At 46.1% G+C, this 111,888-nt stretch overlaps 1 protein-coding gene across 1 annotated transcript; it reads left to right on the forward strand.

Annotated features, from left to right (window-relative positions):
- Positions 1-5,361: 5,361 nt before the first annotated feature.
- Positions 5,362-99,177, forward strand: Dnmbp (dynamin binding protein). Its single transcript, XM_051200087.1, has 17 exons — positions 5,362-5,498; positions 32,820-32,974; positions 35,289-35,411; positions 42,419-44,386; positions 71,599-71,792; positions 72,382-72,481; positions 76,904-77,051; positions 77,701-77,718; positions 78,265-78,464; positions 80,029-80,159; positions 80,995-81,099; positions 90,879-91,007; positions 92,411-92,743; positions 93,009-93,188; positions 93,723-93,921; positions 95,777-96,327; positions 97,808-99,177. The coding sequence occupies exons 2-17, from the start codon at positions 32,830-32,832 to the stop codon at positions 97,991-97,993; spliced, it is 4,710 nt and encodes a 1,569-aa protein (XP_051056044.1). The 5' UTR covers positions 5,362-5,498; positions 32,820-32,829; the 3' UTR covers positions 97,994-99,177.
- Positions 99,178-111,888: the final 12,711 nt, after the last annotated feature.

The raw sequence follows: 111,888 nt of genomic DNA on the forward strand, positions 1-111,888 counted from the left end.
CCACTCCTAGAAGATGGAGGCTGTGTGTGTGTGTGTGTGTGTGTGTGTGTGTGTGTGTGTTAGCATAGAACATTGGTTATCATTTAATGACAATAACACAAGTTCTTTTATTCCAATCTTTTTGTTTGTTTTTGTTTTATCAAGACAGGGTTTCTCTTATCCCTAGTTGTCCTGGGACTCACTCTGTAGACCAGGCTGGCCTCAGACTCACAGAGATCTGCCTTCCTGTGCCTCCCAAGTGCTGGGATTAAAGGTGTGTGCCACCACCACCACCAGGCTTGCAATCTTACTTATTAAAGTTAACTTCAGATCACACATTATTACTTCATTCAGTAAATATGTCTATTCTCATCTGCGTATGTGTGGGTTGCAGAATGCACATAAAGGGTTAAGAGGCCACTGCAAGAGACAGCACTCTCCCTCCACCACACGGGCTCTGTTCCCCTACCCGGGCCTCTTCTTTACCCTTTCACCTCTGCAGCTGGACTCATCATTGCAGCTGTGTTCTGACCTGCGGCCATTGCTGCCTCCTGGCTTCTTCACAGCAATTCCCATCAACAGACCCTAGTTACATGTCTCTCAGCCTTCTGGCTGGACAGGAGGACTTCAGAAACCCTGTACAAGTCCCCCAAACAGATGTGACTGTGTCAAGACCAGCCTAGACTCCCTCACCCTCTCAGGGAGCACGGCCTTCACTTCCCATTTGCATCCCCCAGGGGTTCATCTCCCACTGACTGTGTCCTGCCCTCACCCCCAGCAAGAATAGTTCACAGAAATCTCCCCACAAAGCCTCTTCCTTTGTGGTATGTGAAGTTGCAAGCCTGTGTCATCTGTATTATACCCCTAAGTTCTGGCTCATCTTTTCCTTAGGAATTGCAGTAGGAATGCTCCTTGCCCACAGCTGGGCCCCGGCTGCTCCAGGACTAATACCTGCTGGTACCCTGTGAGAGGCAGCCTCAGCAGCCTGTTCCTCTAATCAGCTTATGGCTACGACTATGGCTATGGCGCATTCAAGAAAAGGCTCCCTTGTGGGGCCAGCAATTGACCAGTTGCTCCTTTACAATGTTCCCGTAAGGACAGTGAGTATTCAGACCCGGAGTATCCTGACAGGTAGCGGTCACCACAGCTGACAAGAATTCAGGCAGGGCTTTGGTTTATTGAAAATTACTGGCAGTGGAAGGAAGCATATATTTATAAGATTTTTTTTAAAGGTTTACTTATTTTTATTTTATGTGTATGGGTGTTTTGCCTGTATATGTGTCTGTGTTTCATGTACACGCCTGGCTTGAGCAGGGGCCTGAAGGACATATCTGATCCTCTGGGACTGGAGTTATAGATGATTGTGAGCTGCCATGTGGGTGCTGGGAATCAAACCCGGGTCCTCTGGAAGCGCAACCAGTGCTCTTACCAGCTGTGCTATCTTCCAGTCCCTGTTTTAATGTTACATTCTAAACTTATGTCTTACAAGGTAGCCTGACCAAACCTTATCTACCGATCACCTTTCAGAGGGTCCCGAGTAGCCTAGGCTGGCTTTGAACCCATTATGTGGCCAAAGGCGATCATGAACTGACCCTCCAGCTTCTACTTCCTGAGTACTGAGATTACAGGTGTGTGCCACCTCGGGCAGTGTGTGGTGCTGGGGCTTGAACCCAAGGCCTCACACATGCTGGGCAAGCACTCTACCAGCTGAGCTACATCCCCAGCCCCTCATAGATCTCTTCTGACTAGTTTTATTCCAGTCCTCTCGCTGAGGATATTGATTATAAAGCTCAGTCTGCTGTGGCCTGTTAGACTCAGGATGGCACTCAGTCCTGTTTTCTTTCTATTGGTATTTATTTACTTGGTGTTTGTGTGTGCATGTGTAAAGTTCAGGGGGCAACTTTCTGGGAGCAAACTCTCACCGGTCCTCAGACTCGGTGGCAGCAAGCACCTTTACCCGCCGAGCCGTCTTGCTGGCCTCTATGTTTCCCAGTCTCATCTCCATCCTCTGGTTGCTTGCTCATACCACATTTGCCAAGTTGTTCTTGATTTCTGGGCTGTGCAGTTTCTTCTACCTGAAATGCACTCACTGCCTTAGCTCTTTGCAAGGCTGATTCTTCCCTCCCATTTTAGTCTCAGAAAACATCACATTAGCAGAGAGACTTCCCAACACCTCTATAGTCAAAGAAACCTCTCCCTTTATTTTAGCTAGATTCCTCATCTGAGGCACCAAATAGGAAAAGGAAATGTTAAGTAACTCTTTCCCATTCCTTCAAGGACTGTTGCAGCAATTCCCATCAAGCCTTACTGTAGCCAGGGGAAGTTGATTCTTATGTGCAATGGGTGCCCAGGGCATTGGGGGTTAATTCTTCATCATTAATCTGCTGTGTTCCTTGGCTTGTTTCCTTCACAGTGCAGATCTGGCAGATAATTTATCTCCTGTCACATCACTGTGGAATATAACTTCCAGGATGGCAGGGAGCCTGCTGTCTATTGGGTAACCTGAATCCCAGATGCCCAGCACAGCCCCGTTCAGTGCCAGGAGTGTAGCGAGTTCTCCTTGATGAGAGGAAAAGTTACTGTTGCCTGGGTGTTTCAGGGTCCTCATCTCTTATCTGAAGGACTGAAACAAGGCCTCACACAGATTTGCAAGAGAAGCAAGAGAACTTTATTTGGATCCAAGTAAGAGTAGAGATTTCAGAGGGATCCACTGCCAGGATTGTCAGTAGTCCCGGGACAGAAAGTCTGAGCTCAGTGGTCCCAAGACAGAGAGTCTGAGCTCAATGGTCCCAGGTCAGAGAGTCTGAGCTCAGTGGTCCCCAGGACAGAGAGTCTGAGCTCAGTGGTCCCCAGGACAGAGAGTCTGAGCTCAGTGGCCCCGGGACAGAGAGTCCACAAGGGCCCCAGGCAGCAGCTCAGCTCTCCACACAGCCTACAGGAAGGAGGGGCTGGTCTCCAAAGGGTGTATTTTGGGTGGTTCTCTATTTTGACTGATGGATTAGGTCATATATTCATTTTTCTTACTGTGCCTCTCTGGCTCTTCCTGGAATGCATTCCCTGTTATGCATGAGCTCAAGTTAGTAAATAGGAGATTCTCTCTAAAAGGAAGGACATTGCTTTGCCTTACTGGAAACACATACAAAACCAGTCCCCTCTTTCTTCTTTGTATGTGAATATGTCTGGAATACACTTGGATGGAAACTGTTTGATTGTTAGCAGTCCCAGATCTGGAAATGTGTTGTTGAGAGATGGAAGCAGGTGTGCGTTAATTCAGAGGGTGATGGGGAACCCCAAACTAAATGGGGCTCCTTTCCTACCTTTGCCTGCCTCTGAAGATGGTTGTTATTCCAGTCATGGTTTAGATCTTAGCGACATACTCAGGCAATTAGTCTCAAACTTCAATGCACCAAAGAACCGACACCTGATAGTCACACGGTAGAAGGAGAGAATTGACTCCCAGAAGTTGTCTTCCGACCTCCTCATGAGACCCCTGCCTCCAGTGTCCCCTACCCCAGTAAATAAATAAATAAACAAATGCTAAAAAGAGAAAAGTTCTGAGTTAAGACATTCCAATGTTCTAATTTCAAAATGAAATCTTTGCTTTTAGTTCATCTGGTTTTCATAAAGGATACATGGCTCTAAGCCACATTAGAAAAGCATATACACAGAAAACAAAATTGTGTTGGTGAATAAAAAATATTATCAGCCAGGCATGGTAGTGCACACCTTTAACCCCAGCACTTGGGAGGCAGAGGCAGGAGGATCTCTGTGAGTTTGAGGCCAGCCTGGTCTACAAAGCGAGTTCTGGGACAGCTAGAGCCACAACATAGAGAGACTCTGAAAGAATAACAGTTATTATGGCTCTAAGTAATAGATTTTCAACATTGCTTGAAAATGGAGAGAAGTCTTGTTTCACAGGCAACTGAAGCCTGTTTTTTTTTTTTTTTTAAAAAACAAAACAAAAATCTGGAATATTTATGTTTCACTACAAAAATTTCTTCCCACAGTGCTCAAATTGCAAAGGAGGAGAATTATATAGGTGACCCAGGAGTGTCACTTGTAGATCCATGCTCCAAAGAGCTGGATGCAATGACGCCAGTAGATATGTGCACACTTTTGGTCATGGCCTTATTCACAAGAGCCGAAAGGGAAACTCCACTGGGCAAATGTACACACAGAACGTAGTATGTTTAGGAGATGTGGTGTGTGCAGCAGTATTGCTGACACATAGTCCATCACAGATGAAACTTGGGGCTTGAGTCTATCTGAGATAACCAGACACCAAAGGACAAGAAATACCATGGATTCTGTTTAGGAGGGTGTCCGGAGCCGAGGACTTCTTAAGGACATGGGAGGAGAGGGATTGCCGGGGCTAGGGAGTGGGGAATTCCGCTATGATGAGAGCAGTTCCAGCTTGGGAAGATGAAGAGATCCTGGTGCTGGCCAGGTGGGCATTGGTGGCGCATGCCTTTAATCCCAGGCGATCTCTGTGAGTTCGAGGCCGTCCTGGTTTACAAGAGCTAATTCCAGGACAGGCTCCAAAGCAATACAGGAAAACCCTGACTCAAAAAACCGAAAAAGAAAAAAAGAAAACATCCTGGTGATGGACAAGATGATGGCTGCATAACAATGAGAATGTACCTACTGCTGATGAACTCCGTGCTTAAAAATGATCCAAACGATACACTCTATGTATGCTATGTATGGTACACTTTATGTATGCTATGTCTAGTTTACTATGATCTTTTAAGAGTAGAAGGGTCCAGAAACAATATAGCTAATGAAAATTTTGAAATAAAAGCATATCTTTGTTATGCGTGCATAGTGATAGGAGATGCCTGCCTGCATTCTTCAAACCTGCTAGGTAGCAGCCTTGACTGCCATCACAGCAGCACCTCCATCTTTAACAAGCACTTGCCATCTTTAACAAGCAGAAATCCTGCAGAGACTGAGAGACTGAGGCGTCTGGTTCCTGTATTCTGTGATTCCTTGCTTTTAAATTCTCAAACTTGTTCTTCAAGACTTTGCTCTGAAGAGGGGCGGGAGATAAAGGGGAGGGGAGAGATCTGGTGGTGCACCCTCTGCAATCCTGCATTTGTGGGGTGGAGGATGACCAAAGGTTCGAAGACAGCCTCCACCGCGGAATAAGTTCATCGCGCAGAGGAGAATTTGAGTTTTCTAGGTTGGCAGTGGCGCGGGTGCAGGGGGTCTGGGGTGTGTGGATTTAGCCCGAGCAACGCGCGGCTCGGCTCGTGCCTCAGTTTCCCGGAGAGGCCCTGGGGGCGGGGGAGGGGGTGACCCTGACGTGGCGGGGCGGCGGGCCCGGCAGCCGCCAGGGGGCGCGAGCGCGGGAAGCGGAGCACGGAGCTGCGGGGCGGAAGCGGCGCGGAGGGAGGCGGGGCGGCGCGGAGTCACCCGGATCGGCCCGCCCGCCGCCGCCGCCGCCGAGGGGAGGTGACCGCGGCCCGCCCGGGCCACCAGTGGCGGCGCGCAGAGGGAACGCCGGGCGTGGAGAGCAGGTCGGTGCTGGGCCGGGCGCCGGCGGGGTGGCGGGGTGGCGGGGACGGTCGCCTGCGGGGCTCGCTGCGCTGCCCCGATCGCGCTGCGAGCCTGGGACGCCGCGGGCCCTCGCTGTCCTCACGCACGGCCGCGGGGCGCCGGGGGCTCCCGCAGCCCTGGAGGCCGTCCGCGGGCGCGGGCGCGGGCGCGGGCGCGGGGCCGAGGCGTCCAGCCCAGACGCTGTCACTGCGCCGCCCTGCCTCTCGGCTTGAGCCGAAGAGCTCAGCCCCAGCCCTGCGCCCGTCGCTGCAGTTGCACGCGAGGCCGGGATTCCGTGACAGGCTGGCAGGGGTGGTTTCCCAAGCAAGCCCTTGGGACTGTTTAGCTGGAGGCGCAGCTTTGCTTTAGCGGAGTTTTCAGGTACCGAGGATGCCGGCACCAAGGCCAGCCATCCCTGTGTCAAAGGAGGGTGATGCTGTCTGTCACTCAATAAAGGGATTTTGATTGGGATGACCAAACAGGCCGGCATCTGATGTGTGTTAAGAACCGCGAAGAGTGTTTGGGGCACAGGGTTGAGTGTAAAAGCCAACTTGAAAAGTGACGTTGTGTGTAGAGCAATGGATGGTAAATGTTTCTGTACTCTTGTAAACTGTAGCCTGCCTTCAGGTCTGTCTTGCAGTAACCCTTTTACAGTCATCGAAACGCCTCGCGAAACTTCCTAATTAGCAATGGTGTGGTGTGTGACAAGCTAGGAGCATAGTTTAGACTCCACTTTACTTAGTCGATTTACACGATGCAAGTAGAGCTCATTGACCCACAGCCGACTTTCGCAACACACAGACCTAATTTCTCAGTTAGGGCTGCATTTATACAACAGTCGAAGCAACAGCAGAGTCAAGCTCTAATGTGCAAGTTAAGTGTGTCTATCAGGACATATTCCTCTAAACTACTGAATAGGCTGTCTCTGGCTCTTCCACTGTGAAAGGCTTTAATTTGTGCGTTCACTTGAAACAGACCCACTCCTGGTGATATCAAATACATTACTCCCAACTCTCCCACTCACGTTATGAGTATTGGGCTAAAATCAGTGAAACTTGATGGTTGTTTTTGTTTGTTTGTTGTTTTGTTTTGTTTTTCCACATTGCTCATGATTCTGTGTAAGTGTAGAACTGAGTGCTTGGTGTGTAGAGCAGAACTTCTAAGTCTGGCATGGGAATGGGGTACATGTTGTTACAGGTGATTTTTCAATAAGCCGAGGACATTCTGACTCAAACTGATACCTTGTGTGCTATGTTCTCATTGTGAATGTTTTTGGCTGACATCTGATAGTAATCTTTACAGATGCTGTTCAAATATATACAGGTTATTTGTCTTTTGACCCACAAAGTAGGGCCTCCCAACCTTTCTCCCCACTCACTCCCCTCTTTTCTGGCCCTATTCTTGGAGCCCCCTTTGCCTGCAGAAATCCCTTTGCACATTCCTCCTCCATCCATATGGCAGGGCAGGGCCTTGTTCAGAGGCCCACTGAGCTTATACTACATTCTCTCCCACAGGACAGGGCAAGTCCTGGATCCTGAGATGCCATGTAAGACCTAAAACTAATGGGAGCTGTTCATCGTTAGCACAGACAGCTCCGATCCTGCCAAAGGGCAGGGCAGGCTACATTTGGATATTTAATCCCCACGTGTTCGGATTATCATAAGGGATGTCTACAGAGCAGAGCTCTTCCTCTGCCTTAGAAGGAAACACTTTCTGCATGGTGCATTCCAGCGATTCAAATTCACTACTGTTCTAGCCCTCGGGGTCACTTCAATCTCTGCTAGGCTAAAATAAATGCAAATATTTGAAGCTACAGATCACTTAGTCTTAAGTTGGAGGGCGGGTTTTAAAAAATGACTCGGAGTACAAGTGAAAGCTTGCTACCTATTGTCAGGCACAATGCTCGGCTTATTTTTCCAGGTTTGTTATCCTATGCTTTGGGACCGAATACCGGTCAGTTAATGTCTTACTATAGCTTGTCACCATTATAGGGTCCTGTGGAATCCTCCAGCATTGTTTTTCCTTAAAGCTTTCTTGAAATGCATTGAGAATACATCTCAAACGTTCCACAGCAGTGAATATGGAATAGTTTCTTATTAGATCCAGTTATGGAACCCTCTGAATAAAATAATTTCAAGACTGGCTAATTCAGTCTTGTTGTTGGAAGTTCATTATGAGGTAGCCTCTTGCCTGGACAGCAGGGAGATAGAAAAGTCCCAGCCATAGCCAGCACCCCACCCCCACCCCCATGAGAGAGCTATTATATACACCCAGCCGTAACTTTTGTTTAAGTGGTTAATCCTTGGTATTAAAAAGAGAGCCAAGCCAAGCTTGGTGGTGGCTCACAACTTTAATTCTCAGGTGGATTTCTGTGAGTTCAAGGCCACCTTCTACATAGTGACTTTTAGGCCAGCCAAGGCTACACAGTGAGACCTTGTCTTTTAAAAGAAAAAAAGCCACAAGGAAGAAAGTGGGCAGAGTAGCTAAAATGAGTTATTTCATCTTTGGATCTGTAAGTTCTGCTGTCTGAAGATAGGTGGTTTACCAAGAACCGACAGTACAGTAAGGTATTGTACAAAGAGTTTGAGGGTTGTGTTCTCATCCTGAGTGTTCTTTCATTCATTCACATTCATTCATTTGGCAAATATTTTGTGAGCACTTGCATGAGCCAGGCATTATCATAGGATAGGATTCGGGGAGGAAGTGTAAGCAGAGTGGGTAAAGGCCTGGAGAAATACAGACCCTGAGAGAGGCCCCTGGAGACAGCGAGGATAAGCAAGCGTAGACTACTCAGAATACATGGGAAATTTTAAGCAGAGTAGACAGGAGAGAGAGGGAGAGAGAGAGAGAGTGTGTGTGTGTGTCTCAGGATGCTCTTTTTACACAGAGCCATGGGAGGAGGCCATTGCTGATGATGTCTGGCTTGACTGAGAGAGTAGAGGCAGAGGAGGAGCAAGTCCCAGCCACATGCTGGCTGGAGCAGGAGCATGCTGGGCGGGTGGGAGGGCTGAAGGGGACGCAGGAGGCCAGGTAGGCAGATGTGGGCAAGTGGCAGATTAAGAGGCGGTGGTGGGAGTGGGGATGGGCACCTCGGGATGGGCCACTGTAAAAAGTCCATGACTCTGAGTATGGGGGAACCCTTTACAGGGTTTTTTCTGTCTCTTGAAAACGCTGAGAGTAGATTCTGGGTAGGGGATGTTGGGAGGGGGATGTGGGGACAAAGGCAGGATTGGAGGCCTTCCTTTTTGTATTAGTTGTGTGGCCCTAAATCAGAATTCTTCTTTAGGCTTTCATTTCCGCATCTGCCGAATAACTGGGTCCCCTCTGGCTTAAGAGTTTTAAGATTTTAGGTCATGTGGAATACTTCTTCAGCGGCACAAGGAGAGTGTGCAGGATGCAGGATGTTCTCAACATAAAAACCTTCAGATGACCTGAAACCTTGACACCAGCCCACTGGGAACCAAATCACCCCAAGTCCAGAGAGACTGGGTCAGGCCACAAGAAGGAACACCTGAGCTGGGGCTTAGTGACACACGCCTGCCTTTAATCCCAGCGCTGGGAGGCAAAGAGAGGTAGAGCTGTGAGTTCAAGGCCAGTCTGGCCTGTGTTGTGAGTTCTAGGCTGGCCAGGGCTATGTAGTTAAACTCTGTGTCAAAAGAAGTTTCTTTGAATATTCCCTGTTCATCACTTTCGGACTTTTCTGATCTCTGGTTTCCCTCCCTGCTTGAAGCGGGACCTGAAGCTGCCATTCGTTCACAGATCTGGCAGCTAGAGCAGCTTTTGTTGTCAGGAAAATCTGGAACTTTCTAGAAGAAAACAGCCCTAATATTTTTTGTTTGTTTGTTTGTTTGTTTGTTTTTCAAGGCAGGGTTTCTCTGTACAGCTTTGGAGCCTGTCCTGGAACTTGCTCTGTAGAGCAGGCTGGCCTCGAACTCACAGAGATCCGCCTGTCTCTGCCTCCCGAGTGCTGGGATTAAAGGCATTTGCCACCAACACCCAGCTTCTAAAAGATTTCTTTTGTTTCCAGTTTTGTTATCCCACTCACCTACCTGCCTACATGTGTTCTTTGGAAATTTTTTTTTACTTGTTTTGCCTGCATATGTGTGTGTGTGTGTGTGTGTGTGTGTGTGTGTGTGTGTACCACGTGCATGCCTAGTGCCAGATCCCATGGAACTGGAGTTAAGATGGTGGTGGCCCACACCATGGGTGCTGGGAATTAAACCCAGACCCTGCGCAGCAGCAAATGCTCCAGACCACTGAGCCATTGCTCCAGCAACGGCATCACCCCCTCCTCCCAGGCGCTCTTTTTAGCACATTTCACTGTGTCTTGCTTGAGTGAGATCTTGAACCCTGTGTATTTTAACTTTGGTGCTGTGGCTGGCTCTTCCTTTCCCCCCGTGCTGTCGGGGTGTGTGCTCCTGCGTCACATGCCATAGTTGCTTGTTCTCGTGTAAGAGGTGAACGCTCGGGGTGACCTGCTCCCCCACAACACCACAAACAGTTACAGCCGTGAACACCTTCTCCTACGTGTCTGCTTGCAAAGCCGTGTAACCTTTCTGAGGGCTGTGGGCTTAGACGGACACTATTGCGTCTGAGAATGATCCCAGACTCATTTCTGCAATAGCATCCCCATCTCTGTCCTGCCTCTGTGCAGACATCATCTGCACCTGGTGTCTCACCAGCATTCAGCTTTGTGCACTCTTTCTGATCTTGTAAGTGCAAAGTGACTGCTTGCTATTTTTTTTAATCTTTGTATTACCAGTCATTTTGATCATCTCTTAGACACACAGCTTCCTGTATATTCTAGCGCTTTCTGTGTCGTTTATTGATGTGAGTGATGTCCTTGGTGTGCGTAATTGATTGTAATGGAGATACTCCTGGACCCGTTTATGCCTTGCTGCTGTCTGCTCTGTTCCAATTTTATATTATCAAATAAGCTATTTAACCTAAGTTTATGCATCTCAGATTTTTTTTTTTTAAAACAAAAACAAAAAATCTCTCTCCTGGGGCTGGAGAGGTGGCTCAGTGGTTAAGAGCACTTGCTGTTCTTCTAGAGGCCCCAAACTTGGATTCCAGGGCATACAGAGGGCAGCTCCTAAGCACCAGAGGATCTGATGCCCTTTCTGACCTCCACAGGCAGTGCCCAGAGAAAGAAAGAGAGGGAGAGAGGAAGAAGGAAGGAAGGAAGGAAGGAAGGAAGGAAGGAAGGAAGGAAAATGCATGCTTTTCTTTATTGAGCCATGGTTCCCTTTCCCCTTCTCTGTGATTTCCATGGCAAAATTTTCTATAGCTCCATGCCAATCCTCCTGGTCTGTAGTTCCATACATGTTGTGTTCCATTGGTCTATGTTTCCACACATGTTTTGTTCTGTAACATGATAAATAAATGACCCAGAGGTTGATATTGGGGCTTAGACTTCAAGCTGAAGGTGGGAAAAACTAAGTGCCTGGCTACTAGCTCTCACCAGTACCTCAGACTGAAAGGGCTGATCCTACTGCTTCTCCTGAACATCTTCCTATCCTCAGTGTGGCTGGAGAATCCTGAGACTGAATGTCTTCCTATCCTCAGTGTGGCTGGAGAATCCTGAGACTGAGACCCTGCTCCTGTCTTACATACCTCCCTAGTGCTGGGATTAAAGGCGTCTGATCCCAGCTGCTGAGGTCATCTTTGTGTGAGCTGTTTCTCTTTAGGACTGGATCACTCTTGTGTAGATCTGGGTGGCCTTGGATTCACAGAGATCCGTCTATCTCTTAATCCTGAGTCCTAGGAATAAAGGTGTGTGCCACCACCTCCTAGCTTCTGGCTGCTGGGATTAAAGGTGTGCATTTGGTTTCTACAGTTTGTGGCTGACTTTGCTTTCTTCTGAATCCTCAGGCAAGCTTTAATAACTCATAAATGATACATTGCCATGTTGTCCCACTGGTCTGTAGCTCTCCCCACAGGTTTTGTTGCTCTGCTTTTTTATTACAATGACATCATCATCATCATGTGATGACCAGCACAGCGACTCATTCATTTTAAAGCTTATGTAACTGTTCCTGGACCAAAGTTTACTTTTCCTTATAAAATTTGGAGTAAATTCATTACATTACTCAGAAATGATATTTTGAGAGACTTTTTAATTGGGATTTTATTAAGTCTGTAAATTATTTTGAGTAGGCTTGATATCTTTTTAATGGTAACATGTTCTACCAAAAGCATGTAAGATGTCTTTCCATTTAACTTATTTTCTAGCTTGGAAATAATTAAAACTAACAGAAGAGGTCTAAGAATAGTACAAAGAGCTCCTGTGTGTTTCTTCTCTGGAATAACCAAATGTTAGCACCCAATCACGGTTTCTTTATTGCATCATCCAAGCATGTCTTCCTGTTCCCCTCATCTGGGGAGCTGGGACGGTCTCCATTGATTTTTTTTTTTTTTTTTAACCTCTAGGCCCTCCATCACCTCATTTTTAAGCCTGTTATCCCCCAGGCTCCCATGGGCCAAACTCAAGGCCTTGTACGTGCTAGGCAAGTACTCTACCACTGTGCTCAGACCCTTTATTATAAGCCTGAAATTCCTTTATGAAACCATAGAAGGGCATTCTTGATACTTCATGTGTTGATCCTATTGTGATCTAGATGGTTACCAGTAGTTTAAGATGCTTAATGTGGCCTTTTCTCTCGTCTTCTGTGCCAGCTATTAAATTCTGTTTCTTTGCTCTTCTGAAACAGAGTGCAAAGCCTCATTTTATTAGGAACAATATCTTTTTTTTTTTTATTACTTAACCTTGGCCTACTTTGTGGAACTACAAAAATATACAAATTAGGAAACTGGTGTTTCTCAGTTCTGTATTTTCTCTGTTAAACCAGCATCATCTGGACGTCTCCCATAGAAGTACTACCAAGCCCAGCCCTGTTTCCCCAGTCAGATGGCTTGAGGCACATTCAGGATGATTCTGCTTTAGACGATTCTGTATTCTCTTGAAAATTTTATTAGGGTTCCACACAGTATGCATTATCAATCATTTATGAAAAGAAAGTGAGAGGATTTCATCAAATAACGAGTTGAAGTGCAAATTGTATATGAATGTTTCGAAGGTCGTTATAGCCAGGCTCGGTGCAATCCTGAGCAACAAATGGTTGCTTCCAAAGCCCCTCTCTGTGCCAGGAAGCCTCCGTGCGGGGATCCCATCAGCAAGAGTGCACTGGCTGCCTGGCCACGTCTATCAACAGTATTTCAAAACCGTTAACAGTAACAGTAAGGAAGTAATCAACTCCAGCTCTCAGCAGAAGCAGGCTGATGTCAAGGAACCCAAGTAGGTGCAATCTCGCGGTTCCTGGTTGATCTAAACAGACCTTGTGTGTCATAGCCTTGCTCCTCATGTCATTCACTTTTACTTGCAGCTTTTTTATTTCCCCCAGTAGTTAATTACATCCTTAAAACAATGGTGCTTTTGTAGCTCCTTTCCCATCCTTGTACCTTCTTTTTCTTTGACAGCGTTGGCCAGGGCTTCCAGGACTGCGTCAACATGCTCCGCCAGAGACATCCTTGACATCTTGAAAAGAATGAGTCTAAATTTTCCCATTCTGCATAGCACTTGTTCATTTGTCTAATATTTGGTAGGTTTTGTTTAGTTTCAGACAGGGTCTCCCTGTGTAACCTTGGCTGGTCTGGAACTCTTATATGGACCAGGCTGGCTTCAAACTCACAGAGAGCCACCTGCTTCTGCCTCCCAGTGCTGGGATAAAGGTGTGTGGGTTTGTGTGTGGATCCTTTATCAGCGGAAGGTGTTTCCTCCTGCTTGTAATTTATTGGCCTTTTCTGTCATGGGTGGCTGGATAGATGTTAAACCTTTTGGAAAACCTTGCCAAATTTCTCCTCCAGGAAATAGGATGGCTTCGCTCTGGCTGCAAGCCCAAATCCTAAGTGTTGTGGTTAAGTTGTTAGTAGCAGCACATAAATACAAGTCCTCCATATTTCTGCACTCTACATGCATTAATGTGTGGTCAAATCTCAAGAGTCTAACATAAGCTTGTTTCACAATAAGGTCACATTTTTCTTTCTGCTGCTGAGAGTCAAAATTTAAATAGCTGTGTGAAGGAGGAGACTTGTTCAGCATGGCAACTGTAGTGGTCAGTGTGATCGTCAGTTCCCTTACTGTGGGTCAGTTTCTACTCTGGGTGTAAGTCTGAAGGATATTTCAAGAAAATCTGCTGTTACTTAACAGGTAGAGATGTAGGTGGTTCCTTGGTGACAGGCTTGGTGAATTGCTGGGCAATTAGTCACCATTGTCCCTTCTCTCCCACTTTGACCAGTATCCCCCCCCCATTATTAGAAAACTGTATGTATTAAACACAGACGTTTGTGAAATATAGAAAAGCAAACCTATAATCCCAGCGGGTGTCAACCTGTTAACAGGTGTTTTCACTCACATCTTGTTGTGGAGATGGGGATGCACTGACACCCGGGGTTTCAGAGGCCCCTCCTTTTTCAGGTTGGGCTGAGCTCGCCTTAATCTCATTTTGGTCCCCTGGGAAGGGGGGGGGGTAACAGGCTATGAATGGCTTTAGGTGTGGGGAGAAGCCTGCTGGTCACTTCAACCTGGCCACCCCAAGGGAACCACCATGTGCTGTGCACCGAGCTCAGCATCGTAGTTGAACACAGAGCATCCATGGTCCATATCCCAACAGAGCGCATCCCAAATCCAGAAGCAGAGGGTACCTGTTTGATGATTTGACCCTTGAGCAACAATTCAGTCCTGGCCATTCTTCTCTTCAGATCACATTTTCTCTTTCACAAAATAAGTGGAATAAAGAAAATAGTCTTTTTTTTTTTTTTTTTTTTTTTTTGTGAAGGTCTCAGTGTAGCCCTAGACACTGCCTGTTGTACTTGGCCTGGAACTTGCAAGGATCCTCCTGCCTCAGCCTCCCAAGTGCTGGAATTATAGGTATGCAGCAGTATCGTGCACCTAACTTTTTGTTTTCTTTTAACTAAAACAAATGCCAACATACTCATTTTGTTTCCCTAATCTCTGTTTGTCTTGTGGTCAGTCCTATATGGACACATGACCACATAAATAGCAGGAAGTAAGCAAATTCCTGAGTTAACATTCCTGTCATCAGCAAGTTCAATTCCACACAAGTGTACTTCCTGCTCATGCCCATCCCTGTATCCTGGAATGTTTGTTTCCACTTTGCATTAACCCTTGCCTCTTTCTGGAATGCAGCTGACATCTTACTCACTGAAAGAGAGAGACAGAGAGAGACAGAGAAACAGACAGAGACAGACAGGAAGAGAGAGAGAGAGAGACAGAGAAACAGACAGAGACAGACAGGAAGAGAGAGAGAGTTACCCCAGGCACCTCTATCTCTGAGCCTCTACAAAGGAATCTACCTTGTAACCCATAGGGGTAGAGGATGAGAGGACGAGAAAAGGCAGGTCTCAGCCCCCTTGTAAGGTGAGGGTGGAGTGAGGTAGTGGATCCCTTCCTCCTTGACGGTGTGAGTAGAGCCAAGCACACCGTCCACCCAGAGAGGCACTGCCATGGTACCAGCTTCCAATGGGGGCCGGGAGGGCATGCTGCCTTTCCCTGAAAGCAGAGTAAGGATTTGTGATGCTGACAGCCATGATGGGAGAGGGACCAGGAGAGAATGCCTGGTGCTGACGCTCCAGCCGTGGGTCCTGGGCCGTGTGCACACTGGGCATTGTTCTCACGCCATGATTCTTTTAGCATAAATGAGCCTGCCCGATCAGCAGAAAAAGTTGCAGTGGCTGTGCCGAGCTGTACTTCACTCCCCAGCCTCACATCCCATGACCTCCCCTTTCTAGTTTGTTCTCTCCTCCCATCCCTAATAAAGTAGACACTATTTTGCCTTATCTTTTGTTTCTAACAATAAGTATTGTTCTGAATCTCACTCTGGGCTGTTGCGTCTCAGAGACCAGAGCACACACTCATAGCACCGAATGGGTCATTGACAGACACCTGCTGCAAGGACTTGATAACGCTGTCCCCAGCCAGTGCGGGTGTGGCCCCTACCTGGTGTTCAGCACTCTGCCTACTCAGTCAAAGTCAGGTCCTAAGTGATGCTGCCCTGGTCTGCTCCAAAGCTTATTTCTTTCTGTGTCTTCACTTTCCCAATCACCTGTGGAGAGATATCCACCCCGCCCACACCTGCTGCACTGACCACGCCCTTTATGGCGTGAGGATGGGTGCAGATGTGACTGTTGGGGGCTAGGTCTGGGGTCCTGGACCCCAGCTCGCTCTCTTACTTCCTGGTTGGAGACAGAGAGCATCCTTGGAACGGGAGCCTATGGCAGTCATCGGTTTCTGGTGTAAGTGATTTCTCCCAGGATAAATATCCACCAGCCTATGTTGTTTCCCAGACTCTTATTTCCCACAAAATAATCAACAGGCCTCCTTCTCCCCTGCCACAGTAAACATAGCCAATAAGTGTCTTATTCTAGTTATTATATGTTATCTGCCTCACTGAGTTTCATAAGCTGTCCAAATTCAAACTAAAGGAAGCTAGAAGTGATGGTCGTGCACACTTGTAAGGAGGGTTGCAAGTTCAAGGCTAGCCTGGTATATGTGGGGAGACCTCATCTCCAATGTAATAGGATATGCTAATATAATTAATATAATATGCCAGCAGTGGGCTTGTTAGCTAGCTCATTTATTTTTCAGGATGATTATGTAGGAGGTAATGCTTTAGCTCTGTGTTTACTGTAGAGAATCTCAATGTATGTTAGTAAGGAACCTTCCGTGAAGTTCTCTTGCCAACTGTAACAGATCTCTGCCCCATTGGACTTGGATTAGTTTGTCTGTAAAGACCCTGCTATTTTCTGTAGTGCACCAAGGCCAGCAAGGGCTAGCCTGACATTCATGGTGGTCTAGCCTCAGCTTCCCAAGTGCTAGGATTACAGACACACACCATCATGTTTAAAAATTAACTTAATATATGTGTTTATTTGCATATGTGTTTCTCTTGTGGGCTCACATGTACCACGGTGTATTTGTGGAGTTCCAACGACGACAAACTTCAAGTGTTGGTCCTTGCCCTTCCATCTTCTTGAGGCAGAGTCTCCTTGAGTTGCATAAACCAGGCTCACTGTTGCTGCCAGCTTCAGGAGATTCTCCTGTCTGTCTTCTGCGTCCTGTTGGGGCATGCTGGGATACAGCTGTGGTTACTGCCAAGTCCAGCTTTTATGTGAGTTCCAGGCGGTCGTCAGACTTGTGCAGCCTAACTGAGCCATTTCCCTAGTACCATTTTTTTTTTTTGTAAATCATTCATTTACAAAATAGACCCAAGAAAATGACAGAGTTTAACCAGGCTATGGTGGTGCATGCCTTTAATCCCAGAGCTCAGGAGGCACCAAGTGGATCTCTGAGTTGGAGGCAAGCCTGGTCTACAAAGCAAGTTCTACAGCACTATAGAGAAACCCTGTCTTAAAAAACAAAACAAAAATAAATAAACAAACACACAAATAAATGAATGAATAAAATGCCAGAGTTTGTAATTCATCCATTTCTTAAATAGTCTTTCATTTGTTTGTTCTGTTTAAATTTAAATATTTTGCTTATAATCTGTTTGTTGAAGAAACTGGTCATTTGTCCTAAGGTTTCCTACAATATGGATTTTTTTTTAAAGATCTTGGTTGGCACAATTTCACTCTTGTTTGTATAGTGAGTTAGCTTACAATTTACCCTTACGTCTGCTGGCCATTGCAAAAGGTTCCAAATTACTCAGTCGCTATAAATAGAATTCACTGGCCCAGAGTGTTCCAGGTGTCAGGGAGTGACATTATCTATAGCCAACCATTTCCATTTAAACACCTTGTGCCTTGAAACAATTTTGTAACTATCTGTCAAGACAGTTTCCATGTTACTTAGCACTGGGTGTGGGGTGGGGTGGGGTTGAAATCCTCTAGCTTTCTTCTTGAGGGACTGATTTTACTTTAAGGATTCCCAGAGCTCAGTGGCAGAGAGACTTATTGGGATGTCCTCTAATGCTATTGATCTGTTATCAGAAAGTACCAAGGACCCTTCGAGGGGCAGGTTGGGAAGAGTGAGTTTGCTTGGAACCAGACTCTGCAGGTGACTGCTCTGGTCCTGGAGACTCGAGGCTTGCAGGACTGGGTGTCATCTGCTGGTACAGAAGCATCTGAACCCCCAGTTTTCAGTACCCCAGGTTCTTGCTGCCATTGTCTAGATGCAGTAATCCCATCACTGTGGACATGAAGAAGTCCAGGTTCCTTTCTTTCTTTATCTCTGGGGGGGGGGGGGCTTGTTGCGTTTGCTTGTCCATCATCTGACAGTTCTGTAGGATAGCAGACCAGTGTTCAGGTAACACAGATGAATGCTGCTGAGGTTTGCTGTGTCTGATCTGCCACCGATTCAAAGGTTCTAAGAAGAAAATATTAGTGTCAGTGTTTTAATCTAGTTTTAAAGCCACATCGTTAATAAACAAAGACATAGAGAAAGACATTCAGCAAACTGATTATAGCCTTAAGGAGGCTGGTCATATTAGTAATAGGTTTGTTTTGGTTAAAGTATTAATTAACAGTAAATCACTGAAAAGCTTCTGAGTGAATTTGACCAATATGCTCGAAGTGTATTCTTATATCCCACAGAGGAAATTCAGACTGGGTCAGTTGCCTCTTACTATGACTTGAGATGCTTAAACCCTGAAATTGATTACTTGCAAGTCACCTACTGTTGTCTCCCTTGCAGTGATCAGTGAAAAATAACAAGCACTTTCGGCAAGCATGGTGGCACATGCTTGTAATCATAAGACTTGGGAGACTGAGGCAGGAGGACTGCCACGAGTTTGAGGCCAGCTTGGGCTGCACAGTGAGTTCCTTTTCTCAACAAATTGTAAAAATCAAAAAATTAAAAATCATCTATGTCTAAACAAGGGAAGCAACAGTGCATACAAATGGTAACCGATGTGAAAGCAGCCTAGATTTGCAGGCTGGTGGCATGATCTCTAATGCTGCATTACATTCTTGGCATGCAATGAAGACAGTTGCTTTGTTGTTTCAGTTACCTATTTGTGGTTTTTCACTTGGGCAGAGGGACAAGCAGGTGCACAGGTGCACAAGTGCACGTGGTCTTGCATAGAGCCCTGGCATGGTGTTAGATTTGGCTAGACACTGGGGTGCATAATTAGAAAGAGGGTGGCGGGAAATGAAGCCAAACCTGAGGGGATTGGATCTTAACAAGGTTTGTGTGCCCAGTGTTGGCGTTTTACTGCAAGTGGTGGGTGGGAGGTCTCTGGGCATGGAGAAGTGTGAGGGTTTGTGTTTTCCTAGCCACAGTGTGGGAAACAAGGCAGAGGGAGGTGAGATTTATGGGCAGCATGCGAGAGTCCATTGCCGTCGGTGCTCAGAAAGAACAGGTAGTCAGACGGCTACGTGTGATAATTTAGCGGCAGGGCCGTTGTTCTTTCCTTGAAGTATAGGATATTTATAATAAACGTAAGTAAATTAATTTCCTGCCCTCCATTTATTTCCAGAAGGCATTTGGCAAAGGTTTTCTTGGACCCATGAGTAGGGATCTCCTTTGTGACTGCCAACCCTGTGTGGGTCTGTCATGAATACACAGCTCATGTACAGCTTAGTAGAAAGGGATGTCCATTGCTGTCTCCCCATGACCAGTAGCCACAGAGTCATATTTCTCCCTCTTCTCAAGAGCACACTTGCAGTTTAGAGAAGTTAGCTCCGCCCAGAAATGCTGCCTTGGCTGTATTATTTGTGCTACAGTCAGTCTGGGTGGTGATGGTCTACCCTACCCCCATCCCCGCCCGTGACCATCTTCATCACAGCCAGCATTTTTCTGAGTGCCTGCCTTCTGTTGGGAGGTGTTCCAGATGTTTGACAACATCTCAGATTGAATCCTTATCATACACTGTGAAGTAGATGACTATTATCTTAATTTATAGACGAAGAAACTAACATTCTGAGGAGTTCCCAATTGACTTCCCAAAGTCACAGAGTTAGACAAGTGGATTCAGAAATGGAAACTGGGGCTGGGGATGTGGCTTGGTTAGTTGTGTGGTTGCCTAGCACAAGCGGAGCCCTGGTTTGGATCACATCACATGTACAGGCTGTGGTGGTCAATAATAGTGACATTGGCAGGTACATGCTGATAATCTCAGTACTTAGGAGGCGGAGGCAGGTAGATCAGATGTTCAAGGCCATCTGTAGCTACACAGTGAGTTCAAGGCCAGCCTGGGATACAAAACATAAAAACCATACATGCACACAAAAGAAAAAGGAGGAGGAAGAAACTGAAACTCATACTGCCTTGCTTAAGGGTCAGATGCTGTTATTTATAGTTATTAACTCAACCTAGCAGTACATATGATTTCCCACTTTAAATTTGCTCATTGTTTTGTGGGTGGAGCATGTGCACAGAATGCGTAAGGCTCTGAAATCAGTATTCAGCAATACATACAAACACATGAATTGTCCTTTTTAAAATAGTCATGTATGCATGAGGGTGTGCATGTGTATGTCTGTGTATGTCTGTGCATGTGCACACACATGAGCATGTCTGTGTGGGTCTGTGCATGTGTGTGTGTGCATGTGTGTGTGTTACTATAGCACCTGTGTAGAGAGGTCAGAAGATACTTGTCATCATTAATTCCAGATCATTTCCATACCCCCAAGGAACCCAACACTTATTAGCTCATTCCCATCCCTCTTCCTTAGGGTCTCTAGTTTTATTTTAAAGATTTGTTTTTTTTTTTTTTTTCATTTATTTTTTACTCTATGCAGTACCCAAGAAGGCCAGAAGAGGACGCTGGATCCCATGGGACTCCCATTAAAAGTGGTTGTGAGCTGCCTATCACATGGGTGCTGGTGCAGGTACTTGAGCCCAGGTCCTTTGCAAGAGAAGCCAGTGCTCTTACTCATTGAGCTGCCTCTTCAGCCCCTTCATTTTAAAACCTCGTAACACTCAGTGCTATGAAAAAGAGTTTGAGGGCCAGGTATGGTGGCAGATGCCTTTAGCCCCAGTGCTAAGGAGGCAGAAGCAGGTGGAGTTGGAGGCCAGCCTGGACTACATAGCAAGTGCTCCATAGTAGACCCTGTATTAAAGAAAACATTTTGAGACTATCGTCCCAGAGTTGACTCTCTTCAGTGCAGATAATCATGTCTCTAGAGGTGCTTGTCTGAGTGCTTCTCATATAGTAATTCATTTAAATATCACAACAACTGCAAGCCCCATTCCAGCAAACTGGCCGTGCATGTGAAAACGTTAGGACACAGAAGTGTTGTTTGTTTTAAATCCTGCAACTCCAGTGAGGGATGGAGGTCGGATACACATCCAGCTGGCCTGGCTCTGTAGTTTGTGCATAATGGTTCCATATGTCCTAAGCTGATAGAAAATGACATGGTGACCTTGAGAGCACTGCACTGAGAGAGTGAGTGACACCGAGACCCCGGATTGTGTGAGTTGAGCGGGGTTTGAAATGTCCACAAGGGACAGATCTGTGCAGAAAGTGCAATTGTATTTGCCAGGGGCGGGGGGGGGGGGGGGGGGGAGCCTGCGGGGGGGGGGGAGGAAGGGAGGGGCAGAGGGGAGGGGCAGAGGGGAGGGGCAGAGGGGAGAGGGGAGAGCCTGCGGAGGGGGAGGAAGGGAGGAGGCGGAGGGGGAGAGCCTGCGGAGGGGGAGGAAGGGAGGGGCAGAGGAAGGCAAAAGAGAGGAGAGACACAGTTCCTGGCTAGGCAAGCTCATACTTGTTAAGTGTGACAAGGTCTTTTACAAGAGAAGAGGCTGGGGATGTAGCTTGGTGGCCTGTCCGGTCTCACATGGACAAGGTTTGATCCCAGTATTGTGGAAGAAAAGGGGGAGAGTTGGTTTATAGATCATTATCCCTTGGGAGCATAGTATAGAAATCTCAAACGAAATAGTTGCAACTCAAAACTTTAGGGCTAGCATCCAACCCAAGAATTCAAAATGTTTAGTGTTTGAAAACGTAATTAACCCCACTACCAGAATAAGGGAGGGCAGGGTTCATCTCAACGGACATAGAAAAATATTTGCTAAGTTTCAACTATTCATTTTTGTATTTTAAAGTTTCTTGAAAGATTTATTTATTGTTTTTATTTTATGTTGTGAGAGTTTTGCCTTCATGCATATGTGCATTGCACATGTGCCTGTGCCTTTGGAGGTCAGAATAGGGTGCTGGACCCTCTGGAACTGAGTTAAGGACAGTTGTGAGCTGCCATGTGGGTGCTGGGAACGGAACCCAGGTCCTCATCAAGAGCAGTTGGAGCTGTTAACCTCTGAGCCATCTCTCTAGCTCCCTCACTTATGTTTGTAAAAGCAAAACAAAATGGTATGTAGAACTAGACAGAACAAAACAATGAGTTCTGACCCCTGTTGTCAGAGCAGGAATCATAGTGGTAGCTGTCCCAGAACAAGACTGGAATCTTTAGGTCAGTGGTTCTCAACCTGGGGGTCGAGTGACCCTTCCACAGAGGCCACCTAAGGCCATCAGAAAATGCAGGTATCTATATCGCAATTCATAAGAGTAGCAAAATCCCAGTTGTCAAGTGGTAATGAAAACAGTCTTGTGGTGGGGGTCACCACAGCATGAGGAACTGTATTAAAGGTCGCGGCATTAGGAAGGCTGAGAACCACTGGCCAGTTAACTCTCTGGCCAGTGATTCTGTTTTTGCTATTTGTAAGTCAATTAGCTCTCCAGCTTATGTCAAGTGCCGTTAGTATCTGTAACACAAAGCGTCGTTTTTGTTCTCAGTCATGACAGTCTGTGATATGAATCTGTTTCTAGCTTGATCTTATCCCAGTTACTATTAAAGTGATGTGTGTGGTAGCTAGAAATGACTCAGCAGTGAAGAGCACTATCCGCCCTCCCCTCCCAGACCGTCTGGGTTCGTCTCCCAGCACCAGCATGGTGGTTACACCAGTTTGTAGTTCCAGTCCCAAGGGCTCTGACTCCCTCTTCTGGCCTCTTCAGGCACAGACATACATGCAGGCTGACCACCCAAACACATGAAATAAAAATAAAGGTTCATTGGTTCATGCATATTGTTGCTCATTTTCAAATTTCCATGTATGAGAGGTTACCCTGAACCCTCCCGCGTTTGATCTGGAAGGTTCAACAATTTGTCTTCCTTTTCCTTCTTTTTTTTTTTTTTTTTTTTTTTTTGGACGGGGGTGGGGAGGTGGGGGGGTGGGTAGATTGAGACAGAGTCTCACTATGTAGCCTTAGCTGGTCTGGAACTCCCAATATGGTGTCTTTGAACTCCCAATATGGTGTGGTCCCTTTGTGTTTAGAGGGAAGGGAAGGCCTGATCATCTGTGTTAGGACATTAAGTCCTGTTCAACCATCTAAGCCACTCACTGGCCATCTTGCCTCTTGGCATATCCCCTTGTTCACCTTGAACATGAGCTACCAGGAGACTCCAGGCTTCTGTTTAGTGTGGTGATTCAGCTTCTCCAAGGGGCTGATGGCCATTGTTGTTTGTGTAAAGCTACAAGTCTGTTTCCCATGGTGCTTGGATATTGGTACTCCTTAAAGTGACCCAAATTGCCTATCCTGGGAATAGTTGCTGATATGTTTCACTCCAGCCAGCCGGCTCTCTCCATGTTCTTTCTCTCCGAATCACCAGTTTCCTTAATTCCTTTCTTGATTTCTTCCAAAACATCAAGAATACTTTGCATGCTAAAATAGGCTGGAGGATAAAGGAATTCTTGTGTCTGTTTAAATCTCCTCAGGCTGAAAGGCTAGCTCCTTCTTGAACCAATAGATAAGAAAAGAAACACAATGCCTGCGCCCCAGATCTCTGCAGCTGGTGTCTCCGTGCTTGGAGCACTGTGGGAAGATACTCCTGAGACCTTTCCAGAAGAATGTGTCCAGGGTGCCTGTTTTCTCTTGTTTACTGTGCTGTTATCTGCAGCCCCACCCTGAAGTTTCACTATAGGGTTTCACCTTGATCTGGACTTGTGCAATTGCTGTCATATAGATTCTGTGTGTCCTACATCTGTGTCGTGGTGGAACTGTTGACTTTAATGTGTCCTTAAGCTGCCCAGCTCAGACATGCCCCGTTTCTCTAGTTCCGAGTCAGCGGTGTTTAAAGTTCCATTCATAGATGAGATTCATGCATGATTTAAAAAAAAAATGTCAGTCTGAGAAAAGGAATTCCTAGGTTAAGTCTTTTAGGGAAAAAAATGTCCCCCATGAATGCCTTAAAATGTTGTCAGTCTAAAACATCAACCGTGGAGCCTGCCTCTGTTAACACAGTTTGTTCAAAAGAGAAGGCTGATGGGAAGGTGCCTGGGCAATTTCTGTTTTAAAAAGAGAGTGAACAGAAAGAGGAGGAGTCAGCTCACTGTGTGGGCTGGGAGCCTTTTCCAGCTGCTGTGGGGACAGTTTACAGAGGCCCTTGGTGGTGGCCCTTGGTGGTACGGACAAGACTCCCTCCCCACCCGGAGGGGTCAGAGGGGTCCCCACAGTTTGTACATTTACGGTTTCTGTTCACCCTTTGGTGCTTTCCGCTGAGGAATCGCCTGGCAGCAACCACGCACCTCCCATCCAAAGCCAACTGCCGGCGACACAGAGCAAGGGAGGAAACGCTGTTTTCCTAGCGTCACTCATTTCCGTCCTTCCTGAAACTGCTTTAGACTTGGTGTCTGACACCTCAGCCCCTTCCACACGGCGGAGAAGCTGTACTTGTCTGTGTTATCAGAAAGAAGCTCGCTGTTGCTTGTAACTGCTGGCACTGACATCTTAAAATGGATTCCTTGGAGGCCATATTTTCTGGAGAATTCTGGAGAACTTGGGAAATCTTAAGATCTCCATAAAGCATGCCCAGAGGGGAGGAGGGGCAGCAGGTTGCTGTTTGAGTCAGGGAGACCTCTTCAGAGAGTTTGTTCTGAATGTAGCCGCTGTCACCATGCCTCCTAAGAGGGCACGCTGGCTGTGAGGGGACAGTGGGGAAGGGCCCAGGCACTAGCACATTTTCCTTTTTAAAAATTGTTACTGTTTTAAATTTTGTGTGTTTGAACGTTTTTGCAGGCTTGTATGTGTATGCACCTGTGGAGGCCAGAAGGGGGCACTGAATCTCTCGGAACTGGAGTTCCAGACAGCTGTGAACTGCCATGTGGGTGCTGGGAACGGAAGCCTGGGTCCTTCTGAGAGAGCAGCGAGTGCTTGTCACTGCTGAGTCATCTCCCCAGTTCCCCAATGTGTTTTTTAAACCTTGAAAACCGATGCCCTTGGTGTAATGTGATTTACAGCGCTAGAATTGCGAAATTACCTCATGCTCTCCTATACTCTCAGTTTCTGTTTTATTTTGAGTGCATAGAGCTCTACAAATCGTTTGGGCTTGTATCACCCCAGGGCCCAGCAGAAACAGAGAGCTAACTATAGGCAGAGTAAGGACCGCTAGTCAGCTCTGTTCCCCCAGCCACTTCCAAATAACCACACAGAGACTTATTAGTTATAAACGATCGGCTGATAGCTTAGGCTTGTAACTAAGTAGTCTTTACATCTTAAGTTAGCCCCTATTTTATCTGTGTTCTACCACCTGGCTCCGTACCTTATCTTAGTACAGCAGGTCCATCTCCCACTTCAGCTGTGTCTCCTTGAGACTCTCAAGACTCCACCCTCTTCCTCCCAGCATTCTCTCTGCCCCAAAAATCCTGCCTAGCCATCAGCCAGTCAGCTCTTTATTAACCAAATAGAGTAATACATTTTTACAGTGTACAAAGATTGTTCCACAGCGGCTTACTCAGTCTGAGAATTTGAGTTCAACTTAGAAAGGACAGGTTTAGGGAAAGTAACAAAGGATTATACTTTACACCAAGGCTAACAGGGAACCACTCTGCCCCAGGGCAGGGGGCTGGAATAGTCCCTAGACTGGGCGGGAGTGTTGTTGGGGGAAGGCTTCCTGGCTGGAGACTTTGATGGGGCAACCTCAGCCCAGCAGGGAGGGAACCCCAGCCTTTGCCTCTCCCTTGAAACCCCTGCTAATCCAGTGGTTGAAGCCAGCAGGAATCCACAGGAAGTACCTGGATTTGGAGCTTGTGGTTGCCTTGGGGCATAGAGAGGGCTGGAGGACAGAACTGGAAGAGCTGATGTTTTGTATCCGTGGTGTATATCTAGTTCAGACCTTTACCCCAGAGGCCTTGCTGGAAATTACTCATTAAGCTGGATGATATCAGTATCTATCTGGGTGAAAGTTTACAGCTCATGGTCTCAGATTTTTAACAGTGTGTCCATGCTTGTGGATATGCTGTTTATTAAAAATAATCAGAGTCTCCCAAGCTTTCTTCCGTATTCAGTCTTGCTTTATAACATGTTAAACGTGTTTTTTATTGTGGTAAGCAAATATAACATAAACTTTACCATTTTGAACCTGTTACCTGTGCAGTTTTGTGTCACTGATTTACTATCGTCCACCTCTGGAACTTGTTCGTTTTCCTAAACCGTACAGCCATACCCACTTAACACTAGCTCTCTGGCCATTCCCTTCCTACTCCTGCCCTGGACACTACCATTCTTTCTGTCTCTATGGCTCTGGCTGCTATGAGTACTTCATCTAAGTGTAATCCTACAATGTTTGTCCCTGTGTCTGGCTTATTTCACTTGATATAATATCTTCAAGTTTCATCCATGCTGTGGTACGTGTCACTATTTTTTTCCTTTTTAAGAATAATTGTATATGTGGCACATGTCATTTATCCATCTTCTGATGGACACTTGGATTACATGACATGTTGTAAAATATTATTTCTGAATATTTTCTTTTTATTGCTTTAAATTTCACATGTTCAGGACTAGGAAGATGGCTCAGTGGTTAAGAGCACTGGCTGCTCTTCCAGGGGACCCTGGTTCACTTTCTAGCACCCACATGACAGCTCACTCCAGGGAATTCACTTTCTTCTGGGCTCTGCAGCCACAAGCAAACATATTCACATAGAAAATGAGGAGTTAAAAATGTTTTATATGTCCAATCTTCAAGATGATATACAAACTAATTCTGTGGGAGTAGAAATGTAGAGAAGGAGGCAGCCTTCTGTAGGAGTGATGGGCACCATTTGGAGGAAATAGGAATGGGAAGCATTTAAATATGTGGAAACATGTAAGCTGTGAATAAAAGAAATGGCATGCAAACAAGGAAAAGAATCTAGGCAGGAGACTCCAACCCCCGGCCCTATACTCTTCTACTGAGCCACATCCCTGTCCCCAGTTGGACTGTTTGGATTGGATAGTACTACTAAGTACCTTGAGCAATGTGGAACAAAGTTAAAATAAATAAATAAATGTGGCCAAACAAGGGTCTTGTTTTGTTTATTTGTTCGTTTCTCTGACAGGGTCTCTTCTTTGTAGCCTTGACTGTGCTGGAATTCCCTCTGTAGACCAGGCTGGCCTCAAACTCACAGAGATCCACCTACCTCTGCCTCACTGAGTGCTGGGTTTAAAGGCGTGCGCAACTACACTTGACCCAAATTTATTTGTGTGTGTATGTATGTATGCATGTATGTAGAGGCCAGAAGAACATGTTAGGTCCCCTGGATCTGGAATTACTGGGGGTTATAAACCACCTTACAGAGGTGCTAGGACTCTATCTTTGGTCTGTGGCAAGAGCAGCAGGTGGACTCAACTGCTGAGACATTTCTCCAGCCCCCAGACAAGTGTAAAGACATGTAATTAAAGCAGCTTCTTGTCTGACTGTCATGGTTTTAATGTGCCAGTATTTGTGGCCCTTGAATTCATAATGACTGCAGTGCACTGTATTTGGAATCACCAAGATTAGCATCCTTAGAACACGTTTGGGAAGAGACAGCTGTGGGAGGAGCTAAGCTAAGTTTTTTGGGTTCCAGGACTAGCCCATCTCCCACACATTTTGAAAGTTCTTAGAATGCAATTTGAGCAAAACTGAATTAGGAGGCACTGACCCATAATAAATGTTAAAATAGCCATAGGAGGCAGAGCTCAGTCAGTAAAGTACGTGTCGAACAAGCATGAGGACCAGAGTTCAAATCCTCAATGGGCACCTAGAAACCAGGGTGGTGGCATGCATCTGTAACCCCAGCACTTGGGGAGAGGATGGGGTGGGCTTGCTGGCCAACTAGTTTAGCTGAATCAGTGAGCTCCAGGTTCAGTGAGAAACCTTGTCTCAGAAGATAAGGTGGAGAAGGCCAGCAAGATGGCACCAAGCCTGATGACCTGAGTTTGATCCCCCAGAGCTCACGGGATGAAAGGAGAGAAGTGATTCCTGCAAGTTGTCCTCTGACCCCCAGTGTGTTCTGTGACATGAATACACACATATCACATGTGCCACACGTACATGCATACATGCACAAATAATATGTTAGAAAAATTCACTAAAAAATAGGACACCAGATTTCAACTTCTTGTCTCTGGCACATCTACACACATACATGCAGGTATGCACTTGCACACACACGCACTCACTCTGACACGCATGGTCAGACACACATGGACACTCAGAGACACATGAACACACAGACACACACAGATGGACACACACATGAACACACGCAGACACACCCGGACACAGGGACACACACATACACATACAATCACTGCACACTTAAGACATATCTCCCCCAGGTGGGTAAGGCTCTTTCCTTCTGAGGCTACTGCTTAGGTGGAGAGTTTCATGTTTGACTCCTAGGAAGCTGCTCTGGGTTAGTGTTAGATAGCTCACTACAGCATGGGGCAGTCTAAATGCTGCTACCAGCTCCACCATGCTCTGAGAAGCACTGTTCAAGCAGCCCTAAAAGGCTGTCCAATGGCTGGTCTGCCCATTGGAGCCAAATTTTTATCCTGCCTGGGAATTGAATTTGATTGACTCTATTTAGCTAGATGAGTATTTGCTGACTGTGAATTATAGAAAATGGGGGAGACTTTTAAATTTTAAGTAACTAATGTAAAAATTGACATTTAGGAAAAGATTAATCACTGACATTTTAGTGGGCAGAAAAGAATTATAGTTTTGGCCGAGAGGAAAAAGTCCAAAACAAACACATGCTAAATAAGTGTAGATCTGGGTATGGTGGCATATGCCTGGGGAGGCTGGGGCGAACAGATTACCGTGAGTTCAAGGCTAGTCTAAACTACCAAGTAAGAACTTGTGTATGAGGAGGAGGAGGATGATAATTTTAAAAATTAAAAATAACAGCAACAGAAAAGAATTCTGATGAAGACATGTATGCCCAAGTTTGGTGGGCATTTCTTTGATATTTTTCTTTTGCAACACATACAAATACCAAATGGCAAATGAACAAGGAGCCAGAGACTATGTGATAAAGTCCCAGTGCTCGGTGCTATTGTATACCTTTCTCCATGCTTGGCAGTTCTCCTGACAAACTGTTGAAGGGATAGAAGAGGAAAGTGAGAGTTCGCTTTTGAAGGAAAGACTGCTGTGATTTAAGAAAAGCAATGTTGTGGCACTCGGGAGGCAGAGGCAGGTGGACCTCTGCGAGTTCGAGACCAGCCTGGTGTACAAGAGCTAGTTCCAGGACAGGCTCCAAAGCTACTCAGGGAAATCATCTCCAAAAACAGGAAGGAAGGAAGGAAGGAAGGAAGGAAGAAAGGAAGGAAGGAAGGAAGGAAAGCAGGCTTGAATCTGGTTCTAGGTTAGCTGGTTGCTAGCTGTTGAATTTGGGTAAATTGCTAAGGTGTGGTGCTGGGATTTGAACTTGCTGCCCATGGTGCAGTGGATGGTGTAGGCTCCTGGGTCAGTCTGGCACATGTGGCATGGTGAGCACTCAGATAGTCGCCGTTCTTAGTGTCCTTTGGGCTGTTAGAGCCACAAGCCTGTGTTACCCACACTTAACCTGGAGGGCTCACACCGCTTCCCAGTCAAACCTGGACAGACTGGAGACTGAAGCTATTTATACCCGAGATGCTTGGTTTACTTTTAGGTGGACAGAACTATGGGCTCAGATGCGAGTAGTTTCAGATATTTCCACCAGGTTCTGTCAGTCACTTAAACTTTCCCATGCTGGCATTGCTGCAGACCCACAGATAAAGACAAAACAGCTCCCTTCACAGACTACCTTCTGAAAGGGTTTGGGGAGTCATCTTTTAAGGATATTTATATTTGAAATGCGGAGCACCTCTCCAGTAGGAAGGGGTGGAGTTCTGCATCTTTTCGATGTCCCCAGCCCTGGCTGTATTGGACAGTAACTTCCTCCATCCCTCTGTCCTGCAGTGTCTTCTGCAAACTTCCATCTGGATTAGAACAGCTTCCAGAAACCACTAATGATTAAGTTATGAAGCAAATCCTCAGGCTTCTAAAATGGCCCCAGCGTGGGTGACAGTAGGTGCTTCTCAGTGTGTGTACAGGCAGGGACAATTCCGGAAGAGTCCATCACCCACGTAAAGTGGGAGACGCAAGCCCGCTCGCTTATGAATCATGGAGGCTGCGACCTCCGTGCCCTTCTCGGGTGTGTGTTTCTTGGGATTCCAGCAGAGTAGGAGGTCAGTTGGTAAAAGAGTTATTGAACCGGATTCTCCTCTGCGTGTGAGTCATTTTCCGGTGGTGCGAAAAGGTGCCAGGAGGAATACTTAACCCTTTCAGCTCACAGGACTAAAGCGCACAAAATCGGTGGCTTTGAGGGCTTTGAGGCTGCTGCTTAGCAGTTCAGCGAGTGAGCCGTCCGTACATTTAGTCAGACAGTGAGAACTTTGAAAAAAATGTACCAGAAAATTATGTCCATCTCGATCTAACCCTGAGGATTATTCTAATAACGTAGATGGCTAAGAGATTTGTCAAATATTATGCTTGGTTTTCTGTTTTAAAAAATTCTTAGACACTACCCTTCTGCCGAAATCTAACATCTGGTAACTTCAGATGCCTGGAAGACAGCCAGAAACTAAGAAAGGGGCCTCAGAGCACATGAGAGCTGTTGAAAACCCCCAGTGCCAATGTGTGCCCTTCACCTCTGCGGGAGTTGTCAGCCTGCCATCTAGAGTTTGCTGTCTTTTATTTATCTGGAAACTTTTAGTAAAGTTGGTGCTGTGGATTGTGAACAGCAAACTAGAAAGTGTGTTGAACTGGGTATAGTGGTGTACACCTTTAGTCCCAGCATTTGGGAGGTAGAAGCAGGTGGCTTTCTATAAGTTCAAGGCCGGCCTTGTCTACATAGCAAGGTCCAGCCAGAGCTACACAGTTAAGATTGTGTCTCAAAAAATAAAAGTTAAAAAAGGGCGGAAAGGCTGATTGGAGGCTGGGGTGGCTGAAAAGATAATTTAGTGGATAAGAGCACTGAAGGAGATCAGCTGAAGGCCGATGCAGCCTGGCACCACAGGAGGAAGCCTTGGGGGTTGCAAGTGTCTGGGACCGCGGCTGTGGTTAAATGTGGCACAGGACTGTACAGCTGCAGTAATGAACTTGCTTCCGGTAGTCTCAGGAAGCTATGTCCATTCTGTATCTTCTGTGGGAAATGTCAGAAAGGCACACGATGTGTTTTGTTCTGCTTTTCTTACAAGATCTGACTGCATAGCCCAGGGTGGGGTAGGTCTCAAAGTTCTCCTGTCCAAGCCTTTTGAGTTTCGGGATTTATGGGTGTGTACCATCCCACTCGATCCCATGTGCTTAGTTTTAAACATGGTCAAGATTAAACTAACCATGTGGAAATAGTAAGTATTGAAGTGTTTGTCTACTTGAAGATAGTACATTCTTTGGTGATCAGTGACACAGATTTGAACTTGTAGTTAATTGTGGAAGTGATTTATAATAGGCACTAATGTTTATTGAGAAGCTACCATGCCTGTGTTGTCCTCAGTGCATTCATACAGCACACCGGGCAAGGCTTTGTTGACAGACCATTTGGATTCCCATTCTGTCTCTGACTTACTCTGTGACCCTAGACAGAATTTATCACTTCTTGGAACTCAAGTCCTCATCTGTCCAATGGGAACCAATAATAAATGGGCAGGTCATTGGGAGGACTCATTGATGTGGCACACATACAGCATGTGGCATGAGGAAGCACCGTGTCAACGTTGGTCACTGATCTTTATCACTATGGTAACGCTCATGACGGTTAGTGTGGAAGTATTAACATCTTCGTTTCTCAGGCCATGGAAACGGGAGACCTGAGAGTTTAAGCGATGTGTCCACAGTGAATAAGCTAATGAATAGTAAAGCTGGGATTTGAACTTGGCTTTCATCACTGCAGAAGCCTAGTGTTTTACATACACACTGTGCTATCGCTTCAGAGTGTTTCATATAAATATGAGATTTGGGTCCTTTTGTCTGTTTATTTTGATTTTAAAATGGGTTCTCCCCATATAGCCCTGGTTTACCTGGAGCTCATTATATAGACCAGTCCAGCCTACAACTCACAAAGATGATTGTCTCTCTGCCCCCTGAGTGCTGGAATTAAAGGCATGCACCACCAGGCATAGCTAATTAGATGCTTTTAATAGATGCTCAGTAGTGTAACACTTGTCTAGCATGCTTGAGGCCCTGAGTTCTATGCAAAGCACCATAAAAGGAAAAGTGAATCCAGAAAGCCTGAGGTAGAGTGCAGTGGCCACTTCTTTTTTGCTGTGACCCCAGTCATTATTGAAAAAAAAAATACCAGTAATACAAGAATAAGCTGCTTTTAACACATCCTTCGCTCGCCAGGGTAATGGGCCCATCATGCATTACAACTGTATCGGTTGGGCCACAGGCATCTTCAAACCAGAAACAAATGCTTGACCTGCTGGTTGCTGGTACTAACTGTCCCCTGGAGACAGCATCTCTGGCTCTTTCTCATTCTTTTCATGGACTTCTATCTTTCTGTGGGTTTTAAATCTTGGCGTGTGAGTCCTGACCCTGCTGTTCTATGTCCTTTGACAGATTAAAGAATATAGACTTGCAGATTGTCACCATCCTTGTCTTATGATTATCATGGAAAATGATGAAAGGCTGTGTGTAATGTAAAGTCTTTGGGTTTTCTTTTCTTCCTTTCTTTCTTTCTTTTTTTTTTTTTTTTTTTTTTTTTTTTTTGTTTTTCAAGGCAGAGTTTCCTGTGTAGCTTTGGAGCCTGTCCTGGGACCAGCTCTTGTAGACTAGGCTAGTCTCTAGTCTCGAACACACAGAGATCCTCCTGCCTCTGCCTCCCAAGTGCTGGTATTAAAGTCATGTGCCACCGCCACCTGGCAGAAATGATTATTTTTAAAGAAACAACTTTACATTTTAATATTTTATGTATTTTCTATTGCATTTATATTAGCTTTCTGCTTTAAGCGTTAGGGTTTTCAAGAAACAGGTTTATGGCACGACTTAAGTATCTGTGTTTTCTCATGCTTTGGGATTTCCAGGTTGTGAAGGATGGAGGCTGGCTCCGTGGTCCGAGCCATCTTTGACTTCTGCCCTAGTGTCTCAGAGGAGCTGCCACTCTTCGTGGGAGATGTTATTGAGGTGTTGGCCGTGGTGGATGAATTTTGGCTTCTAGGAAAGAAGGAAGATGTTACAGGTAAGAGGTACTCAGTCCGCACACAGCCCCCTCTTCTTTGCATATTAAAGGTCAAATGGGAAGCCCACGTGAGGAATTTCTCTTTTGCCGTGTCTTCCCTCTGTGCTCACGCGTGGCCCTGGCCTGTGAGGAGAGTTCCTGCCCATCTCTCCGTATCGATCCCTAATGGAGGTTTTGGATGGATAGACACCTGCTGTGCCAGCCTAGTTTTCTGCTGTTTTCTTCTTCCCGTCCCAATGCTCTGTCTTCCATGTCCAGTACTCTTATTCCCTTCCTCAAGTTTTGCATTACTCCTCTCTTCGGAACTCCTGGCAGTTATCTTTGCTCTTAGCAGGCAGCTTGCCTCAGGTGAGTGGGACGTAAGTACTACGCTCCACCTCATTCCTATGGCTTTCTCCCTTTAACAGCTCCTGCTCAGGGGAGACTGATTCATCCTAAGCCCCTCCTGGATCCGCATTGACAAAAATGAATTAAAGCCACCTCTACTGTGGTTGCTCCTGTCTCCCACATTTGTACTCCATGCTGTCTCCTCTCTCTGAGATTCATATTAACATGGATCTCTTCCACTAGCTACCCTAAGGAATGGCAGTCCTTTCCATCACACAGGTATACTAATTTAGTCCTTCCTTTACACATGGTTGTGTGCACCTGGCTTGGAGTATGTGATACAGTTCTGAGACACGCAGATTATTTTCTAGTAGGAGAGATGCTTCTGTTCAGATAAAATCGGCGAGTAGGTGTTTGTTAGCAAGGCAGAGAGAATTGCGTGCTCAGTGGCCCTGACATAGATGTGAACACAGGGGCATTGAGGTAACATCAGTAGGCCACCAAGGGGTTGAGGGGTCCAGAGGACCAAGATACGCAAGGTAAGAAGTTGAGGAGGCCGGAAACTGGTGCTTCCAACATCACCAGATCTGTGTCTTAGAATGCTGCTGCTCTTATTTTAAGGATAAGGGGCCAGGGACTGGAGAGATAGCTGAGTGATTAAGAGTACTGTCTGCCTTTCCAGAGGACATGGGTTCGATTCCCAGCATCTACATGGCAACTCATAACAATCTAACTGGAGTTTCAGAGGAGCCAATGCCCTCTTCTGGCCTGTATATGGTATATAGATAAACAACCAGATAAAGCACACATACAAATAAAATAAAGTAATAATTAAAATTTTTAAAAAAGACCGATAGGCCAGCCACTGGTGGCACAGGTGTTTACCCAGCACTGAGGAGACAGGCAGGCAGATCTCTGGGAGTGCGAAGCCTGGTCTATAGCGACCTGCAGGAGAGTTAATGTCACTCACACGGCAGGTGGGTCTGGGGATATGTGAGCAGAATCAGGAACTATCTCTTGTTCTAAGCCTCCAGCCACAGGCCCTGTCTTCCTACACCACCTGTAGAACTCTAGCCATCTTCAGACTGAACTCTGCTTCATAAAAACTTTGTGTTCCTCCCTACCCATCCTCAGCCTCCTCTGAACCTCCATGGCTATGTGTGTGGGTTTCAGAGTCCCATTATCCATTTTATCTAAGTTGATTTTCAGATCTTTGAACACCAAGACCCCCAACTCACATTTCCCTCTTCAGTGAACTGCCAGAGTGCCAGTGCTTAATGCGTATTTAGGTTGTGTGTGTGTGTGTGTGTGTGTGTGTGTGTGCGTGTGTGTGCCTTCTCTGTGTGTCTGTGTGTGTGTGTGTGTATGTGTGTGTGTGTGTGCATGTGTCTGTGTGTCTATGTGTCTGTGTGTATGTGTGTGTGTCTATGTGTCTGTGTGTGTCTTCTCTGTGTGTCTGTGTCTGTATGTGTGTATTTGTATATGTACCTGTGTGTCTGTGTCTGTTTGTGTATATATGTGTATGTGAGTTTGTATGTGTATGTGTCTGTGTGTGTGTGTCTGTGTGTCTGTGTATGTATGTATGTATGCATGTATATGTGTGCGTATGTGTCTCAGTGTGTGTGTTTGTGTGTGTGTGTGTGTGTGTGTGTGTGTGTGTGTGTGTGTGTACATGCAGAGAGCACAGGGCCCCTTGCAGTATTTATTTCTCTCCTTATACCATGGCGACCTGGAAGTTTACATCTGGTTCTATGATGTGTGCTTCACCTTTATGAGTTCTCTAATTATTTTCTTATTCCCCGGGACTTACCCAGACAGTCTTAAAGGGCCATAGAGCAGCCAGCCCTCCAGGGACACAGCACAGCTCAATTTTCAATCCATACTTGTGAATGGACTGAGAAAAAGAGTCGTCCTGGTACACGGACCGAGAAAGAAATTTTGATCTTAAGGGAACGCCCAGTGTTTAACGCGTGCTTGTGCTTTTCAGGACAGTTCCCCAGCAGTTTTGTGGAGGTTGTGACAATTCCCAGCCTGAAAGAGGGACAGAGTCTGTTTGTTTGCACCTGCGAATTCCTATCTCAGGAGCTGAACAGTCTTTCTCTTCATCGAGGTAAGAGAGCATCAGAGGCCTGCAGAATCTTGAGAACAGGGTCTTTTAAAGATGTCTCCACTGGTTAGTCAGTCTCTGTGAAGTCTGCAGCACTGACATTATACAGGAGAGAGTACAGCCTTATGCTGATAGGACTTGATGATTTTCATAGGATTTTCCCAGAAAGGTATTCTCTTATTGTTTTAGATTTTATTTCTTGAGATAGGGTCTTACTGTATGTCCCTGTCTGGCTTGTAACTTCATATGTAGTCCAGGCTGGCCTCAAACTCACAGTTTTACCTGCTTCTGCCTCCTGAGTGCTGGTATTAAAGGCATATGCCACCATGCCAATATTTTTATCTTTAATTATATATGTGTGTGTGGTGAATATGACTATGTATACATGAGTGCAGGTTCCTGGGAAGTAAGAGGAGGGCATAGGGATCCCTGGCTGGACTTCCAGGTGGTTATGAGCTGCCTGAGGTGGGTGCTAGGAACCCGTCCTCTGTAATAGTAGTACGTGTTCTTAACTGCTGAGCCATCTCTGCAGCCCCTACAAAAGTATTCTTATGGAATCTCCAGCATTGGGAGTATTAGTAACTGTCCATTGTATATAACAGTGCAGTTCAAAGGCAATTCACTGCAGGTAAGAAGTATGGGCTCAGGGCCGCGACTCATCAGCATATCCTTGGTCCATTGTTGTCTGTCACTACCCCACGCTGTGGACACTTCAGACAGTGTTCATCTCTTCTCCAGAAAGACTGCCTTATATGATTTGCTGACAACATTACTACATCCTAACATACCATGGGGAAACAGTAATTTTTTTTATTTATTTATTTATTACTATTATTATTATTGGTTTTTCGAGACAGGGTTTCTCTGCATTACTTTGGAGCCTTTCCAGGAACTCTCTGTAGACCAGGCTAGCCTCAGACTCACAGAGATTCACCTGCCTCTGTCTCCCGAGTGCTGGGATTAAAGGTGTGCACCACCAGCGCACGGCTAGAAACAGTAATTTTGATGTGACCAGTAAGAGATAGACGCACGGCTGCCCCTTTACTGGGCTTCCACTGGGTAGTGTGAAAGTTCTCATGAGAATCAGCTGAAAAGGGTACAGTTTAAACAGATGGTGCTAGCCACATCCCCAGGGTGCTTCAAGTACTTCTCACCATTGTACTCTAACAGGCACGGACTTCCAAAGACGGACAGGAAACCATTTCCACGTGTCCACGCCTTTCTACATAAACAGAGAGCAGTAGTGTTGCAGCCTGAAGGTTGTGACCTACCCAGTTTTGTGATGTCCCAATCAACACATCAAAACAGAAGAACTTACAAGCTGTGCGTTTGTATTGTAACTGTTCTTTTAGTCTGATGCTCAAGGACAGGCCTAATTCTTATACTTACACACACAGTGGGGAACCGAGCCCTAGCAAACTTCTCTAGCCCCTAGTCAACGAGAGAAACAGAATATTGGATTTTTTTGGTGTCTCGGGAGTTTCTTACGTGTTAGCCTGTACTCAATCTTTGCCTTTCCCTCTGGTCTGCAGCCTTCTTGCGAATCAGGGTTGGGAAGACAGTGAGGAGGCGACTGTGAGCTTATAGCAGGGTCCTTGTCCTCACCTGTAGCTATCCCAGGGTGGTCTGGAGTCCAGAGCAGCCTCCCCAGGTAGGAGGAGAAGGAGAAGAGCCTGTTGGTGTCTCTGCGAGCCATGCACAGGATATGAGCAGCATGGCATGCTTTGTTTGCTTGGTTTTTGTTTGCTTGTTTGATTGATTGACTGATTTGGTGTTGGAGGTTGAAACCCGGCCATTGCACACTAGGGTAGCAAGACAACCACTCCAGCACTGAGCCACACATCCAGCTTTAGCACGGGCTTTCTCTTTCCTAATCCTGGCTCCTGCTGAAAACAATGGGTAGAAGGATGTATTGCGTGGAAATAAACTGTATTTAGTATTATGAAGAATTTGAGGGAATAGCTGCTAGAATTAGTTTTGCTCCAGCTTTTTGTGTTGTATGGTCAAGTCTTACAATTCAAAAATATTTTTAAAAGAGCATGATTTTCTGCTGAGGCCAGCACCGAGAAGACTCATCTGATATGTTGAGCTGGCTCTGAAATTAAAATCTGCCTGAGGAACCCAGGGCCCTCTGAGGTTCTCTGCAAGACCCAGACACTGACCTTTTAGCCATGAGGCACCTGAATAAGAGTGAGTAAGCAGGATCAGGTCGAGCTCCAATCAACAGGCCTTTGTTGTCATTTGTGTGTGTGTGTCTTGCTCATGCCGCTTGTGTACAGATGCCTGTGAAGCTCAAGAGGACATCGATCGGTTCCTGGGCACGGAGGTGATGGGGTTGTGAGTCACTCTATGTGGGAGCTGGGAACTGAACTCTGGTCCTTCCAGGAGTATTGGGGTGCTGAGTGTAGTTCAGTTGGTAGAGTGCTTGGCTAGTATACATAAAGTCCTGGGTCCAGTCTTATGCTACATCAGCCTGTGTGATGGTGCACGCTTGTAATCCCAGCATTCACGAGGTTAAGGCAGAATGACCAAAATTTAGTGTCTTCCACCACACTGCCAGCCTCGGCTACATGACAGCCTTGTTGTGTTTTATCATTACACATTAAATTACACTTGAGGAGTATCAGAAGATTAATAAGAGCAGCTGGAGAGATGGCTCAGTGGTCAAGAGCAGTCTGCTTTTCCAGAGGACCCAGGTTCAAGTCTCAGCACCCACAAGGAGGCTCACAACCATCTGTCACTCCAATTCTAGAGGTTCTAACACCCCCTCTGGCCTTTTCAGGACTGCACACACAGGGTGCACAGACATCCATGCAAGCAGTGCACCCATACATACAAAACAAAAACACTTAAAATCACCAAAAGAGAAAAATTGTGTGTGTGTCTGTGAGAGAGGGAGAGAGAGAGAGAGAGTAATTTGTGTTTGCATTACTGACTAGTATGTTAAAAACAGGTGATACAGCTGGGCGTTGGTGGTGCATGCCTTTAGACCCAGCACTCAGGAGGCAGAGGCAGGAGGATCTCTGTGAGTTTGAGGCCAGGTCTATAGAGCAAGTCCCAGGACAGGCTCCAAAGCAATACAGAGAAACCCTGTCTTGAAAAACCAAAAAAAAAAAAAAAAAAAAAAAAAAAAAAAAAAAAAAAAAAGCAGGTAATATGGCTTAGAGGGTAGCAAGTCTAATGGCTCTAGATTTTAATCCATCTTTGCCACATAGTAGCTGTGATGTTGGGCTAGCTCTTTGCTAGCCTTACTAAAAAGCTGAAGAGGACAACCTTCCTCGGGATAGCTGTTAGGACCAAGGAGGTGTAAACCAAGCAAAGAGAACCGCTCTGGCTCCTGGGGGCTGTTTGTCCCCTCATTCCCTGAAGCTGGGGTGCGCAGGATGCACCCCACATGGTCTACCTAGGACTGGAGTCATCAGTGACCCTTCCAGCAGGTGTCGCCCTTCCCCCCTTTCCTGAAGCTACTCAATTGTTTTGGATTGTTCTTGGTGTGTGGGGTTCAGAAACAGAACTGTCTTCTAAGAAGAGTCACGATGAGTGGCTAGAGTCACCAACTGTCCAAAAAAAAAAAAAAAGAAAAAAGAAAAAAAAAAGAGTAGAAAACAAAAAGTGAAGAAAAAAAGGAAAAGAGAGAGGGAGGAAGGAAGAGAAAAAGGAAGGACAGACGGAAGAAAGGAAAAGAATATGTCAAGGGAAAGACAAAAGGATCAGGCGATTAAGAACAAGAAGATACTGTATATTATGGGATGCCACCCATCATTTCCTCATACTACACACAATGCTTGTGGCTGTCTACACCGTGTACTTGTAGTCAACCTCCTCTCGAAGGGCCAATAAAACAAACTGATAATGTATAAATAAGCTGCTGGCTGATCTTTGTTAGTCGAAGTGCAACAACCTTAAACTCTAATGCCATGAGATGAAGTTAGGACAAAGAAAGCATGGGGTCTGCACCAAGCACACAGGCCCCTGGGCAGCTTGGGCCATGAGAGGAGTCAAGGAGGAAGCTGACCCTGCAGAGCCAGACTGCTCGGGTCAGAGCCTAACAAGACCTGCATTCCTTTCTACACTTCCTGTTCAAAGGAAAATTCCAGCCGAGGAAGCAAGCAGTATGGCTGGGCGTAGTCACATCTGACCCTGAGGTCAGATTTCTACTTTCCTGTTCCCAAACCTGGTCCCACCATCCCAGGATGTTTCTGAAGTCCGGAACCACACCCCCATTCCTAATGAATCACCCAGGACTCTGGGGAAATAGCTTGCTTGACTAATTAAAACAGAGACTTTTGAAAACGAAAACTAGAGAAAGCAAAACAACAACAAACCCACCCCAGAGGCAGTTAGACCTATAAAATGAAGGGAGTCACCAGGTAAGAGGAAAAACAAGGACAAAGTCAAAAGCGTAAGGTGGGGGGGGGGGTGTTAAAACTAAAGTGCCATCTAAATTGTGTGTGCTGGCATGAGAGGGGCATCATTTGTTTCGAGAATCCTCCTTTATCATCTCTGAATAAGCAGCCCAGTTACGGTCTGCCCCGAAACAAAGCTCATCAAAACCACTGTTGGAATAGACAGGAAAACAAGCCCTATTGTCCAAGTTCATGGAGCTCTGGCCAGACAGAGAACACTCATTCTGCAGCTTGAAGTGAGCCTGGCATTTCAGAGCCAGCAAAGTGGGAGTTATGGCATGCTTTGATTTTTCCTATTCACCAAGAGACCCATTGTGTCTGAGCAGTCATGTCACCAGTGACTTCCCTCTGAGGCCTGGATGGCAGGCCTTAGGGTCACTGGGGGAGGAGGGACACTTGTACTTCTCAGGACCCAAAGCTTTGGCCAGTGCATGTGGGTTCAAAAGTTAAGGACTACAGGAATATGGGAGCAAGACACTTTGTAGGTGTCTCAATAAAAGTCTAAGCACAACAAAAGTCAGGAAATATACCGGGTGTCTGCCACCAAGCCTAGAATGTTATGTTATGTGTCATGCATGCACTGTGCCGGCATCCAAATGCGGTAGACCACAGATGGCCAAGCTAATGTGAGCTCCTAAGATATTTTTAAGGAAGCCTGCTAAGGTTTCAGATGGAGAGAGTGGCAATAATAGAGATTTGGAGTTAGGTAGTATGTGCTGGTACATGCTCTTAATCCAAGCATTTAGAAAGAAGGCTGAGGAGGGTTGCAAGGTTGAACCCAGCCTGGGGTACATCATGAGACTCCGTCCCAAAAGCATACAAAGTAAAAAAACAAAAAACAAAAAACCCTTGTGTGAGATTTCCCGGGATCTCATGTCATAGGCGAGATCACAATGGACGGTTGGAGAACTGGATAAAGGTTGTGACTGGATAAAACTGAAGCACAGGCTCGAACCGGGTGAAAACAGAATGGCTCGTTGGTGTCTTGATAAAGAGATTCTTCAAAATGTGCACAGAACAAACATATTTTATTGAATCCAGACAATAAGAATAGGACTGTCCCAGCACATGGGAGTCTGAGGCAGGAGAATTGGAAAAAGTTTCAGGCCAGCCTGTGCTCTGCAATGAGCTCCTGTCACAGAAAACAAAGAAGGGTTATTAGGAAAGAAATTGGTGAGCAGTAGGCTGTCATGTCTCTGACAGATTAACAAAGGGATGCAGTAAAATTGTCACATTTGTAATCATTTGATGGACTGGAAGAAATAATGTTTGAGGTAATATTTAAAAGGGAAGACAGTGGGAATTAAATCAGACTAGGATATTAGCAAAGAGAATTAATAAATGGAGGAAATGTTTTGAAAGAAGAAATTAGAAGGAACAAGGAAGTTAGCAATGGGAGCCAATTTTAGATGCAGGAGAATATTAATTTGGGAGCAAGGCTAAAGAATACAGAATAATCGTTATTCACAAATGGATGCTCAGTGTTCACTATGAAAAAGGCATCATCTCAGACTCTTACCACACAAAAGAGAAGTATGCCCATCCCTAAGTCATTTACTTGCACTTGGGAAAGTAGGGCACACAATCTTTCTGAAATTCAGGAAGGTGGCCCACACCTTTAATCCCAGCACTTGGGAGGCAGAGTCAGGTGGATCTCAGTGAGTTTAAGGCCAGCCTGGTCTACAGAGTGAGGCCAGGACCATTACACAGAGAAACCCTGTCTCAAAAAAAAAAAAAAAAAAAAAAAAAAATCAGGAACGAGGCTGAGAGATGGCTGAGAAATTAAGAGCGATGACTGCTCTTGCAGAGGACCGGGGTTCTGTTCCCAGTGCCTACATAGTGACTCACAACCACCTATAATTCTAGTTCCCAGGGATCTGACTCCCTCTTCATCCTTCTCAGGCTCTGCATCTACCTGGTGCACAGACATATTGCAGACAGGCACACTACATATACAATAAAAGTCAAGACCATAACAGCTAGTCCCTCTCCAGCGCCTTTGACTAGGAGCCACGCCCTGCTGTCCCTCCTTCTTGCTGTTCGCCACTGTTCTATGTCCCTCAAGCAGCTCTGCCCCAGAGAGTGAGCCCATGCACTGGCCAGGGGGAAAGATAAAAGGAAGGTTAAAGTTAGTAATCCACAAAATGAATATTCATAATTACATAATCAGCCGTTTGTTATAAAGTAACTGATGATAGAACTATGGAATGTGTTTTTAAAACTGTGGTGAATCGAAACACTAAGACAGTTTAACTTTTTGGCTTATGTTTTGTGGCAATAACCTGATTATTTGCAACAACAAAAGAGCCAATCACTGAAATTTTTTTAAGATCTTATTATAGGGCCAAGGAGATGGCTCATCGGGTGAAGGTACTTGCTGCCAAACCCACCGGCCTGAGCTCTATCTTCAGGCTCCATGTGGTAGGGGAGAATCTTTACAAATATCTATACTAGCCCAGCACTCAGGAGGCTGCGGCAAGACTGTGGTGACAGCCTGGGCTACACAGTACAGTCCTGTCTTGACAAGGACAAAAAGGCGCTGTTGGTTGTCGTGTTAGGCCCTGGGGTTCTGGCCCGAGTTCTAACTCTTGCTTCTTTCTTCAGGAGACCTGGTGGTTCTCGATGGCTCTCCCACTGCAGGATGGCTGCAGGGCCGAAGCTGCTGGGGTGCCCGGGGTTTCTTCCCCTCTTCTTGTGTTCGGGAGATACGCCTCACCTCTCAAAGCCAACAGTGGCATTCACAGAGTGCACTGCTTCAGATTCCAGAATACTCCATGGGACAGGCACGGGCCCTCATGGGGTTGTCTGCGCAGTTGGATGAGGAACTGGACTTCAGGGAAGGTGATACGATTACCATTATCGGAGTTCCCGAGCCGGGCTGGTTTGAAGGAGAGTTAGATGGTCGGAGAGGCATATTCCCAGAAGGTTTCGTGGAGCTTTTGGGGCCCCTGCGGACTGTGGATGAGCCGGTACATTCCGGAAGTGGGGATGACTGCATTGCTAATGGTGAAGTAGACGTCTCTACAGAGGAACCAGAGGGTGCTGCCGACGAGGACGAGCACCCGACAGGGACCTACGGGCTTGCCCTCTACAGATTCCAAGCCCTGGAGCCCAATGAGTTGGATTTTGACGTAGGGGATAAAATCCAAATTCTGGGGACCTTGGAGGACGGCTGGCTGGAAGGACGTTTGAAGGGCAGGACAGGTGTCTTTCCCCATCGCTTCGTGAAGTTATGTCCTAGCACCAGGACAGAGGACACTATGCCTCTGCCTCAAGGAGACAGTCTCCCTAAGAACTCTGAAAGCTCTGTGGATGGGTTGGAGATCTCAGTGGTCGAGGAAGCAAGACTCGAACCACAAGAGTGTGAAGCAGAAAGGCCCGACTGGGGTGTGTCTGAGCAAACCCCGGCTCCCCTAGATCATGGTGTCCCTGAGTATGTTCTAAGTGAGAACTCTGGTCAGGGTGAAGATGACTCCCCAGGTGTGGGTCTTGTTAAAGACCCTTCCGCAGCTGACCCTTCGGAGATAGTCAATGGTGTTTCTTCCCAGCCTTGGGTACCCGTTCATCCCCAAGTGCAGAAAAGCAAGTTTTCTTCAACAGCAGGAGGAGGCTACCGGAGCTTAGAGCCATTCCCAGACTTTGCCCCTCTAGAAGCCAGGGCTCGAGACTACTCCAGCCTGCCTCCCAAAAGAACATATGCCCAGTGGAGGTCCCTCCAGAAGCCAACACCCCTACTTCACAGGGCCTCCTCCCTCACGGCCTCAAGGATAGCCAAACCTAGCTACTTTCGTCCTCCAGCTATGGCCAGATGTGGTCAGAAGCACCAAACATCTGCAGAAAATGCATCCAGCCTCTATTCTGCACCAGAGAGATCAGTGAGGCTGCCTGGGCCCCCAGACAAGAGGCTGGTCACAGAAGTAACCACGGCATCACAGGGCAACAGCATCAGCCTGGATTCCAAGTTGACCCAACAGCTGTTAGAGTTTGAGAAGAGCCTGTCAGCGGCCAGCACAGAGCCAGATAAAATCGTACGCCGTTTTTCAATCATGGACTTCAATTCTGAGAAGGATATTGTCAGAGGTTCCTCCAAGTCAGTTCCCTTACAGGAGTTTCCTGAGAGGAGGAAGGCCCTGAGGCCGCCACCACCCAGACCCTGTACCCCAACATCCATCTCTACCCACTTGGTTGACCAGAGTCCTAAACCTGCACCCCCCTTGGCAGTGCGGCCCTCCCGCCCAGCCCCCCTCCCTCCTTCTGCACAACAGAGGATGAATGCAGCCTCGCCCAAGCCCACCTCCTGTGCCCATCCCAGTTGGGAGGCCCCAGAGAAGGAGAGCCCTGAGCACTCAGAGCAGAGCCCAGCCCAGCCATCTCAGTCTCCGTACCCCTCTGTGCTGGTGAGGATTCAGGATGTGGAGCACGACCTGGACATGTACACCAGGGCTCAGGAAGAGCTGACCTTGATGTTGGAGGAAAAGCAGGATGAACTGTTGAGGGCAGAGACGCTGGAGAATCTCAAGTTCTATGAGAGCAGCATTCAGAGTCTGACCCTGGAGCTCCAGCAGCTGAGAGGTAAGAGACAGAAAACAGTGTGACCCTGGTGTCCGCCCCCCCCACCCCCCTCTCCCCCCACCTTCCACCTCCCCCACCCCCGTGCCTGGCTATGTGAAAAGCACCCTGGTCTCAACACAGAGCAATCCACATCCCATTTCCCAGGTCCTCCTTGATACAAAACTATATACAAAAACAGTGAATAACAAGTATGCTCTACGAAAAGGAAAATTAAGAACATACAAACTTAAGACTTACATATCTAGTCCTAGGGTGAATGCATAACAGAGATTACAATAGAGTTGCATGTCCACACCTGTCCCCACCCCCAATGGGTGTGGTCAGTGCAAGGTGCAGACAGAGTGAGTGTCTCACCACACCGATCAGGCTAGGCTGGCTGGCCAGTGAGCAACACCTGTCTCTACTTCCCTAGTGCTGAGCTTATAGGCATGTATCGCCACTCCTGGCTTTAGACATGGTGCTGGGTATTGAATTTAGGTCCTATGTTTGTGCAGAGGGCTAATTGAAGCATGCCCCTAGCCTTCTCTGGAGAGTTCTTATTCAGTAAACTCACAGGAGAAGTAGAAGTAATATACAAAGTAGAGCTGGCTTGGTGGTGTGTGCCGATAATCTGAGCACTCGTGAGGCTGAGACAGGAGAATTGTTCCAGAACAGGAGTGTCCAGAGAAACAAAAACAAACAAAAAAACCTTTTCTTTTCATAAGGTGACATCATTGTTCCATAGCTGGCTTATGGTTCAAAGATGCTAAGACTTTTAGTGAAACTATTGTTTGAAGATGTATTTTTATTTCTATTTATGTCCGTGTATATTAAGAGAGAGAAAAAGAGAAAGGGAGAGAATGAATGTATGCCAAGGGTATGGATGCTCTTGGAAGTCAGAGGAGGCTTCAGACCCCCTGGAGCTGGAGTTACAGGCAGTTGTGAGCGTCCAGTTACAAAGTTGGCATAATCATAGAGTGTAAATAAGCTTACTGATATATGTTGTATTTGTAAGTGTGAATTGCTATAATGAGCATACAGGGCCGTGAGCATTTGTTCTCATGAACTCACACTAACAATACTCTAAGCAAAGCTGGTAGATTGGGTCCTGCCTACTTCTTCGTGTCCTGACCACTCATCCGGTGTTGGAGGTGACTGCAGTGTCTCTCTCTTGGTGGAGGAGTATCCGCTCTTGTTTTACCTTCAAGCCCACGCCTCTACAGTGTTAAGACTATTCTCACAGACGAATTCTAGTCTGTTCTCTGATTTTCTAGATGTCTCACCTGATTTTTCTTGGGCTTTTTGTTTCATTTATTTCTTTATTGTGTGCCTCTCCTGCCTGAGTTGCTCTCTGATGGTGTGTAATTTTATATTATTGTCTCAGCATTTTTAATACTTTTAAGATGTTTTGATATATATGTCTTATCATTTTTAGTTGTTTTTTATTTTTAATCCTGTGAAAGGACCAAAATAACTTAGACTTCATTATAGGAAGTACATAAGTTAGGGAATGAGTGTTTGTCTCTGACTGAGAATTGGGACTTTTAATTGAAATTATCATATGGAGTTAAGGCAGAGCACCAGAAGGTATTTATAGATTGCTGTATGTCAGGGAATGGGTGTGTCATTTGGTATGGGCTCAGGTCAAGCCAGTGTCATCTAGAAAACTTCTTTATTTTAGCATTATACCAAGAGCAGATATTCTAGAAGTGCTGTTTGCCCCCTGGAGTTTCCAGTCAAATGGGTTAAGATCAAGTCAGGGGCCGTATCTAAAGCATGGTACCTTTGAATGTGTTGGCTCCCTAGACAGCAAAAACAGGTCAGTTAGACGGTGAGGTTTCTTAGAACTTGTTACGTTTAGAAGTCCTGGTCAGAGCTACTGAGTGCTACCCTGGTAGAGGCTCTAGTGTGTCATAGTCTTTTTCCATCTCTAGGTGAGGCTCACATACCTGAATTTGACACAAAATTTCCGTGTGTACACATTCCTTATTCATCAAATGCTGGCATTCAGTAGGAGCCAAGTATGGGCTCACACTGGTCAGTAAGAAAGGCACACTCATGGTATCAATCACATGTGCATACTTGAAACTTGAGTGAGCTTACTGACACTGGCCTCTAGTTAATCACACTTTCTGTCCTACAGCCTTTGAACACGCCTACAGAGTTACTCTCAGTGTGGGTTAGCACCAGAACACCACATTCACCCTCACTACAATGAGTCAGCTTCCCGTGCATTGCAAACCTGGCTTCTGGCTTGTGTTCTACATAATGTCAGGAAATAGGTCAATAAAAGACACTCAGTTTTTATCTGAGTTAGGGTCTCACTATATCTAGGTTGGTTTTGAAGGTGTGTGTGTGTGTGTGTGTGTGTGTGTGTGTGTGTTTGTGTGTTATATAAATGGAGGTTTCTCTCCCACTTGCCAGTTCCCAAATAAACACTCAGAGACTTAATAATAATTATAAGTGTTTGGCCAATGGCTCAGGCATATTATTGACTAGCTTTCACAATTAGATTAACCCATTTTTATTATTCTATATTTTACCACAAGGCTCATGGCTTGTTACCTCACATCTTGCTTCTCCAGAGGCTGGATGGCATCTCTTCCACTCTGCCTTCTTTCTCTGGGTAGCTCTGTTTGGATTTCCTGCCTGGCCCTATTTTCCTGGCCATTGGCCAAGTCAGTTTCTTTATTAACCAATGGTACTAGAACATGTTTACAACATACAGAGGGATATCACACATCAGGTGTATGTGTGTGTGGTGTATATGTATGCACATGTATGCACATGTGGCACCCAGGCACATACATGTCACCATTAAAGGAGGATATCAGGGGGCTCTACCACTTTCTGCTCTATTCCCTTGAGACAGGGTTTCTTACTGCCCCTGGAGCTTACTCACTACTGGTTGGCTAGACCAGCTGGCTAGTAAGCCCCATCAATCTTCCTACCTCTGTCTACCTGCCACCCCCAAAGTCCCAATCAAACATACACACAAGCATGTTATACTTGTATGTGACTATCCCAAGTCCATTTGTTCATTTAATGTAGGTATGGAAGACTCGAACTCAGGTCCTTCTGTTTGTGCAGCAAGCCCTCCTACCCAGTGAACCAGTTCCCTAGCCCCTGACCTTGAGCTTTTGGTTCCCCTGCCTTAACCTCCCTGTGTGTTAGGATAACAGGCATGTGTGCTGCCACACCCAGTTCTCAGAGTAATTTTTAGTAACGACTTACACGTGAGATCACAATACCTTTTTAAAGAAAGTAATATTTTCAACAAAACATTGGGTGGAATCTAAGATTCAGTGTAGGAAACCAACAGACTAACCCGTGGGAGATCACTGATAAGGGGCAGTAATATGTTACAGTAAAGTGGATATATTCAAAATATTAAATACTGTTTGGCTCTCCCTAAAAATTTTTTCTCATTCTGAAAACTCCTTGAAATGTCTCTGGTATAAGAATTCTTTGGATTAGTGGAATTGGGCCTTTAATCCCAACACTTGGGAGATAGAAGAAAGGCAGAGCTCTGAGTTTGAGGCCAGCCTGGTCTACAAAGTGAGTTCCAGGACAGCCAGGGCTACATAGTGAGATCCTGCCTCAAAATGTTGGGGGCGGGGGAAAGAGGGTCAAACCTATTTGTGCTTTTTTTTTTTTTTTTTAAGATAACAGAAGTTTGTGCGGATCTGAGGTTTAGCTCTGTGGAAGGAACTGCTAAGGCTGTACAAGGCCCTTGGTTCAATGCTACTGTCACCCCCCAAAACCAAGGAGCGAATTAAGACAATAATAGTCTTTCTAGTTTGTCGGCACACCGAGACAAAGCAAGTCTCCTTAACCCATGTGACACTGGCTTCAGAAACCTTGAGTAGTCTGTTAATCCCGAACAGTAACTAGTTTTTCCTTTCCGGGCTGGTTTCAGGTCTCATTCTGTTTACTTAGTTACGATTGATCGGTGAGCCGTTTGTAGGGTGACTTTGCAAACGTTTATTGCCTCACGCTCAGGGCCAGGCACAGGGTGGGAAAGTAGATCCTGGGACTTCGGAGTTTCTGGGTTGCAGGACACAGCAAAAAGCTTGAGCTAGCATGAGACCCAAGTCGTGCCGTCTCTCCTTTACCATTTACCAAACAAATGTCACAGGCCCCAAAAGACAGGAAAGCTTTCTCAACCACTGCGTTCCTAAGATATTCAAGGTGGTGTCTGAAGGGACAGCAGTCCCTTGCTCCCTTATTGTCTCTTACTGTATAAGCGAGTAAATACGTAGCCTTTCAGAAGGAAGGGGTCCTGGGAAGAAAAGAACGCAGAAGGCGTGCGTGCGTGTCCTGGAAGGTGATAGTTGCATGCATGCTGCTTAAGTACAGGCGGGCTTGGGAGTTCTTCATCCAGAGAGAGGGAAGCCACCATGTTTTGGACAGAGGGCAATGGTTTGACTTAAGAGTCACTAGGCACAGACCTAGCTATGAGGTCACTGCTGGGACCCAGAAAAGAAATGCCAGCAAGCTGGAAGGCTGGGCAGCAGTGGGTGAGAAGAGTCAGCCTGGGGTATTTTGAATCTGAGCCACTGACACAAGCTGGCAGACGGCAGGAGAGGCAGAAGCATGAGAAGAGGCCACGTGGCTCTTGCACCTGAGCGGCCGCTTGGTTGAGATGGTAAAGACTTCAGGCTGAGTGGGATGGTGAGAGAGGAATGTTGTCCTGTCCCTCTTCCTGCTGCTGTGACAAACACCATGACCAGAAGCGATGTGGGAAGTAGGTATATTCTATTTAGCTTATAGTCCATTATCAAGGGAAGCCAAGGCGGAAGTGAAGCAGAGACGGTAGAAGGGCGCTTCGTACTGGCTTGCTCCCTGTGGCTGTCTCGCCTACTGTTTTTACACATCCCAGGCTCACCTGCCCAGGCATGGCACTGATCACCATGGGCTGGGTCCTCCTGTATCAACTAAGAAAAAGCTCCCCCCACATGCCCACAGGCCAATCCAATGGAGGCAGTTCCTCAATTGAGATTCCCTCTTCCCACGTGCATTTAGATTTGTCAAGGTGACAGAAAGTATGCCTGTAAGAGACAGAGGTCAGGAGCTCAGTTTTAGCTGAATTGATAAGACACTGCCGTTAAAGTATCGATTAGGTGATGTGAGGTAAATCCCAGAGTTCAAGGCTGGACACATGACTGGGCAGAGTGAACAGACAGAGACCTTGCTGGGTCTCCTGGCCCCAGCTTCACAGGAGACTGAGGCAGGAGGATTGCAAGTCCAAAGTCTGTTGTAGGGTTACAGCAGCACAGGGATGCTACTTAGAGCCAAGCGCTTTAATGTGTGTGTGTGTGGTGGGGGTGTCCATGAGTGAATATGAATACACAGAGAATGTATAGGTAAAAAGAAGAGAGATCTAATAAGAACTGAGCCTTCCCATTAGCAGATTAGCATCTGTTTACGTAGAAACTAAGAGTGAATGGTATTAATGATCATAACTGTGCTCTTACCACTTTTAAAACAGTGTGCAGGGTACTTTCATACATTTGTCTAGTCCTCTAAACGCCCCATGACTGACAAATGAGAAAACCAAGATTTGCCCAGAGTCTCCCAGTGAGTAAGTAGTTGGCTGGAATTCAAATCTGGATCCGTGGCCTTATGTAGTCTTTATGCACTGCTTTATCGTGTCCACAGTAATGACATGTGTTCAGACATAAAGAGGAACCACATCATTTCTGAGATTTGCTGGGGAAAGGCAATAACTGAAAATTTACGTGTTTTCTAACACTTAAGTGGGCAGATCACAACTGCCTGTAACTCCCATTCCAGGGGGTCTGACATCTCTTCTAGCCTCCACAGGCACCTGCACGCATGTTGCACACGCGTGTGCATGTGCACACGCTCTCTCTCTCTCACACACACACACACACACACCACAAAATGAACGAATATATCCAGTCCTCCTGTGTCTCAGTGCTCCCAGAGTTCCTGTGTCTGTCCTCCCCATTCCCAGCTAGTGCTCCCAGCGTTCCTGTGTCTGTCCTCCCCATTCCCAGCTAGTGCTCCCAGAGTTCCTGTGTCTGTCCTCCCCATTCCCAGCTAGTGCTCCCAGAGTTCCTGTGTCTGTCCTCCCCATTGCCAGCCAGTGTTCCCAGAGTTCCTGTGTCTGTCCTCCCCATTCCCAGCCAGTGCTCCCAGAGTTCCTGTGTCTGTCCTCCCCATTGCCAGCCAGTGTTCCCAGAGTTCCTGTGTCTGTCCTCCCCATTCCCAGCCAGTGCTCCCAGAGTTCCTGTGTCTGTCCTCCCCATTGCCAGCCAGTGTTCCCAGAGTTCCTGTGTCTGTCCTCCCCATTCCCAGCCAGCCATGTCTTCACCCGACTGACACTTTTCCTCTCCTGGGAACTTCCATTTGATCCTAAGTACCTTTGTGCCCCTTCGTCTCCAGATCCGGTCTCCAGGCAGCCAGGGACTAAAGTTAACCATGCAGTGGGGTCTGCTTTTAAGTTTCCTTCCCAGCCTTCGCCTAGAGGCAGCTGTGCCGAGCAAGAGGAGGAACCACTCTCCTGACCATGCCCATCTTGTGCGAGTGCTGTTTGTGTGGGTGTGTCTGTGCGTGCAGGAACACATGTCCAGAGGGCAAAGGTCAACCTTAGGTGTGTGCCTCAGGGGCTGTCGCCTTGTTTTCTGACATAGCGTCTCTAGAACTGTCTGATTAGGCTGGGATGGCAGGTGAAAAGCCCTAAGGATCACCTACCTTCCCGGTGCTATGGCACCCAGCTTTTGATAATGTGTTCTGGGGGTTGAACTCGGGTCCTCGTGCTGGCTTGGCAAGTACTTTCCTGGCCGTCTCTGTACCCTTACCTCCATCTCTCTTGAATGTTACTGTGTGCTAACTGCGGGTAGAGGGGAATAGGACCCAGAACTTAGCATCTGAGACCTCCCAGTGTGGGACAGCAAGGGTGTGAGCCAGCACAGGATGGGAGTGGAAGAGTTTCCAGAAGGGGAAAGTGGCCCAGTCAAAGCTGCTGGGAAACCAGGCACGGCAGCTCACACCTTTAACCCTGAGTTCTGGGCTAGCCGTGTCTATATAGAGCTCCAGGTCAGCCAGGGATGGATATTGATGTCCTATCTCACAAAAATGGATGGGGGCGGGGAGAAGAGCAGGCGAGGGGTGTCCATGTCAAGCTCGTGTGTCCACAGCAGTCCCAGCGGAGAACTGGCATGCTATTCTCCTCTGTCCCATTTTTCTTTTTTTGCAGTAGCCCGTCAGTCTGGAAGCTTCTGGATTGAAGTAGGGCGGGAAAAGCCCTGGATCTTTACATCCTTCTGCAAACTGTATCTTTAAGGCTTTAAGAGTAGCATGAATTTAAACAAACAGAAAAAGGTGGAATTGCTGGGCTCAGCAACACAGGTGTGAAGCAGCCTACGTAATTTAGCAAGGCCCTGTCTCAGAAATAAAAGTGACACACAGGGCTGGGAGAGTTGACCACTCAGTGGCAGAGCCGGAAGTGGGAAGCCCTGACTTAAATCCCCAGCACAAACCGCAAACAGCCGTCCGCTCCACTTAGCCTGCTATAGGTTCTCTTAGCCCACACAGCATCTTCCTCTGATCATTTATAAGTGGTGTCTTCTTACCTGTAATTTAGTTTTCTCTTTTAATCTCTTCTCTGGGCTGACCTATCAGGTGCCTTCTTTTTATCATGCTTGCTTTATCGAAGATAGGCAGTTGCTAGAGAACTTTGTTTTCCAAACAGTTTTCCTCCGTCCAGTCCCTCTCTCGTATGTGTGTGTGTGTGTGTGTGTGTGTGCTTGTGCTTGTGGAGGTCAGAGGACAAGGACAGCTTGCAGACGTTGTTTTCTCTTTCTGCCTATGGGTTAGGAGGATCAAAGTCAGGCTGTCAGGCTTGGTGGTAAGCTCCTTTACCAGCTGAGCCAGCTCAGCAGCCCCATTTTCTGAAAATTTAAGCTTACCTTTGAATGCATGCCCTAGCATGTGGGTAGAGGTCAGAGGACAACTTTCAGGAGTCAGTTCTCTCCTCCAACCATGTAGGGGTTGAACTCAGGTGACAGGTTTGATGGCAAATGCCTTTACCTGATGAACCAGCTACTGCCCTCCCGGGTTTTAAACCTAGCTGACCTCAAATTTGATCCCCCCCTCCACCATTTGCTGGGATTATTATAGGTTTGACAATTAATCGTTTTGTTGTTTTGTTTTGTTTTTGAGACTGAATCTCATCTCACTGCAGACCTGGCTGGCCTGGAATTTGCTGTATAGACCAGGCTGTGACAAACTCCTGAGTGCTGGCATTAAGGGCATTTGCCTTCCTGAACACAGAAAAGTAATCTTTGTTTTTAGTTGGATTAGAAATAAGCAAGATCATCAAATTTTAGACTTAAAAAACAGAGAGACCATTAACTTCCTCATTTCACACATAAGAAAATAACAGCCAGGGCTAAAGCAGTGAGAACATGGATTGCCCGGGCAGAGGATCCAGGTTCTGTATTTAGCATCCACATAGAGGCTCAAAACCATGGTCACTGGGACTCACGTATGCACACTCTCACACAGACACACACGAATATACAGAATTTTAACAATAAAGTAAATCTTTAAGAAAAAAGAAAGAAAATAGCCAGGCATAGTAGCACACACCTTTAATCCCAGGACTCAGGAGGCAGAGGGAAGTGGATCTCTGTGAGTTTCAGATGAGCCTGGTCTACATAGTGAGACCCTGTCTCAAAAAGAAAGAAAACTAAATAATAGTTTCATTGTCTGGTGAGTTCTCCATAAATTTTGCACCAACACTCTGGGCTCCTGAGGGGATCTGGGTGTTGGTGTACTGGGGGTGACACCCCAGTGAGGGGGGGGTCAGTAAATTAAGAATGGAGATGAGGGAATGGTAGTGTAGGTGTGGGTGCATGTCTCCCTCTGTGGACGTTTATTTCTGAGCTACACCATGGTAGTGTGGTAACATTGGAGAATGTCCTCCGTGTTTACGTGTGACTATGTTTTAAATTAGTCCACTTTGTCATGTGCTGTGAAGTCAAGCAGATCTGGGTTCAAGTAGCAGTGTATGTGATCCTAGATATTATTTTAACACTCAGAGTCTCTTGGAGCTCACACTGGCTTTGAACTTGATATTTAGCCAGGATGACCTTGAACTCCCAATCTTCCTGCCAAGTGCTAGAATTAAATGCATTCCTCACCACAATCAACTGGATTGCTTCTTTATATGTGGTAAAACAAGAGTTGCTTTCTTGCTTTAAAGGATAATGAAGATTAAACAGGACATTTTTCTTGATTTATAGCACCAATCACAGCACACATTTGCGCATGTGTGAGCACACACACACACACACACACACACACACACAGGAGAACACACACACACACACACAGAAGCCAGAATGGTTGGGGCTGTCGCTGCTGCTGGAAAGATTCGTGAGAACAGACTGCATGAGATGAATCTCAGGAGGCATCAGAAATTTTGACAAGGTAGAGAGGATCCCCAAAGTGGACAGAATCCAAGCATGGTGGCACAGGCCTGAACCCAGTTTACTCAAGAGGATGAGGAAGGAGGCTCACATTTCAAAGTCTGCCCAGTGAGTTCAAGTCCAGCCAGGGCCACAGAGCCCTGTCTCAAACAGCAACAACTAAAGCAAAGATAAAGAGACCATGCTTGAGTATAAAACACAAACCATCAAAGAAAGAAACACATTGCTTCCAAGAACCCATCTAAGATGTTGTGATAGAAAAATAGAACCAAGAAGTGTTAGGGCTTGAAGACTCAGAGAAGTCACCAAAGCCACCTGCCTCATTTTATGGACCGGCCGCCTGAGTCCTGGAGAGAATGTACATTTTATAAGTAGTCGGGTAAACACTGTATTATGGGTAGGGCTCTGGTCTCTCAGAATTCTACACTACTACAAAACTATGAGTTAAATAAAAGTTAAAGTGATCATTCCTGTAAATCTAATAGCTGAGCAGGCAGCTGGAAAAGCGATCACATTGAGGCTGGTGTGATTGAGACCTGTGTGAAACTTTTCCCAACATGACTTTGTTGCCATTGCCAATTGTTTTTGTTATGTAGCACTTGCCACGTGCCTTTTACTTTATAGTGTTTGACTTTTGTGGTGTCCCATGTGGGCACCTCTTCCTCAATGCTCAGGGACAAGGTTGATCAATGGATCGATCTGTCTGTCTGTCTATCTGGCGCTTGCTGAATTCCTAGAGGTATTCTCACACCAGCCTATATGATTTCTAGACGCATTCTCTAGTTCTTAAATATAGTGTATAAATTGGATGGAAATAATTTGAGAAAATGGATGGTTTTGACGTTGTTTTCTGAGCAGAGTGTCTAAGAAAAGGAGACATGACGGCCCCTAGACAAGATGTTTTACACCACGATTGCCATGAGGGAGAGAGTAGTAGGAATGAATATCCAGTCTTCCTTCAGTGGGATGGCGGCTGTGCAGGCAGCCAGAACTTGAGTGGAGGGGGTGGGTGGGGTTGGGGGGATGGGGTTGAGTGTGTACTGCCTGGTCACTGGAATGTCACAGGAGCAAAGCACTCAGGTTGGGGGGAGCTGTGCTTTTCAAAGAGGAGCTTCAGAGGTCCCATGCTTAGAAAACTTAGTTTTCAATGGAGTCTAGTTTGTGGCTGCTGCCTGTGCAGGCATTTGTTTTCATCCCCATGGCTTCCTGAAAGTGAGTCTGCAGACTGACGTGAGACCCTAGGCTGGGCCATGGAAGGGTGTTCTTTCTCCTTCACATTGCCTTTTTTCCCTACAAGACCTTGAGGGCATCAGAATGCCTGTACCTTCAGTGCACAAAGCAGCCAAGCCAGTCTGACCAGCTCAGGGAAACACCAACCAACAAGGCTGCCAACACCAATCACATGGATTCTAGTTACTAATTATCTCCTGGCCTCTGAGGAGAAGATAGAGCGGCTCACTGATTGGATCCTGAAGTTGAAATGACTCCACATCGCCCTGCACTCCAGCCACGGTAACAGGAAGACTCCGGTGCTCTGAGAGACATTTTAAGGAGGGCAGATACAGCCTTAGGCTAGACCACACCTGTCCGAACTTCAGCCCAACCCAGGCCCATGGAACAGAGACGAGAAACCTGTGATCATATTGAACATGAGTGAAGCCCATGAGCTTGGGAAGGAAAGAGGAGCCCAGCAGAAAGGACCTTGGGGCTCCAGCTGGGAGTATGAAGACTGCAGGGGCCTCCGGAAAAGGAACCTTGCTGAGCCGAGTGGGCTCCATGCAGAAAATGACTTGGACTCTGCCTGCCGGGCCAAGCGGCGGAATCGGCCCTACAGAAAGAGAGATTGTGGGTACTGGGACTTTGAGCAGAGTGACTCTGGGGAAACAAATGGAAGAGAAAGGGATGGTCTCTTCCCAGAGGCCTACGCTGGATACAGGAACGGAGAAGAGGTAGACTATGTACATCTCAGGCCTGGAACAGAGGGACATTTACTTCTGGGAAGCCTGCCAGGGATCCTGGAAGCTGGAGGATGTGGGACAGTGAATGGCTGTGTAGATTGTAAGGATCTGATTTGTAATCCTGAGGACCTGCAAAAAGCCAAACACAGGAATGGCTCTAGGGATGTGGGTGACTTGGAGAGTTTGCATCAGCCTCGCAACTGGTACTTGGGCCTGGGGAATTCTAATTGTAGCCTTGAGGATTGTAAAGGAATTAGCGTAGATTATAAAGATCACAGAACTTCACGTCGTGTCCCTGGGTGCTATGCCAACAGTGAGTCTATGGAACCCCCATATTTGAATGGGATCAAGGAAGGTGAAGAATCTATTAGAGACTATGAAGAGGAAAGGAAGGCTTGCCCGAGTAATAAAACCTGCCCCAAAACAAAGACATACCCTGTGGATCTCGCTAATTCAGATACAGAAAATAAAAGCTATGATACTTTCTCTCCAAACTCTCAGTCTCATGTTGACAGACGAGTCGATTCTCCACACGGAGGGGAGGATTTGTGGTGTGATGACATTGGCAGACCGGGAGCCATCTCTGAAAGTCTGCAGCAGCATCGTAGGGGAGAGCGAGAACATCACTTTGGGGTCCCTGGGGACCCTGTGTTAGAAAGCTCCTGGCACTTTGGGGAGGTGAGAACCTTAACTGGTTCAGAAACATGGAGAAGGAATAGTTGCTTCCGCCGCACGGCTCCTGGTACCCTGAGACGCTCAGAGTTTGTACAGAAACAGAAGAAACCCCAAGGTAGGAATCCAGCCGGTCTTCTGGCAGGTTAAACATACGCCTTAAAAACAGGTGGCATGGATGGCCATATCATCACAAGATGTGCTGTGTTCAGAACCCTGGCTCCCTAAGTTCTTACCAAGTGTGTTTGCATAAGACACTTGTTTTGGAGGCAGGATCTTTGGGGTGTATTTTGCAGTGTCACAAGCGAAGTCCTGTGGTCCTCCAGCAAGCAGCCCCCTCTCTCATGGGAGCCGCCTTTCACTCTGCCCGCAGTTGCAAACCCCTTCCCATCCTTACGCTTATGTTTTTGTTCTTGTGGGGACACCACAGTTGTTATTGTGACATACTTCCCTCAGTCCCCAAACTTCCTTAGACGTTAGTGGAAAAGAAGAGTTGACTTGTGTTGCAGGCTGTCCTTTTCTTGTCTAACCGGCATGCAGGGTGAGCCCTAGGACCCCTATGGAACCCAGAGCTGGTGGTTTCAGTTTGTTGCTGTGCTTTGCACCTGTTAGGCTAGGTGCAAATCATTTCATCCGGCAGCGGCCCTGGGTGATCTGCAAAGGTGGACTGTCAGGGGTCTGTCACACCGACGCTGTCCTCCTTTGTGCCTTCAGGACTTTGATGAGCTTGTTTATATTCTGTGGCCTGGGGCTAAAGCTGCCTGAGTTGTTCTGGCCAGTTGTGGGGGGATAGGTGTCCAGGTCACAGCTAGAGGATAGGGGTGGGAACTGGAGAGAGTGAATGGTCAGGAAGACCCCGCACACCTACTCCAGGAGGAAGCCTCCTCACTTGGGGCTTCCACAGAGGCTGCCTACTTAGGTTTGTACTGGAGCCATCAAAGACCAAAGAGAAAAGCTCCCGTTGCAGTTCTGAACGTGCCAGTGTTTTTTTTTCCCCCATGCTCCTCCAGCACAGGCTTGATGTAACAGAAAAGTTTCCAAGCCACTGTGTGGACAAAGCTGGTTCCATGTATCAGCACTCATGGAGATAAAAAGGAGACCTAACCCAGCTTCGGCTGGGAGGCTGAGGGATTTAGCAGCTAATCTTTCTTCTTGTGGGTTCATTTTTTTCTCTCTGAAATGATTGGGATTAGGTGACACCTAAATTCCCTTGCAGCTCAGAGAAGTCTGATAGCGATTGCTTGTGTGGGTTTGGAGATGGCTCCTCTTCCCTCCCCCACACCTCTGCCTGGGTGAACTTTGCTTCCCACCTGCAGTTCCTTATTGTTGGAAGCCTCCTAACTGTCATCAAGGGTGTTTATTCATCAAGGGTGTGTTGTAATGTGCCCTGTGATCTCTCTGAAACCAGCTCAGTTCGACCTTATCATTGGCATCCTCACAGCTATCTGAGTGGGGCCCATGAAGAGTCCTCTTGGTGCTCTGGGCATTCGTTCTTATAACTCCTGATTCCCCCTTGACCAGTCGTAAAATCTCATCCTCACTGGAACCCTCTGAGCTTCCTATTGTGCTGGGAGCTGTGTTTAAAGTACCAGCCGTGACTTTTACCGTGTGTTACCCAGCAACATGCACTGTTGAAGGAAGCAGATGTTACAGTGGGTGTGCCCTGGGTTCAAATCTCAGCTCCAGTATCTACTGTGTCATTTTAGACAAATTACGTATCCTCTCTGAGCTTTAGGTTCCCTATTGGCTAAGTCAAGATATTGCCCATGGGTCAAGATATTGCTCAATGGTTAGGAGCTCTTGCTGCTCTTGTAGAGTTTAGTTCCCAACACTCACACGGTGGCTCACAGCCTCCTATAACTCCATTTCCAGAGTATCTGACACCCACTTCTGGCCTTTGTGGAAACCAGGCATGCACATAGTACATGTATACATGCAAGCAAAACACATACGCACATATAAAATAATGCTTTTTAAAAGATACTACTCAGATGTCTGAAATAAATACAGTAAGTGCCTATATACTACCGTGTGTGTGTGTGTGTGTGTGTGTGTGTGTGTGTGTGTATGTGTATGTGTGTGTACGAGCACATTTTATCCACTGGATTCCCTTTCCCTTTAGAAATTATGCCCTGAGGGACAGACTTACAGTTACTGCTTCTGTTGGAAATTTGTAAACACTTAAGCTTTAATAGTGAAACATCCCATCTTTTTTTTCCTTCCCCTATTCCTTCCTTCCATCCATCCATCCGAGAAACAGTTGGTCTATAGATGTACCCAGCCCCTTTCCAAGCTGGAAGCCACGCCTTTCCCCAGCTTTCTTCCCCCCTCCTCTCAATGGCCTCACCGGATCATTTTCCAGGTTCGCTTTGTCTTTCTTGGGGCAGTTGGGACGAGTCTGTTAATAGTTTTGGACCTTGGCCCTAGGGAGTGGTCCATGGACCTAAGAGGCCTGCCTTCACTCCTAAAGTGTCTGGTTTCTGTGAAAACGGGAAATGCTGAGTGAACCTCCTTGGTGGGGCTCTAATTTGAGTGTCTTCCAGCCCCCTCAGTTGCTGCCTGTCTCAGGGCTCAAAGCTCCATTTGCTGTTTCTCGTGGCTTCCTTGGAGTCTGTCACTGACAAGTATAGTCTTTTCAAGGATCTGAGGGGCATTTCTCCACAGATGTACTCTTCCCCTCCATGGCTTCTCAGCAGGACTTGCTCCCTTATATCCGGCCCTTTCCTGGCCCAGGACTTGAACTCTTCCTTCTCAGTCCCGGCAGGCTACTTGCTGACTCATCTGCTACTTTATTCCCTAACTTGTCAAAAGGCTAGATTGCCTCAGGGAGAAAATGGGTAAACACAAACGTGGCCTAATTGCATTTTCTTTTTTTGAGTCATGTTCTCTTTAGTTTCTGCTGCTTTTGATTGTTTCGTAATGCCTACATATAATTAAGTTTTAATGCCATGTCTGCAGTTGTTAATTAGTTATCAGCAGGAAGATCAGCGTGATGTGAGGCACTGGTTATCATTGGTTCTACACCAGCTACGAATGTAAGTGGTTATGACAGGAAGGGACCTGTGTCTCCAATCCCATGTTGCTTGTGCTGAATGAAAGTGATATTAGGATCTGGAGATGAAGAATTCTTACAGAAAAAATCTGAAGGCTCAGGGTTCCAGGTCAGGTATCCACACTGCAGAATTTATATTAATTAATTCTAGAAGGAATCTTTTATGCCAACAAATTCAAAGGTTTTTGTTTTGTTTGTTTGAATTTTTAGAGACAGAGTTTCTCTCTGTAGTCGCTCTAGCTATCCTGGAACTCACTCTGTAGACCAGACTGACCTCAAACTCACAGAGATCCACCTGCCTCTGCCTTCTGAGTGCTGGGATTAAAGGCGTGCGCCTCTGCTGCCTGGCTCAAATCTAACGTTTTAATAAATAATAATTGGGTCTTTTAAAAAGTTAATTTGTCTTATTACTTTATGTGTATGAGTGTTTTGCCTGCTTGTGTGTCTGTGAGCCACGTGCATGCCTGGTACCAATGAAGTTCAGAAGACGGAGTCAGATCTCCCGGGACTGGCGTTACAGATGGTCAGAAGCCACCGTCTGTGCTGGGAATCAAACCTGGGTTCTTTGTAAGAACAACAGTGCTTAACCACTAAGCCAACTCTCCGGTCCTATTTTTGTTGTTTGCTTATTATTGTTTTGAGAGTGTCTCTCAGACTCTGAGGCTAGGTTGGCCCTAGAACTCATTGTACAGCCTAGACTCACATTACACTCAGAGCACTTTTTCTGTCTCAGACCCCCCCCCCCCCCACCGCAGTGCAGAGGGGACCGGCGTGACCTACTGCAGCTGCTGAAAATACAAGTTAATGGTAAAATTTAAAAGTACAGTAGCCAGGCATGGTGGTGCAAGACTTTAATCACAGCACTCGGGTAGCAGAGGCAGGTGAGTCTCTGAGTTCAAGGCCAGCCCAATCTACAGAGTGAGTTCTAGGACAGCTGGGGCTACTCAGAGAAACCCCGTCTTAAAGAACAAAAACAAACAAGCAAAACAAAACAAACAAAAATCTACTATAGTTAGAAAGCATGTTTACGTATGCGTGAATACACGCACACATTTCATAAATGTATATAAACACATACTGAGTAAAATGTGGACCTTATTTTTTTAAAAAAAAAACACTTAAATTCAAACTGCTTAATTTTCAAGTGAAGTGAGCACACAGAAAAACTGACAAACGTCCAAGACAATCAGACAGGCTTAGACCAGAGAGGGATTGTGGTCTTCTTGGCCAGACCTTCACTTTTGCTGCACTGCCCTAGAGGAAGACAGAAGGTGGTGGACTCATTCTGGATAAACACACTTAGAAGAGAGGGAGGTACTGAGAATTGGGGTCGGGGCTGCAAACCGAGGGGCAGAGCGCCACAGAGAGGCCGGAGAGGCGTGGAGATCCACCTCTGCAGTAGGAAGGACACACAAAGGTTGTGGCATGGCGTTAGTTACGGGGATTGTGAGATGTTTTTACTGTTGCTGGGATAAAATACACTACACGAGAAAACCACTTCAGGAAGGAAAGGTTATTTTAGGTCACAGTTCAAGGCATGGAGCTGCCTGCACAGGGAAATTGAGGCAGCAGAAGTATTAGAAGTAGATGGTTGGCGGCATTGCGTCCTCAGCCACAAGGGGAGCCTCACATTCTCCATTTTATGTCCTGTAGAATTCCCAACCCAGGGAACGGTCCTACCCACAATTAAGATGGGTCTTCCCACATCAATGGAGATAATTAAGATGCCCAGAGGTCTAGTCTCCCAACAAAGTATCTTCTGTCAAGTTGATGATTAACACCAATAAACATCACAGCCCTACCCCTTGTCAACTCAGCACTCAAATATATCACTCTCTTTTAAAGGTTAATCATCTTTATAATTTTTAAAGATGTATTATTGGGGTGGCATGTGGAGGTCACAGGACAACTTTGTGGGGTTGGTTCTCTTCTGCCGCCTCTTTGTGGAGCCTGGGGATCAAACTCAGGCATCAGGCTTGTGTCACAAATGTTCTTACCCACTAAGCCACTGAGCCAGCCTACACACATCCCTTTTTGGCCACAACTTTCCACCACTTGCTTCCATAGTCTCAAGACCAGGTTATAATGCAGAACACATCCATCGTCTCCTTTCCCGATTGCTGCAGACAAGAGGCTTTAAGTTGCCTCTCCTGCATATCCTACCACAGGGTAGACATTTATGAGAGCAAGTGGAAAGAACAGAAAGTCACCTAGTATAAACTGAAGGAAGTGTGGGTTCACCAAGTAGTGTGGAAAATAGCCAGAAGCCAGGCATGGCCCCCAACAAAGTTTGAAGACGGTGGTACATGTCTCAGTACTCCTAAGACTGGAGCAAAAAGAATGCTGTGAGCCCCAGGCCAGTATGGGCCACATAACAAGATTTTTCATGAAAAGTTTGTCTAGCTGGGCATAGCACCACAGGCCTGTAATCCCAGCACTTGGGAGGTAATGGCAAGAGGATAAGGAGTTCAAAGCCCGTCTCTGCAACTTAGTAAATTCATGGACGGCCTAGGCTACATGAGACTTGGTCGAACAAAACAAGCAAAAACAACAAAATGGAAGAAGTTTTATTGGTTGACACAAAAATTATCTTTAAAAAAGGTTTTGTGTGTGTATATGTATATTTGGTTTTTGGAGATGGGGTTTATCTGTGTAACAGCCCTGGCTGTCCTGGAACTCACTCTGTAGACCAGGCTGGCTTCGAACTCACAGAGATCCACCTGCCTCTGCCTCCCGAGTGCTGGGATTAAAGGTGTGAGCCACCACTATCCGGTTTGTTTATATATATTTTTTATTATATGCGTTAGTGTGTGGCCTTTGCTCATGTCCACAGTACCAGCAGCGGTCAAGAGTTTGTCTGTTCCCATGGAGCTAGAGTTTCAAGGAACTCTGAGCTCCCAGAAGTGCATGCTGGGAACTGAATTCGAGTTCTCTGGAAGAGCAGTGTGTACCCTTGATGGAGCCATCTCTCCACCCTCCTCAAAAATCTTATTAAGCAGTGATAATATATTTCAAATGAATTGTCTGTCTTTGCCTTGTTAATCTACTTCTACCTAAAGGTGGACAGCAGCCCGATCTGAAGCCTCCACTGACCTTTGCCAGGGTTGTGTTTATTTAGTGAATGTTGCCCCTTGCATTTTTCTTCTTTCTTTAATTAGATTTTATGTATCAATCCCAGTGTCCTCTCCCTCCCATTCTCCCATGTCCCCCATCCACCCCCATCCCATCCCTCCTCTGCTCCACAGAAAGGGTGAGGCCTTCAGTGAGGGATCATCAAAGTCTGTCACATCATTTGGGGCAGGCCTAGGGCCCCCTCCCCTCCCCCCCCCCCGTGTGATTTACACCAAAACCTGGCAACACTGGCACTTTGCTCCCTGCATTCTTTGGGGGAATAAATTGCAGACGTAAGGATTAGGCACTGGATTCTGGACAAGAACCTGGATAAGGAGCCTGCAGAACAGAGTGGGGAGTGGCTTCTAGCCTGTTCTAAGAATCTGTCCCAGCAGGAATTTTCTCCCAGCTAAGGGCCAAAGCAGGCAGTCCCTGAGCAAAGGTCACAGGGGAAGTTTGTCCCGGTGCTGTTGGATTTAGGATCCCGCGATGAAATGGATTAGCCTTAGAGTTAAGCCTTCTAAAACGTTTTCCTTGAACACAGAAGAAGGCAGTGAGCCCAGCTTGAGAGTTTCCTGAGAAACTACCTCCAAACAGAAGTGAACTGGCTACCAGAGGGAAAGAATGGGGGCTGGGCAAGTGGGCTGGGGCAGCCCTTGGCAGGGGAATTCGGAAAACCAGGATTTATGATTCCTCCTGGCAGGTCTGGGGTGCGGATGAGCAGATTGGAGACTGCTTCCTCTGGGGGTTTGCTGCACAGACTAACACCATCTTCACAGAAGTTAAGGAAGCCACTGCAATGGCTGCCATGGCTTATCGTTTCACCATTACAAGGTGCTGTTTCAGCAATGTTTATTGGCTGCTTTCCTCGACAGTTTAAACAGATTCTTAGGTCAGGGAAGGGCGCTCAGGCGAAGGGTTTGAGAAAGACTTACAAAGTCTCTGAATACTGTGTGATAGCAAATACCCTTTCTCCCACTCCACAGTTTTCTTGTGTGATATTAACAGTACACATACATCAGAAACTCACAATGTCCACCCCTTCAGCACTTTCCAAATATGTGCACTTGAAGTACCTTTCCTGGGAGCTGTGGGATGGCTCAGTGGTTAAGAGTACAAAGGACCAGGTTTGGTTCCCATCCACCTGCTCTGGTCTCTGCATACCTGCATGCAAATTGTGAACCTGCAGACTAAACAGAAACAAACACAGGCATACAGATAAATAGGAATCAACAACAACAAACTTTCCCTTTTAAACAAACTAGTTTTTTCATAAACTATTTTGTATGCTGATTGTTTAATTGGATATTAGTACACAGGTACCTAGACAGTTAAATCCCCACCCCCTCTTCTTTTGAAATAAAGTCTTGTATATCCCAGGCCAGCTTCAAATTTGCTGTGTAGCTGAAGATGACCATGAACTTCCGATTCTCCACCCACTGCCTTCTGGGTGCTATCATTCTCTACCCTCTGCCTTCTGAGTGTTGGAATTTGTAACTTGGCACCACCTCGTTATGGGATATTTGATCACACTGTGTAAAGATGTGTGTCTGTGCTTCCACACCTGTCCAAGACACCTTCTAATTGGTTTTAATAAAGAGCTGAATGGCCAGCAGCTAGGCAGGAGGGGGTATGCAGGAATTCTGGGCAGAGATAGGAACTCTGGGAGGAATCTGAGGCATGGGGGAATTTGTCAGCCAGACACAGAGGAAGTGGTATGTACAGGACTGAGGAGAGGTAATGAGTTACATAGCAGAACATAGATTACTATAAATGGGTTAACTTAAGTTTTAAGAGCAACTTGAGAGCAAGCCCAAGCTAAGGCCAAGCTTTCATGAATAATAAGAAGTCTCCATGTCATTATTTGGGAGCCAGTGGTCCAAAGAAAGTTTGACTATACCACCATGTCTGTTTTTATGAAGTACCGGTGATCAAACTCAAGCCTAGCTTTCTACCTACCGATTCACATCCCATCCCTACATAAATCTTTTTAAAATTTTTATTTGTATTTTATGTATATGAGTGTTGCACACCAGAAGAGGTTGTCAGAACCTATTTTAGATGATTGTAAGCCTCCAAGTGGTTGCTGAGAATTGAACTCAGAACCTCTGGAAGAGCCAGTGCTCTTAACCTCTGAGCCATCTCTCTGGCCCCTTACATAAATCTTAATGGCTATAATAGTTTCTGTTAAATGGACATGAAATCCTTTATTTACATAGTCTGCTTTCAAGGAACTTTTGATTGTTTCTGTTTAGGTGATTTCTAAGCTTATTTTTAAGCTTTATTATTTTATTTAGTAAAAAAAAAAAATGCATGTCTCTGCCAGTGCCCACAGAGGTCAGAAGAGGGCGTCAGAGCCCTCTGGAACTGGGTTTACAGAGGGTTGTCAGGTGCCCTGTGAGCGCTGGGAACAGAACAGCGTCCTGTGCAAGAGCAGCAAGTGGTCTTAACTGCTTATGTCTGTGCTCGCACACGTATGTGTACTTGTCCAATTATTTTCACAACAAATTCCTACAAGTGAACCTTTGAGTTAAAAGGTCTCTTTGGGGAATTGTTTAGTTCAGAGGCAGAGTTAGAGGTTCTTGGTTCAATTCCTCATACTTCTTCTATAAATACACAAATATAAAGCCTTTTTAAAGTAAGAAGTGTAGAAAATTTACAAGTTTTATCTACTGTCCATGTCTTTGTTGGTCTTTTGATTTTTAAAATGAAAGGTTTCTCCTGTATCATTTCAGCCCTAATCTCTGGAATGCCACAGAGTATTCTCTGTGTGTGGGAAGAGTCAGGTTTTATCTGATGGCTTTATAATTTGTTTTCTACTTAGTGGGTTTAGTAGACATCATTTGAATACAGCCTTTGTACCAAGTGATGACTCTGCAGTTATGATGGCTGACCTTGGGCTGCAAAGACCGTGTAGAATGTACTTTAAAACTGTCCTCCTCCATCATCCCAGATGGCTACCCAAATCTAAAAGTGGCCTGTAGGTCCCTATCGGCAGGAAAAGCACCAGAAGTAGAATTGGGACAGCCAGCACAGGGGGTGACCACCCAGGTCCCTACTCTCAACCATCATTAGTAAAACAAAAGTAACAGCAAGGTTGTTCGGAAGAGGCCAGTGCCTGAAGCAATGTTTGCTGAATAGCCTAAGTGCCATATAAATATTTGTTTAAATAAGTTTAAAACAAGCCATCAAAGGTGCACCTTCTGATGGTGGAGGGAAGCAACCAACACGCTCAACCTGAGCCTCCGGAGGAGGGTTCTTTTCAGTTGTGGGAAGGGCCACACCAAAAGTAGAGTCTGGGATTGCTTAGTTTCATCTGTACAGAGTATGTTGGGATGTCATGTCTTTTTCTTAAAAATTCATTATGCCCTTTTGTCACACACACACACACACACAATCCGGACTGGAAGCTGACAGTGTAACTCAGAGGTGGCGTGCATAGCTAATGTGCAAGGGCCCTGTGTTCCAATCCCAGCACTCAGTAAAATTTCTCAAGTGCCGATTGAATTAAAATCCCCTTTGATCTCAGCGTCCCTGAGGCTGGCTCAATGGTGAAATTAGTGTGCTCCCTTCCAGAACTTTCTCTGCACACTTACATTTTATTCGTGTGCATTTAGGAATATATAGCAATGTTTCCAATTTTTCCTTTCGTTTTTCCTTTTCTCTTTGTTTATTTACAGAATGACACATTGAAGTTTTCTCCTCCCTAGATTGCTTTGAAGTGTAAATGTTTGTAATATGTGAAGAGTCCAGATGCCACTCACTCATGGTTCTAGATTCTAACTAACCTGAGCCTGTGCCCCTGAGACCTCTGGGTCTTCTGAAGGGCTGGGTCTTGTTTGTAAAATCAGGGCAAAGTGAGGGCATCGCCCAGGCAGACAATGCTGCCCACTTCACTCCGGGAAAAGGACAGCCTTCTCAAACAAAGTTTAGCATGTGGTTGAAAAAGCAGTATCTAATAGTGTGCTGAGGTGGAATTTCAGGGGGTTAGGAGTAAGAGGAAAGGGTTTTGCGCAGGCGTGGTTGCTTGGTCCAGCAGGGATGTAGTCCGGCTCCATCCTTTACCGCCAGCCCCGCGGCGGTGCCTGCGTGCTTCTGGTGATTCAGAGGGAAATTCGTACTGCCAGGGGATGGGCCGACCTTACTTGGCGGGCCCTAAGGGCCCCAGGCACTTTCTAGACACTGGGAAAGTTCGGCTCCTCTGCTGATCCTTGCACACTGGCGCCTGGGACCTCGAGGCTGCAGGTATGATGGAAGCCGCGGGTGCAGAGAGTGCAGCGTGGGACCCGGGGCCGGGGCGCTGGGCTTTCTCTCCCGCGCACAACCGATCTCTCTCTAGGCAAAGGAACCGGGCCTGGCTTTGCATCTGAGGAAGCTGTGGGTCCGCCCGCTGGTGGAAATGAATCCAGGGTAACTCACAGACCTGCCAAGAACTGGCCTTGCTTTTTTGGGGGGTGAGGGTGGGCAACAGAAAGCGGGACGACAACGGCCCGAAACCCGACAAATACTTTTTCTTTTTGCTTTAAATCACTAAATTCGTGCAATCAGCCCCACTTCTTAACACCTGTTAGGAAGAAGGCGCCCGCTGGTCTGCACAGGTATTTGTTGGTAGGCTGATGCCTCACGCAGTTTTCTCGGTGTGATTGCTTATCTCCAGACTTTGTTCTTTTTAGGAAAATAGGGTTTTTGAACCAATGCACAGGGCATCTTTTTAGCTAATGGACCTCACTCTTGTCTGCCGCTGAGGGCAGTGTCTCACCCACCGTGGGAAAAGGACTACCTTTTGTTGAGTTATCATGTTTAATTCCAAGGACTCAGCCAAACAGGTGTTCTCGTTTTACAGATGAGGAATTTGCCCAGAGGCGAACTTTTGCAGGGCTCCCAGGGTAAGATTCAGAGCCTGTCGCCGCTACTTGAAGATGAAGTCCTTCCCTCGCTTGGTTTTCCCAATACTAAACTTCTTGTTTGTTCATTGTGCGGTGTGAGGGACCAACTCTGAACCCCTGGCATCCTAGGCCGGAGCTCTACCCACGAATGACATTTCCAACCCTATAAATGGTACAGCAAACTTTTTTAAAAAGCAGGTGTGGGTTAATGGAATCAGTTTTACATTTGGAGTGATCTCAGACTTGTCTGGAGAGTGGTCCGGTGGAGGGAGAAAATCACTAATGGCTTCAGGAACACTTGGGGATTTGTTAACATATGCAGATTCCTGGGTCCCTCCTAGATTTGCTGAGTCAGATCCCCAGGAGTGGTACCCAGGAAACTGCAGGCTTGCAAACAGTATCCCACAAAGGGACTTTCTTTTTATCTTATTAAATAGCAGGTTTGGGTGTTGTTGTTTAAGTAGCTAAGAGCCTGTGGAGGGGGGGGATGTATTCTGAAAGTTTAGAGGGAAAAAAAATGTGTCATTATTGAAATAAAAAAAAATGGCTAGGATACATTTTTTTCTCATTTTTAATATAAACAGAATCCCAATCTCTTGGCATGGGCTGCTGGCTTCTGGTTGAGTAAGAGCTTGCCTGGTGCTTTGTCCTTTCGGTCACTGTCACTAATAGACCTTTGATTCCAGTTACAGACAGAAAGCAGCAGAAAGTGGCCTTTTCCATGACAGAGTCCTGCAGCACCAGGCTAAAGGCTCAGATTTGGGACTTAATCTTTTGAGGCTGCCCCTCCAGAGCTGCTGTTGGTTCGTTCACACAGAACCTTTGACAAGTCCTGCAGCCTCCCAAGTCTTAGGGTTTTAAGCTGTTAAGTGGGAATAATAGCTATGGCATACTTTAAAGAGTTGGCATATAAAGTGAGTTCAGGGATATAATCTGGAGATTAGCTCACATGTGGTTGGAATTAGTGAATATTCCCCCTTTTTGGAGTATTTTTAGTCTTGCATTAATGAGTTTCTCTTGTCAGTTTGCCACTAGCAAGATCTAAGATAGTAGGAATTAAGAACCAGTCACTTTGAAGTTGGGCGTGGTGGTGCACGCCTTTAATTACAGCACTGGGAGGCAGAGGCAGGTGGATCTCTGTGCATTCTAGGCCATCATGGTCTATAGAGCAAGTTCCAGGACAGCTAGGGCTTTTAAAAGAAACTTTGCCTCAACCCCTTCCCCCAAACCCTATCAAGTTGAAATCACTGTTTTTTGAGACAAGGTCTCATGTGGCTTAGTCTAGCTTAGAACTCATGCTGTAGTTGTGGATGACCTTGAACTCAGGACCCTCCTGCCTCCTCCAAAGTGGCGTTATAGACAAGTACCACTGAGTAGGCCACAAGGAAACTTACACCAATTTCATTAAAAAGATTTTCTTCCCAGGTTAGGGGTAAAGAAGCGTGTTGGGCCCTGGGCTCCATCCCCAGCACAGCACTAACTCAGCTGTAGGTACAGAACAGTTGGTTTCTGAATGATACGTTAGCGCCGCCGGCCGTGATGCAATGAGAAGGATGTTTGAAATGTTGCCACTCGTTGTGCCAAAAAAGAAAGTTCAAGAAAGATACTGGCTGCTGTTTTAAACTGTGTTTTGGATAATGTTCAATTTCTAGAAAATTGCCATTGTTTTCCTTTTACTCTTTCAGTTTTTCTCTCCCTTCTCGGTCGTCTGAGAGTTTATTGCCTGTGTAGCCCCCTAGTTGGCATCTGTGTGTTCTGCCGTGTAGGGAAGAAAACTCAGGGCCTGGCACAAGTGAGCATGGATATTTCTTAATGTGACCTTAAAGGAGTCAGTACTGCAAGGGTTTTACATTGGTGTAGTCATTTCTGTAATCTGAAGCTGCCTCAACTTGGATTTGATGTTTCCCCAAGATTTGTTTCTTTTTTTTTTTTTTTTTTTTTTTTTTTTTGAGACAGGGTTTCTCTGTATAGCTTTAGAAGCTGTCCTGGAATTCACTCTGTAGACCAGGCTGGCCTTGAGCTCACAGACATCCACCTGCCTGCCTGCCAAATGCTTGTATTAAAGGAGTGCGCCACCACTGCCCGGCTAAGATTCATTTCAAAACCAACATTTGAGACTAGAATACTGCAAAAAGTGTGTATGATGTCCCCATGTTTCTAGGCATGTGACATCTGTTGCCCCTTTCTGGTGACCTTGACTTTGAAGGTCAGGATGTCCTTTCTCCCCTGTGCAGTCACTTCTTTTCGTTTTTTTGTAATTACCACATAGTGTTTAAGAATAAATTGAAAACTGCAGATACCCTGATCATCCCAGCCCCATCTTCATCACTGGCGTCTGAGTACTGATTTGAGTCTTGTTTGTTTTTGAGACAGGGTCTCATGCTGCAGCTCTGCTGGCCTACAATTCTCTATGTAGAGCAGGCCAGAGTTAGAGCCCTGCACTACCACGTCTGCAAAGATACACTACCATGTCTGCAAAGATGCCTTTTTGTGGTGTTTTTTTTTTTTTTTTTTTTTTTTTAATGGGGGGGGTGTCTCTCATTTTTCTGGTTCTTACAATTTGACATCTGTTTTCTCCTCTTCTCCCTCTGTGCGTTAGGGCTGTGGGCTCCCAGCTCTTGCGTGATTCAATGGATTATAATGTGTTGGTGTGCTGACTTAATTTTGATACTGAAGTGCCTGGTTGGGCCGGTTGCCCTTCCCTGGTTCCCCGTCTTTGTTAGCATCTCCCCCTCCCCCCAGGGCCTCCTTGCTTTGCGATACACGATGTCCCGCCCCCCCCCCCCCCCCTGTAAACACTGGCATTCCTAACTCTTTAGGATTAGGGGCTACAGAAAAGAGTTTTGAAGAATCCAGTGCTGAAAGACCAGCAGTGTGAACACTATCTCTGTTGTTTCGAGTTGTGCTCAGACTCCATCCTGTATTTACTTCACAAATTTGAGATTTTTAAATAGGGTCTAGGATTTAAAGGAAAACCTCCACAAGAGACTGATTCATTATTTACTTTTATCGCGTGTGCTTAAATGAGCCAATGCCCTGCGTTTCTTCTGGAGTCCCATCTTGTGCATCCAAGCAGCAGAAATTGTAAGGGGTAACAACGAGGATTATTTTTCTTCGTCAGAAGAGGTGCCCCTATGGATAGCCCTGGGTAGACAGGAACTTGCTGAGTCCACAGGCTGGCTGTAAACTCCCAGAGATCCCCCTGCCTTTGTCTCTGGAGTGTGAGGACTAATGGAGTCTGTCACCACAGCTGGCAGGGTTTTTAAAAGTGAAATTTGGTTAAGGAACTTAATGTCTATAGTAGTCTATACCTGTCTTTTAGGACCAGTGTGAAGTAACCAATCATCTGAGAGTTGTGAGTCTCGGTTATCGTTTGGCTAGGGAGGCAACTCTTACATACCTAACAATATGCTGGTGTAAATCCCCAACAGCTTCTCTCATCTCTGTTTCCAAGTTGGCATTGCTATGTGCTCCTTATAATATTTCTTTTTTCAAATTAGCTTTTTGCCTATAATTTTTTCATGATTATTTATTAATCTGCTTTGTGTGTGTGGCGTGCTTGAGCCATCAGAGCAAGCATGTAGAGGTCTGAGGACAACCTGAGGGAGTCGGGTCTCTCCCTTGTACCATGGGTCCCAGGGAATGAACTCGTGTCCTCCAGCTTGGCAGCCAGCAAGTTTACCAGCTGAGCCGCCTCACTGCCTGCCCCATATTGGTAATGTGCTGTATCCATGTCCTCATTTCCCAGCCTGGTATTTCTGCTGCAGAGGTTATGAAGAGGGTTATATCTGGTTAAGAAAAATTAGTTCTTGATAAGGCTGGCAGCCCTTTCATCTTCATGAGCAGCCAGTAGATAGTGAATTGTCCTCTTAGAGTGACCCAGCTCTGGGAACCAAAGTGAAAAGGAGCCTGGCAGTTGCGAGGATTCCCTGCAGAGACAGTTCCTGAGCTCCCCATCTGTGTTTATTTACAGGGGATGTTTGATCAGCTCTCCTGGTGGTCCTCAATCCGGAGAGCTCTGGTCCTCCAGGTTCCAAGTGCTGGAGCGCCCTCCTTTCACACAGCCACTAATGGGCCCTCCTTTCCCTTCCAGACATGACGCTCCTCTCTTCTCAGTCTTCATCCCTGGCGGCCCCCACTGGGTCTGTGTCCCCTGAAAAGCCGGAGCAGAGGATGCTGGAGAAGAGAGCCAAGGTGGTGGCCGAACTTGTACAGACGGAAAAAGACTACATCCGGGATCTGGAGATGTGCATCGAGCGGGTCATGGTGCCGCTGCAGCAGGCACAGGTGGGCGATGGGCGGCAGCCTGTCAGTGTGGTCCTTTAGGCCTGAGGTGCTGGGATGGGTGAGGCTGTGACATCTGCGGTACCACGGTTACAGACTGAGTGTCTCAGTGGTGAAGGAATAAAGACTCAGCGTACAGGAAAACAGACTTTCCATGGCACACAGCTTCGGGTTTTAGCCTGTGGTTGGCTGGTGCTGTTGCTTTTGAGCCTGTGGCAAAGGAGCACGTCATGCATGGCAAGGACCGTGCACTAGAACAAAGCTGCTCCCTCCTGGCAGCCAGGAAGCAGAGCAAGAGGGGGCGGGGCCTCAGCTCCCTCCTCAGTGACCTAACTTCCTCCCGGTAGTCCCCACCTGCCAAAAGCCCCGCCTTCTGGTAACCCCACGGCCCCTCTAGCTCAAAGTGATCCCTGAAGGGACACTCTGGAGCTAGACCTTAGTTAGGGACAAAGGGTGATGCCAGAGATGATGCTGGATGCCTGTTGTAGAGCTGGTGGAGTGAATCAAGTGGGTGACCTTGGCGAACACTGATGTGAGTGATGCTTCCCTCGCTTCATCTCATGCATCTTGATGCTCTGCTTCTCTTGCCCAGGTACCAAATGTTGACTTTGAGGGGCTTTTTGGAAATATGCAGACGGTGATTAAAGTCTCAAAGCAGTTGCTGGCGGCCTTGGAAATCAGCGATGCTGTAGGTATGAGCTCATGCAGCTGTGTCCCGCTTGGGTGTGGTGGGGGAGGGGGCTGATGTGCAGAGGTTGTGTGCACCCTGCTTCCTCTCTTCCTTCAGTCTGCTTTGATGTGGTTACTGTATTAGCAATCGAAGTTTGGGGTAGGATGGCTTTCAGGCTGGAGGGTCATGAGATCAACGTAGTGGATCACATTCACTATTTCAATAAAATAAAGTATCAGAATATGCCGTAGTAATAGTGGCTTTATTTTTTATTATTTATTTACTTATTTTTAGAAGCTTTCATTGCAGCTCTATGCTATGTGTCCTAATGGTGAGTTACAGTGTATTTGTTGCTAGGATGTCGCCACACAGGTGGTAGTGACAGGAAGATCAGAAGTTCAATGTTGTTCTCAAGTCCATAGCAAGTTGAGGGCCAGCCTGGACTATATGAGACCCTGTCTCAAAATTCAAAGAGCCAGGCATTGATGGTGCACGCCTTTAATCTCAGCACTCGGGAGGCAGAAGCAGGAGGATTTCTGTGAGTTCAAGGCCAGCCTGGACTACAGAGCAAGTTCCAGGCAGGCTCCAAAGCAACACAGAGAAACTATGTCTCGATATATATATATAATCGTGAAAGAGAGAGAGTGTGTGTCAAAGAACCTTCATTTGATTCTTATACCCAAGGAGACTTATCCATTACCTTTGCCCCATGTAAATGGACATTTAGCAACTTTAATCAGTAAACATACATCTCTAGGTTCTGTGGACAGGACTAGAAGTGGCTAAGATGTGCTTCTAGCTTAGGGGTCTCCTGGGGATGTTGCTGGGCTGTTGGCCTGGCCTGCTGTCTTCTGGGTCTCAAGCTCCATGCCTTGTCATGGAGCCTCTCTGTGGACTCTCCTCATAATGGATGAGTCCAGCATCATCAAAGGGAGCCAAGGGTGGGGGAAAACCTGGGACAGGAGGGTCCCTCCATCCCTTGCCATTCTCCGTTGGGATGTCATGAGAGGGATATACTATAATGTTGCTGTTTTAGTAGAAACATAAACAAGCTCTTCACAGTTGCAGCTGTCCCATTAAACTCAACATCTAGCAAAGAGACCCTGTGTCGTTTTAAGATGTCATTTTAGCTGGGCATGGGGTACATCTCTGCAGTCCCAGCACTTGGAAGCAGAGGCAAGAGGATTGAAACTGGTTTCAGGCCAGTCTGGTCTACATAGCAAGTTCCAGATCAGTCAGAGCTATATAGCGAGACCCTGTTTCAAACAGATTAAGTGCCATTTCAATTGCAGACCTTTCCCCAAACTCCATCAGGTTTCCCTTTGTCATTATCTGGTGGTGTGCCTAAGCTGACTACTAGAGAGTGAGGTCCGACTGTTGCATTTACCTGACTTTCTAAGGCTGATGTCGAGTAGAGTCAGGACCTGCCTGCCTTAAGGTGGAGACAGGCCTTGAGGTGAGGCAGCCTCCTGGATCTCAGAGTTTTCCTCCTGTGAGGTTTAGGCAGCCTAACCTTGTTTTACACATGTGAACAGTGAGAAGGAAATTTGCCTGTGGTCATGTGGCTCATTTGGTCATTCAGGCTCACACGGTGAAGCTCTGTTATACAGAGTACTGTTGTATGCTAGCTTAGTACCGTTATTGCTGTTGTTGTTACCCCATCTTGGATTCAGTAATAAGGTATGAAGGCTGGTGTTTGTAAGATCTTGCCATGCATTTGAAGTATATACAGGTGATTTATTTAAAATGGGGGGGGGGGTGAAACGTTTAGCTGACCTCTAGGGAGGGTTAATCACTCACTTTTCCCCCCACTATGTTTCATTATGTGTTATGTTTGGGCCCTCAGGTGGTCCTTGTTTTACCAGCATGGCTCCCCCCACCCCCATTTATACCAAAGACTGTAACAAGTCTTTCTCTGTCCTGCCAGCCAACTCTCAGATAACAACACAGAGACTTCTTATTAATTACGAAAGCTCCGCCTTAGCTTGTTTCTAACTAGCTCTTATAACTTAAATTAACCCATTTCTATTAATCTGCATGCTACCATGTGGCTTGTAGCTTTTATCTCTCCTCCTGAATGTCCTGCTTCCTCTGTATCATGCTGTCTTTCTTCTTCTCCAAGTCCTCTCTGTCCCCAAAAGTCCCCCCAACCTTTTCCTGCTTACCTATTGGCCATGCAGCTCTTTATAAAACCAATCACAAGAGCACATCTTTGCCTGGTATAAAGGAATGTTCCATAACAAAAGATGTCTTAGGTACCAGCTAGTGTTTGGGGCTTGAGGGACGGCAATCTTAGAAGATGGATAGAGAGAGCTTGTGGTGACATGGCCAAACACAGTCAGGACTCAGATGACCACCTGATCAAGAGGATCCCCGTACGAGTAGCATCTCAGAGTGTGACATCCTTGCCCCTTCCTGGGTCCTCAGTTGGGGTAGTTTTGTCTCCTAGTACTTTCCAGGTCAGGATGTCATACTCTTAAGTGACAGGTGTTGGCCTTACAAGGTGTTTAGTGGACCTCTGAGCTACAATTAGTCTAAGAGCTACACTGTCTCTTAGAAAATGTATAGTAGAACAACAACTGAGTGAGAAATTACAGTAGCCAAGCAGCCCCACCTTCATAGGTATAATAAACACAGACAGTGTTTATTTTCAGTTCCTCCTTTCGTTCTTACTGTAAGTCAGAAGAGAAGTTAGATGCTGGGCTTCGATGTGCTGAAGGCAGATGGGACAGTAGTATGGCCTTAGAGAGGAAGGCTCAGATCCAGGCAGGAGGGTCAGCCTCAGGAGGACGGTCAGGGGGAGGCCGCAGTGACATGGGAGGGAGCTGGGAGAGAGAGACTGGCACAGCTCCAGTCCAGACAACCTCAAGGCCAGCCTTCAAGTCGACCTCAAGCCAGTGCCTTGAGTAGGGAGTAAATGGAAAGAAACAGAGCATCCAGTGAAGGGAGGGTCTTTGAGGCCAAGAGAGGGAAATGAACGCAATATACAGAGAGAAGGAATGAAGGGAAGTGGAAGAGTTCTTTTAGTAATGCAGAGAGTTGAGGCAGCTGCTCCAAAAGAAGCCCGTGGGAGGGAGAAATGGCTTCACAATTGGGATTGCTCGCTGTTCAGCTCCTAGGGTTCCTGCTAGGTGGTTCCTTTCCAGCTCCAGGGGCTCTCATGCCCTCTTCTGTCCTCTGTGAGCACCAGAACATGCCCACACACATAAAATAAAGTAAATCATTGTGTAGAAATTTACTTTGGGGTCAGTGCTATGCCTAACCGGCTGTAGACCACTTGGCCTACAATAGATTGCCCAGAGTCTGTGGACCTGGATAGAAAAGAAACATTGTGTCTTTATTTACTGTTACTGATTTCTGGCTGAATTTTAACATTCGCTTGCATTGTGACTACAGGGAAAACAGTAACCTGTGGTTTGTCACTAACTGGCACATCTGTTCATTAGATATTTCATTTATTACCTTGAGCCTCAGTCCCACTCAATCGGGCCTAAATGCCGTTTTTTTGGCTGCTTACCTCTGTCATAGAGTGGACATGTGGAGGGGGCCAGGCTCATGCTTCATCTATGAGGAAACACACATGAGGGGCTGGAGCGATGGCTCGGGCAGCAGGCGCTTGCTTCTGTAGATAGAGGACCTGGGTTTGATTCCCGGCACCCATATGGTGACTCGCAGCTGTCTATAAATCCAGTTTCAGGGGATCTGATTCCCTCTTCTGGTCTGGTGCACATACATACATGCAGCCAAACATGAGAATTAAAATTAAAAAAAATAATGCAGTGGTGACACATATCTTTAATCCCAGGGAGGCAGAGGCAGGCAGATCTCTGTGAGTTCGAGGCCGGCCTAGTCTACAGAGCCAGTTCCAGGACAGCCAGGCTACACAGAGAACCCTGTCTCACAAAAACAAAATAAATAAACAAATAAAATTAAAGGACCAAAGAAGAAAAGCATACATTGCAGGTGGAGCGTTTTTACTCAGATATTTAAAGTAGTATAGTAGATTGCATTTGTGCCCTTATGTTTCTATGTTGTACACGGAGCTAGAAACCACTGCTGGGTAGGGATTGTTTTCATTCCTGTGCAGATGTTCCTGGAGAGAGAGTATAGAGCAAGAGGGTCATAGGGCCTGGTCATGTGACCACTTGGAGTGTGTTTGCAGCTGCTATTCTCTGTCTTCATGAAGGGGCCTGGAGCTGTATCAAGGCAGAACGTGTAAATACGTGTTCTGGAAAATAAATACATGGGTGATATGGTTCTCTCGGTTGTGGGGTAAACGATTTCTATTTTAAGCTATTACAGGAGTATTATTAAACTGATGGATTTGTCTTATTGTTTCTTATAGCAGGTGAACTTGAATGACCATAACGTTAGTTGATATGCCTTGGATTTAGGATGCTGAGAATAGCCCTGACATTAGTGTGTGTTTGTGTGTGCTCCAAAGGACCCGTGTTTCTGGATCATCGGGATGAACTTGAGGGAACGTACAGGGTTTACTGCCAGAACCACGATGAAGCCATTGCACTGCTAGAAATCTATGAGAAGGACGAGAAGATCCAGAAGCATCTTCAGGGCTTCTTGGCAGATCTCAAGTAAGAGATTTGATGGGCCCGCCTCTGCCGTTGCTGTCACACCTGCCTTTCAGACGTCCCCATGCTTATACTGTCTACCTGCCAACCTTAGTTTACACATGGGTGACTCTGTGTCATGTCTCCTGTGCTGTATCTTGCTCCTTGTCATTTTGTCATGGAAATCTAAGTGACTTCCTGATCGTATCGCTTCATGAGCAAGCCAGGAGTGGTGACAAGTACCTCTAGTTTTAGCATAGGAGGCTGAGGCACAATGACAGTGAGTTCAAGTCCAACATGGTCTACACAGTGACTTTCAGGCCTACCCAGGCTACACAGTGAGACCAAGAGGGAGGGAGGGAGAAAGAGAGAGAGGGAGGGAGGAAGGGAAGGGTGGAGGGAGGAAAGAAAGAAGGGAGGAAGAGAGGGAGGGAGGGTGGGTATGTCTCAGACTGACAATGTGTCTTTAGACACAAAGCAGCCTGGAACATGGTGGCTGTCTGTCTACACAGGCATACTCACTGTAGGCATCCATGGTTTTCTTCTGTCCTGCATGGCTTTTGTCTGCTGAGTAGACTTGTGGGAACAGTGAGAGGATCAATGCCATCTCTAACGCCCCTCTCTCTCTCTCCCTCTCTCTCCCTCTCCCTCTCCTCCTGCTTCCACCCTGTAGGAGCCTGTACAGCGAATGGTAAGTCCCCTCCACTTGCCTGATGAAGACACCATTTATTCCGTGGATTCTTCTAGCCCTTAGGAGGTTGCTTTCATGTCTTTATAGACGGAAATCTAGACGTGCTTTGTCATATTTTATTAATTTCCTTAGTGCTTGTTTTCTTACACCACGGCAACGATGGCTTTTGGTTGTTGCTAAGCAACTATAACAGTGCTTAGTAATTTTCAGGTGCCCAGTAATGCAGCCATGTACCGTATAGCAGCTTTTCAGTCAGTGGTTAGCCACCCATATGGTGGCAGTGGTCCCTGAAGTTCATATTCCCTGCGGGTGCCATGGCTGTCTTACTGTGTTTAGTACATTTTGTGGAATTAGTACAACATGGTCACTTAACATTGCATATCTCAGAGCATGGCCATCACTCTGGGGTTTAGGATGGCATCTGTTGAATAAATAAAAACCGAACTCAAGAGTCGAGGTCCAAACTGTCTTTTGGGATAGCAGACGATATCCAGAAACACCTTAGCGCTGGCATTGACTGGAGTCCGTTTCTGCTTTCTTTTACAGGGGATGCACCAATTATATCAACCTGGGCTCCTTCCTCATCAAGCCAGTACAGAGAATAATGCGTTACCCACTGCTGCTAATGGAGTTGCTGAACTCCACCCCAGAGTCCCATCCAGATAAAGTGCCCTTAACCAGCGCAGTGCTTGCCGTCAAAGAAATCAATGTTAACATTAATGAATACAAGCGTCGGAAGGATCTAGGTGAGATAGGCTCAGTTACTATAAAGGAGCTTTCCTGGCTGCCAGGCCCTCCCTCTGAGGAGGCTTTTCTCTAAAGAATTACTTTCCAAGAGTTAGACAAAGATGTTGGGGGGGGGGTGGCTAATGTGATGGGGCCAGGAGGAACAAACAGTTATGCAGTGACAGAATTTGGGGCAGCTGTGGTCTGAGAGAGAGAAGGCGATGATAACTAAGCATCACTCTGGACAGCTGGGAACAAGGAAAGGATGATTAAACAGTGGGACAGAAAATGTCCCTGCAGGGGGACGAGATCACTGATTCCCAACCTGCGGGTGGAGACCCCCTTGGGTATCGAATGTTAGATAGCCTGCATATCAGATGTTCACATTATGATTGATAACAGAGGCAGCATTGCAGTTACGGAGTAGAAATAAAATAACTTTATGGTTGGGGGTCACCACAACATGAAGAACTGTATTAAAGGGTGGCAGCTTAGGAGGGCTGGGAACCCACTGGATTAGACTGGTGATGGGGTGGGGGTCCTTTGACACACTGTCCTGTCAGGTCCTCTAAAGCGAGCCTTTTCAACACCTGCTTCAGTTACTTTGTGACTCATGGAATTCCAGTTTTATGCTACCTACTAAATCCAGCCTTTCTGTCTTCAAAACCTCCAGCCTCTCCTCCCCTTAGACCCTTCGTTACCATCTGTGCCTCCTGATAGGAGCCCTCATGTCCCCTGTCAGCCCTGTGCATCGGCTGACTGCGATGCCCACTCGTTCCCTCTTAGAATGAGCTGAACTGTTTTATTCTCTGCCACAGCTTTTACTAACACTCAACAGGCGCGGCGTGGTGACAGCACCGAGTCAGGGTGCAGAGGTTGGTCACGTACAAGTCTCAGGCTTCTCCCTGGCTCTTCGTGCACGCAGCTGGGGTTACAGTAACTTACAGGGAACCCACTTGCTGCCTTGCCTGCTGGGACTCTTGGGGCTCTCTGCCGTTAGAGCCCTTCCGTTAGGTCCAGCCTCCTGATATAACGTCCTCTTCCACAGTGACAGGGTGTCCTTTCTGCTCCACCTGCCCGTCCCCATCAATTGTAGTCTCCACATGTTTCTGCAGCCATGCCTGAAGTATGATGCAGTGGCTTTCCTATGTGAGATCGCTGGGTATAAATATCTCATGTGTATACTCGACCATCATACACTAACCTTACATGGCTCAAAAGTATTAAGCTCAAAGAGGTAAAATGGCTTTTATCAAGCTGAGCCTTGATTAGTGACAAACCCGAGCATTGAACTCACAGATGTCCCTGGTCCCCAGCCTTACACCTCTGCTGCCTTTCTATCCCCAACCCTTTCCCTGGCTCCTGTCTCTTTCTACCTGGGCAACCATGCCTCTGTCTAGACTGGTTCTTTGGACTAATGTATTGTCTGCTCAATATAAGTTATCAAAGACAAAGACTCATTCATGTCTGGGTTAATTTCCTTTTATGGTTATTTTTATAAAGACTTCTGTTTCTGGGCTAGTTGAGTTCAGACTGAGAGGGAAGGGGGCTTTTTCTGACCAGTGGCCTTGGCTCGAATCCTAGTGCTTAAGTACCGCAAAGGTGATGAAGATAGCCTGATGGAGAAGATCTCCAAGCTGAACATCCACTCCATCATCAAGAAGTCCAACCGGGTCAGCAGCCACCTGAAACACCTCACTGGCTTCGCTCCTCAGGTGAGCCCCGTGCTTGCTGGCCCAGCATGTCTGACAGCCCTGCCAGGCCCTGGGGACAGCTGCTGGCACAGGTTGGCACAGAACCCTTCCTAGTGCCTCCTCTGGCTTTGCCAGTTACTGGAGATAGGGCCCTGCAGCCTAAGCTGCTTATAGTGTGCACAGAGACAAATTTAGGAGGCCAGCTGGTCAGCCTATACTAGTTACTGTGGTCTTCATACCTCTAAGACACTTAAAATCTACTTGGAGACCCGATCCACAGTGCAGACATATAAGCTCAAAGGGATTTATGTAGAAGGATGCCTTATGTTACGAAGAGGGGAACAGGAAAGTAGGAGATTGAGCAATCCGAGCCACAGCTTGGCAGTTGCAGACCTGGAAGTCTCCAGACTTCATCCTGTGCACCGCGTACAGATGGTAACAGGAGTGGAGAGTCTCGCGCTTTGTGAACACTGACATATTGGTGAAAGCACACTTCATCTGAGTACTTCTGAGCCTCCATGCGGAGGGAGCAGGGGGAGGAGATGCAAGGCTGGAACATGTACGAGGAAGGGCCTGGTGGGCAGACGGGGTGGTCCCAGGAATGGAGAGGCCCGCAGCAGCCTGACCAGGACACAGCCGGGAAGTCATTTTGGAAGTAGGCAGGTCCACATGTGTTTCAGAAAGGCAGGCATCCTAACTCAGTTTGATGTGATTAAGGAAACAGCAAGTTTATATATATATATATATTTTTTTTTTTTTTTTTTTTGGTGAAAGATGTTTCTAAGATTTGTTTTGCAAATAAGGTCTATTGAGAGAAAGCCCAAACTTTCTAAAAAAAAACACTCCTTTTGAACAGCTAAAAGATGAAGTGTTTGAAGAGACAGAAAAGAACTTCCGGATGCAGGAGAGACTGATCAAATCTTTTATCCGGGACCTGTCCCTGTACCTCCAGCACATCCGGGTGAGTGTCAACATGGCCTCAGCCAGGGCCCCTCTCCCTCCTCTGACCTGTTCACAGCGCTCCGTTTAACAGAAGCAATCTGGGCTGGATGGCCATTCTCCCACGTTTCAGAAGATAAGCACTTTATCTTTCTTCTTTTATTGAAAATAGTTGTTCCATACTATATTTTGATTATGGTTTCTATACTCTCCATGCCCCCAGTTTCTCCTTGCCTTCCCTCCTGTCTGGATCCACCCTCTTTCTGCCTCTCGTTAGAAAACAGTCATCTAAGGAATAATAATAAAATACAGTAAGATAAAACAAAATGGACAAATCAGAATAGGACAAAACAAACAGAAAGGAGAGGTACAAGAAACAGAGAAATATTTGTTCCCACATTCGGGAATTGTATAAAATGAAAAATTTGTAGGGCTTAAAGAAAGAAATGTTAAAAATTAAAAAAAAAAAAAGCTCTGAATGATGTTATAAGACTAAGAACTCCCAAAGATACCACTTGGTTTGTTTGCCGTTGGCCATCTACTGCTGGGCATGCGGTCTACCCTTAAGAGTGTTGGTTTCTCCAATGAGACTCCCTTGGAGAAAATTAATTTTTCATGTGTAGGGAGGCACCAGTTGAGATGGCTTCTGGGTTAGGGATGGGTCCCATCTGGTGCAGACCATGTGGGCCCTTGGCATGTGCTGCCTCAGTCTCTGTGAGTCCACAAGTGTCAGCCCTGCTGTGCTGTGTAGGAGGGTTTGTTCCCTTGGTGTCCCTTCATCCTCTCTGGCTCTTACACGCTTTCCGGGTCCTCTTCCTCAATGTTCCCTGAGCCCTGCCCGGAGGGGTTTGATGGTGACGTGAGGGTTAGGGCTGAGGGTTCTGAGGTTTCTCACTCTGTACATTGTCTGTTGGCATCTGCTGCAGGAGGAAGCTTCTCTGATGATGGCTGAACAAGACACTGATCTATGAGGAGAGCAGAGTGTCATCAGGAGTCATTTTACTGTTGGCTTCCTTTTGTAGAACAGTAGTATTTGGTTTCCCCCCAAATCCCTGGGCTCCCTAGTCTAATGTCCTTGGCCACCCAAGCAGCATCTCATGGAGTGGGCTTTAAATCCGATCAGATATTTATGGTTACTCCCATAAACTTTCTGTCACCATTGCACCGGGGTACCTTTCAGAGAGGACACATTGTAGTGGAAGGGTTTGTAGCTGGGATTCTGTTTATGTTTCTCCTTTAGTATCGAGCAGAGTACCAAGAACACTGGCCAGTAGGAGTGAATGCTGTTACTTGGTGTTTCATTCAGATCGGCTTCATTATATGTATATAATTTAGGAAGCTTCTACGGGGTTAGGTTTCTGTGTGACCCCTCAAATGGCCCTTAATTTTAGCTGTCCGTCCCTCCCCCCTCTCTCCTCCCCCTCCTTGATCTTGTTCCAGTCCATCCCCTATCCATCCATCTCCCCCCACTACTGCCGCCACAGTCTGTACATAACTATTCTATTTCCCCTTCCTAGGAAGATCTGTCCCTCCCCCAAATCCCTTAGTGTACACCTAACGTCTGGTTCTACCTCTGTAGCATGCTTATCTAACAACAGCTATAAGCCAAATGTTAGTGAATACCATATTTGTCTTCCTGGGTCTGGGTTACCTCACTCAGGATGATTTTTTTCTAGTTCTTCACTTGGGATGATTTTTTTTTTCTAGTTCCACCCATTTACCTATTAATACCATGATTACATTTATTTTAACAGCAGAGTAATATTCCATCATGTAAATGTACATTTTTTTAAAAATCTGTTTATTCATTGGTAGACATCTAGATTATTTCCAGTTTCTGGCTGTTACGAATACAAAAGCAATGAGCATGGCTGTGCAAGTGTCTCTGTGGTAGGGTGAAGCATCCTTTGGGTATATGCCCAAGAGTGGTGTAACTGGCTGAGTCCCATCTTCCTGGGGAACTGCCACACTGATTTCCACAGTAGCTGTATGCGTTTGCACTCCCACCAGCAATGGAGGCGTGCTTCCCTCAATCCACATCTTCACCAGTGTGAGCTGTCACTTGTGAACCTGATCTTAGCCATTCGCACTAGTGTAAGATGGAATCCCAAAGTAGTATTGACTTGCATTTCCTTGATGACTAAGAATGTTGAACATTTCTTTATAAGTTTCTCAGCCATTTGTGTTTCTTCTTTGGAAAATCCTTTTTTTGATCTGCAGCCCATTTTTAAATTGAGTTATTTGTTGTTTTGTTTCTTTTTAAAGATTGTTTTCTTGATGTCCAGTTTGGTTTGGTTTTGTTTTGGGTTCTTTATATATTTTGGATAAGTTTCTCAGCCATTTGTGTTTCTTCTTTGGAAAATCCTTTTTTTGATCTGCAGCCCATTTCTAAATTGAGTTATTTGTTGTTTTGTTTCTTTTTAAAGATTGTTTTCTTGATGTCCAGTTTGGTTTGGTTTTGTTTTGGGTTCTTTATATATTTTGGATATTAGCTCTCTATCAGATGTGGAGAGGATAAAAATCTTTCCCCATTCTGTAGGCTGCCACTTTGTCAAATGATGGTATCCTTTGCTGTGTAGACACCTTTCAGTTTCACGAGGTCCCGTTTAGTAGTGATTGATATTAGTGCCTGTGCTGATGGTGTTCAGTTCAGAAACTCTTGTCCTGTGCCAAGGCCGTTCCCCACTTTCTCTTCTATCGGGCTCAGTGTATCTGGGTTTATGTTGACGCCTTTGATCCACTTGGACTTGAGTTTTGAGCAGGGTGTTAGATATAGATCTATTTGCATTCTTCTACATGCTGACATCCAGTTAGACCAGCACCATTTGTTGGAAATTCTCTCTTTTTCCAGTGTGTATTTCTGGCTTTATTGTCCATAGGTCTGTGGACTTATGTCTGGGTCTTTCTTCGGTTGGATTCCATTGATCAATATGTCTGTTTTTGTGCCAGTACTGTGCTGTTTTTATTACTGTGCTCTGTAGTACAGCTTGAAATCAGGGATGGTGACACCTCCAGTAGTTCTTTGGTTATTCAGGGTTATTTTATCTGAAAATTGGCATTTCAAGATCTGTGTTGGAATTTTGATGGGGATTGCATTGAATCTGTAGAATGGTAAGATAGATTTATTTTTTGTAATGACTTATTTTTATTTTAATGTGCATTGGTATTTAGCCTGTATGCATGTGTGTGTGAAGGTGTCCGATCTCCTAAAACTGTAGTTACGGGTAATGGTAAGCTACCATGTGGGTGCTCAGAATTAAGCCTGGGTCCTCTGAAGAGCAGCCAGTGCTTTTAGCCACTGAGCTATCTGTCTCTCCAACCCCAGGATGGTCACTTTTACTGTATTAATCCTATTGGTCCATGAGCATGGGAGATCTTTCCATCTGCTGATATCTTCTTCAATTTCTTTCTTCAATGTCTTAAAGATTTTAGTCGTAAAGTCTTTTAATTGCTTGGTTAAAGTTACTCCAAGGTATTTAATATTTTTGAGGCTATTTTGAAGGGTATTGTTTCCCTGATAACTTTCTTAGCACATTTGTCATTTGTGTAGAAGAGGGCTACTGATTTTCCTAAGTTGATTTTGTATCCTGCTACTTTGCTGAAAATGTTTATCAGTGGTTGGGGTTTCCCGTTGGAATTGGCATCACTTACATATACTATCATATTACCTGCATATAAAGATATTTGACTCCTTTCCAATCCGTATCCCCTTGATTTCCTTCAGTTGTCTTATTTGCACTGGCTAAGACTCAAGTGACATACGGGATGGGTATGGATGAAAAGTGGCAACCTTGTCCTGTTCCTAATTTCAGCAGAACTGTTTTGAGTTGTTCTCCATTTAAGTTGATGTTGGCTGTGGGCTTGCTATAAACTGCCTTTGTTATGTTGAAGAATGCCCATGTATCCCTGATCTCCCCAGGACTTTATCATGAAGGGGTGTTGGGTTTTGTCAAAGGCCTTTTCTATATCTAATGAGATGGTCATGTGTGGGTTGGTCTTTTGGTTGGTCTATATGATGGATTACATTTATTGATTTACATATGTTACCCCATCCCTGCGTCTCTGGGATGAGAGCTACTTGGTCATGGGGGAAGGTCTTTTTGATGTGTTCTTGGATTCAGTTTACACGTATCTTATTGAGAATTTTTGCATCTGTGTTCCTAAGAGAAACTGGTCTGTAATTTTCTTTAGTAGGTCTTTATGAGGTTTAGATATCTGGGTAACTGTGGCCACATAAAATGGATTGGGCAGCATTCCTTCTGTTTCTAATTTGAGAAGTCTTGGCATTAACTCTTCTTTGAAAATCTGGTAAAATTCTGCACTAAATCCATCTGGCCCTGGGCTTTTTTGGTTGGGAGACTTTTAATGTTTCACTGGGCCTGGTAGGTCTGTTTAAATTGTTTATTTGATCTTGATTTAACTTGGGTAAGTGGTATATTATCCATTTCTTTTAGGTTTTCCAATTTGGTAGAGTACAGATTTTTAAAGTCTGTTCTTATGATTGTCTGGGTTTCCTTGGTGTCTGTTGTGTCCGCCACTTTCATTTCTACTTTGTTAATTTGGATATGGGTTTGTCACTATTACTCATTTTCTCAAAGAAGCTGACTCTTTGTTTCATTTATTCTTTGAACTGTTTTTAATTTGTTTCTTTTTTATTGATTTCATCCTTGAGTTTGACTGTTTCCTGCTGTCTACTTGTTTAGGGCGTGGTTCCTTCTTTTGTTCTAGATCTTTCTGATGTGCTTTTATGTTACTAGCATGAGAATTCTACATTTCCTTTATGTAGGCACTTAGTGCTGTGAATTTGCCTCTTTTATTGTGTCACATAAGTTTCTTAATTTCTGTCTTGACCCATTTTTTCGTCCAGTTGTTCAGTTCCCAGGAGTTTATAGGTTTTCTGTTGTTGACATCCATCTTTAATCCATGGTGGTCAGATAGGATGCAGGGTTTTTGTTTTGTTTTGTTTTTCCCTCAATTTTCTTGTAGCTGTTGAGACTTGCTTTGTGTCTGGTTATGTGGTCACATTGGCAAAAGTTCCATGAGTTGCTGAGAAGAAAATATATTCTTTTGGTTGAAATGTTCTGTAGCTATCTGTTAGGTCCATTTGGTTTATGACATCAAGTAGCTCCTGTATCATTGGTGGGGTATTGAAGCTCCCACTACCAGTGTGTGAGGGTCAGTATGTGATTTAAACTGTAATAGTGTTCCTTTAATTAACTTGGGTGCCTTTGTGTTTAATGTATAGAAGATGTAAAGAATTGCAGTGTCCTCTTGGTGAATTTTTCCTTTGAGTATGTAGTGTCCTTCCCTGCCTCTTCTAATTAATTTTGGTTTGAGGTCTATATTGTCAAATACTAAAATGGATACACCATGAGGCTGGAGAAATGGCTCAGAGGTTAAGAGCGCTGACTGCTCTTCCAGAGGTCCTGAGTTCAATTCCCAGTAATCACATGATGGCTCACACCCATCTATAATGAGATCTGGTGCCCTCTTCTGGCATGCAGGTGTACATGCAGGCAGAACACTGTATACATAATAATCAAACAAATTAGAATTAAAAAAAAAAAAAAAATGGGTACACCAGCTTGCTTCTTAGGTCCATTTGCTTGGAATCTTTTTCCATCCTTTTACCATGAGGTGATACCTGTCTTGATGTTGAGGTGTGTTTCTTGGCTGTAGTAGAAAGGTAGATCATGTTTTTAATCCATTCTATTAGTCTGTGTCTGTTTATTAGGGAGTTAGAGTTATCAAGGAGCAGTGTTCATTGACTCCTGTTATTTTCTTCTTCTGGGTTTTCCCCCCTCCAATTTTCATTTACTGGCCTAAAATTATTTATTCCGTGTGTTTTCTTTGGTGTGGTTAACCTCACTTTCTGTAGGATTGTATTTGTTTTTATCTTGGAATGGCTTTCTCCATCTATTGTGATAGAGAATTCTGCTGCATATAGTAGTATAGACTGGGATCTGTGGTCTCTTAGAATCTGTAGAACATTTGTCCAGGTCCTTCTGGCTTTTAGAGTCTCCACTGAGACGTCACATGTTGCTGGGCAATGCAGCCTAAGCCTTTAATACCAACACTCGGAAGGCAGAGGCAGGTGGATCTCTGAGTTCCAGGCCAGCCTGGTCTACAGAGTGAGTTTAGGACAGCCAGGGCTGTTACACAGAGAAGCCCTGTCTTGAAAATCTGGGGGTGGGGGGAATGGGCAGGGGTGTAAGGAGAGTTCTGATGTTATTCTAATAGGTCTGCCTTTATATGGTCCTTGGTCTTTTCTCTTGCAGCTTTTAATGTTCTGTGTGTTTACTGCTTTGATTACTATGTGCTGAGGGACTTTCTTTGCTGGTCCAGTCTGGTTTTCTGTATGCTTTCTGTACTTTGGTGGGTACCTCCTTTAGGTTAGTTCTTTTATGATTTCACTGAGAATATTTTCTGTGCCTTTGGCCTGGCTTTCTTCTCCTTCCTCTATTCCTGTCATTCTTAGATTTCCTGGGTGTTTTGTGCCTGAAGTCTTTTAGATTTGATGTTTTCTTTGACTGAGGTGTCCATTTTTTTCTGTCCTGTATTCGCTGCCTAAGAGCCTCTCTCCCATCTCTTATACTCTTGGTGAGGTTTGTCTCTACAGTTCCTATCCATGCTCCTAAACGTTTCATTTCCCGATTTTCCTCAGTTTGGGTTTTCCTTGTTGATTCTATCTCTACTCTTAGATCTTGAATTGTTTTATTTATTTCCTTCCATTGTCTGTGTTTTTATAGATCTCTATCCATCTCAACCCAGGCTTTCTCTGTGTAATAGCCCTGGCTGTCCTGGAACTCTTTGTAGATTAGGCCTGCCTCTGCCACCTGAGTGCAGGGACTAAAGGCATCCACCACCATGCCTGGTTTACATAGATTTCTTAAGGGACTTAAAGGGTTCATTTCCTCTTTAAGGACCTCTATGACATTCATAAAGACTATTTTAAGGCCTTGCCTTGTGCTTCGGCTATGTTGTATTTCTCTGGGCCTGCTGTGGTAAGTTTGCTGGGCTCTAGTGAGGATGGATGGATGGATGTTACTTTTACATTGGCACCCAGGCATCCGGGTTTGGAATGATTGTGACTCTGGGTGCTGACATCTGGTCTGGTCTTTGTTGGGTAAGTGTTTTTGTTCCTTGGCTTCTATTGCCCTCTCTGGTTCTTAGGAGACTGTGTGTTGCCTGGTAGGAAATGTTTCTGGGATCCTGCTAGGTGTGGCCTCTGGGGCTTCTAGATACGATGTGTCCCCTTGGTATTGGGAGCTGACACTTAGGGGTGGGGTTGGACTAGAAGTAAGTGGGGAGGGGGTCCACAGCAGGGAAGGAAAGTAGAGTGTTCCACCAGGATCTGCTTATCCCCTTGGGAGGGGTCGGGGGTTGAGGAGAGGCCACAGCAGGTGATTTGCTACAGAGCTGGGGTTGAGAATGTGGCATTGGATGAGGAGAAGGGAGAGAGTGATCTGAAGCTTACCTACCTACTTTTCTGGCAGGCTTGGTTGGTAGGTTCCCAGGGAATGGCTGTCGAAGCTGGGATAAGGTGGGAGAGCTCTGGTGCCCTCTGAGTGTGAGACAGTGTCTCACGTAGGCTGGTCTCAGGCTCCCAGTGTCTATGTATTGTAAGGTGGCCCTAACCATTTTTTCTTAAGTTTTATTATTTGTGTGGAGGTGTGCACACACATACACGCAGATGCCTATGGTGCCTGCCAAGGATGCCAGATCCTCTGGAGTTAAAGGCAACGTGAGCTGCCCCACATGGGTGCTAGGAACTGAACTCAGTCCTCTAGAAGAGCAACAAGTGCTCTGAGCCACTGGGCCACCTCTCTAGCCCTGGCCTTGAACTTTTGATTCAGCTTCCATCTTCGGAGTAGCAGCATGTCAGGTATGAGCCACCACAATCAGCCATCTTACCTTTCAATTTGCAAAGCCGAGCTGTCTGATCCATATGAACCCTAGGGGAACAGGAGGGGCTAAAGGGCACCAGGTGGCTCAGGACATTGATGTTCTTGATTTAGAACAGTGTGTGTAGGCACAGTGTGTATATTCTCGTCATAAGTGAGTATCATTTTCTTTCGAAGAGATTTCTTGCTTTGAAAAAAAAATGTTTAATTTACAAAAACAAAGGGTGAGGTGAGCGTGGTGGTGTTCTCCTAGCACTGAGGAGGCTGAGGCAGGGGGATTGCTGTGGGTTTGATGCTAGATGGACTGCAACACAAGACTGCCTCAATAAAAAATGACAGAGGGGATAAGGCAGAGACTACGTGACACTAACAGCCATCTGACTGATGAGTTGTCTGGCTCTGACCGGCAGTGAAGGTTAGGTAGGAGACAATGCATGGGACACTTCTGTCACTACTGAAAGGCCCTTCCCGACAACAGACGGGCTAGAGAGGCAGAGGCAGCCGCAGCACATGTGGGAAGGCTCACCGGTTACAATAGTTTTGTTTGTTCCTTCCTTGAGGTGAAATCTCATGTAGCCCAGGCTGGCCCCCAGTTCACTGTGTAGCCAAGGATGACTACGATTCCCCTCCCACACCCAGCTCTTGAATGCTGGGATTACAGGCTTGCGCTGCCTGTAACACCCTACAGTTAGGTAAGAGGAAACAGGAATCACCTTTTGGCAGTTCCCCGCTAGAGAAGAAAGAACCAGGGAGATTCTTCAGTTTATCCTGCGGACAATAGATACGACTCCCCATCTGTGTACATGATTTAAGAGTAAAATACCTGCAGATGTTATGAACTGTTAATGTGTGAGACGCAGATGGTTTTTGCTAAGGGGATTTTTGTTAACCTTTGAAATGCACTTGGATTTCATCTGCATTAATATCCATACAGTAGGTGTTCCATAAACTTAAAATGCCAGTCATTGTGCCAAGCAGACAACCTAGCTCAGGACTCAGTCATGACGGGTCAGAGGCCTCTCCTGTGTGTGATAACTGAGCCAACAAGCACGACAGATGAGCTCACATCTCAGTGGGCGTGGACAAGGAGACACCACCAAGACTTAGGGAGTCATCTGACGGAAGATGTTTTTGTAGTGATGGGAAGACTTGGAGGAGGGTGGGAGCCGGACAGGTTGTCAAGAGAGAGGTTGAAGCAGCTGGGCTGGGGAAGGGCAGTGTGAGCCAAGCCTTGAGCAGGGAGGTGATTGCTCCTTAATCCTCCAGGAACCTCTTACTGTGAATGAATTAAAGGCTTGGATGTTTGGCTTGACAGCACATATATTTAAAATCAGGACAATGCACAAAAGATTACATGGCTTCTGCTCAAGAATGACACACAAATTCCCATATCAAAATGAGAAAAAGGCCTTCTGATCCATTCTGAAGACCATAAGTTTGGTTCCCAGCACCACAGCAGATGGGCAGCTCACAGTCTGTAACTCCTGCTCCAGGGGATATATCTTTCTGGCCTTCCTGGGTGCACACATGCAGATTTTTCCATCTTTTGTTTTTTTCAAAGCAGGGTTTCTCTGTGTAGTCCTGTGTACTCTGGAACACTCTCTGTAGATCAGGCTGGCCTCAAATTCAGAGATCCATTTGCCTCCTAAATCCTGGGATTAAATGTGTACACCATTAAAACAATAAAAACTTCCCTCTACTGGGGTGTAGAAATTGCTAAACTGATGAAACTACAGTGCTTTTCTCTGTGCCCCGTACATCATTTAGTTCAAAGTGAAAATGTTGCTAGAGAGGGGCGTTTGTAGGGCAGAATTGTTACCGCAAGCCGCTGCTCAGGGTGACGGTTGAAGACCAGAAAGTTCCTGGTGTTCTCACTCATGTCTTTGTCACGCCCCAGGAATCTGCGTGCGTGAAAGTGGTGGCAGCCATGAGCTTGTGGGACCTGTGCATGGAGAGGGGACACCGTGACCTGGAGCAGTTCGAGAAGGTGCATCGCTACATCAGTGACCAGCTCTTCACGCGTTTTGTAAGTGATTGCCCAGCCCCCGTTCCAGGCTGGGCATCCTTCCTGGGGGGGGGGGGCTCTCAAAAGGCATCTGGCACAAAAGTCCCTTCCAGAGACCAGAGTCACAAGTTCTAGTGTGCTGCATCTGAGTTTAAGATAGAATGTGACCTATTGGAGGAACAGTAGGAGCTGTAAATGTCCCTTAACTTGTGTTCTTAGATCACAGGGCAAACTATGGAGAAAAGCTAGGAAATTTAGTCTGGCATGGTCACTGAGTAGTCTCATCTCAAAAAAAGTGATTCCTGCGTATCCCTTTTCCAGTTAAAATGTGATCAGATAGGTTTTACACAGCAAATGACTTCATAGAGAAAGTGCTATCCAAAGATAACAGGGTTATTTAATTGCCATTATATTGTGTGTTTGAGGTTTGTTGTTAGAGCTCTCTGCAGGGAGTAAGGCTAAAGTGGGTATGCACGATGAGAAACTTCCAGGGGCTTCATGAGGAAATTCTTGTATTAGGGGCTGGGACAGCTCAGCTGACAAAGAACAGCAGGACCTATACTCTTTGTTTGGTTTTGGTTTTTTGTGATAGGATTCATCTGTGTAACATTTCAGACTGTCCTAGAACTCACTCTGTAGACCGGGCTGCTCTCAGACTCCTAGATCTGCCTGTTTCTGCCTCCCAAGTGCTGGGATTAAAGTCATGTGCCACCATGCATGGCCTGAGGACCTAAATTCTATCTCCAGTAGGGGTGGTGGCACATGCTTGTAATCTCAGCACTGGGGAGCAGGGACTGGTGCCTCACTGGCCAGCCATCCAAGGTTATTTGGTGTATTATAGGACAGCAAGAGTCCGTTTCTCAAAAATAAGGTAAATTACTCCTGAAGCATGACACCAAGGTGTCCTCTGGTGTCTGCATGCACATGTTCCTGCGCAGATGACTCTGCTGAGAACCTATGTACACTTTTGTGTGTTCAGCGGCATACCCTCAACGTCTGTCTTTCTAGGGGAAAGTAAAAGTGGGCATTACCACACAGTGACGCCTAGAAACTGAATGAGGGGACACCATCCCAGTGGGCATTACCACACAGTGACGCCTAGAAACTGAATGAGAGGATGCCATCCCAGACTTAAGGCTGTGCAGACAAGTGCATGTCATAGGGTAGCCGCACAGAAGAATCACACAGCATCCCGAGGTGTACTTTAACCATTCATCAGTGAAGAAGCTAAAGAGAGGGGCCTGGCTGGCAAAAGCCCCAGTGTGAGAATTGCCAGGCAAAGCGTGGTAGGGCATGGCTATGTGTCTGTTCAGGGTCACATTGGGCCGTAGAGCAAAGCGGGGTGGGTATAAGGCCAAATCAGCCTTAAAGTGCTTTGGAGACAAGTGAGGTATGACAGCAACGTGCCTCTCTTGTCCCCACAGAAGGAGAGGACTGAGCGGCTTGTCATCAATCCCTTAAGCCAGCTGTTGAGCATGTTCACGGGTCCCCACAAGCTGGTGCAGAAACGCTTTGACAAGCTCCTGGACTTCTACAACTGCACAGAGCGAGCGGAGAAGCTTAAGGACAAGAAGACTCTGGAAGAGCTGCAGTCAGCCCGCAACAACTACGAGGCCCTGAATGCCCAGCTGCTGGACGAGCTGCCCAAGTTCCAGCAGTACGCCCAGGGGCTCTTCACCAACTGCATCCACGGCTATGCCGAGGCCCACTGTGACTTCGTGCAGCAGGCATTGGAGCAGCTCCAGCCCCTGATGTCGGTAAGGCCTTCACCCGCCTGGGGCCGAGTTACCTCTCAGTACAACTGGCACCCTCAAGAGTTCTTGGTAGGGTCATTCAGTCCCGCCTATCAGGGACTCTTGTCCATTCTCCGTGTCTTGAAGCCTGAGGTTGTCCTTGTCCTGCCACTCTGGTACCCAGTTCAGCCAACTACAGCTGACCGTAGTGTGTAGTTGGCTGTGTAGGGCCCAGGGGTCTTTCATGCGTGTTCTTCTCTCTCCTGCCTTGACTCCCTGTGGTCCGCAGTTACTGAGAGCCACTGACCGAGAAGGCAACTTGATCGCCATCTTCCACGAGGAGCACAGCCGGGTCCTACAGCAGCTGCAGGTCTTCACCTTCTTTCCTGAGTCCCTCCCTGCTCCCAGGAAGCCCTTTGAGAGGAAGACCACAGACCGCCAGTCATCCCGGAAGCCTCTGCTTGGCATGGTGAGTAGGCACCTTGTGTGACGCCCAGGACTAGTATCCACATGTCACTTCATCAACTCCAACCCAGATGGTAGTTGATATCTACCAGCCCCACATCACAGGGCTAGCACCAGACTTAAATGAGTTAACGTGTGGAGTTGCCCAGCACATAAGCAGAGCCTAGTGTGCCTCTGCATATGGACAGCTTAGTGGGAGTTTTGATTTTTGTAATAATAAGAGCCTGTTCCAGCACAGCCCCCTCCCCTGGCCCCAGTATTAGTTTAGCATTTTAATTATATTTTTGTCTTATTTTATATTTTTGCATAAAGTAAGGGTGTTAGCTTGCTTCCTGGCTTCAGAGACATCAAAACATTGCTTAAAGGACCACAGTTTTTACCTAACACTGATTTGGTTATGAAAGGTAGTTGGGTGGCCAAGGATTGTACGCTCTTGAGATGACAGGCTGAGATGAAATACAACTGCTAAGGTGATGGCAGGTTCTTCCTGGTCCTGGGCTAGGCTGACATTGGGGTTCTTATTGGTCTTGTTTCTCAGCCAAGCTACATGCTGCAATCTGAGGAGCTCCGAGCCTCCCTGCTGGCAAGGTACCCACCTGAAAAGCTCTTCCAGGTGGAACGGAACTTCAACGCTGCTCAGGACTTGGATGTCCCTCTTTTGGAAGGTGACCTGGTGGGGGTGATAAAAAAGAAAGACCCCATGGGCAGTCAGAACCGCTGGCTCATCGACAATGGAGGTGAGGACGCCAGGCTCTGGGTAAATGTGACTGAATGGGAAAAAGACAGGGGAGGGGTCATAGAACTAACTGTCCTGATTTCTAGAGTGTGTGGCACCCAGCTTGGTAGTGAAGCCACCTGCTTGGGATTGCTTTCCTTTTGACAACTCTCAGGGACCATTCTGTTATTTATTTACCCTGAAACTGTTGCCAAGGCAGCTGCCCTCTGAGTCTGTAAACTGTGTATGCATTAAAAGCCTGTGGTTTTGTTAGCTTTCCCTGTAATGTTACTTCATGGCTGTTTAGAGAGGGACTTGAAACCCAACAGTTCACAGCTTTCTGTTTTTGGAAGAAGATTATAGACTTTAGTCTAATCCCTTTCCCCACAATCCCCAAGTTTAGAAAAGCAGGGCCTCTTTCAGAACCCTCTTGTCAAACCTGAACAGAGTAGCAGGGAAGGATCTGTAGTCATAGCTAGTCATAGCTCACCTTTTCCAGCAGGAATTATCTGTTTTGCTGTGGAGGGCTATGAAATAGATATATATTTGACATTCCTCAAACCAAAAAAATTATGAGTTTCCTAGCCCCCTGGCCTAAGTATTCTAGATAGTTTGGGGGCATAGGCCAGGGTTACTATTTGGTGGAGGTTCTTTAAAACATCTGGTGGGCTGGGGAGGCTGAAGTATCTACAGGTCTGGGATTTAGAGTTCAGGCCCCAGAAGCCAGGAAAAAGCCGGATAGTGTACCTCATACTGCATCCAAAGACAGCCTGCTGTGTGGGGGGGCCCAGGATCATCCCTCATCTCTAGGAAGCTGGAATTCCTACTGAGCAGTGTCCTGGGACAGAAACAAAGAAAAAATGGATAAGATAAAATATCAAAAAGAAATCATGTTCCTCGGGCATTGAGTTGCATGCCCAGGGTCTGTGCTCTCCAGATTTCTCTTTCTTAGGACAGGAAACATTTTTGTTTGAAACATGTGGCCAAGAGCCCTCTGTCACCATTGTCATCATAGGCAATTTGTTGAAGTGCACACTCTGGGCAGGGCTGTGTGCTTGACCCGAGAGTCGGTGTCCTGCTGTAGGGTACTCGGAGTAGTCCACGGCACTCCATGACCCTAAGATGGTTCGCTGTATGGGGAGTTGGGAGCAGATACCCTTTCTGATGGCTCAGCACAAGGGCAGCCTGTCTGTATTTGAACTTAAGCTTACCCAAGCCTTCTCTGTGTGACTTGTTACATTGTCTTCTGTGCCCATTGCCAAATTCCAAATTTGATATTTTGTGGGTTTTTTTTGGGGGGGGGGCTGCTATTTTGAGACAGGTCTCACTTTGTGGCAAGGTGGGCCTGGAATTTGCAGTCTCCCAAGTGCTGAGGTCACAGTATGACCCACTAAATGTTGGTGTACCATTAGTTACTTTTAAACAAATGTGATGTGTTTTGGATTTTTTCACTGTCCTGTCAATTGTCCACAGACATGCTTGTAAGGTAGCCATGGTGTGGGGCATTTTCTGGGGTTGGCTGCTGCAAGCATCACAAAGTATTTGGTTTTTGTCTTCCTTGATCTAGCTTTGTGGGGGAAAAAAAAGTATTTATCGTAAATGAGTATAGAGAATTGGCCGCATGTTTGTCTGTGTGTACATTATGTACCCGGTGCCTGTGGAAGCCAGAAGGTAGTGTTGACTCCTGGAACATGGTTGTCGCTGCCATGTGGGTGCTGGTCATCGAACCCCCTGGATAAGTAGCGAGTGCTCTCAACTGCCCAGCCATCACTGCAACCGCATTGGCTTGGCTTTTATAAACTATCCTTTGTAAATTCCTTGTATCCTCACCTCCTAGCACACACTCCAGCTCTAGCTGTTGTCCTTCCCTTCTGCAGTCACCAAAGGTTTTGTGTACAGCTCCTTCCTGAAGCCCTACAATCCTCGGCGCAGCCATTCGGACGCCTCGGTGGGCAGCCACTCTTCCACAGAGTCGGAACACAGCAGCTCCTCCCCCAGGGTCCAGCGGCAGAACAGCAACAGTGCCTTGACCTTCAACTCCAACAGCATGACTGTGTCCTTCACCTCAGGGCTTTCCCCGAAGCAGCCCCAGGACACATCTTCACTGAAGGAATGTGACCAAGGAACTCTCGGTGTGTCCTTGAACACGGGGAGTCCAGAAACTGGACCTTCCAGGTGCTTGCCAGACCCAGACTCTCCCTGCCAGCTTAGGCCAGGGGACTCTGCAGATGGCGCCAGAGATATAAGCCAACCTGCCTCAGCCCTGAGGGGCTGCCAGAGAAGCTCCAGGCATCCGGAGGCCGTCGGTTCCTCTGTACCAGGGCGAAATGAGCAAGGTAATGACTCCATAAAAGGAAGTGCAAGAACCTATCAGACTCTGGAAGACAGAAACAGAGGGCTCGGAAGCAGCGAGGCAGAAGGCAACCAGGTACGCACGCCCCGCCCCTGTGTGGCTCCTCGGTGTGGGCAGATGTGGAGTGAGTACAGGGCTGTGGAGGGGCTGTAACTCTAGCCTGTCCTCCATGCCCCAGAACCCCGCTGTCCTAGGGAGCAGCCCCCTCTCCTGCTCCCACAGACACTTCTAGGCTGTCCCTAGAGTCCTCCTGCTCTGTCACTGGATGTTAAAAAGGTGCCAAGATGAAACCTGTTTTCACTCTTCAACCTATAAATTCTTCCAGTGTATGGGGGCTGCTGCTTAACCCGTCCATTCAGTCCTTTGTCCCCCAGCTAGATTTTTATTCCTAGAATTTAGAAATGGAAGTCTGTGCTGTTCCAGCTGTTCCTGGTGTTTGTGAGCCAGGCGTCAGCTTTGTCACAGATTTTGGTCCCCACGCTGATTCGAGGCTGCACCTTGGTCACTAGTCTTATGTGCTCTGTGTTGTGTTGCTGAGTCTGGAGTCTGGATCCCAAAGGCCAGTTCCCATCTCTCGGTCCCACCTTTCTGTCACAGCTGAGGGTGGCCCCTGCTTCTTCTGCCTGGCAACTCTTTGTACTGACAGCCTAGGGCAGGTGTCCCGTGCTGAACCCGAGTGGGCAGCATTTGCTGACTTACAGGCAACTCAGGTCTAGCTTCGTCAACTCCTGAGCCTGATCTGTCCTGAAGCCTGGTCCTTAGGTGTGTGTGGTCCCGGGCCTCGTGGCTTCTCACATCACTGAGCCCTCCCCACCTGCACACTGTGCCCCCTGCTCTCTGTGTCCCCACAGATTGACCGTTCCTGCCTTGGGATTAATCGTGTGTTTTTACTTTGGTTTGGGGTTTTGGTTTTCTTTCCTGTTGCGGGAATGGAGCCCAGGGTTTGGAGTAGGCCAAGCCTGTGTTCTTTATTGAGGATTTCTAGGTGGGATACAGAATTGGAGTAGAGAAAGCTTCCCTCACAGCTCCTCCATCTTCCATATCGACCAAAGGTTCCTGCTGTTCTGAAGCAGTGAAAATTCTGCAGTTTTTGAGGGGTTTTTGTTTTGGTTTTTGTTTTTCGAGACAGGGTTTCTCTGTGGTTTTGGAGGCTGTCCTGGAACTAGCTCTTGTAGACCAGGTTGATCTTGAACTCACAGAGATCTGCCTCCTGAGTACTGGGATTAAAGGCATGCGCCACCACTGCCCAGCTGAGGTTTTCATTTTTTGAGACAGGGTCTCACCACATGTCTTAGTCTGGCCTGTGGTTGGTGGCATTCCCCTGCCTCTGTCCTGTTCATTAAGGACTACTCCGATCATAAGTAAACTCTAAATCAGATCCGAAATTCAGCTTTGAGCCTGGCACTGGTAGCACTTGAGAGGCAGAGGCAGGCCAGTGTCTGAGTTTGAGGAAAGAGCTCGGGTAGCCCACGGTGCTTGGTGACTCAGTACAGACTGTTGCCCTCACGGCATTGCTGCAAACAGGTTCCTAACCCTTTCTCTCTCCTTCACATAGGTCTATTTTGCCGTTTACACCTTCAAGGCACGAAACCCAAATGAACTGAGTGTGTCAGCCAATCAGAGACTCAGGATCCTTGACTTCAAAGATATCACAGGCAACACAGAGTGGTGGTTGGCTGAGGTTGACGGGAAGAAGGGCTATGTCCCTTCCAGTTATATCCGGAAGACTGAGTACACCTGACCAGGCTGTCCCAACCCCCTTGTCTACACTCTTAGCCTGCTGAAGGGCTCTGGTGGGCTCCAGGCACCCGCTGCTAAGCACAGGACCCGCCACACTGCTTATCCGTAGCGTGGAGTGCAAGATAAGCTTTACTCTCAATTGGGTTTTACACTGGGATGCTCGTTAGAGTTTGAAGTAGGCCCCAAGGCTTGCCAGTGATTTATTAACCACAAGGAGCGGGCCAGGTGGGTGTCAGCTTTGGGAAATGTGACATTTCCAATCAGAGAAGCAGTGTTGCGTGCAGGAAGCTTGTGCATCGGTTGTTGCAGCCTCCATGGTCGACTGAGAGGAAGAGGGGCGGACTCTGAGCGCCCCACACACGCCACATCACACTAAACCTGGCGTATCACACGTCAGCTACTCCAGTGCCTGTACCCCTCCCGTCTCTGATGTTCATCAAATGCCATGTTTTTCACCGCTTTATAATCTTCTTTTGACCTTGTGTCTGGAAGGTTCTCTTACCTTGTCAGACATGGTCATCCACCTCTTCCTGATACCCCTCAACCGTATATGGTCGTTGTGTGATGTCTCCTAACCTTTCTCCCTGTATGTAATAACGGACAAACTTTTCTAGACTTCCCGGGTCAGCTCTCTCAGTTCTGCAGTGATCTCCAACTAGTCCAGCCTGGAGGAAGCCTGGATGCCTTTGTCTGCCTTCTGAGCACTCTGCTGCCATCTAGTGGTGTCTATGTGTGCTCACAACAGCCGTGGCTTATTTGAAGTAGGTAGGATCACTGGCCACAGAAGCAGCTTGTCTCAGATTTGGAAATAGACTTTTTCTTTCTTACCACCAACTGCCATACTTCAGACACAATATTCAAAGACAAACAGATGCTAAAAGTGTGCCTAATGAGACCTCACACCCAAGCTGGAAGGTGCTCTAACCTCATGTGAAGAAATGGCCCCCGAGACTTGCCTCAGCGGGGCCCTCGGACTCCAGACAAGCCCGCATTGGAGCAGCCTTCCAGCCGCTGCTCCTTCACTTGCACATAGCCTTAAAATCCTGGTGAATTGGGATGTGCCTGTGGACTCCCCAGCCACAGCTCCCACTCCACTGGCCGTGGCGTGGCCTCTTACGAAGTGTTTATACTTAGAGATGTTTATATTTAAGTAGCTATTTTATAAATAAAAGTGTTTCTATCAGCCATGTTAAATCGCAACTTTCTCATCCTTGCCCAGCTGAGTCAGTCGCAAGGGACCTGTTTTCTCTTAGCACTTCTACAGCAGAGGTGGTTCTCAACTCATGGGCCATGACCCCTTTGGGGATCAGCTACCCTGCACATCAGATATTTACAATTCATAACAGTAGCACGTTTGCAGTTATGAAATAGCAATGAAATAATTTTATGGTTGGGGGGGTCACCACAACATGAGGAGCTGTATTAAAGGGCCACAGCATTAGGAAGGTTGAGAACCACTGCTCTGCAGTTTCTGGTTATAGATTTAAGTCTTTAACCCACTTGGACGTGTTTTTTCTTTCTCTTTTTGGAGGTACAGTGGGGTGATCTTGTTATATAGCCCAGGCAGGTCTCCAGTGAGATCCTTTCGCTTCATCTGGATGTTGGGGTTACAAGTGTATGTTTGCCTTGACAGCCAGCTTTGAGTTTGGTTTCTTAAGATAGAGTATCAGATGTGTGGCCTGTGATGCACACCTTTAACCCCAGCACTTGGGAGGCAGAGGCCGGAGGATCACATCACTTCCCATTGAGTTTTTAAGTGATTCGAGGTTTTCATTTCTAGGATTTCTGTTTTCTCTGAATTTCTATGTCTTTGTTGAGTCTTTCACCCAAATTATTGGGTTTCTCGTCCTGGGGTTTAATCCCTTGTTCAGGTTCTGAATTTGTTCTTTCCTTCCTTTGCTCTTGAGTGTGTCGCGTGCTCTCACCATAAAAAGTTAGGTTCACAGCTGGTAAGGCTGTTCCCCCAGAAGCCTGCATAGCAGGCTCTGAAGTCGTGGTTGAGGAGCTCCCGGGCCATGGATGAACCTACTCCTGTTCTCTCTGCCCATAGATGAGAGTAGCCCTCAGTCCTCAGACACATCTCTTTGTGCAGTGGATGATGGTTACCACAGAAACAATCTGTCAAAGTGCAGAGAATAATACAGCAGAGTGCTCAGTCACAAATGAGACATCTGTAGGTAGCATCACATCGCCTCCCCAAAGATTCAGAGACCATCAAAGAAGTAGGACAGAAAGATTTTAAGAGCCAGAGGTCAGGGATGGCCAGAGTGAAACTCCTAGAGACAACAGCAAAAAATGCCTGCATGATTGTTGTAGCCCCAGTCTGAGAGACCAGTCCTGCCTGGTTTACTCGACCATGCTTGGAGAGAAGCATGTGGATTAAGAAATGACACGTGGAAAAATTAAAGATACTAAAGAAAGGACAGAGACACCGGATAGGGTTGGGAGGACATCCGGGGAATACCAGGAACCGTGGCAAGTGTTCTTACATACCCAATCAAAAGAGAGGCAAAAGACTTCCTTACCAAGATACAAAGACCAAGTAAGCAAAATTACCTTCTCCATACCTAAAATACCAAGTAATCACACCTTAAACCAAATATCCTGTTTTCAAGGTAAGACATCCATTGGTACTCCTTAGGCCAAATATCTTTCAGGAGCAATGGTGGGTTTGAACTCTCTGACCTTAAGTCAAGATGAAATGGGGGAGAAGTCTAGTTTTCTCAAAGGCTGTGGCTCTAGGTAGGCTGACCACACTCCAATGGATGCTCTCAACCTCTTGAGTATATGGACAGCACAAATTAGAGTTGAGAACTATTAAAAAACCAAGAAACCTGAGTCCTGGGGGGGGGGGTGATCCAAGGAGTTAGGGAGACAGTGACTATGACCAAATACATATGAAACTCAATAAAATACCTTGTACGAATTCTGCATTCTGTAGCATATGCATGATTTAAAATGTTGCTCATGATAAATTTTTGTCAATGGGAAAATGAAGACTAAAATGTCAACAGTGTAAACAGCAAGTTGGAGGGGGCTCAAGGGCCACATCAAGGACTTCAGAGTTGATGACTCAGGTAACAACAAACCCATGTAGGCTTTGTTGTCCAGTTGTAGAGAGGGAGGGGTGATGAGCAGAGGGGTCAAGACCATGCTGGGGAAACTCACAGACAGCTGACCTGAACTAGTGGGAGCCCACAGACTCCAGACTGACAGCTGGGGAACCAGCATAAGACGGAACCAGGGCCCCTGAACGTGTGTGTCAGTTGGGGACCTTGGGCAGTCTGTGGGGCCTCTGGCAGGGGAACCAGTATTTATCCCTAGTGCATGAACTGGGGTTTTGGAGCCCATTCCCTATGGAGGAATACTCGCTCAGCCTAGACACTGGTGGGGGGAATAGATCCTGTCCCAAAGGATGTGACAGACTTTAATGATCCTCCATGGGAGGCCTTGCCCTCTCTGAGGAGTGGATGGGGATGGGATGGGGAGATGGGGGGGGGGAGTGGAAGGGATGGAGGGAGGGGGAACTTGGATTGGTATGTAAAAAGATTATTTTTAATTTAAATAAAATAATTTTACAAAAAATGCATTGCCTGTGTTGGGGGAGAGAATGGTCTGGAAGATGTGAATCAAAGGCAGGAGAAGCAATTTCTGGGGAAGATATGAAGTCTTTCTTAACTGATTTAGACAAAATATTTATGGAGAATGGGAAAGAGAAATATCCTATAAAGAATATGAAACTGAAGCCAGGCAGGAGGGGCTCACCCCTTTAATCCCAGTGGCACCTGGGAGGCAGAGGCAGGTGGATCTCTGTAGGTTGGAGGCTAGCCTGGTCTACAGAGCAAGTTCTAAGACAACCAGGGCTACACAGAAACCAAAAATAAAATTTAAAAACTGAAGAGATACGGGATCATTGGCAAAAGGGTAATAATAGGGCTAGTAGCAAGTTTATAAGAGTGTACATTTTTGTCTCACTCCCGAATGCCTTTTCGGCCTCTGTTACCTAAGATGGCATCTGCAGAGCAGTATGGCTACGTGGCCATCACCTGGAGGCCGTGGGCAAGGCTGGCCCCAGAACATTAGCTGAACACAAACCTAACAAGGAGATTAGTGTGTGGTAAGGGCTGAGACACATCTACCTTAGGGTTATTTTTGCTCTGATAAAACACTGACCAGAACAACTTGGGGAGGAAAGGGTTGTTCTGAGTCACAATCCATTGAGGGAAGCCAAGGCAAGAACTCAAACAGGGCTGGAACCTGGGGAGGCAGGAGCTGAATCAGGCCATGGAGTTTGCCACTCATGGCTTGGTTAACCTGCTTTGTTACAGAAGCCAGGTACCACTAGGCCAGCATGGTACTGTCAGGCTGGGCCACATCAATCACTAATTAAGAAAATGTTCCATCCTAAAATTTGCAGGCAAATGGACAGAACCAGAAAAAAAAAATCCTAAGTGAAGTTACCCAAAACAAGAAAGACAAATATAGTATGTACTCATAAGTGGATACCAGACATAAAGCAAAAGATACCCAACCTACAATCCACAACCCCAGAGAAGATAGAACCCTCTTCCAGAAACAGATGGAAGCAGATGAAGAAATCCACAACTAACCATTGGGGTGAGCTCCTGGAGTACAATCGAAGTGAGGGAAGAGTAATAATATGAACAAAGGAGTCAATACCATGATGGGAAAACCCACAGAATCAGCTGACCTGAGCTAGTGAGAGATCACTGACTCAGGTCTGACAAATGGGGAACCTGCATAAGACAGAACTAGACTCCCTTAATATAGGTGACAATGGTGTGACTGGGACAATACATGAGGTCACTGGCAGTGTGTCCAAGATCTAACTCTAATGCACAAACTGACTTAGTGGAGCCCATTCTATATGGAGAGATACCTTGCCTAGACACAGGGGTATGGGGGTGGAGAGGTGCCTTGGTCCTTCCTCAAGGAGATGATGGGACAGGATGGGGAGATGTTGCCCTCTCAGAGGAGCAGATGGGAGGAGGGTGGCGGAACTGGGATTGGAATGTAAAAACTAAATTAATAAAAAGAGAAAATGGGAGGAAGGGAGGGAGAGGGAACTGGGATCAATACATAAGAAAAAAAAAAAAAAGAAAGAAAATGTTCAATTTGTGGAGGCATTTTCTCAACTGAAGTTCCCTCCTCTTGGACTGACTACCATCTAGGTAATTTTTAAAAACCAAATGAAACTTTTAAAATTTACATGTATGTGTGTCTGTGTCAGTGTATAGCATATGTGCATGGGGCTGGAGTTACAGGAAGCTCTGAGCTGCTCACTGTAGGCACTGGAACAGGGCTCCAGTCCTGAGCAAGTGCAATGCTCTTAACCACTGAGCCATCTCTCCCGCCTCTAACACTGAATTTTTGGAGTCTATGTAGCCCAGACTGGCCACAAATATGATCCTCCTATACCAGTCTCTTAACTTACATGTATCGCCATACTCAGTCAAGCCGTTAATTTTTAATAGACTTTTTGTGTGTGAGAGAGACGGGGTCTCTCTATATAGTCCTGTCTGTCCTGTAACTCAAGTAGACCAGGCTAGCCTCAAACTCAACAAGAAATCTATCTGCCTCTGCATCCTGAGTGCTGGGATTAAAGGCGTGCACCACCATGTCTGGCTCACTAGGACTTTACTGCCAGAGAAGCAGAAGTTAAAAAGAGGCTCACGCTATTGAAACACCCCAAGGAAAGCTTCCACACCCATGGCTGCCTGCTTTCAGACTCTCAGGCTTTCTCTGACTGCTTTTTATAGATTCTTTCATCTGCCATCACTAGAGCAGGGATGGGTGTGGGGAGCCTACATCTAGACAATGACAATTTCAGGTCTCTCTGTCTCAAGACTATAATGAGAATCCCATGACTGCCTTTTCTGTCCTGGTTTAACTCATTTTGAAGCTGAGACTCTGATACGTGTGGGTTTCCAGGACCAGGAATGTGCCCTAAGAACACGTCCAAGACATGCACTTGATTGGAAGCCCCTTTTCCCAGCACTCCACAGCTCAGCTCCTACGCAGGATTTTAAGCTTTCCTATATGGTCAATGGCATTTGATAGCAACAGATTCTGATTCCCTTTTTCAGGGTGTGGCAGAATATGGTGCTAGGCAGGATTAATAGCCAACAGCCTCTCCATTGGCCTCAACTCCAGTGTGCTGGGATTACAGGCACACACTACAACACCTGACTCAAATGAAAACTTTTGCAAGTTCTAGGGTGCCTGGGCCTCAGCACCATTAAGAGATGTGATTTTGTTTTGTTTTGTTGAGACAGATTTTCATAATGTAGCTCTGGCTGTTCTGGAACTCACACTGTAGACCAGGTTGGCCTCAAGCTCACAGACATCTGCCTGCTGGGATTCAAGGCAATTGCCACCAGTGCTCAGCCTATGAGATGTCCTTCAAGGAGAAGGGAAACGGGTGTGCCACTTGCCCGGTGCAACCATGATCTGGCAGCAGGAAGAGGAAGTGAAACGAGCCCCAAGCTTAGTAGAAACATGTTCATTCAGGAAGTACTGGGAGCAGGCAAGCCCGGGGACCTGACTTATGACTAGGGGTGTCTGAACACTCACGCAGACCATGTCACCAAGCCCGGGGACCTGAGTTATGACTAGGGGTGTCTGAACACTCATGCAGACCATGCCACCAAGCCCGGGGACCTGACTTATGACTAGGGGTGTCTGAACACTCACACAGACCATGCCACCAAGCCCGGGGACCTGAGTTATGACTAGGGGTGTCTGAACACTCACGCAGACCATGCCACAAAGCTATGCCTATGCACCTTTATCCAACGGTCTCTGGTACACCCAAGAGGAGTCAGGCCCCAGGCATTTCCTGTCACAGCCGCCCCTTATGTACAGGGTCAGGAAAGCTAAATACGACAGGCTTAAGCCACCATTGCCAAAATCATGACTGACTATAGCTGATGCCTTCACAGCAGCCTTTCAGCTGAGAACAGGGCATGATTAACTCCAAGCAGGATCCGATGAGTAAGTTCAGTCCGGGCAGTTTAGTTGGGAAAGAAGGTATTGATGCCTGTGGTCACACTCGACACAGGTGCCCCCAACAACCCTGGTCGGTTTATCTCTGCGGTTTCCCAGTGTACTACAAACAGACAGACCCTTCAAAATCTCTTGCCTAACCTAAGCAGTGGATTCTTTTGTTGTCGGTGAATTTTGAGAATGCTCTAGATTTTCTGAATACACTATGCATCGGTTGTTATTTGTGAGTGCCCCCAAAAGGGCAGCACGTGTAGCTTTAGGACTGGACACTGAGAGCCACTTCAGCATGGCCTCCTGTAAGCACCGACCACTGAGCACTTGGAGCTCTTTTGTCTTGCTCTGCTTCTTGTAGGGCTTTTAGTGTGACTTGGTTTTGCTGCTGGCCCAGGCTTCCATCAGTAAACTGTAGCCTAATGAATTCTGCACCTGTCTGATGCTTTCCTTTGGCCTCACCACACCTGGAAGGCAGTAATATACACCAGAACCAAACGTCCTGGACACGTGTCAGTCATGAGTGTTACAATCAACGTTTAGTGGTAAATAAAAGGCAGTAATGATACTTAAACCCAAGCCACAGCAGGAGTGATAAAATTTAAAAAAACAAAACTTAGTGTTAAGCGCTCTTTGGAAAACCTTGTCAATTTTAGCAGAGGCATTGGAGTTCTTCATTCCTGGTTTCCTCTTGGGAAACCTCAAAGATTCCAGGAGAAAGGCCACCAACCCAAATCATGGCCAAATTAACTAAAGCAAGCTTTTTAAAAACATGGCTGACTCCCTCTGAGGCATCATCAAGATGTCACCACTGGACATGGGGGAAAGAGTTGTATAGTTCAGGGCTAGAGCCTTTCCAAATGAGGAGTTGGCAGACAAATAGGGGGAGCTACAGACGCCAAACATGACAAGGTCATAACAACTTCTTGAAACAAAAGACAAAGTTACTGTTTCCTGAAACAGGCAGTATAGAACCATTTGTTGATAAGGTTACAGGTGAGCATAGCTCAATCCTTGAGAGACAGATGAGATTTAATCATAAACAGAAATGGAACTAGTCTGTCTTTACTATAAGACGATTTTTAAGCCTAAGATGGAAACAAGCTGCTTCATCACTCGCTGCCATAACAAATCACCATGGATTCTGTGACTTAAAACACATCAGAATTTCAAAATCAAGGACTTGTTCTTTATGGAGGCTCCAGGGGAGAGGGTCCCTTACCTTTTCTGACTTTGTTCCTTAGCTTAGACCTCTTCCTCTAACTTTGAAGCAGATGCTGTAGTGTTCTTAAGTCTCTCAGCATCGTCTTCATACCACCTTCTCTTTGGCTCTGAATTCCTGGCTGCCTTTTTATAACCCAGGCCTCACACATGCTCAGCAAATGCTCCACCCCTGAGCCACACCCCCAGCCACCAGCTCTCTTTTATAAAGAGGCTCTGATTACATTGGGCACACCTGAATAACCCAGGATCCACTCTTCCATCCCCAAACCTGTAATTACAATGGCAAAATCCTTTTTTTGTAATGGAATGTGACATACTGTCAGGGTCTGTGGATTTGATTGTGAACATCTCTATCATAAGAATATTTCTGAGGCAAACCACCATTTTGATGATGGAAATAAAAGCCTGAAAAACCTTTCCTTCAAAGATCTAGAACAGTATATATTTTAGGGAACGAAGGCCACAAACTCTGTTATAACTTAACTATGCATTGCAACATAAAAGCAAGCATGGATAATATATAAATAAAGGAAGATAACTGTGATCCAAAAAATAAACAAAAAACTGTTTACAGAAACAAAAGTATGTAAGAGGTAAGGTTTTTCCACCTGCCGCTGGTCTTGTCCCGCCACCGTGCCAGCCCCAATTAACACACAGAGACTCTGTATTTGATATAATGCTGTTGGCCAGGTACTAGTTTCTTATCGGCTAGCTCTGTCTTAAGTATTAACCCATTTCTGTTAATCTACATTTTTCCACGTGGTCTTACCAGAAAGCCGGCTGCCGTCCTGCCCTCTCCAGACTCTCCATCTTGACTCCTCTTACTACTTCCTATTTCCTCCTTGTCTCCTAGTCCCTCCTGTCTTCCTTTCCTATTGGCCAACAGTGCTTTATTCATTAACCAGTATGAGAAACATATTTACAGAATGACATCTCCCATCAGAAGTAAGCCAGAGAAGACCCTTGAATTATATCTATGCTTCCACTAAAACTATAAAGATTCTGATGACATTTTGTGAAGGAAAAGGAAAATCAGATGAGCTGTAATTGGTTTACAATTCAGAATTAGTGAACATGTTAGGGAGATATTATGGGGATCTGGTACTAAGAAACCAGACGACAATCTACCTGCAGTAACGAAGGAAGCAGGCAGTCAACAGTGTTAGTGCCAAGCCAGTAAAGAGCCTGTGGTCAGAGCTAATCCTTTGGAAGACTCAGCAATCCCTTCAGGGATACCAGCCAACATTTGAGTTTTCCAGAAAAGAAGGACTGTGTCTTTTTTCCCTGAGCAGAAAGTAAACGTCCCAAAGGTAGCTGCTCCAACAGAGGGGAAGCCAGGGACAGGGGAGATGAATCTGAGCACATGGTGGTGTTTACCAGGCATAAAATCATATGGCTATTGAGGTGAGCTCCATACAGCCAACCATCACGATAATAAACAAAACCTTGATTGATTGTTAAGAGTTAAAGAACGAGGGGCTAGGGAGATGATTCAGAAGTTAAGGACGCTTAGTGCTCTTGAAGAGGATCCAGGTTCAGTTCCCAGCACCCTCCCAAGTGTGGCAGGTGGCAGGGCCTCCTCCCAGGAGGGGCAGGACAAGCTCTCCTGTGCCTGGGTCATTAGAGCTAGCAATCCTGTGTGGAGTCAGACAATGATCTAAGGGCCAGCCTATATGTTTGTATGTATGTATGTATGTATACAAATGTGTCTGGTGGTCTACTCTGGCCAGAATTGGGAGTCAAATCCCCTAGAAATAGAGTCACAGGTTGTGAGCCACTAACATGGAGACTTAATATGAATTAAAAATGCTTGGTCAATAGCTCAGGCTTGTTACTAGTTAACTCTTACATTTAAATTTACCCATATTTCTTTTCTACCCTCTGTCACATGGCTCAAGGCTTGTTACCTCATTTTTTACACGTTCTGCTTCCTCTGCATCTGCTAGCATCTCCTCTCACTCTGCCCTTCTTTTCCCCAGAATTCTCCTAGTTTGGTTGTCCCACCTAAACTTCCTGCCTGGTTCTAGCCAATCAGCTTTTTATTAAACCAATCCAAGTGACAAATCTTCACAGTGTATACAAGGATTATTCTACAGCATTTCCCCCTTTTTGTCTAACTAAAAAGGAAGATTTTAACTTTAACATAGTAAAATTATATACAACAAAAACAGTTACTAAGAATTCCAGTTACAATATCCACTACATTTGTGTTTGACAAAATTAGAGAAAATACTTTATTATCTATTTTATCTTTGTGATTCTAAAGTTTTATACTTAATTTGCCTTTAATCATAACTAAGGAAAAATTTGACTATCTAGTCTTCACCTCCATCAAAGACCCCAAAGGGTGAAATGTTATCTAACATTAGGGACATTTCTCTGCCTGTTCAATCACCCAAAGTTCTATAATATGGGGGCATACATCTTTGACCTACAGGGCTAGTATATCTGACAGACATTTCTGAGAAGCAGGAAATTTTGAAGGACTGTCCTACCTTGTCTTGGCAAAGTTTTGCAGTTGCTTTTTTTTTTTTTTTTTTTTTTTTTTTTTTTTTGTATCCTGCTGGTCCAGTTTAGACAGTATATTGTTATACTGCTAGCAACTGAGGCAAGGGAAGTTTCTTTGCCCAAATGGGTAATTTTTGCCATAAAGAAAATAAACTCCACATGGTGGCTTCTCCTAGCTGTGAGGCCCAACCAGATGATTCTTTCACTGTCTTTAGTCAGACTAATAAACCTCCCCATCACTATCTTTGACCCTTTGGCCTTCTCTTCCTTTCCCAATATCTCTGCTTCCCCTCTCCCCCTTCTCAATGACAGGCTGCCCACCCAGTCATGGCTGAAGCATTCCCTGGTCAGGACCCTAAATGGAATTACAATATACCAGAGGGGTATCCTTGCTAATGACAGATTTGTCGCTTGCCTCCTGGCTGATCTTCACAAGGCCTGGGCTTCATTCTGAAACACAATTGTTACCAGTACACAGAAGAATCAGCAAGGACACAGGAAGAGGCAAAAAGATCCCTGAAGATAAGGGTGACATTTTGGAGGAACTTCTAGTCCTTGATACTTATCTAAAATTGTCCCAGAAACTAATTTGCTGAAATAAAACTTGTGGAAGAATATTAACTGATGACACACCAGAAATTGAATATTTATTTAAATAAAATACTTTTATTTATATTAAATTGCTTTAAAATGTCAGGCACTTAATGGATGCTAAATAAACAGAACAGGTCATTAGTCTAAGCTCCCTGGTGTAAGAATACAAGCATCAGCCTGGGCTGTTTAGTTTGGCAAATAAATGGGGACGATGGTAGGGCTCTCCTTTTTTCATCTGGAATGCTTTACTCTAGCACATGTCTTGGTTTTGACAGTTAGCTCTCAGCAGGTGTAAATTGTTCCTCTGGTTTCCAAAGCTCCCCTTGTGTCCCCAAATGCTGTGTGCCTGGAAACTTGTTTCAAGAAGCAAACCAGAGAATTGTATTTATTTAGATTATGCTGGGGAAGAAAATAAGAATATTTTAAAATTACAGAACAAGAAAGTTCTATTACTCAAAATTCCAATGATGAGGTAAAACAAATGGTGCAAACAGTATCTGGTGGGGAAAAAGAAATTAATGGTGATGGTGATGTTAGTGGAGTAAGGGATAAACAGAGATGGGGGCAATCACAAAGGAGCAAACGTAAATAGCAGAGATACAGCTTAGTTCTGACAAAGGCACAGTACTATATCAACCAACCATCAAATGCCACTCCCCTGTCACAAAATAAAATAAAATAAAATAAAAATGGAAGGTATTTCATGCAAGGCACACCAAGTTTAGCCTGAAATGTTCTCTCTATGGCAGATAAGACAATGGCTACAATGGATAGAATCTTTGATTTGTATATACTGATTTGCAACCTTAGGAGCTACATTTTGAGTAAGTTGGTAACATTTCAAAAGCTAGCTTTGAGAACCAGCCACTAATGGTGAACTATTTGTAATGTACCTGAGCTCTTTGATATTTACACCACTTTTTGATCACAGTTCATGTGCTGGAAACCTGTGATTTGGATAAGAGATGCAACTGGTACCTGCCAGGGCAAGGAGACTGTGGCTCCTCTAGCTTTATACCCTTCCTCTGAGAACCTCACTAAACGGCGAAGTGCTGCCTAGACAAACGTCTTTATCGTTACATCCTCAACTGGAAGAGTAAAAGGAATCTTGAGGTTGGGGAAAAGGTAGACAGGCTTCCAAACTCAGAAAGCTTAAGTCTACTTTTGCCAATAATACAGGACACCAACGAAGAGATAACGTCAAGAGAAACCCACAGACTCCTCTGATAAACTGAAGTCTTGAAGCAGCTCCTCGTGAGATGGCCACAGAGAATGGAGAAGCCCATGTGCGTTTCCCCCTTACCACTGAAGCAGGGACTCTTCCGGAGATTTGTAAATCACAAACCAGGACTTATATACCACTGCTCTAAAGCTGCCTGGGCTGCTTGGTTTGGACTCTCAGTGGAGAATTTAGTTCCAAGACATCTGGGGGGAGATCCCAGGTGGCTGGCAGAAGCCTTCAAAATTTTTCTTAGAGTATGGATTTAACTCCAACCTCAAAGAATATTCCCAGAATAAATTGTAATGGACATAAGAAGCTCACAATAAAAATTCAAAAGACATACAAATAAATAAGACACCCCCCCAAAAAAAAGTGTATGTGGGGTGGGGTGCCGGAGAGATGGCACCCTGGTTAAGAACATTTGTTGTTGTTGTTGCAAAAGACGCAGGTTTGATTCTAGCACCCACATGGTAGCTCACAACTGTCTGTAACTCCAGTTCCAGGGACTCTCAAGCCCTCTTGTGACCTCTGATATACATGGTCCACATACATGCACTCAGGCAAAACATTCATACAATAAATCTTTGAAAAATTAAAAATAAATCAATAAGTAAAAATAAACATTAAGAATAACAGATAAGAAAGAATGCAGACATTGAAACAATGAGATACAGCATTTTAAAAATTATATAATAAATCCAAATGCCCAGAAACACACAGAAAGATATTGACCCTCCACAGAAGCCAGGAACACACAAGTAAACCCAAAATGAGGTTTTAGTTGTAGTCATTGTTTAAGCTGGAACTGCTCAGGATGGATATGTAAACATTTTACAACCCCCATTTTATACCATATCCCAGGATGTTCCTAGTACTAATGTCAGTAATAGAAAAAGAGAAACGCTGGAAAGAAGTCAGATACTCACCAATATGTAAGTAGATTAAGTGTGATCTGTTCCCACAATGCTGTTCTGCTGAGGAGCAGTGAGTGGTGGCTGAATGCGAAGGCACCTCACCATATGCATCAATGCAGACAAATCGCAATGTATTGTTGAACAAAGGTATAGTCATGTGATACATGCAATATGAGTCCATTTACATCAGAATAAACTGCGTACATTGCTTAAACATACAAAGGTAGTAAAAGCTAAAACAGCAGGCAAGAAAATTATGAAGTTTAGTTTAACAGTTATTTTAGGGTATGGGGTAGGTAGCAAGAAATTATAATCAAGGCAGGGCAGTGAGGGCTCTTCTTTCTGAGGTGTGTACACACGTGTTTATGTATGTAGGGCGTGTGTGTTGAGTCCAGAGTTCACCCTCAAGGGTTCCTT

The sequence above is a fragment of the Phodopus roborovskii genome, unplaced genomic scaffold (genome assembly GCF_943737965.1).
Source record: "Phodopus roborovskii unplaced genomic scaffold, PHOROB, whole genome shotgun sequence".
In the NCBI taxonomy this organism is placed as follows: domain Eukaryota; kingdom Metazoa; phylum Chordata; class Mammalia; order Rodentia; family Cricetidae; genus Phodopus; species Phodopus roborovskii.

Excerpts from the sequence above, each read along its gene's own strand:
- Dnmbp (XM_051200087.1), top strand. The coding sequence starts at position 32,830 with ATGGAGGCTGGCTCCGTGGTCCGAGCCATCTTTGACTTCTGCCCTAGT. Across the intron at positions 91,008-92,410 it reads ACCAGCTCTTCACGCGTTTT|AAGGAGAGGACTGAGCGGCT; the intron begins GTAAGTGATTGC and ends TTGTCCCCACAG. Across the intron at positions 92,744-93,008 it reads AGCTCCAGCCCCTGATGTCG|TTACTGAGAGCCACTGACCG; the intron begins GTAAGGCCTTCA and ends TGTGGTCCGCAG.